Here is a 144,179-nt window from a genome sequence, read left to right on the forward strand (position 1 = left end):
TTTCAAGACAAAATACTAAAAGGGATGTCAAGGATCATTCAGCACGCATCGACCTATTATCGCTGTTAGCATGTGCTCAACACAGTTGTATTCAGAAAACAGACACGTGCATTACTATTCATAGATACTGATCCAGAAATGCATATCGTGAGCCAACCCAAATGACGGTTTTGAATAAGAGTGTGTCATAGAACGGGATATAGACTTACAAGTATTCCAACAGAAAGAATGAATGCCATATACTACGCTTCGTATGGAAGAAATGGCATAAGACTATAACAAAGACAAGTAGCTCTGCGAAATAGTACTAAGTGCAAAAGAGACAGACAGTAAAGTGCACAATGGGATTCATTTCATTTCTAGGAATTTCAGCCCCCATGAAACAAATGGATCCATTACCTGAGAGTGTGGGTGTTTCAGCAGAAAGCAACAGATGGATATGTAATCTGGGTGAATGGATATGACACAAACATGAGTTTCCTTGAGTGGGTCTCTGTGTACTGTGAACTGTTAGAAAGTTTAAAGAGGTGTGAATAAATAAACTGAAGATGGACACACTTCCCTCCCTTTGAACTGTGTATACCGATATGAACAAAAGGAAAGAGGGAAGAGAAAAGGACCATGGGACCCTTCTGGATAGAATCACATTTCCCTTAGGAAACTCTCATCTAATGCAGCATCACCCCCAAAACTGAATTGATGCATCAACCAATGGGGATGGCAGTTACCGGTTGGATTCCAGGTGGAATGTTGGTGTATACCACGAGGCTTGTTGCGGCTGGTGGATCCAAGGTAACTGGGCAGAATTCTGTGGGTGGATCAGTTTGATGGTGGGTCTGTTGCCCTATGTGGAGATTGGCTTAGGTCTTTTGTTCGGGAAGCTGAGTAAGTTCGAGATACTGCTGCTGCCCAAAGACCTGAGTTCACGGGTCATTTTCCAGAATCTGAAAGGGCAGACAGTGGAAGATCTGCCTGTCATCAGCTTACTGGTGAGGCTCCGAGGTATTTTCAGCATTGCCCAGTCCTGTTCACGTCGACTTTATGGGAGACACGAAGAGAAGCTGGCAGAAAAACTGGCTGCATTGATTGAGGAGATGTGTGAACACATTGATGAAAGTTGTTCTGCTACAGTGGAGAATATCGGCATGGAGACATCTCTAGAGAATACCAGGCTCGAAAGACATTCATGAGAGCTACTGAACCTTGGTGATACTGGCAGAAACATACGGAGAGTCAACGTGCCATTGAGAAATTTACTCGATTCTCAGCTCCAAGAACGGGTCCAAGATTCCTGACGTCTAAAAGAGAAGAGATGGCAGAGATGATAAAAGCACTCATGTTCTTGGAAGAGGTCGTGAGAATCCACACATCCCAAGGGGCATTTATGAATCATTCAGACCGAAATGCACCAAGCCCAGGTAAGCCTATTCCCAGGTTTGTGCCTAGCTATCAATCACATGCTCTTCCTTCCACTCCACTCAGGCATCCATTTCAAAGTATGACAACCTGAGCTGCAATGAATCCAGTAGGAGGAGAGCAAGCCCCTACTAGAATCAGAGTTCCTATTCCTTCACACTCGGTGAACAACAGTGAAATCCTTAAAGGTCAAATACTCTCAACTGAAATAAATAGGAATTGAACACTTAGCTCACACAAAGAAATGATGACCTTCCCCTAGATTCAGCAAATGCTGGGGTTATGTATACTTTGGGCTGAAAGGAGTGTGGGAAGTGTGGGGAATCTTTGACTGAATTTGAATATATATTAGGCCTCACTTTCTCAAGACAGTACAGGAAAATATTAGAAGTCAGATAGTGAACTGAACTGTAAATGTCGCCAAACACATTAAAGACACAGATTATGTGGACCGTCGTTCCCTTACGTCAAGCCCCGGGTTCACTATATCTAGGAGGTGCAGACTTGGTTGTGTTAAATTGCTTTAACCTAACATGATCGGAAGATTAAGACTTCTCAGCACTGATAGAAAAACAACTGGTTCTCAATACCCAAGCATAGCTGCAGCAGGTTTCTCATAGTTAAATGCCTCTAGGTGCTTTTGGAATCAAGCCTAAATTTGTATATTCTATTTAGATATTCTTTTATATTCCTACAGAGGAATGTTACCCCTTGAAATGCCAACATTGCCTTGTATGTGTCATTGGGAGCAAAGGGCACCACATGCACAAGGGAAACCCAGGTTGGGGGTTAATTCATGGTTCCAATAGGTATTTCACTGTTCCTTTTGTCGTTGGAGGCTTCAAGAGAAAAGAGTTGGCATGTCCCCTTCAAACATTTGGACTGCTATTTTACATTGAGTCTGTCTGTTTTTTCTTTAGAGATGACAAAATGTTAAAGAAATTGTCAAGTCTGTCTTCTAGGTTGATTTGGTAATTTTCAAATACTAACTTCAATGTCATATAAATACCAAAACACATAAATCGATACTATAAACTTTCTTAAAGCCTGCAACTGCCTTATCAACATAATGTCAAAGCTGGAGTCTTTGGACAAAATTTCCGACCATGTCTGTAAAGAAAACGGAGCGAAACAAATATCAAATTTCTGTGAATTATTTGTGGAAAGTGTTGATTTATCAATGACCAGTAGGCAGAGAACCACTGCAAACTGTTCTCACTAGCTACCATACACAAAATATTGTAAACATCCAATCAACCAGCCCTTGGCACAGGACACTTGCTTAAGAGTGGTCTGTTACTTCCAAAGAAAGGATGAGGCGTCAGAAATCCTGGTAGCAGGAAAAGGCAAAGTAGAGAATGGAAACCAGTGCAGGATCTGACCTCTGGTAATGGAGCATCAAAGGTGAAACTCTGTTTTCCTTGGAAGCACACACTCAAGCGGGCAGCAGGATTGAAGGTGATGCGCTGAGTGTTAGAAGAGTGCACAGCAGATGCTTGGCTGACAGAACTCAAAGAAATCAGCTCAAAATATCCCCACAATTGAATCTGAGACCAAGATCCAAGCTGCCAAATCTGAGCTAGCAGAGGCAGCAGAAAAAGTGGGATAGGGCTACGGATGATGGCTCTCGCAGAACTCAGGGATCTAGAGTGCGTTCTGGGTTTTGGTGGGTACTTTCAAGAGAGCAAAGAGAAATGTGAACTCAGGGAGACAGCCACAGCACTGGTGCGTGAGGTTGAGTTTATCGATATTTCCAATGGCCACATCCACTGCATCTGCAGGACCAGGGTCCAATTTGACATTTTGCCAATAGAGCAAGTGTGGGGCTCAATCAGAGGTATCATGCATCTGGACTGAGGGTTTCAGAGGACGTTGGGTTTGAAATCAGTACTAAAATATTTAGGATCTGCTACATTCAAAACCTGGATTGGGATTACACTCTGGTTTGAGGCAGAGGATGCGGAACAGCTCTGTGGTTGCCTTCGTGAACCCATAACTCAAGAATGAGAGAATTAGGAAGAGTGGTCAAAGTCCACAGCATGAGAAGTTGAAGCATTTCTTACAGCATTATCACCCAAATGCAGATGCAACATTTTGGACGGCACTGAAAGGTTGCTGCACCAAGGACACATAGGTCGGTCTGCGGGATCATCCCAGCAGGCCCTGAATTAAGACATCCATACATATGCTTCCACTGGTGTTTCTGTAGACAGAGAAGCTCTGGGAAGAACTGGTAACATTGGGACATTCCCATGGAAGTAGAAACAACAAACAAACTCTAAGCAGGCTGATTTGGAGACACATCAAAATGACATAAAGTGGAATGCAGAGCTGAAAACATATAGAAGCTTCATTTCCACTAGAGGAAGAGCCCTATGCCTTTTCAGAATTGTGAGATTATTGTAATAATTATGAGGTTCTACTAACTGAAACAGTATGGTGTTTTCATCACAAGAAAGGCAACACCAGGATTTAGAGTTATACCAGACAACACACACAGGAACAGGGCATGGCATCAAGGTCTAGGGAAAATTGTCCTCACAGAAATACCATGGAATTGCGTACACCAAAGTGTCTAAAGTTTGCAATTAATCAAGCCCTATGATACTATATTAGATAAAAGATAGTACCTGACCTGTAGAATAAAAGAAGTATAGTAAAAGAAACAGGAAGTACCATTTTCAGTTCCAAAGAGATTGAAGGCCCAAAAAATAACCTTTGAAACAACTAGACGGCAAAACGTTACCAGAGCAAGCTCTGAAAATGGAGGTGAGGAAAACACTGATGAACCACAGTGCCTCAGAATCACAAAAGGCAGAATACCAGAAAAGGGGAAGAGAAATTCTAAACATGAACCCAATAGTATAAGAAAACTCAACGGATGAGATAAAAAATTGGCTAAAGTCAATCCTAAGCAGACTATTTAATGCAGAGGGACTCGTGAATAGCTGTGAGGACAGGGGTACAGAAATCCCTCCATCAAATAAGACACAGATAAACAAGGGCCAACCAACGCTAACATCACTGTTGAATCCTTTGTTAAGACAAAGCATGTAAAAATAGGATATAGGATTCCCAAATGGAAAAGCAAGAGATAAAATAATAAATTCTGAAAACGAATTTGTAGAATAATCAGAATGAAACTTGCTGAAAGCCAAGAAAGTATCATCTATATGAATTCAGGATGTACACATCGTCCAAAAGTGGTGGAATACCAATAGACCAACAAGCAGCTGTAGAATTCAAATAAACAAATTTCATGATCATCCCAGTGATGTAAAATGCACCTCGAGGAAAGCAACTTAGTCACAACAGAACCTCCAGAGGGGTTTCAGCTGATATCTCGGCAGAAATTTTGCAGCACGGGGAGAAGTGCCAGGACATACACCATAAACTGAATGAGAAAAAGCTGCAATCTAGGGTAGCCTATGCCAAATGACCGCCGTTTATAACAACGGCCAATCTAGGGAATTTCACTGACAGGCAAACCTTAAAAGAATTCAGCAGTTTGAGACTGATCCTAAAACAAAAATTGAGAATCCTACCCAGAGTAGAAAAGTAGCAAGATGAAATGGAAATAACAAAACCATTATTGCAAATGCAAGAAGAGCCTGAGATGCAAAGAAATAAGAAGAAGAAGGCAAGGAGGACATCAAAATCCTAAAGATGGGAGAGGGTAGCAGGAAATCATAGGTGATTTTAAGAACTATCTTAAGTGAATCATCTTACATGACTGTCTGTCTGAAGCAAAAGGAGAGATGCATGGCCTAATGTGTTGGCAAAACAAACAATCAGACAAACAAACAAACACCAAAAGTTTACAGTTGGCTGACATATACAAAACAACCATGATTATTCAAGACAAAATACTCAAAGTGATATCAAGGTTCATTCAGCACGCATCGACTTATTATCGCTGTTAGCATGTGCTCAACACACTTGTATTCCAAAAACAGATGCGTGCATTACTATTCATAGATACTGATCCAGAAGTGCATATCTTGAGCCAACCCAAATGACGGTTTTGAATAAGGGTGGGTCATAGAACGGGATATAGACTTAAAAGTCTTCCAACAGGATGAACGAATGCCTAATTCTACCCTAAGTAGAGAAGAAATGGCATACGCATATAACAAAGACAATTAGCTCTGGAAAAGTGAACTAATTGCAAAAGAGACAGACAGGAACGTGCACGTTGGGATTGGTTTCATTTCTAGGAATTTCAGCCCCCATGAAACAAATGGATCCATGTTTTTAGATTGTGGGTGTTTCAGCAGAAAGCAACAGACGGATAAGTAATCTGGGTGAATAATATGACACAAACATGAGTTTCCTTGAGTGGGTCTCTGTGAACAGTGAACTGATAGATAGTTTAAATAGGTGTGAATCCATAAACTGATCATGGACACTCTTCCCTCCATTTGTACTGTGTATACAAATATGAACAAAAGGAAAGAGGGAATAGAAAATGACGATGGGACCATTCTGGATAGAATCACATTTCCCTTAGGAAACTCTCGTCTAATGAAGCAACACCCCCAACACTGACTTGATGCATCAACCACTGGGGATGGCAGTTACCGGTTGGATTCCAGGGGGAATGTTGCTGTATACCACGAGGCCTGTTGCGGCTGGTGGATCCAAGGTAACTGGGCAGAATTCTGTGGGTGGATCAGTTTGATGGTGGGTCTGCTGCCCTATGAGGAGTTTGGCTTAGGTCTTTTGTTCAGGAAGCTGAGTAAGTTAGAGTTACTGCTGCTGCCCAAAGACCTGAGTTCACGGGTCAGTTTCCAGAATCTGGAAGGGCAGACAGTGGAAGATCTGCCTGTCATCAGCTTACTAGTGAGGCTCTGACCTATTTTCAGACTTGCCCAGTCCTGTTGACGTCGACTGTATGGGAGACACGAAGAGAAGCTTGCAGAAAAATTGGCTACATGAATTGAGGGGATGTGTGAACACATTGAAGAAAGTTGTTCTGCTACAGTGGAGAATATCTGCATGGAGACATCTCTAGAGCATACCATGCTCGAAAGGCATTCATGAGACCTACTGAACCTCGGTGATACTGCAGAAACTTAGGGAGAGTCAACGTGACCTTGAGAAATTTACTCGATTCTCTGCTCTAAGAACGGGTCCAAGATTCCTGACGTCAAAAAGAGAAGAGATGGCAGAGATGATAAAAGCGCTCATGTTCTTGGAAGAGGTCGTGAGAATCCACACATCCCAAGGGGCATTTAAGTATCATTCAGACCGAAATGCACCAAGCCCAGGTAAGCCTATTCCCACGTTTGTGCCTAGCTACCAATCACATGCTCTTTCCTCCACTTCACTCAGGCATCCATTTCAAAGGATCAGAACCTGAGCTGCAATGAATCCAGTAGGAGGAGAGCAAGCCCCTACTAGATTCAGAGTTCATCCTCCTTCACACTCGGTGAACAACAGTGAAATCCTTAAAGGTCAAATACTCTCGTATAAAATAGATAGGAATTGAATACTTAGCTCACACAAAGAAATGTTGACCTTTCCCTAGATTCAGGAAATGCTGGGGTTATGTATTCTTTGGGCTGAAAGGAGTGTGGGAAGTGAGGGGAATCTTTGAATGAACTTGAATATGTATTAGGCCTCAGTTTTTCAAGACAGTACAGGAAAATATTAGAAGTCAGATAGTGAACTGAACTGTAAAAGTCGCCAAACAAATTAAAGACACAGGTTATGTGGACAGTCATTCACTTCCGTCAAGCCCCGGGTGCACTATATCTTGGAGGTGCAGACTTGGTTGTGTTAAATTCTTTTAACCAACATGATCGGATGATTAAGCCTTGTCAGCACTGATAGAAGAGCACCTGGTTCTCAATAGCCTAGCATAGCTGCAGCAGGTTTCTCATAGTTAAATGCCTCTAGGTGCTTTTCGAAACATGCCTAAATTTGTATATTCTGTTTAGATTTTCTTGTATATTCCTAGAGAGGAATGTTACCCCTTGAAATGCCAACATTGCCTAGTATGTGTCATTGGGAGTAAAGGGCACCAGTTGCACAAGGTAAACACAGATTGGGGGTTATATCATGGTTCCAATATGTATTTCATTGTTCCTTTTGTTGTTGGAGGCTTCAAGAGAAAAGAGTTGGCATGTCCCCTACAAAATTTTGGACTGCTATTTTACATTGAGACTGTCTGTTTTTTCCATAGAGCTGACAAAATCTTAAAGAAATTGTCAAGTCTGGCTTCTAGGTTGATTTGGTAATTTTCAAAAACTAACTTCACTTTCATATAAATCCCAAAACATTCAAATTGATACTGTAAACTTTCTTAAAGACTGCAACTGCCTTGTCAACATAATGTCAAATTTTGTGTCTACGGAAAAACCCTCCGACGATGGCTGTAAAAAAATGGAGCGAAACAAATATCCAATTTCTGTGAATTATTTGTGAAAAATGTTGATTTGTCAATGCGCAGTAGAAAGAGAACCAGTGCAAACTGCTCTCACTATCTACCATACAGAAAATATTGTAAACACCCACTCACCCAGCCCTTGGCAAGGACACTTTCTGAAGAGTGGTCTGTAACTTCCAAAGACAGGATGAGGCCTCAGAAAAACCGGAAGCAGGAAAAGGCAAAGTAGAGAATGGAAACCAGTGCAGGATCTGACCTCTGGTAATGTAGCATCAAAGGAGAAACTCTATTATTTTTGGAAGCAAACTCTCAAGTTGGCAGCAGGCATGGGATTGAAGGTGATGCGCTGAGTATTAGCAGATTGCACAGCAGATTATTGGCTGACAGAACTCAAAGAAATCAGCTCAAAATATCCCCACAATTGAATCTGAGACCAAGATCCGAGCTGCCAAATCTGAGCTAGCAGAGGCAGCGGAAAAAGCGGGGTAGGGCTACGGATGATGGCTCTTGCACAACTCAGGGATCTAGAGTGCATTGTGGGTTTTGGTGGGTACTTTCAAGAGAGCAAAGAGAACTGTGACCTCAGTGAGACAGCAACAGCACTGGCGTGTGAGGTTGAGTTTATCGATATGTCCTGTTGCCACATCAACTTCATCTTCAGGACCAAGATCCAATTTGACATTTTGCCAATAGAGCACGTGTGGGGCTCAATCAGAGGTATCATGCATGTGGACTGAGGGTTCCTGTGGGTGTTGTGTTTGAAATCAGTATTAAAAGATTTAAGATCTGCTACATTCATAACCTGGATTGGGATTACATTCTGGTTTGAGGCACAGGATGCGGAACAGCTCTGTGGATGCCTTGGTGAAAACATTACTCAAGAATGAGAGAACTAGGAACAGTGGTCAAAGTCCACAGCATGAGAAGATGAAGCATTTCTTACAGCATTATCACCCAAATGCAGATGCTACATTTAGGATGGCACTGACAGGGTACTGCACCGAGGAAAAATAGGTCGGTCTGTGTGATTATCCCAGCAGGCCCTGAATTATGACATCCATTCATATGCTTCCACTGGTGTTTCTGTAGACAGAGAAGCTCTGGGAACAACTGGTAACATTGGGACATTCCCATGGCAGTAGAAAGTACAACCGCACTCTATGTTGTCTGCTTTGTAGACACTACAAAATGACATAAAGAAGAATGCAGAGCTGAAAAACAATAGAAGCTTCATTTCCACTAGAGGAAGTGCCCTGTGACGTTTCAGAATTGTGAGATTAGTGTAATAAAACTGAGGTTCTACTAACTGAAACAGTATGGTGTGTTCATCACAAGAAAGGAAACACCAGGATTTAGAGATATACCAGACAACACACACAGGAACAGGGCATGGCATCAAGGTCTAGGGAAAATTGTCCTCACAGAAATACCATGGAATTGCATACACCAAAGAGTCTAAATTTTGCAATTAACCAAGCCCTATAATTCTATATTAGATACATGAGAGTACCTGATGTATAGAGTAAAAGTAGTATAGTAAAAGAAACAGTAAGTACCATTTTCAGTTCCAAAGAGATTGAAGGCCCAAAAAATAACCTTTGAAACAACTAGATGGCAAAACGATACCAGAGCAAGCTCTGAAAATGGAGTTGAGGGAAACACTGATGAACCACAGTGCCTCAGAATCACAAAAGGCAGAATACCAGAAAAGGGGAAGAGAAACTCTAAACATGAACCCAATAGTATCTGAAAACTCAATGGATGAGATAAAAACTGGGCTAAAGTCAATCCTAAGCAGACTAAAAAATGCAGAGGGACTCGTGAATGACTGTGAGGACAGGGGAACAGAAATCCCTCGATCAGAAGAAGACACAGAAAAGCAAGTGCAAACCAACGCTAACATCACTGTTGAATCCTGGGTGAAGACAGGGCAGGTAAGAATAGGACTCATAGGATTCCCAAATGGAAAAGCAAGAGATAAAATAATAAATTCTGAAAAGGAATTTGTAGAAAAATCAGAATGAAACTTGCTGAAAGCCAAGAAAGTATCATCTATACGAATTCAGGAAGTACACAGCGTCCAAAAGAGGTGGAATACCAATAGACCAACAAGCAGCTGTAGAATTCAAATAAACAAATTTCATGATCATCCCAGTTATGTAAAATGCACCTCGAGGAAAGCAACTTAGTCACAACAGAACCTCCAGAGGGGTTTCAGCTGATATCTCGGCAGAAATTTTGCAGCACGGGGAGGAGTGCCAGGACATACACCATAACCTGAATGAGAAAAAGCTGCAATCTAGGGTAGCCTATGCCAAATGACCGCCGTTTATAACAACGGCCGATCTAGGGAATTTCACTGACAGGCAAACCTTAAAAGAATTCAGCAGTTTGAGACTGATCCTAAAACAAAAATTGAGAATCCTACCCTGAGTAGGAAAGTAGAAAGATGAAATGGAAATAACAAAACCATTATTGCAAATGCAAGAAGAGCCTGAGATGCAAAGAAATAAGAAGAAGAAGGCAAGGAGGACATCAAAATCCTAAAGATGGGAGAGGGTAGCAGGAAATCATAGGTGATTTTAAGAACTATCTTAAGTGAATCATCTTACATGACTGTCTGTCTGAAGCAAAAGGAGAGATGCATGGCCTAATGTGTTGGCAAAACAAACAATCAGACAAACAAACAAACACCAAAAGTTTACAGTTGGCTGACATATACAAAACAACCATGATTATTCAAGACAAAATACTCAAAGTGATGTCAAGGTTCATTCAGCACGCATCGACTTATTATCGCTGTTAGCATGTGCTCAACAAACATGTATTCCAAAAACAGACGCGTGCATTAATATTCATAGATACTGATCTAGTAGTGCATATCGTGAGACAACCCAAATGACGGTTTTAAATAAAAGTGGGTCATAGAAAGTGATATAGTCTTACAAGTCCTCCACCAGAATGAATGAATGCCTAATTAAACCCTACGTAGAGAAGAAATAGCATAAGCATATAACAAAGACAAGTAGCTCTGCAAAAGTGAACAAAGTGCAAAAGAGACAGACAGGAAAGTGCACGTGGGGATTGGTTTAATTTCTAGGAATTTCAGCCCCCATAAAACAAATGGATCCATGTTATGAGAGTGTGGGATTTTTAGCAGAAAGCAACAGACGGATATGTAATCTGGGTGAATGGATATTACACAAACATGAGTTTCCTTGAGTGGGTCTCTGTGAACAGTGAACTGTTAGAAAGTTTAAATAGGTGTGAATCCATAAACTGATCATGGACACTCATCCCTCATTTTGTACTGTGTATACTGATCTGAACAAAAGGAAAGAGGGAAGAGAAAATGACCATGGGACCCTTGTGGATAGAATCACATTTTACCTCGGAAACTCTCGTCTAATGCAGCATCACCCCCAACACTGTCTTGATGCATCAACCACTGGGAATGGCAGTTACCGGTTGGATTCCAGGTGGAATGTTCATGTGTACCACGAGGCTTGTTGCGGCTGGTGGATCCAAGGTAACTGGGCAGAATTCTGTGGGTGGATCAGTTTGATGGTGGGTCTGTTGCCCTATGTGGAGATTGGCTTAGGTCTATTGTTTGGGAAGCTGAGTAAGTTCGAGATACTGCTGCTGCCAAAAGACCTGAGTTCACGGGTCAGTTTCCAGAATCTGAAAGGGCAGACAGTGGAAGATCTGCCTGTCATCAGCTTACTGGTGAGGCTCCGAGGTATTTTCAGACTTGCCCAGTCCTGTTCACGTCGACTTTATGGGAGACACGAAGAGAAGCTGGCAGAAAAACTGGCTGCATGGATTGAGGAGATTTGCCAACACATTGATGAAAGTTGTTCTGCTACAGTGGAGAATATCGGCATGGAGACATCTCTAGAGCATATCAGGCTTCAAAGACAGTCATGAGACCTACTGAACCTCGCTGATACTGGCAGAAATATAAGGAGATTCAACGTGTCCTTGAGAAAGTAACTCGAATCTCAGCTCCAAGAACGGGTCCAAGATTCCTGACGTCTAAAAGAGAAGAGATGGCAGAGATGATAAAAGCGCTCATGTTCTTGGAAGATGTCGTGAGAATCCACACATCCCAAGGGGCATTTATGAATCATTCAGACCGAAATGCACCAAGCCCAGGTAAGCCTATTCGCAAGTTTGTGCATAGCTATCAATCACATGCTCTTCCTTCCACTCCACTCAGGCATCCATTTCAAAGGATCAGAACCTGAGCTGCAATGAATCCAGTAGGAGGGGAGCAAGCCCCTTCTAGAATCAGAGTTCCTCCTCCTTCACACTCGGTGAACAACAGTGAACTCCTTAAAGGTCAAATACTCTCGACTGAAATAGATAGGAATTGAATACTTAGCTAACACAAAGTAATGATGACCTTCCCTTAGATTAAGGAAATGCTGGGGTTATGTATTCTTTGGGCTGAAAGGAGTGTGGGAAGTGAGGGGAATCTTTGAATGAACTTGAATATATATTAGGCCTCAGTTTTTCAAGACAGTACAGGAAAATATTAGAAGTCAGATAGTGAACTGAACTGTAAAAATCGCCAAACACATTAAAGACACAGGTTATGTGGACAGTCATTCACTTCCGTCAAGCCCCGGGTGCACTATATCTTGGAGGTGCAGACTTGGTTGTGTTAAATTCTTTTAACCAACATGATCAGATGATTAAGCCTTGTCAGCACTGATAGAAGAGCACCTGGTTCTCAATAGCCTAGCATAGCTGCAGCAGGTTTCTCATAGTTAAATGCCTCTAGGTACTTTTGGAATCAAGCCAAAATATATATATTCTGTTTAGATTTTCTTGTGTATTCCTAGAGAGAAATGTTACCCCTTGAAATGCCAACATTGCCTAGTATGTGTCATTGGGATTAAAGGGCACCAGGTGCACAAGGGAAACACAGGTTGGGGGTTATTTCATGGTTCCAATAGGTAATTGATTGTTCCTTTTGTTGTTGGAGGCTTCAAGAGAAAAGAGTTGGCATGACCCCTTCAAACAATTGGACTGCTATTTTACATTGAGTCTGTCTGTTTTTTCCTTAGAGATGACAAAATCTTACAGAAATTGTCAAGTGTGGCTTCTAGGTTGATTTGGTAATTTTCAAAAACTAACTTCACTTTCATATAAATCCCAAAACATGTAAATCGATACTGTTAACTTTCCTAAAGACTGCAAGTGCTTTGTCAACGTAAGGTCAAACCTGGTGTCTTCGGACAAACCCATGACGAAGTCTATAAAAAAACGGAGCGAAACAAATATCCAATTTCTGTGAATTATATGTGGAAATTGTTGATTTGTCGATGCCCAGTAGGAAGAGAAACAGTGCAAACTTCTCTCACTAGCTACCATACACAAAATAATTTAAACACCCTCTCACCCAGCCCTTGGCAAGGACACTTTCCTAAGAGTGGTGTGTTACATTCAAAGACAGCATGAGGCCTAAAAAAACCTGGTAGCAGGAAAAGGCAAAGTAGAAAATGGAAACCAGTGCAGGATCCGACCTCTGGTAATGGAGCATCAAAGGTGAAACTCTGTTTTCCTTGGAAGCACACTCTCAAGCGGGCAGCAGGCATGGGATTGAAGGTGATGCGCTGAGTGTTAGAAGAGTGCACAGCAGATGCTTGGCTGACAGAACTCAAAGAAATCAGCTCAAAATATCCCCACAATTGAATCTGAGACCAAGATCCGAGCTGCCAAATCTGAGCTAGCAGAGGCAGCGGATAAAGAGTGGTAGGGTTATGGATGATGGCTCTCGCACAACTCAGGGATCTAGAGTGCATTGTGGGTTTTGGTGGGTACTTTCAAGAGAGCAAATAGAACTGTGACCTCAGTGAGACAGCAACCGCACTGGCGCATGAGGTTGAGTTAATTGATATGTCCTATGGCCACATCCACTGCATGTGAAAGACCAGGGTCCAATTTGACATTTTGGCAATAGAGCACATGTGGGGCTCAATCAAAGGAATCATGCATCTGGACTGAGTGTTCCTGGGGGCGATGGGTTTGAAATCAGTATTAAAAGATTTAGGATCTGCTACATTCATAACCTGGATTGGGATTACACTCTGGTTTGAGGCAGAGGATGCGGCACAGCACTGTGGTTGCCTTCGTGAACCCATAAATCATGAATGAGAGAACTAGGAAGAGTGGTCAAAGTCCACAGCATGAGAAGATGAAGCATTTCTTACAGCATTATCATCCAAATGCAGATGCTACATTTTGGACGGCACTGACAGGGTACTGCACCGTGGAAATTTTGGTCGGTCTGCGGGTTCATCCCAGCAGGCCCTGAAGTATGACATCCATACATATGCTTCCACTGGTGTTTCTGTAGACAGAGAAACTCTGGGAAGAACTGGTAACATTGGGACATTCCCGTGGCAGTAGAAAGTACAAACGCACTCTATGTTGGCTGTTTTGGAGACAGTTCAAAATGACATACAGAAGAATGCAGAGCTGAAAACCTATAGAAGCTTCATTCCCACTAGAGGAAGTGGCCTGTGCCCTTTCAGAATTGTGAGATTAGTGTAATAAAAATGAGGTTCTAGTAACTGAAACAGTATGGTGTGTTCATCACAACAAATGCAACACCAGGATTTAGAGATATACCAGACAACACACACATGAATAGGGCATGGCATCAAGGTCTAGGGAAAATTGTCCTCACAGAAATACCATGGAATTGTGTACACCAAAGAGTCTAAAGTTTGCACTTAACCAAGCCCTATAAGTCTATATTAGATACATGATAGTACCTGACCTGTAGAATAAACAAGTATAGTAAAAGAAACAGGAAGTACCATTTTCAGTTCCAAAGGGTTTGAAGGCCCCAAAAATAAGTTTTCAATCAACTAGACGGCAAAACGATACCAGAGCATGCTCTGAAAATGGAGGTGAGGAAAACACTGATGAACCACTGTGCCTCAGAATCACAAAAGGCAGAATACTTGAAAAGGGGAAGAGAAACTCTAAACATGAACCCAATAGTATCAGAAAACTCAATGGATGAGATACAAACTGGGCTAAAGTCAATACTAAGCAGACTACATAATGCAGAGGGACTCGTGAATGACTGTGAGGACAGCTGAACAGAAATCCCTCCATCAGAAGAAGACACAGAAAAGCAAGTGCAAACCAACGCTAACATCACTGTTGAATCCTGGGTTAAGACAAAGCAGGTAAGAATAGGAATCATAGGATTCCCAAATGGAAAAGCAAGGGATAAAATAATAAATTCTGAAAAGGAATTTGTAGAAAAATCAGAATGAAACTTGCTGAAAGCCAAGAAAGTATCATCTATACGAATTCAGGAATTACACAGCGTCCAAAAGAGGTGGAATACAAATAGATCAACAAGCAGCTGTAGAATTCAAATAAACATAGTTCATGATCATCCCAGTGATGCAAAATGCACTTCGAGGAAAGCAACTTAGTCACAACAGAACCTCCAGAGGGGTTTCAGCTGATATCTCGGCAGAAATTTTGCAGCACGGGGAGGAGTGCCAGGACATAGACCATATCCTGAATGAGAAAAAGCTGCAATCTAGGGTAGCCTATGCCAAATGACCGCCGTTTATAACAACGGCAGAACTAGGGAATTTCACTGACCGGTAAACCTTAAAAGAATTCAGCAGTTTGAGACAGATCCTACAACAAAAATTGAGAATCCTACCCTGAGTGGAAAAGTAGCAAGATGAAATGGAAATAACAAAACAATTATTGCAAATGCAAGAAGAGCCTGAGTTGCAAAGAAGTAAGAAGTAGAAGGCAAGGAGGACATCAAAATCCTAAAGATGGGAGAGGGTAGCAGGAAATCATAGGTGATTTTAAGCACTATCTTAAGTGAATCAGCTTACGTAACTGTCTGTCTGAAGCAAAAGGAGAGATGCATGGCCTAATGTGTTTGCAAAACAAACAATCAGACAAACAAACAAACACGAAAAAGTTACAGTTGGCTGACATATACCAAACAACCATGATTTTTCAAGACAAAATACTCAAATTGATGTCAAGGTTCCTTCAGCACGCATCGACCTATTATCGCTGTTAGCATGTGCTCAACACACTTGTATTCCAAAAACAGATGCGTGCATTACTATTCATAGATACTGATCCAGAAGTGCATATCTTGAGCCAACCCAAATGACGGTTTTGAATAAGAGTGGGTCATAGGACGAGAGAAAGGCTTACAAGTATTCCAACAGGATGAACGAATGCCTTATTCTACGCTACTTAGAAAAGAAATGGCATAAGCATTTAACAAAGATAAGCAGCTCTGCAAAACTGTACTAAGTGCAAAAGAGACAGACTGGAAAGTGCACGTTGGGATTGGTTTCATTTCTAGGAATTTCAGCCCCCATGAAACAAATGGATCCATGATCTGAGAGTGTGGGTGTTTCAGCAGAAAGCAACAGACGGATATGTAATCTGGGTGAATGGATATTACACAAACATGAGTTTCCTTTTGTGGGTCTCTTTGTACTGTGAACTGTAATAAAGTTTAAAAAGGTATGAATCCATAAACTGATCAAGGACACACTTCCCTCCGTTTGTACTGTGTATACAGATCTGAACAAAAGGAAAGAGGGAAGAGAAAAGGACCATGGGACCCTTCTGGATAGAATCATATTTCCCTTAGGAAACTCTCGTCTAATGCAGCATCACCCCCAACAAGGACTTGATGCATCAACCACTGGGGATGGCAGTTACCGGTTGGATTCCAGGTGGAATCTTGGTGTGTACCATGAGGCGTGTTGCGGCTGGTGGATCCAAGGTAACTGGGCAGAATTCTGTGGGTGGATCAGTTTGATGGTGGGTCTGCTGCCCTGTGTGGAGATTGGCTTAGGTCTTTTGTTCGGGAAGCTGAGTAAGTTCGAGTTACTGCTGCTGCCCAGAGACCTGAGTTCACGGGTCAGTTTCCAGAATCTGAAAGGGCAGACAGTGGAAGATCTGCCTGTCATCAGCTTACTGGTGAGGCTCCGAGGTATTTTCAGACTTGCCCAGTCCTGTTCACGTCGACTTTATGGGAGACACGAAGAGAAGCTGGCAGAAAAACTGGCTGCATGGATTGAGGAGATGTGCGAACACATTGATGAAAGTTGTTCTGCTACAGTGGAGAATATCGGCATGGAGACATCTCTAGAGCATACCATGCTCGAAAGACATTCATGAGACCTACTGAACCTCGGTGATACTGGCAGAAACATACGGAGAGTCAACGTGCCCTTGAGAAAGTTACTCAATTCTCTGCTCCAAGAACGGGTCCAAGATTCCTGACGTCTAAAAGAGAAGAGATGGCAGAGATGATAAAAGCGCTCTTGTTCTTGGAAGAGGTCGTGAGAATCCACACATCCCAAGGGGCATTTACGAATCATTCAGACCGAAATGCACCAAGCCCAGGTAAGCCTATTCCCACGTTTGTGCCTAGCTATCAATCACATGCTCTTCCCTCCACTCCACTCAGGCATCCATTTCAAAGGATCAGGATCTGAGCTGCAATGAATCCAGTAGGAGGAGAGCAAGCCCCTACTAGAATCAGAGTTCCTCCTCCTTCACACTCGGTGAACAACTGTGAAATCCTTAAAGGTCAAATACTCTCGACTAAAATAGATACGAATTGAATACTTAGCTCACACAAAGAAATGATGACCTTCCCCTAGATTCAGGAAATGCAGGGGTTATGTATTCTTTGGGCTGAAAGGAGTGTGGGAAGTGAGGGGAATCTTTGAATGAACTTGAATATGTATTAGGCCTCAGTTTTTCAAGACAGTACAGGAAAATATTAGAAGTCAGATAGTGAACTGAACTGTAAAATCGCCAAACACATTAAAGACACAGGTTATGTGGACAGTCATTCACTTCCGTCAAGCCCCGGGTGCACTATATCTTGGAGGTGCAGACTTGGTTGTGTTAAATTGCTTTACCCAACATGATTGGATGATTAAGACTTCTCAGCACTGATAGAAGAGCACCTGGTTCTTAATAGCCTAGCATAGCTGCAGCAGGTTTCTCATAGTTAAATGCCTCTAAGTGCTTTTGGAATCAACCTTAAATATATATATTCTGTTTAGATTTTCTTGTATATTCCTAGAGAGGAATGTTACCCCTTGAAATGCCAACATTGCCTAGTATGTGTCATTGGGATTAAAGGGCACCAGGTGCACAAGGGAAACACAGGATGGGGGTTATTTCATGGTTCCAATATTTATTTCATTGTTTCTTTTGTTGTTGGAGGCTTCAAGAGAAAAGAGTTGGCATGTCTCCTTCAAAGTTTTGGACTGCTATTTTACATTGAGACTGACTGTTTATCCTTTAAAGCTGACAAATTCTTACAGAAACTGTCAAGTGTGGCTTCTAGGTTGATTTGGTAATTTTCAAAATCTAACTTCACATTCATATAAATCCCAAAACATGTAAATCGATACCGTTAACTTTATGAAAGACTGCAACTGCCTTATCAACATAAGGTCAAAGCTGGAGTCTTCAGAAAAACCCACCGACGATGGCTGTAAAGAAAACGGAGCGAAACAAATATCCTATTTCTGTGAATTATTTGTGAAAAGTGTTGATTTGGTGATTCCCAGTAGGAAGAGAACCAGTGCAAACTGCTCTCACTAGCTACCATACACAAAACATTGTAAACACACACTCACCCAGCCCTTGGCACAGGACACTTGCCTAAGAGTGGTCTGTTACTTCCAAAGACAGGATGAGGCCTCAGAAAAACCGGAAACAGGAAAAGGCAAAGTAGAGAATGGAAACCAGTGCAGGATCTGACCTCTGGTAATGGAGCATCAAAGTTGAAACTCTGTTTTCGTTGGAAGCACACTCTCAAGTGGGCAGCAGGCATGGGATTGAAGGTGATGCACTGAGTGTTAGAAGAGTGCACAGCAGATGCTTGGCTGACAGAACTCAAAGAAATCAGCTCAAAATATCCCCAAAATTGAATCTGAGACCAAGATCCGAGCTGCCAAATCTGAGCTAGCAGAGGCAGCGGAAAAAGAGGGATAGGGCTATGGATGATGGCTCTCGCAGAACTCAGGGATCTAGAGTGCACTGTGGGTTTTGGTGGGTACTTTCAAGAGAGCAAAGGGACTGTGACCTCAGTGAGACAGCAACCACACTGGCGCATGAGGTTGAGTTTTTCGATATGTCCTATGGCCACATCCACTGCATCTGCAGGACCAGGGTCCATTTTGACATTTTGCCAATAAAGCACGTGTGGGGCTCAATCAGAGGGATCATGCATCTGGATGAGGGTTCCAGGGGTCGTTGGGTTTGAAATCAGTATTAAAATATTTAGGATCTGCTACATTCATAACCTGGATTGGGATTACATTCTGGTTTGAGGCACAGGATGCGGAAGAGCTCTGTGGTTGCCTTGGTGAAAACATTACTCAAGAATGAGAGAACTAGGAAGAGTGGTCAAAGTCCACAGCATGAGAAGATGAAGCATTTCTTACAGCATTATCACCCAAATGCAGATACTACATTTTGGATGGCACTGACAGGGTACTGCACCGAGGACACATACGTCGGTCTGCGGGATCATCCCAGCAGGCCCTGAAGTATGACATCCATACATATGCTTCCACTGGTGTTTCTGTAGACAGAGAAGCTCTGGGAAGAACTGGTAACATTGGGACATTCCCATGGCAGTAGAAAGAAAAATCTCACTCTACGTTGGCTGTTTTGGAGACACTTCAAAATGACATACAGAAGAATGCAGAGCTGAAAACCTATAGAAGCTTCATTTCCACTAGAGTAAGTGCCCTGTGCCCTTTCAGAATTGTGAGATTAGTGTAATAAAAATGAGGTTCTACTAACTGAAACAGTATGGTGTGTTCATCACAACAAATGCAACACCATCAATTAGATATATACAAGAAAACACACACAGGAACAGGGCATGGCCTCAATGTCTAGGGAAAATTGTCCTCACAGAAATATTATGGAATTGCGTACACCAAAGAGTCTAAATTTTTCACTTAACCAAGCCTTGTAAGTCTATATTAAATACCTGATTGTACTTGACCAAGATAGAAAAAGAAATATAGTAAAAGAAACAGGAAGTACCATTTCAGTTCCAAAGAGATTGAAGGCCAAAACAATAAGCTTTCAAGCAACTACATGCAAAACTCTACCAGAGCAAGCATTGAAAACGGAGGTGAGAAAAACACTGTAGTACAACAGAGGCTCAGAATCACAAAAGGCAGAATACCAGAAATGGGGAAGGGAAATTCTAGAGAAGAACCAAATAATATAAGAAAACTCAATGGATGAGATAATAACTGGGCTAAAGTCAGTCCTAAGCAGACTAGATAATGCAGAGGGACTCGTGAATGACTGTGAATACAGCGGAACAGAAATCCCTCGATCAGATAAAGACATAGAAAAGCAAGTGTAAACCAACGCAAACATCACTGTTGAATCCTGGTGTAAGACAAAGCATGAAAGAATAGGATTCATAAGAGTCCCAAAAGGAAAAGCAAGAGATAAAATAAAAAATTCTGAAAAGGTGTTTGTAGAAGAATCACAATGAAACATGCTGAAAGCCAAGAAAGGATCATCTATACGAATTCAGGAAGTACACAGCATCCAAAGGAGGTGAAATCCCAATACACCAACAAGCAGCTGTAGAATTCAAATAAACAAAGTTCATGTTCATCCCAGTGATCTAAAATGCACCTCGAGGAAAGCAACTTATTCACAATAGAACCTCCAGTGGGGTTTCAGCTCATATCTCGGCAGAAATTTTGCTGGACAGGTAGGAGTGCCAGGACATAGGCCATATCTTCAATGAGAAAAAGCTGCAATCTACGGTAACCAATGCCAAATGACCGCCGTTTCTAAGAACGGCAGAGCTAGGGAATTTCACTGACCAGCAAATCTTAAAAGAATTCAGCAGTTTGAAACTGATCCTAAAACACAAGTTGTGAATCCTTCCCTGAGTAGAAATGTAGCAAGATGAAATGGAAATAAGAAAACCACTTTTGGAAATGCAAGAAGAGCATGAGTTGCAAAGAAGAAACAAGAAGAAGGCAAGGAGGACATCAAAGTCCTAAAGATGGGAGAGGGTAGCAGGAAATCATAGTTGATTTTAAGCACTATCTTAAGTGAATCAGCTTATATTATTGTCTGTCTGAAGCAAAAGTAGAGATGCATGGCCTAATGTGTTTGCAAAACAAACAAACAATCAAACAAACACCAAAAGGTTACAGTTGGCTGACATATACCAAAGAACCATGATTATTCGATACAAAATACTCAAAGTGATGTCAAGGATCATTCAGCACGCATCGACCCAGTATGGCGGCTAGCATGTACTCAACACACTTGTATTCAGAAAACAGATGCGTGCATTCATATTCATAAATATTGATTCATAAGTGCATATCGTGACACAAACCAAATGTCGGTTTTGAATATGATTGGTTCATAGAACGTGATATATACACTTACAAGTCTTCCAACAGGATGAACGAATGTCATATTCTACCCTACGTAGAGAAGAAACGGCATAAGCCTATAGCAAAGACAAGTAGCTCTGCCAAACTACTAAGAGCAAAAGAGACAGACTACAAAGGGCACATTGGGATTGGTTTCACTTCGAGGAATTTCAGCCCCCATGAAACAAATGGATCCATGTTCTGAGAGTGTGGATGTTTCAGCAGAAAGCAACAGACGGATATGTATTCTGGGTGAATGGATATTACACAAACATGACTTTACTTTAGTGGGTCTCCGTGTACTGTGAACTGTTAGAAAGTATCAAGACGTGTGAAAACATAAACTAAAAATGGACACACTTCCCTCCGTTTGTACTGTGTATACAGTCTGGACCAAAGGAAAGCGGGAAGAAAAAAGGACGATTGGACGCCAGTGGATTGAATCACGTTTCCCTTAGGAACCTCTAGTCTAATGCAGCCACTCCCCCAACACTGAAATAATGCAGCAACCATTGGGGATAGCAGTTACCTGATGGAATTCTAGAAGGAATGTTGCTGTGTACTGCGAGGCTTGTTGTGGCTGATGGAACCAAGGTACCTGGGCAGAATTCTGTGGGTGGATCAGTGTGATGGAGGGTCTGCTGCCCTATGTGGAGATTGGCTTAGGTCTTTTGTTCGGGAAGCTGTGCAAGTTCGAGTTACTGCTGCTGCCCAAAGACCTGAGTTCACGGGTCAGTTTCCAGAAACTGAAAGGGCAGACAGTGGAAAATCTGCCTGTCATCAGCATACTACTGAGGCTCAGAGTTACTTCCAGACTTGCCCAGTCCTGTTGAAGTCGACTTTATGGGAGACACGAAGAGAACCTGGCAGAAAAGTTGGCTGGATGGATTGAGCAGAGATGCGAACATATTGATGAGAGTTGTTCTGCTACAATGGAGAATACCGGCATGGAGGCTTCTCTAGAGAATTCCAGGCTCGAAATTCTTTCATGAGACCTACTGAACCTCGGTGATACTGGTAGAAATATACGGATTGTCAACGTGCACTTGAGAAAGTTACTCAATTCCCTGTTTCAAGAACGGGTCCAAGATTCCTGACGTCTAAAAGAGAAGAGATGGCGGAGATGATAAAAGCGCTCATGTTCTTGGAAGAGGTCACGAGAATCCACAGGTCCCAAGGGGCATTTACAAACCATTCAGACCAAAATGCACCAAGCCCAGGTTAGCCTTTTCCCAGGTTTGGGCATAGCTATCAGGCACTTGCACTTCCCACCCCTCCACTCAGTCATCCATTTTAAAGAATCAGATCCTGAGCTGCAATGAAGCCAGTAGGAGAAGAGCAAGCCCCTCCTAGAATCAGAGTTCCTCCAACTTCACACTCTGTGAAGAATGGTGAATTCCTTTAAGGTCAAATACTCTCGACTAAAATAGATAGGAATTTAATACTCAGCTCACACAAAGAAATGATGACCTTCCCGTAGATTCAGCAAATGCTGTGGTTAAGTCTTTTTCGGGTGAAGGGAGTGTGGTAGGTGAGGGGAATCTTTGACTGAACTTAAATATGTATTAGGCCTCAGTATTTCAAGACAGTATAGTCAAATATTATAAGTCAGATAGTGAACTGAACTGTAAAAGTCGTGAAAGACATTAAAGACACAGGTTATGTGGGGCGTCTTTCCCTTCAGACAAGCCCCGGGTGCACGATATCATGTGGGTGCACACTTGGTTGTGTGAAATTTATTTACCCAATATGATCGGATGATTAAGCGTTCTCATCAATGTTAGAAGAACAATTGGTTCTCAAATGCCTAGCATAGCTGCAGCAGGGTTCTCATAGCTAAAATGCCTCTAGGTGCTTTGGAATCAAGCCTAAATGTATAATTTTGTTTGGTTTTTCTTGTATTTTCCTAAAGAGGAATGTTACCCCTTGAAATGCCAACATTGGCCAGTATGTGTCATTGTGAGTAAAGGGAACCACATGCACAAGGGAAACCCAGGTTCTCGGTTATTTTTTGGTTCCAATAGGTACTTCATGGTTCCGGTTGGTGTTGGAGGCTTCAACAGTAAAGAGTTGACATATCCCCTTCAAATTATTGGACAGTGATTTTACTTTATAACTGTCTATATTTTTCTTATAGTTGACATAATGTTACAAAATTGACAGGTCTGGCATCTAGGTGGATTTAGTATGTTTCAAAATCTACCTTCATTTTCTTATAAATCCCAAAACATGTAAATCAATTCTATTAACTTTCTTAAAAACTGCAACTGAGTTATCAACACAATGTGAAAATTGGAGGCTACGGACAAACCCTCCCACCATGGCTGCATATTAAACAGAGCTAAACAAACATCACAATTCTGTGAATTATATCTGTAAAGTGTTGATTTACCGATGCCCAGTTGGCAGAGAACCAGTGCAACCTGCGCTCACTCCCACCCATGTACACAGCAATGTAAACATCCACTCACCCAGCCCTTGGCACAGGACACTTTCCGAAGTGTGGTCTGTTACTTCCAAAGACAGGATGAGGCCTCAGAAAACCTGGAAGCAGGAGAAGGCAAAGTAGAGAATGGAAATCTGTGCAGGATCTTACCTCTGCTGATGGAGCAGCAAAGGGGAAACTCTGTTTTACTTGGACGCACACTCTCAAGCGGACAGCACAGATGGGATTGTAGGTAATGCGCTGAGTGTTAGAAGAGTGCACAGCAGATGCTTGGCTGACATAACTCATAGAAATCAGCACAAAATATCCCCAAAATTGATTCTGAGACAAAGATCCGATCTGCCAAATTTGAGCCAGCAGAGGCAGCGGAAAATGAGGTATAGAGCTACAGATAATGGCACACACTGAGTCTCAGGGATCTGGAGTGCATTGTGGGTTGTGGTGGGTTCTATCAAGAGAGCAAACCGACCTGTTACCCCATTAAGAAAGCAACCACATTGGCGTGTGAGGTTGATTTTTTCGATATGTGCCATGGCCACATCCACTGCATTTTGCAGGCCCAGGATCAATTTGGCATTTTGCCAATAGAGCACGTGTGGGGCTCAATCAGAGATGTGGTGCATCTGGTCTGAGGGATTCAGTGGCCCTTGGGTTTGAAATCAGTATGAAAACCTTTAGGATCTGCTACAGTCATAACCTGGACAGGAATTATGGATTGGTTTGAGGAAGAGAATTCGGTACAGCTCTGTGGTTGCATTCGTGCACCCACGACCCAAGGATGAGGGATCAAGGAAGAGTAGTCAAAGTCCACAACGTGAGAAGTTGAAGCATTTCCTTCAGCATTATCTCCCAAATGCGGATGCTACATTTTGGATGGCACTGACATGGTACTGCACAGAGGACACAAAGATCGGTCTGCGGGATCATTCCAGCAGGCCCTGATTTATGGCATCCATACATATGTTTCCACTGGTGTTTCTGTACACAGAGGAGCTCTGGGAAGAACTGGTAACGTTGGGACATTCCCATGGCAATAGAAAGCACAAGCACACTCTCAGTTTGCTGTTTTGGAAAGACTCCAATATGACATACAGCAGAATGCCGTGCTGAAAACCTTTAAGCTTCATTTCCAGAACAGGAAGTGTACTCTGCACTTTCAGAATTGTGAGGTAAGTGCAATAAAACGAAGTTTTACTAATTGAAAAAATATGGTGTGTTCATCACAACAAAGGCAACACCAGCAATTAGAGATATACCAGACAACACACACAGGAACAGGACATGGCATCAATGCCTAGGGAAAATTGTCCTCACAGAAATATCATGGAACTTTGTACACCCAATGGTCTAAAATTTTCACTTAACAAAGCCCTATAAATCTATATTATATATCTGATATTACTTGACCAATAGAGATAAAAAAGTATAGTAAAAGAAACAGGAAGTACCATTTTCAGTTCCAAAGAGTTTGAAGGCCCAAAAAATAAGCTTTCAAACATCTAGACTGCAAAACGCTACCAGAGCATGTATTGAAAACTGAGGTGAGGAAAACATGAAGTACAACAGTGTCTCAGAATCACAAAAGGCAGTTATCCAGGAAAGGGGAAGAGAAACTCTAAAAACGAGCCAAATAATATCAGAAAACTCAAGGATGAGATAATATCAGGGCTAAAGTCAGTCCAAAGCAGACTTGATAATGCAGACGGACTCGTGAAAGACTGTGAAGACAGGGGAACAGAAATCCCTCGATCAGAAGAAGACATAGAAAAAGAAGTGCAACCCAATGCAAACATTGCTGTTGAAGCCTGGGGTAAGACAAAGCATGAAAGAGTAAGATTCGTAAGAGTCCCAGATGGAAAAGCAAGATTAACAAAAAAAGTCTGAAAAGATATTTTTAGAAAAATCAGACTGTAACTTGCTGAAAGACAAGAAAGAATGAGGTATACGAAATCAGAAAGTACACATACCAAAGGAGTTGGAAACCCAATACACCTACATTCAGCAGTATTATTCAAATCAACAAATTTCATGATCAACCGAGTGATTTTAAATGCATCTAGAGGAAAACAACTTAGTCACAACACTACCTCCAGAGGGGTTTCAGCTTATATTTTGAGAGGAATATTGCAGGATAGAAGGAGTGACAGGACATAGACCAAATCCTGAATAAGAAAAAGCTGCAATCTATGGTAGCCTATGCTACAAGACTGCCATTCCTATTAAAGGCAGAGCTAGATAATTTCACAGACCGGCAAAACTTAGAAGAATTCAGCAGTTAGGAATTTATCCTTAAAGGAAGATTGAGAATTCCACCCTGAATCGAAAAGTAGCAAGTAGAAATGTAAATAAGAAAACCATTATTGGAAATGCAAGAAGAGCAATGAGTTTCAAAGAATAAACAAAAAGGCAATGAGGAAATCAAAATCCTGAAGATGGAAGTGGGGAGCAGGAAATCATAGTTGATTTTCAGCACTATACTAAGTAAATCAGCTTACATAACTCTCTGAAGCAAACGGAGAGATTCATGGCGTAATGTGTTTGCAAAACAAACAACAAGCAAACAAACAATCAAACAAATAAACACAAAAAGTGTACGGTTGGCTGACATCCATCCAAAGGAAACATGATAATTCAAAATAAATTACTCAAAGTGATGTCACGGATGATTCAGCCTGCATTGACCCAGTATCGAGGCTTGCATATAATCAACACACATGTATTCAGAACACAGACGTGTGCATTAATATTCATAAATATTGATTCAAAAGAGCATATCGTGACCTAACCCAAATGCCGATTTTGAATAAGATGGAGTCATATTCCGTGATATAGGTTTACAAGTCTTCCAACAGGATCAATGAATGGCATATTCAACCCTACGTAGAGAATAAATGGCATACACCTATAACAAAGACAAGTAGCTCTGCAAAACTGTACTAAGAGCAAAAGAGACAGACAGGAAAGTGCACATTGGGATTGGTTTCACTTCTAGGAATTTCAGCCCCCATGAAACAAATGGATCCATGTTCTGAGAGAGTGTGTATTTCAGCAGAAAAGCAACAGACGGATATGCATTGTGGGTGAATGGATATTACACAAACAAAAGATTCTTATAGTGGGTCTTTGTGTAATGTTAACAGTTAGAAAGTTTAAAGACGTGTGAAACCATAAACTTAACATGGACAGAATTCCCTCCGTTTGTACTGTGTATACAGATCTGTACAAAAGGATAGAGGGAAGAAAAAACTGATCATGGGATGCTAATGGAGAGAATCACATTTACCTTTGGAACCTCTCGTCTGATGCAGCCCCTCCCCCAACACTGACAAGATGCAGCAACCATTGGGGATGGCAGTTACCGGTTGGATTCCAGGTGGAATCTTGGTGTGTTCTGCCAGGATTGTTGTGGCTGGTGGATCCAAGGTAACTGGGCAGAATTCTGTGGGTGGATCAGTGTCATGGAGGCGGTACCGCCCTCTATGGAGCTTGGCTTAAGTCTCTTTTTCTGGAATCTGTGTAAGTTCGAGATACTCGTGCTGCGCAATGGCCTGAGTTCACGGGTCAGTTTCCAGAATCTGAAAGGGCAGATAGTGGAAGATCTGCCTGTCATCAGCTTACAGGTGAGGCTCCGAGGTACTTTCAGACTTGCCCTGTCCTTTAGAATTTGACTTTATAGGAGACATGAAGGAAGTTGGCAGAAAAGCTGGCTGCACAAATTGAGGTGAGATGCGAACACATTGATGAGAGTTGTTCTGCTACAATGGAGAATACTGGCATGGAGACTTCTGTTGAGAATACCAGGCTCAAAAGACATTCATGAGACATATTGAACCTCGCTGATACTGGCAGAAACATATGGAGTGTCAACGTACACTTTAGGAAGGTACTCAATTCTCTGCTCCAAGAACGGGTCCAAGATTACTGACGTCTAAAAGAGAAGAGATGGCAGAGATGATAAAAGCGCTCATGTTCTTGGAAGAGGTCGTGAGAATCCACACGTCCCAAGGGGCATTTATAAACCACTCAGACGACCAAGCACGAAGCACAGGTAAGCCTTTTCCCAGGGATGGCCCTTGGTACCAAGCACTTGCTCTTCCCTCCCCTCCCCTCATGTATCGATATCAAAGAATCAGCACTTGAGTTGCAATGAAGCCAGTAGGAGCTGAGCAAGCCCCTCCTTGTATCAGAGTTCCTCCTCCTTCACATTCTGTGCACAACAGTGAACTCCTCCATTGTCAACTACTTTCGACTAAAACAGATTGGTATTGAATTCTTCGCTCACACCTTGAAATGATGATCTTCCCCTAGATTCAGCAAATGCTGGGCTTATGTCTACTTTGGTGTGAAGGGAGTTTTGTAAGTGAGTGCATTTTTTGCCTGAATTTGGATATTTATTTATCCTCATTTTTTCAAAACAGTATTTGTAACTATTATAATTCAGTTACTGAAATGAAGTGTAATTGTTGGGATAGATATGTAGTGACACTTCTTTTGTGGACCGTCTTTTCCCTTTTGTCAAGTCCCAGGAGCAGGATATAATGTGATTGCTGTATTTTTTGGGTTAAATTGCTTTTCTCAACATAATTAGTCGATTAAACATTCTCATCTTTGATAGAAGAGCACATGATTCTCAATAGCCTAGCAAAGCTGCGGCAGTGTTCTCATATCTATAATATCTCTAAGTGCTATTGAAACCAAGCCTATGTAAAAATACATTGTTTGGGTTTCTTTGTGGTTTCCTAAATAATAATTTTTTCCCTTGAATCACCAACATTGACCAGTATGTGTCATTATTAGGAAAGGGCACCACACGCACAATGGAAACCTAGGGTTGTGGTTGTTAATGGTTCTAAGAATTATTTCATTGTTTCTGTTAGTGCTGGAGGCACCAAGAGAAAACTGTTGACCTGCCTCCTTCATGACTTTTGGCTGCTAATTTATATTTTCTGTGCATTTTTCTTATTTGGATATTTCAAGCTGGTACCTAAATTTGGCAACTCTGTCTTATAGTTAGATATAGTATGTTTCTAAAACTGTATTTATTTTGATACATTTCCCATGTATGTAATTTAATACTGTTTATTATTTGAAAGTCTGCAATGAGGTATGAACACATTGTCAGACCTGGAGTTTTCGGACACATCCTCCCACAACTGATATACAGAAAAATAGCTAAACAAGAATCAAGTGTCTGTGAGTTATGACTAAATTGTGTTAATTTATCCATGCCAAACTGGCAGAGTACCAGTGCAAACTTCGCTCACTCACTCCCATGTATACAGCAAGATAAACATACACTCTCCCAGCCCTTGGCTCAGGAACCCTGCTGAAAAATGCCCAAACATCTCTTACTTCAAAAGTCAGAAAATTCTCACATAACCTGGAAAGAGTAGAAGGCAAATTAGAGAATGGAAATCAGTGCAGGACCTGACCTTTGGTGAGGGAACAGTAAAGGGGAAACTGTGTTTTACTGGAATGCACACTCTAAAGTGGACAGGTCATTTGAGATGGAAGACAATGTGCTGAGGGTTAAAAGAGTGCATAGTGGACGTTTGGTTGACATATCTGAAAGCAATAATCACAAAATTTCTCTGCAATTCATTCCCAGACCAATACTCCACCTGTTAATTTTGAGCTAGGAGTGCCTGTGGAATCTGTGTGTTAGGGCTGTGGCTGATGTCACAAATTTATTCCCAGGGGTTTGCAGATTGTTTTGGGCTGTGGTTGGTACTATCTAGAGAACAGATCTGCCTGGGTCCTCTCTTAATATTAAATCTGCTGGCATATGTGTTGTGGATTAGCTTAGTAACCCAGGGCCTTAGTCACAGTCTTTCCACATCCATGGTATAATTGCTCATTTTCTCCATAAAGGAGAAATGGGTCTCATTCAGAGCCATCTTCATCTAGTTTCTAGAATCCAGGGAAATTTATTGTTGAAATCAGATTCTATAGCCCAAGGATCTGCAACTTTCATAGGCAGGATTGAAATTTCTTATTGTTCAAAGCAGAGGTTTTTGAAATGCCCCATGCTTGCCTTTGAGTTCCAATGCCTTATTGCAAGAGTTCTTGGAGCAGAGATCTGCTGAACAATATGTGAATTTGAAGCCTTTCCATCAGACTTGACTACCACATGCTAATGCAACAATAGTTGTGGTGCTGACCCAGTACTACACTAAGGACCCAACTGTGGCACTGCACGCTTCAACAGGTTCTAATGTGTGACATCATTAGATTTGTTTCCACTTTTGTTTTTGTTTGCAGAGAACCTGAGGGAACCCATTATAAAATTTTGAATTTTCCGTGGCAATAGTAAGGACGAATGCACTTTCATGAGAGTGTATTGGAACCATTCCCTATCCACATATCCAGCCGGCAGCCAGAAACCATTTGGAAGCCTGTATTCCAGCAAAAATTACTAGTCCCAGCACTGTCAGAGCTATGATAAGCATTTAACCAAAATGAAACTCTGCTAACTTTACTAGAATAGGTTGTATTCACCACAACAAAAACCACACTAGCAATCATAGATATAACAGGCAACAGACACAGAAGGAATGCATGGCATCATTACATACCAAAAACAATCCTCACAGCATTAATACTAAATGTGCACAGAAATGATTTCACTTACAAAAGCTGTTCAAGTCTATAATAGATAACTGATAATCCTTAACCCATAGCGATAGAGAGATATAATAAAATTAAAAGAACCATTCCAAATTTTCAAAAGACAGGAGTCTCCTGAAAGAACATCCAATGTATTAGACCACCAAAATTTACTAGAACATGACTTGAAAAGGGAGGACATAAAAACACTGAAGGAAATCTTGAGTCTATGAATACAAATGCAGGCTAGTATAAATGGAAAGAGAAACACTTTAGATGAGCCAAATAGAATCAGAAAACTCAACGGTGAGAATAGCTAAGCTAAAGACTGTCCAAATCGGACTAGATAATGCAGAGGAACAAATAAGTGACTTCAAAAGCAGGATAACCGCAATCACTCAGTCAGAACACGACATAGAAAAGCAAGTGAAAACCAATGCAAGCAATGCAACTGAAACCTGGGATACGAGAAAACATACCAGTCTATGACTCATAGGGAACCCACATGGAAAAGAAGAAAGGCAAATGGTTTGAAAAGATATTTGAAGAAATCAGACTGAAATTTTCTTAAACCAAATATAGAACCAACTATCTCAACACAGGAAGCACAGAGGGTCCAAGCATAATGAACCCCAGTAGGCCTACAACAATATATATTCTAATTTAAATGGCCAAAGTTGATAATAAAGAAATGATTCTAAATGCACCAAAATAGAAACAAGTGCATTGCAAGAGAACTTTCTAATGTCTTCTGCTGATTTCTTAATAGATAGATTGGTAATTTTTTCTTCCCTCTTTCATTTTGTGTTGATCTCTATTCCAAGAACTGATGAAAGGCAGATTCCTTCAGTCTAAACAAGATGAGTTGGCAGAGATTCTATAAGTGTTCAAGTTCTTGGAAGAGGTCATCATAATCAACACATCTCAAGGGGCTTTTTCAGACAATACAAGAGACCATGCACCAAGCCCTGTTTATACTTTTACCAGGAGTGGGCCAATGTATTAAGACTTGCTGTTCCTTCACACTAAACCAGCCATGCAGGTATACCTTCAGTCTGCTACTGCAGTTGAATTGGAGCCAGGTCCAATTTTACCAACACTGTACGGAGAACCTGAGCCTGCTACTGCAGGAGACACAGCACTGTGTCCCATTTCACCAATCTTTCAAGGAGGCCCTGAGCCTACTCCTGCAGGAGACTCAGAGCCAAATCACATTCCACCAGCTGTGTAGGAAGAACCCCAAGCCTTCACTTGCAATGGATCCAGGAATGTGTCCAATTCCACTAGCCTTGTAGGGAGAACTTGAGCCTATTCCTGCAGGAGAACCAGATCTCTGTCATATTCCACCATCCCTCCAGGAAGATGCAGGGCCTCCTCCTGCAGGAGACTCAGGAATGGGTCCAATTTCACCAGTCCTGCAGGGAGACTCTGAGCCAATTCCTGCAGGAGACCCAGGACTGGGTCCCATTCCATCAACTCTGCACTAAGACCTTGAAGTGGGTCCAATTCCACTAGCCTTGCTGGGTGACCCACAAGCCTGATCCTGCAGGAAAATTAGAGATATGTCATATTCCAGAAGCCCTGCAGGAAGACTGAAAACCTGCTCCTGCAGGAGACCCAGGAATAGGTCCAAATCCACCAGCCTTGCTGGGAGAGCACAAACCTGATCCTGCAGGTGATACAGAGCGAGGTACAATTCCAACAGCCCTGCAGGGATATCCTGAGGCCACTTCAGCAGGAAACACATGACTGGGTCACATTCCAATATCCCAGGAGGGAGACTGTAAGCCTGCTACTCCAGGAAACCCAGGACTTCGTCCCATTCCACCAAACCTGCAGTCAAACACGGAGACTGCATCTGCAGAAAACAGAGTGGGTCACATAACACCAGCCCTGTAGTGAGACTACAAACCTGCTCCTGGGGGAGACCAAGCCCTTCAAAGAGAACATGAGCCAGCTCCTGCAGAAGAACAAGAGTTGTGTGACATTCTACCAGCTCTGCAGGTAATCCCTAGGCTTGCTCCTGCAGGAGACAGACATCCCAGTCCAATTCCATCAGCCTTTCCAGGGAGAATCCCAGCTTCCTCTTATAGGAGAGCCAGAACTATATCTCATTCCACCAACCCTGCACGGAAACACTGAGCTTGCTCCTGCAGGATACCCACAGCCAAGTCATATTCCACAAACCCTGCAGGGAGACACTGAGTCTGCAATTGCAAGAGACTGAGGACTGGGATGAATTCCACCAGCTCTGCAGGGAATCCCTCACCTGCTCCCATAGGAGACTAAGAGCCATCAGTTCTGGTGAGGTCCCTAAGCCTGCATCTGCAAAAAATACTACAGAGTGGAGTCACATTCCACCAGCCCTGCAAAGAGAACAGAACCTGCTGCTGCAGGAGACACAGGACTAGGTCCCATTCCACCAACCTTGCAGGGATACCCTGAGCCTTGGACCAAGGAATGGGACAAATTCTGCTAACCTTCTAGGGAGACCATGAGCCTCTCCTGCAAGAGAACCAGAGATGGGTCATATTACAGTATTCTTCCAGGAAGACCCAAGGCCTGTTCCTGCAGGAAATGCAAGAACAGGCCCAATTCCTCCAGCCTGAAGGTAGTGTCCAAATCTGTTCTGGCAGGTGACCCAGAGATGGGTCACATTCCACCAGCCCTGCAGGGAGACTCTGAGCCTACTTCTACAGGAGACCCAGGAATGGGTCCCATTAAACCAACCCTGAAGGGAGACACAGAACCTACACTTGCAGGAACCACAGAGCCAGGTCACATTCCATCAGCCCTGTAGTGACCCCTGAGCTGGGTCCAATTACACTATCCTTGCAAGGAGACCCTGTGCCTACTCCTGAAGCAGAACCAGTGATGGGGTCATGTTCCAACAGCCCTGCAGGAAGACCTGGAGCCTGCTTCTGCAGAAGACCCAGGACAGGGTCTGATTCCACCATCCCAGCAGGGAGAAAACTAGCCTGCTCCTGCAAGTGACCAAGGTCTGAGTCATATTCCACTAGCCCTGTAGGAAGAACATAAGACTGCTGTTACAGGAAACTCAGAGCCATGTGCCATTCCAGCAACACTGCAAGGAGACTCTGAACCTGCCCCTGCAGGAAACAGAAACCTAGTCACATTCCACAAGCCCTGCAGGGATACCTGAGCCTTCACATGCAGGAGACCCAGGCCTGGGACCAATTCTACCAGCCCTGTGGAAAGACCCTGAATCAGCTCTGGCAGGAGACTAAGAGCCATGTCACATTCCACCAGCCCTACAGGTAATTTATCAGCCTGCTCCTGCAGAAGAACCAGAGCCAGGTCACATTCCATGAGCAATGCAGGGAAATTTAGAATCTACACCTTCAAAAGATCCAAGATTTGGACCAATTCCAATGGCACTGCACGGAGACCATGAGCCGTGTCCAATTCCACTAGCCCTGCAGGAAGGCCCTGAGCCTACTCCTACAGGAGAACCTGAGATTGGTCATATTGCAACAGCTCTAGAATGACCCAGAGCCTGCTCCTCCAGGAGACCCAGGACTATGTCCCATCCACCAGCCCTGCAGGGAAACCCGGAGACTGTTCCTTCAGGAGAACCACAACTGGGTCACATTTCACCAGCAATGCAGGGAGACTTAGAGCCTGCACCTTCAAGACACCCAAGAATTGGACCAATTCCAACAGCACTGCAGGGATACCATTAGCCAGGTCCAATTCCACTAGCCCTGCATAGAGACCCCGAGCATGCTCCTGTAGGAGACCCAGCACTGGGTCTCATTCCACAAGGCTTGCAGGGAGAAACTCTGCCTGTTTCTGCAGGAGACCAACAGCTGAGTCACATTTCACCAGCCCTGAAAGAAGACCCCAATCCTGCACCTGCAAGGGACCTAGGACTGGAACAAAATTGACTAGCCCTGTAGAGGGACCCTGAGCCTGCTTCTGCAAGAGAATCAGAGATGGGTCATATTCCAACAACCCAGCAGGGACAGTCTGAGCCTGCTCCTGCAGGTGATACAGAGTAGGGTGAAATTGCAAAACCTTGCAGGGACACCATGAATCTGCTGCTGCAGGAGAAAAAGAATGGGGTCTCATTCCACAAGCCTTACAAGGAGACCCTGAGCCTGGTCTTGCATGAGATCCTGAGCTGGATCCTGCAGGAGACACAGGACTGGGTCCCATTCTACCAACCCTGCAGGGGAACCCGAACCTGCACCTGCAAAAAACACAGAACCGTGTCACATCCCACCAGCTCTGCAGGGAGACTGTAAGACTAGCCCTACAGGAGACCTAGAGCCAGGTTACATTACCAGTCCTGCAGGGAGACCCTGAGCCTGATCTTGTAGCTCCTCCTGCACCTACACACACACTTCTATGAGACCAAGAGCCAATTCAGGCATCACCACCACTACGGGCTGAGATGCCTCTGCAAACACCAACACTGTCATCTAATTCTCAGAATCAACCCACTCCCAGACCCGAACTTTACTTCCCTTCTCCTGGAATCATTTTTGTTTGTTTTTTTCTGTAATTTCCTTGTTTTCTTTCATGTCATTTAGAGTATCACCTATTTTTATGTTTTAAGTTTACAATAATAAAATTTAGATGTTTTTCCATTTTAAATTGTGCAATTCAGGAGTATTAAGTGCATTCACAATGCTGTGTAACCATCATCACTGTCTAGTTTCAGACTGTTTCTTTCCTCATAATAAAACCCTGTATCCAAACCACACATTCTCTTTTCTCCCTCCCCTAGCCCCTGACAAGCCCTAATCCTCTTTCTCTCTGTGTGTCTTTCCCTACCCTGGATGTTCCCTATCAATGAAATCATACAAAAGGTGGCTGTTTGTGTCTGCTCTCATATTTTAACAAGGGACTGGTGTTTTTTATTTTTTTAACTTGAAGTAGTATTTTGGTTATTTGAAAGGGAAACCCAGGTGGATTAAACATGAGATGTACAAAATGAAAATTTTTAGTAACTATGTGCATAATCTCGAGATAGGCACTGCTATTTTATGTGTGATACCAGAGCCAGAAGGGAGATGCTTAGCTCTTCCTGTGGCAAAACATAACCTACAAAATAAAAAATAATAATATTCAAAAGCCATGAAAGTCAAACCACAACCTGGAAAAATCATTTTTCATAACCTAAAGTCAGAGAAAGGTTTCACATCCCTGTGGTCCAAAAACTTCCTGAAACACTGTGTTCTAAACAGAAACAGAACAAACACATGCAATTCCAACAAGAGGAAATGCAGGTGGCCAGTGTATATTAGAGGTGCTTGACCTCTCAAGTGAGGATGCACACAGATGTACACACTTTGGATACAGCATTGGTCACCATCACACTGGCAGGACTTTAGCCTGGTTACAACCAGCTCTAGTGACAACATGAGGAGGCAGAGGCCACAGTAGATCCCCTGGAGGGAAGAGTGAGCAGACACTCCTCTCTGGGAGAACAGTATGCAGGATAAATTACAGTTCCACAAGTTCACCCCTTTCCGAGTAGTGCTGATGCTTATTGTTGATCATACTAAAATTCTTGCACAATTTTTCAAAGATGTCTTTTCAAGGATGTTCATCACAGTTCTGGTTTAACTAGTAGGAGATTGGAAGCAACACTAATGTTCATGGAGAGGGGGTGGGATTCATCAGTTCTGGTTCACATGGAGGAATGATTGTTGTGCAGCTGGAAAAATGAGTGCTAGGTCTTTACCTGATGTCAAGGAAGCCCTCAGTTTGGATGCTTGTTAATCCATCATCTACATCCCAGATGCCATCTATGACCACATATGTGTCAAATCATCATAGATGTAAATGAATCTTGTGGTGTGTGAGAGACAGAGGCAGAGAGAATAAGAGAGATAGAGACTGAGAGATGTTCACCAAGCCATTCATGACGGTCACTTCTGGGGGTGGGATTTGCAAATCTCTGCACTTTTCCTTTAGGCAACATTTCAAGTGTTCATAATGTATCTATATTGCTTTACTAATTCTAAGGTATTTAAAGCATATGTTACTTGAGATTCATTCATATTGAATCCACAGCATAAAGTTTATTATTTTTATTTTAAAGTATTTGTTACAAGTACAATCAGCATTTATGAGAGTAAAATGATAAATTCTAAAGAATTAAGAATCAGATAAAGAACAAAACCATTTGGTGACTCAGACACAGGCCAGCTAGTTGGCAGCAAATGGCAGGGTGGGACAGGTTTCTCTAGAAGGTTGTGTATGTTCTGAATCAGCATCCAATAGAGGCAAGGAAAAATTACAAGACATGTACGCTGGAAACTACAACAGCTTGTTGAGAGTAATTAAGAAAGACCTAGCCCTATTTTAAAATTTGAAGGAGTCAAAGTGACAGAGTAGACAGACTCACAGCTTGACCTCTCCCACAAATACACAAAGAATTACATCTACAAAAACATTGAATTGCACAGAAACCTCCTGAATTCTGGCACAGTGTCTCTCATTTTGAAATACAGGAAGATTCTCACAAAATATGGTAAGGAATAAAAAGAAAAAAGTCAAATTCAGTGCAGGACTGATCCTGCAGGGAAAATGTAGCATGGGAAGAAAGGCACCCTCACACTGGGACACGACCTCTCTAGCTGGGAGATCAGCTAGGAAAGAAGCAGAGCTTCCAAGGTTTGGAGGACACAGTGGCAACTGCATGGCAGGCAGAACTGGGGAATACTGACACAGAGGGTCCCTGTGATGACCAGCCCTAGACATGAACTAGCAGGGATGAGCCAGGACTGGCTACTGGATTCAGTGAAGAGCCCAGGCAGAGGGCTGGGTCACACTGCAGAGAGGCAGCATCAGGAAACTAGAGGGCAGTGTGAGCTCTGGCTTTGTGTGTGTGTGTGTGTGTGTGTGTGTGGAACAGAACAGACTGAAACTATCATAAAAAAGCACCAATGTTGGTATAATGGGGGAGGAATGATGCATGGCTGTGCCAAAGTCACTTTCTCCACTTGGCTCCATTGTTGGTGTGTTCTCATGAGAAGAGAAATGGGGCTTGGTCATAGCCAACACTGCTGCACAAAGGCAGAGCTGAATGTTGAATCCATATCCTGTGCCATTGCAACTTCACAGGCGGGACTGAGATTTGTTTACAGCCCCAGGCAGAGAGGGTGGATTTGCTCTCTCTGGTCACTTTGTGGATCCACACCTCTGGGACTTACAGGCAGTGAGTGCAGTTCTGACTCAAGAAGGGTGGCCAGTGAGGGTATTTACAACAGAGTGGTGTATGGTTCCATATGTGGATGCAGGATTGGGGTTTGAGCTGAACCTGTAGTGGACCACAAATTCATGTGTGTGACTACACACTTGCTAAGGCAGGTCCAAGTGACTGACACTGCTGGATCTGCACTGATGTTTCCTGGGGCTCAGAACCTGAGGGGCACCAGAGTAGGTGGCTGACATTCCCATAGCTAAAGCAGGGATAAAGCCAACATCAACAAATAGTACTTTGTAAGTCTGCATAACAAGTGACAGACAACACCACAGAGGGAACTCCCCAGTGGAAATCTCCTGCCTATTTTTCTTCACAACTGAAGTGCTCCCACCCTGCCTACTACACACCACAGCTCAGAAACGGGTCTAGAAGAAATACATAGAGCCAGAGAAATATAAGTAAATAAAGAAGCCGAGGAACCACTTTCAATTAAAAGAACAAGAGAAATCCCCTGAAAGAACAAACAGTAAAATAGATTGATAGTCTACTAGACTTCAAAAAGGGAATGATCAACACACTGAAAGAACTAAAAGAGACTATCAATAGAGACAGAAAACTTTGAAAAGAAAATTTAAACTATAAAGAAGAGCTAGTTAAAAATAGAAAATTCAACTACAGGCAATCAAAAACAGACTAGATAATGCAGAGGAATGAATAAATGACTTAGGAGACAAGATAAAAGAAATAACCCAATACAGCAGACATAAAAGCCAATAAAAACCAATTAAAGCAAGATAATATAAAGTGCGCCAGCCTATGCATAATAGTGGGTCCCAGAAGGAGAAGAAAGAGAAAAGGGTATTGAAAATATAGTTAAAGAAATCATGACTGAAAACTTTCCAAACCTTAAGAAGGAAAGAATTATCCAAGTACAGGAGGCACAGATGGTCCCAAACAAGAAGAAACCAAACAGACCTACACCAAGATATATTATAATTGAAATGGTTAAAGTTAAAGATAAAGAAAATATTCTAAAGGCAGTGAGAGAAAAACAAAATGTTAGTTACAAGGGAGCCTCATAAGCATTCAGCAGATTTCTCTACATAAAAACTTCTGGCCAGAAGGGAGTGGCAAGATATATTCAAAGTCCTGAATGAGAAAAGGCTGCAAACTAGGATATTCTATCTAGAAAGACTCTCCTTTAGAACAGAAAGAGAGAGAAAGAATTTCACAGACAAGCAAAACTAAAAGAATTCAGCAGTACTAAATCTATGCTAAAAAAAAATTGAAAGTTCTAATCTAAATAAAACATAAACAGGAAGCTATAGAAATTAGGAAACCATAATTGGAAATGCAATAAATACAGTGAATTGCAAGGGAAAACATGAAGATATAAATAAGTCAGTAAGTCAATAAAGAAAGCAAGAAAGAAAGAGAGAATAGCAAAATCATAAAAGGTGAAAGAGGAGAGCAAGAGAATATAGATTTTGTTCCCTTTTTTTTTTTTCTTCTTTCTTTTTGTCTTCTTTCTTTTCAGGATGCACTTGAGCCTACATGACTATCAACTAAAACCAAACAGATGAAGTAAGGGGTTACCATACTTGAAAGACAAGATAACCACAAATCAGAAGTATATAAAGAGTCATAAAACCCAAAAAGAAACCAAGCTTATAGAAAAGAAATTTATCATATGACAAAAATGAAAAAAAAATTAAAAGAAAGAAACAAATAAGAAATACCAAATCAACTGGAAAACAAATTTCAAAATGGCAATAAAACCACATCTATAAAATAACTACTATAAATGTCAATGGACTAAGTGTTCCAATCAAAAGAAAAAGTGAAGGAGGAGGAAAGATGGTGGAGTAAAAAAGATGCTCAGAGCTCACCCTCTCCCACAAATTCACCAAGAGTGACATCCACAGACACACCCACCACCCAGAACACCTGCTGAACTTTGACAGAATATTGCCTTCTTCAAAAGATAAAATTTTCCACAAATCTGGTAGGAGAAAAGAAGAAAAAGGAAAATAGTTCAGGACCATTCCAATGAGGAGGGAGCTGCAAAGGAGTAATAGCATTAATACACTGGGTCTACCCAACTCCAATGGCGAGTTCAGCAAAATGGAGAGGGAACATCTGTGGCTCGGATCTGTACAGAATAGCCTTTGACTGACAGAACTAAGTTAATTGGGCACAAAGAGTCCCAATGATCCCCAGCCCTAGATGTGATCCAGCAGAGGTGGGATGGGACAGGCTGTCTGAGTCGAGCAGAGGATTCGGGCTGACTGTACAGAGGAAACCTTGGGGGACTGCAATGTTCTGTGTGCCATGGCTGGGAGAGTATACAGATTAGAACAGCCTGGGTCCCCCATAAAATCCAAAAAAAAAAAAAAAAAGGCAAAGCAACACTGCTGGTGTGCCCTGGGGGGAAGGGGATCCGTAGCCTTTGTGTCCAAAGACCCACAGTGCCATTATTGGAGACTTCTTGGGAGAAGAGAGTCAAGGCTCAGCCATAGCCACCATATTTTCTGGTTCATGGTTCCCAGGTGAAGGAGGGGTCAAAAGCCGAATCCCTACCTAGGGGCTCCACAACCTCATAGGTGGGACTGAGATTTGTTTACAGTCCCAAGCAGAGGGGACCATTACACACCGATGCCTCTCTGAATTGGCTTTTCTAAGACAAATGGACAAGAAGCAGTGTTCTGGAACAGAGCAGGGATGAGGGCTAGTGCAGCTGTTTTCTCTGAGTCCACCTATGAAGCATGGACCTAATGCGGCAGGGGAGCTACCTGCCAACTACCTTGCACAAGTGTGGTGCTGGGACCAGGCATCTGGTGGGGGTGCAGACCACCCACAAACTGATGCTGGGACACAGACCAGGAGCACGACTGGAGGGCCTCTGGAACCAGCAAGTGGAGTTTTCACAGCAGGATATGGGCAGGAGTGTGACAACCACAGGAAAAAACGGAGCTCCTGCTCAATAGCCAGGGCAGACTCAGGCCACCAGAACACCAGCCACACCACCAACAAAGGGAATAACAGGCAAAAGGCATGGAAGGAAGACTTGGCAACCACCCATAATTAAAAACAACCTTATGACAAAATTATTAAGAGTGCATATTCTTGGAGAAAGGCCAAGATAGTGGAGTAGAAGGATACTTGTATCTTATCCTCTCCAATAAATACACCAAGACTGACATTCACAGACACAACCATCCACTCAGAACATCTGCTGAACTTTGATAAAACATTGCCATCTTCAAAAGACGAAATGTGCCACCAATCTGGTAGGAGAAACGGAAAAAAGAAGGAAGAAAATGCAAAATGGCTTGGGGTTGGTCCTTTGAAGAGGGAGCAGCAAAGGAGGGATAGTGCTGGTTGACTGGGTCTCCCCCTTTCCAACGGAGAGGTCAGCAGGATGGACAGGGAACCTCTGAGGCTCAGATGTGTACAGAACCGCCCTTGACTGACAGAATTAAGTTATATGGGCACAAAGTGTGTCAACAACCCACAAACCTAGAAGTGAATCAGGGATGGGAAGGGACAGGCTGCTGGATCCAAGCAGACTCTGGTTGACTGTACAGAGGTAACCCTGGGGGACTACAGTGTGCTGTGGACAACTGCTTGGATTGTATACAGATCAGAACAGCCTGGGCCCCCCATAAAATAAGAAAAAAAATAAAGCAAAGCAACATTGTTGGCTTGCCTGAGGGAAGGGGAGTTTTGTCCTTTGTCTCTGCTGACCCACAGCAACATAACTGGTGATTTCTCAGAAGAAGAGAGATGAGGCTCAGCCACAGCCATCATACCCACCCAGGCAGAGGCAGGGTTGAAACCTGAATATGTACCTGGCAGTTCTGCAGCCTCATAGGTGGGACTGAGACTTGTTTACATCCCCAGACATATAGGAAGGTTCTGTCCTGGTGCGTCTATGAACTCGCACCTCTAAGACAAATGAACAAGGAGCAGAGTTCTGGCAAAGAGCAGGGACTAGGGCTGGTGTGGCCATTTGCCTCAAGCCCACCTACAGAGTGTGGAACAGATGTGGAGTGGGGAGTAGCACTGAACAGGGGAGCAACCAACCCAACTACTGTGCAGGACTGCTGCACCTGGACACGGCATTGGGAAGGGGCACACCCTGCCCACCTACCATGCAGGAGAGCAGCACCAAGATGCAGCATTGGGAGGAGATGTGACATGTCTACCTACAGGCACTGGGAGCAGCACAGACCAAGGGTGTGACCAGAGGGTCTCTGGAACCAATGAGCTGAGTTCATGAAACAAGGCAGGGGCAGGAGCTGTGACAACCACAAAACAAATAGGAGTCCCCATTCAATAGTCAGGGTAGGCTCTGGTTAACAGGTTAACGGCCACATCCGTAACCAAAGGGATAACAGACAAAAGGCACAGAAGTAAGACTTGGCAACCACACTTATTTAAGACCTCTTGATAAAATTATTAAGGGCACACAATCTCCACGGGAACATCCTCTCTTCTTTTTCTGTTCCATTTTCTTTTACTTTTTAAATGTTACTTCTTAAATAATTTTTATATTTCTATTTTTAATCCCTTTTAAAATTTTCTTTTAAAATACTAATATTATTATCTTTCAATTTGTCCAATTTCATTTTTATCTTTGTTTTGTTCTTCTGTTATGATTATACTCTGTTCTCAAATATTTTTCTTCCTTTAATGTTTTAAAAATTCATCCCAACTCAATTGTTATCTTGTTTCAATATGTTCTTCTGTTATTGATTATACTGCTTTTAAAACTAATTTCTTTGTGCTTAGTTTTATTTCTGCATCCACTTTATATAAATAAATAAACTCCTAAAGGACGACAGTAGATAACTGATACTCCATAAGCCATAGTGCCAGAGAGATATAAGCAAGATGAAGAAGCAGAGCCACCTCTCTCAATTAAAAGAACAAGATAAATCCCCTGAAAGAACAATCAATGAAATAGACATTGATAGTCTACTAGATGATTTCAAGAAAGGAGTGATCAAAGTACTGAAGAAACTAAAAGAGATTGTCTATAGAGACAGAGAATATGTCAAAAAACGAAATTGAAACTCTAAAGAGGAGCCAGTGAAAATTGGAAAACTCATTTGCTGAGATGAGAGTTGAGCTAAAGGCTGTAAAATGTAGGCTAGATAATTGAGAGGAATGAATATTTGACTTAGAAGACAGGACAACAGAACAGCTGAGAGAAAACAAATAAAAACCAATGAAAGCAATATAAGGGACCTATGGAATAACATAAAGCATGCCAACCTACTCATAATGGGGGTCCCAGAAGGAGAAGAAAGAACAAAGGGGATTGAAAAGGTATTTGAAGAAATCATGACTGAAAACTTCCTAAACCTAAAGAAGGAATCAGATATCCAAGTACAGGAAGCACAGAGCGTCCCAAACAAGGAGGTCCCAAACAGACCCACACCAAGACATATTATAATTAGGATGACCAGGGTTGAGAATAGGAAATGATTCTAAAGGCAGCAAGAGAAAAACAAAGAATGAGATACAAGGGAACCCCCATAAGATTTTCAGCTGATTTCTCTACACAAACAGTACAGGCCAGAAGGGAGGGGCAAGGAATATTCAAAGTCCTGAATGAAAAAATGATGCAGCCTACGATACTTTATCCAGCAAGGCTATCCTTTAGAATAGAAGGAGAGATAAAGAACTTCACAGACAAGCAAAAACTAAAAGAATTTAGCAACACTAAACCTATGCTAAAGGAAATATTGAAAGACCTACTCTAAACAGAAAAGAAGCAGGATGCTACAAAAAGGAGAAAACCATGATTGGAAAGGTGATTGCTACAATGAATTACAACAGAATAAACATGAAATCATAAAAGAGGACATTTAAATCATTAAGGTTGGGGGAGGGGAACAAGAAAATGTACAGGTTTCTCTCTCTCTCTCTCTCTCTCTCTCTTTTGTTCTTGGTAGGATGAGTTAGAGCTTATATTACTATCTGTTTAAAACAAACAGATATTATAATGGGTTAATATATGTACAAAGTAGGGTAACCACAAGCCAAAAAGTTACAATAGAGTCACAAAACTAAGAAGACACCAAGATAATAAAAAGGAAAATTATCAAACCACAAAAAGAAAATGAAAGGAACAAAGAGGAAATACAAAATCAACTGCAAAACAAAATTCAAAATATAATAAACACATATCTATCAATAATTATTACAAATGTCAATGGACTAAATGCTTTAATCAAAGGATATAGAGTGCAGAGTGGATAATAAAGCAAGTATCTACAATACACTGTATACAAGAGACCCACGTTAGGGAGAAGGACACACATAGATTGAAAGTGAGAGGATTGAAAAAGATATTCCACAAAAATGGAAATGACAAGAAAGCAGGAATATCAACAGTGATTTCAAATAAAATAGACTTTAAAACAAAGATTATAAAGAAAGATTAAGAAGAACATTTTATAATGATTAAAGGAGTCATAGATGAAGATATTACACTCATTAACATATATGAACCCAACATAGGAGCACCTAAATACATAACAGATAAAAAGGGAAAATTTGATCGGAATACAGTCATGGTAGAAGACTTTAACTATCCACTAACATCACTGGACAGATCTTCCATACATAAAATTAATAAGACAACATAGAAATTAAATGATAAAATAGAACAATTTGTCTTGGTTAATATTTTCAGAACATTATATTTCCCTAAAATAGAATATACATTCTTCCCAAGCGCACGTACCACATTTTCTAGGATAGATCATATACTTTGGCACAAAAGAAGCATTAACAATTTGAAGAAGATAGAAAATACTTGAAGCAACTTTTTCTGAACACAATACCATAAAACTAGAAATTAACTACAGAAAAATAAAGGAGAAATAAATGACAGCATGGAGATTAAACAACATACTACTTTAAAAAAAAATGAGTGGATGATGAAATCAAAGAAGAAATAAAAAAACACAGTGAGACAAATGATGATGAAAACACAACCACACAGAACCTATGGGATCCAGAAAAGGCAGTGCTTAGAGGGAAGTTTATAGCGAGAGAATCAGGTCTACCTCAAAAAAGAGGAAAAACTGCAATAAACAATCAAAATTACCACCTAAAAGAATTAGAAAAAGAAGAGCAAAAAATAACAAAAGTAAGCAGAAGGAAGGAAATAATAAAGATAAGGGAGGAAATAAATAAAATAGAGATATTAGAAACATTTGAAAAAATCAAGCCAAGAGATGGTTTCTTGAAAGAGTAAACACAATTGACAAAATTATGCTCTATGCTGGAAATTGACACAACAATGCAAACTGACTATAACTCAATAAAATAAAAATTAAAAAATAAATATATTAACAAAAGAAAAAAGAAAAGGTAGTTTCTACTCACCAGACTGGAGGAGGGGACTGCACCCCATGCGGGGTCACACCCCATGGGAAAGCCTGGGGTCAGGATCGGAGGAGCAGGGTGCTGTGGACAGGATCTGTCACAGGGTTTCTGCAGGAGGGGAGGGTGAGGCATGTGAGCAGGCTGAGGACTGGCCATTTGAGTAAGTTCATGGGCTCTGGGGTGGAGGGGCTCCCCCAAGTGTCTGGACTTGACTCTGGGTGAGTTGGGCAGGTGGACAGTGGCTCAGTGTGAGTCCAAGTCCAGTGGAGGGGGTAGTGCGTTAGATCTAGAAGGACTCCTTCTGGGGTGGGAGGGCCCACAAGGGAGGCAGGAGGCCAAGTCCAGGTGACTGAGAACAGGGTGTGTCCTGCATAGGCCTGCAGGGCAGACGAAAGCATCCAGTCTACAGAAGGTGTAAACATGGTCCATACAAGGGCTCAGCTCAGATGTCACCCCCTCAGAGGAGCCTTCCTTGCCTGCACAGTCTACAGGGACAGCCTCCTCCACGCACATCTCCAAAGCAGACACCTGCTCCATCTCCTGCATAGCATTCAGGAACCGGGCCCCTGCTCCACGCCCAGCCATGGTTCCGCTGCCCTGAGGAAAAGCCCTCACAGGAGCCATCAAGCCCTGCACGACCTGGGCCCCACCTTTCTGTCTCTTCTGCCACCAATGTCTCCACCTGACCCTCTTCTCCTCCACTCCTGCACTCCCCCAGCCCTGTGTGCACTCCAGAGCACGTGTCCCTCCTAACATGCTGTGTGTGCTCACTGTGTCTCATCCACTGCATGCCTCCCACCCAGGTCAGTATCCAGTGCACAGTAGGGCTCAGTAAGTAGAGAATGAATGACTCTTACCATCACTGCTGGGAAGACCTTTGTCTGTGGCCTACAGTGATCACACACCCGTCACACATTCGCTGAGGTCCTACTGTGTGTTGGGCGGGTTCCATATACCGGGCACAGCAGGGAGTGAAGCAGGCAGGTCTCCATTCTCATGCAGCAGACAGCCTGGTGGAGGACACAGAGAAAATTAAGTATAATATACACAATGTCCGGAGGTGATATGTTCCATGGAGAAAAATAAGGTCAGGGAGGACATTTGAGCAGATTCCTGGAGGTGTTCAAGAAGCAGGCGGAGAGAGATCCTGGCTGAAAGAGCAGCCAGCGCAAAGGCCCTGAGGCCACAGTGGGATGCGCGTGGAGGGTCTTAGTTATCCGTGTGAGTTCTTAGTCCTGCCTTGAGTACGTATGTTGCTTTTATTTGTAAACCTTGATTTCACCTTTAAAGCAAATTAAACTGCATCATCAATCTGCATAATTTAGCCAATTCTGTTTCAGGTGTTGTGGGCACAATGGTGGGCTAGTTACTTGGGTTGGTAAAGAATTACCAGCGTCTGAGAAGGGTCTAGGAAAGTTTAATAGGGACACTGCTATAGGCAACATCAGGCCACACAGGCAAGAGGTGCCTACACGAGCGCCAAGGTTGAGTGTGTGGGGTCTGTTATTGGGGGGGTGCTGTTCACACAAGGAGGAGGGGGCTGCATGATCAATTCATGCACAGGTACCTGGTTGGTTGTGAGATCTGTCAGGGGCTTCTCTGAACAACAGGCTTTACCACTTTAATAAGGGCAGGATGTGAGGCCTCTCTTCCTGGGGCAATGAGTTTTCATAGGGTAAACACACAGCAAGAGAAGATGTTTTATAGCTTGTGGAAATGCAGGTGTGCAAAGGGTCCTGCAGTGGGGAGTGGGAGGTAAGGTGCCACTGGGCTCTAGGCACACAGAGAGCCCAGGGGTGAGGGTGTATGACACTAAAGAGTGCCACCTGGCTTCACACCAGGGACTTTATGTGAAAACAGGAGAATCTAGGTTGTCAGCACGTGTCTACTCAGTGACCTCCCTAAGCCTAGCTCTGTCAGGCACCAGGTGGCTGTGAAATGAACATGAAGGTCCCCACCCTGAGGACCCCAATGAATGAACATCTTGACATCCTCAAGCCCCTTCCCCTGCACCACCACCCCACCTCATCTGGGTCTCAGGCTCTGACCCTGATATCAGTGGCACCTTTGTTCCCTATATCCAGCTCCTCTGGACGTCTCTGTGATGAGCTGTTCCATGTCAGCGAGCCCCAAACTGAGCTCTGCCTTTACACCATGAATGCTTCCTCCCTGTGAAGCCCCTTGTGAAGGAGCCACCACTAGCAGGATCCTTCAGCCCTGAGTCTCTGCCTTCCCCACCCATCCGATTTCCCCCAGCCCATGATCCCCTCTGGAGGTCCCTATTATCCTCTCCCTCCCACTTCAGTCTTGGGCTGCACACCAAATCCCTCTTCACAATCTCCCACAAGACAGGTCCAGGTCCACTTGGGGACACTGAGGTGACACAGGTGGGTGTTGCTGGGAATGAAGAGCAGGATCCTGGAGCAGAGGAGAGGCAAGGGCTCCCAATCCACCAGAACACAGGCTAAAGTGGGGGCAAGACACCCATAAAGGGTGAGGCAGGCATCACACCGCAGCCCCGCCCTCTGCTCCCCCAGGGTGCCCTGTGTTTCCTGCTTTGGCCTGGGGGACTTCCCCCCTCACTCTCTGTTAGAGGGGTGCCCATTCATTCATTCACACCCTCATTCACCATGTACATGGGTCCTGCTCAGTGCCAGGACTCAGCTGGATGACAGCTCATCCTTGGGGACACAGCTCAGATCTCACCTCCTCCATGAAGCACTTCTGGATTCCCACCCCTCCTGAAGTTCCTCTGGCCTCAGTTGGGACCACTAGGGCTGAGACCACACTCTGATTACCTCCCAAGTCTGTGATCTCTGTGAAAGCCCTGGGCCCAATGTGGAAAGAGACTCAGAAAAACGGGGCCAAAAGGGGCTAAGAAAAATGTTATTAGTTCTCCATTACAGAGAAGGGCACTGAGCAGGGAGAGGGCAGTGTCCAACCAAAGCTACAGAGGAGGGTCTCAGTGAGCCCTCCCTTGGCCCTGTTACTAGTTCTCTGTTACAGATGAGGACACTGAGCCACAGAGAGGGAGCAGAGCCCTGCTATAGCCTTGGCCCCACGGCCTGTGTCCTTTATTACTAGCTCAATGCTGCCAGCAGGGGTGTGGGCCTGGAATGGAGGTTGAAAGCAGCCTGACCCCCAGGAACCCTTCATACACAAATTCAGTCTCAGGAAACACCCCTCAAGACCTACTCTACAACCCTGGGATTGGGACCTGATTGCTGTTCCTGGAAGCTGCCTGGGCTTCCCTGTGAATTGGCCCAGGAGATGCTTGGGACAGACACAGGGCCCCTGAGGCTCCCTGTCCCCAGATGAGCAGTTCTGGTCCCCTTAACTGTCCCTGGCAGAGGCCTGATGACATAAGGTGTTGGCCGGGTAGCCAGCTGTGGAGATGAGGAAATGGGAGCAACATGCAGGTACATGCAGAGGTTCAGGTATTCACTCAACAATCATTGATTCAGGCCTTGCAGTGTGGCTGGCCTGGGCCCAGGCCTGGGTGTCCAGTAGTGAATACAGTCAACCCCTTGAGCCTTCTGGGAAAGCAGTGCTCGGAGAAACGGGCCCTCAGAGCCCCCATCCTGCTCCCCATGAACAATCACACTGAGATGAGGCTGCAGCCATGGGTCCCAGTGGAGGGTGAAGGGAGGAAGGAAACCCAGAGTGGGCACTGACCATGAGCCTGGACACTGGAACCAGATGGCCTGGGCTCTGTAATCTGGAGTGGTCACCTCAACTGTTCTCTCTGTGCCTCAGTTACTTCTGCAGAAATGGGTGATAACGCCTGTCCCTGCCCCACAGATTTTCATGAGGAGTCAGTGATCTCTTATGCATGTAGGACAGTGCCTGGCTATGGGTCAGGATACTGCTCACCTCAAAATAGTCTGTCCCACTTTAAAGATGAGAAAGCCAAGGCTAAGGGGGTTATGAGACCAGCCTGGGCTAGCCCCCTTCTCATGCTCTGCTGTCCAGGTCTCCTGCTTTTACATCATCCCTCTGCCCCCATATCCACCCAGCAAAGTAGGTGCTGAGAATCTGAGCAAATCAGAGTATGAATGGAGGCACACCCTCTCCCCAACTTGGGCTCTTGGGGCGGTGGGCAGGATGGGGATATCGGGCTCCCCCAGACTGTCCAGGAGGCCAGAATGTCCGTCACCTCATTTCCACTCAACACGGAGTAGGTGTGTGTCCAAGGGCCAGAGGGCGATGGAGTAACCCAGCGTGGGTGGATGCTAGGTAGGTGTGGGAGGCACAGAGTGGCCCCTAGAAGACAGTGTCCAGGCAGCCAAGGTGTGGGGAATGAGGGTGCCCAGAAGGGGCAGAGGACAGAGTCCAGCCTGGACACCACCCCCTGCTGGACCCTGATCTGGGGTGAGAATTGGGACAAGCCAGGGCCCCGCTAGGGCTCCTCATCCAGCAAAGAGTTGAGGAAAAGTTAAGGAGACAATGGAGGCTGACCCCAACGTGCTCCCTGTGTGAGGGTGCTGCTTCCAGGATCCTGGAGGTTCCTTAGACCCTTGTGAAGTGGCTGCTGTTTCCAGCCCCATGTGGGCAGAAGAACTGAGGCAGGGAGGATAGAGTGACTCAGGACAGAGCTAGGATTCATCCAATAGTGTGTGCTGGGCCTCTCACTGAGAGCAGCCTCTGGGCATCATGGACTCAGGAAGTGTGTTGTCCTCCCTCTTAAGGCTCCTGGCATGTTAGGCAGGAAAGGTCCCAGTGCCCATACCTGGGCCTCTCTGGGTGATGCTGACATGTGGGATCATGATGGTCCTGGGAAAGGAGAGAGAATGTAGGCTGGGCGTCAGGTCTGCATCAGACCCTAATGATGCCCCTAATGTTGTGTGACCTGGAAACTCCCTGACCTCTCTGTGCCTGGCTTTCCAGCTCTGACTCAGAGGACTGCTGTGCTTGGCACACAGTAGGACCTCAATCAGAGGAAAAAGCCAGCCCTTCCCCAGGAACCTCTCCTCTTACATGCCCAAAGCTAAGCCCATGTGCCACACATCACCAGAGCTGATACTTGACAAACAGGGCAAGTGAAATCCAGCAACCCCTCCCTCCTGCCTGAGGCCCTACCCTCCTCAGTGACAGTGGCTCAGAGCAGGTCTCTGCATCCCAGAAGCCTGAACTGAGCCTTGTGACCTGGAGGAGTCCGTGTTCCACACAACTTTTTTTCCAGGTGCTTCCAACAAGACACAAGAACACCTGGTCAGTCTCTTAGCTGCAAGGTCCTCCCTTTGCAAATTCCCCCATCACATCCGGGCTAGAAGATGTGAGTTCCAGGGCACATGACCATCCAAATGATGACTTCAGGGAAACATCCCTGCCCACACTGCACTCTTCAGAGCCCACCTTCTAAAAGAAGGGGTAGTGACCCACGGTTGTGCACAGTTTTATCACAACACAGCTCTCACCCACCCACCATTGGAAACATGTGAGAAGCAGAGATTCCCAAGTGCCTGGACCCTTGTCATCCAGAAAGCAGAGGTTAGGGTAACAGACAGAAGGGGAGAAAGTACTTTAATACTATGTATCTGATAAGGGGTTAACACCCAAAACATATAAATAACTCTTACAATTCAACAGCAAAAAAACAAGCAATCTGATTTAAAAAGTGGGCAGAGGAACTGAATAGACATTTTTCCAAAGAAGGCACACAGATGTCTAACAGGTACATGAAAAGGTGCTCAACATCACTCACCATCAGGGAAATGCAAATCAAAACCACAATGAGATATCCCCTCACACCTGTCAGGGTGGGTGTCATCAAAATACAAGAGATAACAAGTGATGGTGGTGGTGTGAAGAAAAGGGAAACTTCTGCAATGTTGGTGGGAATGTAAATTGGTGCCATCACTCTGGAAAAGAGTAAGAAGACTCCCCCAAAATTTAAAATTAGAACTTCCATATGATCCAGCAAGTCCACTGCTGGGAATATATCCAAAGGAAATGAAATCACTATGTCAATGAGACAACTGCACCCTCACGTTCACTGTATCATTATTTACAATAACCAAGATATGTAAACAACCTAAGTGTCTATCAACAGATGAATGGATACAGAAAACGTGACGCATATATATGTATATATAATGGAATCTTATTCAGACATTAAAAAAATGAAATCCTGCCATTTGTGACAACTTGGATGGACCTTCAGGGTATTATGCTAAGTGAAATAAATAAGACAGAGAAAGACAAATACCTATGATCTCATTTATATGTGGAATCTATAAAATAAACCGAAACCCATAGAAACAGAGATCAGGTTGGTGGTTGCCAGAGGTGAGTCAGGGGGTGATTGAAATACGGGAAGATAATCAAAATGTACAAACTTCCAGTTAGAAGATAAACAAGTCCTGGGGACATAATGTACTGCAAGGTGACTGTAGTTAACAACACTGCACTGTACATTTGATAGTTGTTAAGAGAGTACCTCTTAAAATTTCTGATCACAAGGAAAATAGTGTGTGACTATGGGTGATGACAGACGTCAAGTAAACTTAATGCAGTGATCATTTCACTATATGCACATGTAACAAGCCATTATGCTGCATACCTAAAGCCAACAAAGTTATGTGACAATTGTATCTCAGGAATACTTATCCCAGGAAGCGGGGGTGCGAGCCTCGACTACCTACTGCAGGAGCTGCCTTTGCCCTCCAACAGCAGAGGGTGGTAGTTGTGACAGGGACTGTAGGCCCCTCAAAGCCTAGAATGTTTACTGTCTGGACCTTCACAGGGAGAGTGTGCAGACCCTGCCCTGGAAGACGGTGGTCATGGCAGCAACAATGGCCTGCCTGTGTGCAGGCTCAGCCCAGACAGCTCCTGTGCTCTGCTGTCACCGCATTTACTTCCCTCCACACACTCAGAGGGAGAGGCTTCAATGTTCCGATTTTACACATGAGAAAACTGAGGCTCATTTGCTTTGAATTATTGACCAAGTGGTGGGGGAAGCTTTGAACTCCAGTGTTCTGATTTCAAAGCCACATCTCAGTCCTGATTTTTACAAGGTGGAGGTCCAGGCACTGGGGACCCTCCACCTTCCTCACTTGTAGTCTTACTCCAGGGCTGCCATCCCCGAGGCGTCTGGGTGAACACATTTAATCCGCTTACTCTGCACCAGCTGAGCCCTTGGCTGCCAGTCTGTTGTCGCTGCCTGACACCAGCTGAGTTTTACAAGTGAACCATCACCCCCTGCCAGCCCACCTGCCCTGCCATGTGGGGCAGACCACTCCTAGCCTGGTCATTCTAAACCCTTAGCTCACACATTTGCACAACTGCATCGAAAGGGCCCTACTCCCTGTGTGGAGGTATCGACAAGGGGAAGGGAGGGGAGTTTCGGGTGGCCCCTTACTCTGAAGGTGACACATGACAGGGACATGTTCATGTCCATAATGGCACTCAATTTGAAGCTAAGAACATGGTCACAGCGAGAGGTAAAAGCTGAGAGGCTACAAGGCTGCTGAGAAAGGGGCTTGACTATTGAATTGTAAATGTCTAATTTAATTTAAAAATTAGCCTCCTGGGTGATAAGAATTTGCCCCTAAGGCCAGAATTGGCCACCTGACCCCTGGGAACCCCTCAATTCCAGAATGTAATCATCTGAGCATGGAGGGGGCTTAAATTGGGGTGCTGTCCTCTCAGTCATGGTGCACCTGCCCACATGTGCACCCATGAACTGCAGTTCTCACACATCAAGGCACCTCTCATGCCCTGCCAAGGAGGTCCAGGTCATAAGGAAGGGATGACAGACTGTGAGGTCTCACGTGTGCCCCTGCAGGGGTGAATGTTGTATAGGGCAGAGCCCCCCAACTCTCACCTCCAGGAGGGGTGCTGGAGGGAGCAGGACTCCTGAGCCCCTAGGCTTAGCAAGCATCCTGGCTGAGGGTGGGGAGGCTGTCCACTCTGAAGTCATAGGTCAGATGGTAGATTGGGGTCCCACCCCCACAGCTCACCAGTGAGACCGTCTAGTCTGTTTTCTCTGTAAACTGGAACCCAGTCACCCTCACCCTCAGAAGTAGGGGCAGCCTGTGTAAATTACAACACAAAGCCCTGGGCTGTTTCAGGTGCCTGGGGGTGTCCAGGCCCCTAGGCCAGGCAGGTGGGAGAGGAGATGTATGGGTTAGCAGGTGTGAGAGCAGGGCTGAGACTTGGCTGAGTGCATGCACTCTAATATCCAGGAACTGCGAGCTACCACTAGCAAGTCTGTTCACTGAGGCCATGTGTACTCTCCCTTGTCATTTACAATCCCCTGTTTGAACAGAGGCCTCTGGAGTCTATTAGCCACATTGTTGCCTGTCACCACACTGTTGCAGTTCCAGGGTCTCCATTTAGCCAGCTTGAAGGAATAGTCAAACTTTTTCTTAAAACCAGTGACAGAAAACCAAAGTGGCTTAAAGAAGCAAACAGGGCAGGAGAGAATGACTTACCTAACTGAGACATCCACAGGGAGATAGCTTCAGGCAGGGCTGTACCTGGTGCTCAGTGACATCAGCAGAAGTCATCTTTCCCCACCTCTGGGCTCTGCCACTGGTGTCATCTTCACATGGCTCTGCCTTTACGAGAGCAAGATAGTCACCAACTGCCACAGGCTGACATCACCACCCCTCAACTCCCAACTGAAATAGAACTTCTCTGCTCCCAGGATTCCAGCAACTAGGCCTGACCTCCGTGGAGCCTGATTGGGCTGGTGCCCAGCCCTGAGCCAATCACAGTGGCCAGGGAGGATGGAAAATCCTGATTGGCCAGATCAAGGCCATGTGACCATCCTCTCCAGGAAACCTGTGAGCTGTTCACCTGTTTTCAGTTTGGGAGAGTGTGATGTCTCCCAGAGGATCCTGCTACTAGCACAAACTGCAGGTGGCACAATGAGCTGAAATGAGCCTGTCTGCTTGGTGACAAGTGACAGGTCACTTAGTGGTTCCCTGCTCCAGGGAGGGAGACATGTCCAAACAATATTGGGGCTTCAGAGCCAGAATGTAGTAGAAAAGCCTCCCAGTCTCCCAAAAGGTGGGAAAGTGAGCAGTGACACTGGAAAGGCACTCCTCTCTGTGGCCCTTGGCTTTCTCCTTGTTACAGTGGAGAGTGCAGTGTTGCCCCTGACAGCCCCCTTCCCTGCTGGGAGGCCTTTGCAACAGGTGGAGAGTGCTTGGAAAAGCCCACTTATTCTGAGGAACTGTTATTGCTCCTGGTGGCATTATTATTTTCATGTCACTTGTGAGGTGGGCCCTGAGGGGTCCCTGATCTGGGGGCACAGACACCCACAGAAACTTGACCCAGTACTGCTGTTCATTCAACAATGACTTACCGAGCACCTACTGTGTGTCAGATTCCCAGGGTAGAGCAGTGGTGTTGACAGCACAAGCCCCTGCCTCACCTCATCTGTGCATCCCAGGTGGGGTCACCAGAATGGGAGTTCAGGAAGCAGAGGAAGTGGCCGAAGCCTTGTGGGAACCCCTGGGTTTTTCTCTGTGCTGAGGGCACTAGCAGCACACCGATTGTGGGACTCAGTACCCGCAGGGCCCAGCATTGATGGGTAAAGGAGAGGGGCATTTCTACAAGCCCATCCTCACTAACCCCAGGCTCCAGAGGGCAGCTCCACTCTGCTCAACCCAAGGGGGCATCTTCCACCATCCTGATCACCCTCTGGTATTACTCCCCGCTCAGATGCACTTTTTCCTGTGGCAGCTACACTCAGAATATGTGTTTGTTTCTCTCCCATGTGGTTAAGTGGACTTCAGACACATGATAGTGATGGAGTGGCTAAGCCTCTGGGCAGATTGCTGGGTGACCCGCGGAAATTGCTGCACATGGTGAGCTCCCTTCTGCCAACCAATGGGCCAGGCCCCACCACTGTTCTGTCTGTTCTACCTCACTTAATCTGCACAGACACTCTGTGCAGGACATCCTGTTATCCCCCATCTCTGATGACCTTGGGTGGACAAAGCTTGGGTTTGAGAAAGTTGCCCAGGTCACATTGTTTACAAGTGGGGAGCTGGGGATTTGCACCCTGGTCCCAGGAGTCTGGATCATGGAAAGGCCTGGGTGGGGCAGCTTATTGCCAAGGGAAGTCCTGCCCAAGCCTCTCCCATGAGAGCCCACCCAACAGCACATCTAGCAGAGTCAGCATTTCCTGGACCAGATGGACAGAACCTCAAAACTTCTTTGCAAACAGATTGTTTCCATGTTCTTTTGCAAACACAGAAAGGCCACAGGCCAGGGAAGGATAAGGCCAAGAGTGTTTTCATTGGGGAGAATGAAGGACGTGTGAAGACACACAGCACTCCCAGTAGCCCTCTCGGCAGAGCCTGCCACTGGGTGAGCAGCTACCATGACTACCTACCATAATCCTGTGAGGTTCATGCCTGTACAAGCCTGCCTGTGAGAAGAGCAAAGTGAAGCTCAGAGAGGTGTGGGAACACTCCAAAGACAAACAGATAAGGTGGGATCATCACCACCATGCTGTGCTGGGACAGGCAGTCACCTGTCACATTGCTCATGCATGGCCTGCTGGGAGTAGTGAAGGCCTGATAGGAGCACAGGAACACTGTGGTGAAGGTGATGTTTCTACCTGGGACAGCTGGTACCGGGAACTCTAGCTGATTCTTCATTGTGCCTGCTTTGAGTGTCAGCATGTTGCAGCCTCATGTAGGGGAAGGGCTGCCTCCTTTCCACACCGGTGCACAAGGAAGAGCATGTACACACTGGCATCACCATAGACCACCGGCAGGATCAGGATCTGGAGCTCAGAGCAGAAACTGCCAACACCAGGAACTGGTGCAAGAGGAGGACCTGAGTGCCCCCTGAAACATTTCTAGTTTTAAAAACATACTTAATTAGGGGGAAGTGATAAACAGTTGATCCCTTCAAAATATTCGGTTATCCAAGGAACAACAGCACCTCAGCATTGTAAGAGGATTAACTCAGTCATCAATAACCATCACTATAGGTATGAGAAAACAGTGTTAGGAGTTACAAAATGGTCTCAAGATCATGCAGGTCAGAACTGAGAACCGTCCAAAGCATGTGCTGCATGATAGTCTCTCTAAGCTACCTGAGGCTTGGTCTGCTCGTGACACAGGGCAGATGGTCTGAGAAAACCACACTCCTCAGGGGACCCCAGGGAGTTGACAGAGTTGAGTTTGGGTTCCTGATCATCTTCTAAGTTTGGAATTTTGAGATTCTTCTGCACCTGTCCTTCCTCCAGAACAGAATCTGATTCAGGCGGGATTCCAAGGACTGAGGCATGTGCCAGGCAAGAGAGCAGGCATGGCTGGATGAGCGCATCGCCAGTGCCATCAACAAAGAGGCCAGGGCACTGAGATTTCCAGTGATTTAGCATCCTGGCTGGGAGGGGTCATGTGTTCTACAGTGAGTTCTGAGTATACTGCACCGCCCTCGAGGACCTGCAGGGGGCGCGCGAAGCCAGCGTTTCTTAGGTGGCGGTGCGCATACGCAGTCCGCGTCAGCAGCCAGCATCTTCCCTGGGGGCGGAGCTTGTTTTCCTCAGGACTGAGCGGGCGGCGCCATGGAGGCTCCAGGACAGGGCTGCCTGCGTGTCCGCGGGAGGAGGACGCTCCCCGTCCGCTGTCTGAAGTTACGCCGGTTTCCCACTGCCTGCGCCCGCTTCCTGCCGGGGTGTGTGTGGACCTGACCGAGCTGGGGCCCCGGCCGGCTGGGCAGGAGGGGACTGGTGCGCTGGCGGGCCCGCTTCGACTATTCTCCTCGCCCGCAGGGAGCGGGTGAGTGTCCGAGCCCCTGGTCCTCACCGCCCGGGTCCCCCTCCCCCGTGTGATCGGGGGTGTGTACACTAAGGGTCAGGAGCGGGGACGCAGGTGTAATGGGAAAGGGGCTGAAAAAGTACTGAAAGATTTAAAGAGAAGTGTGTAAATCACATTATGTTAATTTTTATATTTTAAGTGTGTCAAAGTCAGAGTTTATCATGCTTTTACTTTCTTGTCTTTAAAGGCATGCAATCATTTATTTTATACTTAAAATATGCTTCTCAGCTTATCTCGTTTTCAAGTCAAAATACTGCCATGGTTGACATTTTCTCGTAATATAGTGACAATCTTCAACATGTGTGAATATAAACTCATCGAAAAAATCTTGCACCATTCCATGGTGAGTAGTCTTGTTAAAAATAATATCCGGGTCATTACTAAATTATTACAAAAATATAAATTTTTTGAATCACTTTTAGAAGTTCCACACACAGTGGTATTTTTAAAACACCAACCACTGCATAGTGCGTAAGACCATTTAAGATGAAATATATTCAAACCTAAAACTTTAGAATACTCAAAAGGCAGGATAATGGCTGTTTTTTCATTGCAAATACATTTTTTCTTCGTAAGTGCAAAATACGAAGGTATTCAGCTAAATTTTGTATATCTTTATTCAAAAGGTGAAATTAGAATATAATCTCATTTTTTATTTTAAGGCTATATTTCCCATAAAAATTGGTATTTTTATCTGTAGGATCTTAATTGTCCATTCATTTGTTTTTTCTTTTGGTTTATTTTCTTTAACAGAGAGTGCATTTTTGTGTCTTGTTAAGAGTTTTTAATTCTCCTAACTTATTCCAAGAGACTTTCTCACACTGATAGTAAATAAGGGGAGAGGCCTTATAGTAACTGTGCATCTTTTCATGTAGTCAGGATTTTTTTTTTTTTGGATGACTTTTTTTTTACAACTACCACTTGGTTCACAATATTCCCATTATGACAACTCAATAAAAAATTGTAATCTATTTACACCAAGATACTTATGTCAGCACAGTGCTTTTGCTGATATGATTTTACATTAGATTATAATATTTTATTTGATTTACATATATATAATACATATTTTACATATGTACATACATATATGAATATCTCCTAAATGCCATTAATTTGCATGGGGTGGTAGCTGGTAACATGTGATCTTTCTGACCATTGGTTATTCTTATGTGTGTCTAACGTACTTCTTAGAACAGATACTAGAGCATCACACCTCTCATTATACAGTATTTTAAAGGTTATATTTTATTTTACTTATTTTTAAACATTTTTTATTGAGTAATAGTCATTTTACAATGTTATGACAAATTCCAGTGTAGAGCACAATTTTTCAGTTATACATGAACGTACATACATTCATTGTCACTTTTTTTTTTTTGCTGTGAGTTACCACAAGACATTGCATATATTTAACATTCCACACATGAGTGATCTCATATGGTATTCCTCTTTCTCTTTCTGTTCTGCTCCACCTAGAATAACATTCTCCAGGAGCATCCATGTCTCTGCAAATGGCGTTATGTTGTCAGTTTTTGTGGCTGAATAGTATCCCATCATATAAATATCCCACATCTTTATCCAGTCATCTGTTGATGGACATTTTAGGCTGTTTCCATGTCTTAGCTGTTGTAAACAGTGTAGAGAAATCAGCTGAAAACCTTATGGGGGTTCCCTTGTAACTCACTCTGTTTTTCTCTTGCTTCCTTTAGGATCATTTCTTTATCCTTGACTCTGGCTATCTTGATTAGGATATGCCTTGGTGTGGGTATGTTTGGGTTCTTCCTGTTTGGGACCCTCTGAGCCTCCTGTGCTTGGATATGATTCCTTCTTTAGGTTTGGGAAGTTTTCAGTCATGAGTCCTTCCCATACATTTTCAATCCCCTTTGTTCTTTTTTCCCTTCTGGAACTGCTATTATGCATAGATTGGCACACTTTATATTACCCCGTAGGTCCCGTATATTGTTTCCATTTTTTTTTTATTTGTTTTTCTCTCAGCTGTTCTGATTGGGTGCTTCCTGTTGTCCTGTCTTCTAGATCACATACTTGTTCTTCTGTATTTTCTAGTGTGCTTTGCACAGCCTTTAGGTCAGCTCTCATCTCAGACAATGAGTTTACTACTTCTACTTGGTTCTTCTCTATAGTTTCTATTTCATTTTTGACATATTTTATATCCCTAAACACTATTTTTTTTTAGTTCCTTCAGTACTTTGATCACTCTTTTTTTGAAACCTTGATCTAGTAGGCCATCAATGTCTTTTTCCTTGATCATGCTTTCAGGGGATTTCTCTTGATCTTTTAATTGGGAGTGGTTTCTCTGCTTCTTCACATTGCTCATATCTCTCTGGCACCGTGGCTTAAGGAGTATCAGTTACCTACTTAACCTGGAGATGGTGTGCCCTTAATGATTTGATTGACAGGTCTTTGTATCTTCCCTCTGCTTCGTGAACTCAGCTTGCTGTTTCATAGGTCTTCTGTTGGCGCCCTCATCTGTGCTGCTCTCAGTGGCTGTTGGGTAGCAGATTGTGTCCCCTCCTAACACTAGGTCAGGAGCTGAGCTCTTACCCGGTGGGCGGGCAGGTCACTCCCCCTCCTGATGCCACAGTCAGATGCTGTGATCAGGGGGAGGCAGGTGGGCAGATCACACCAAGTCCCAGCACCGTGGTCAGGAGCTGTGTTCCTGCCAGGAAGGTGGGTGGCTGCCCACCTGCCCTCTCCTCGTGCTGGTCACTCTGCTGCTCTGTGCAGCTGCCTGCTCTGCCTCGGGTAGGCGGTCTGTAGGTGGGCTCGGGGAAGACTGCGGAACAGCCCCACCTATTCTCTGTGCCAAATCTTAGCTCCTTGTTTCTCTTGGCAGCACAAGTTCTCTGAGGTGTCAGGGTAGAAAGATCCTCTCTGCCTCAGGCTATAAACAAGTCTCAGTCCTGCCTAGGAGGTTGTGGAGCCCCCACGTGCAGATTCAGGCCTCAGCCCCGCCCCTGCCCAGGCACTATGCACAGGAGGAGATGGTAGCTGTGGCTGAGCCCTGCCTCTCTTCTTGCGAGATGTGCCAGTAATGGCACAGGTCTGAGGAGACAAAGGCTACAGCACCTCTCCCCCCAGGGCACATGCCTGTTTAGTTTTGTTTACCTTCTGAGTTAAAATTTACCTGACAATGAAATGTATAAATTAGGCTTTTGAGGTTCATCCTTGTATCAGTTGTTGATTCTTTTTTATTGTTGAGTAGTATTCCATTGTTTGAATATACTATCATTTGTTTTATCCATTCTCCTACTGATAAATACTTGGGCTTTGGATATCTTTTTTTGCAAGCAAACTTTTTTTTTAAAGAATGCAAATATAATATACATGCTTAAACGTGAACACATCTTAAGTATACAGCTCAGTGATTTTTCACAAAGTAAACACATCTATGTAACCTTCATCCAGTCAAGAAACAGGACATTGCTGTTCCACTTTGGGTTTCTTCCCAGTTACTACGGCACCCCTTTGATGGATTCACCATCCTAAATTCAGCCAGCATGGATTGGTTTTTTTGCTTTTGAAATTTTTGGTCCCGTACTTTCCACTCAACATTATGTAAGATTCATCCACTAGTGTTTTCTGTAAACTAGTATATTTTTTATTGCTTTAAAGTATACAATTTGTATGCATGTGCCACCACTTATGGTTATGTATTTATTGTTGACAAGTATTTGGGTCATTTTCTATTTGGGGGTATAACAAATAGTGATTATGAGAATTTTCTGGATGTCCTTTGGTGCTCAGATGTAGAAGTTTCTGAAGGGTACACACATGGGTTACCCTTGGTAATAGGGTGTGGGTGTGTGTGTATGTGTATGTGTGTACATATACACACACACACACACACACATATATAACTTTCATTCAAAAAGCCTATTTCCAAAGTATTTGTAAGAATTTATATTCCCGCTGGCCATGTGTAAGAGTCCCCATTGCCTGCTGCCCTCACCAATGCTTCATATCACTTAACAACTAACTATTCTAGTGGATGTCTAATGGTGTTCCAAGTGTGGTTTTAGTACATATTTCCATTATTACTAAAGAGGTCAGCCCCTTTTCATAGCTTATGTGGATTTTTTTGTGTGTGTGTGAAGCACCTGTTCAATTATTTTTCATAATTTAATATTGAGGTTCTGCCTTTTTCTCCACTGGTTTTTGTTCTTCATATGCCCTAGATACAAGTCTTTTGTTGGATATAGGTATGGCAAATATATTTTCCCACCGTGTGGCTTAGCTTTTCACTTTCTTAATGGTATCTCTTGATAAAAATAATTCTTAATTTTACTGAAGTCCAACTTAAAACTCTTATGTTTAGTGCTGTGTCCTGTTTAAGAACTCTTTGCCACTTCAAAGTCATTAAAATATCTCCTACACTATTTTCTAGATGCTTTATTTTGGTGGGGGATTAGGTTATTTATTTTAATGGAGGTACTGGGAGTTGAACCCAAGACCTTATGCATGCTAAGCACACATTCCACCGGAGCTTTACCCTCCCCCAGATGCTTTGCTTTATGTTTCAAATATATTAGATTTATAATCTATCTAAAGTTACTGTTCATGTATGGTACAGGGTTTAATTCAATGCTGTTCCATTGGTCTATATGTCTAACTTTAGGTAGTTATCACATAGACTTAATATTGTTTTATAAGTCCTTTAACATTGTTCTTTAATATCATCTTGGCTATTGTTGGCCCTTCACGCTTCTCTATGTATTTAGAATCAGCTTGTCAAGTTCTACAAAAAAACAGTAACAACAATTAACTGTTGGGGATTTTGATGTGCACATATAAATCTTTGAATCAGTTGAAGGGGAACTGACATCTTTAAAATGCTGAGCCCTCCAATCCATAAAGTTGGATTACCTCCCCTATATTTATTTTTATCACTGCTGTAACAAATTATCACAAATTTTGCAGCTTAAAGCAACACAAACTTATTATTTTATGGTTCTGTAGTTCAAGTCAGGAACAGGTATCATTTGGCTAAAAATCAAGATGTCAGCAGGGCTGTATGCCCTGTAGGTCAAAGGAAGAATATATTTCCTTGTCTTTTCCAGCTTCTAGAGTTCACCCACATTTCTTTACCCATGGCCCTTCCTCTATCTTCAAAGCTAACAGCTTTACAGCTTTCTAATCCTTCTTCCAAAGTCTTATCTTTCTGACCACAGCTGGGAAAGATTTTCAATTTTTAAGGACTCCTGTTGTTAGACTAGGCCCATGTAGATAATCCAGGCTAATCTCCCTATCTCAGAGTCCTTAACCTGATACATCTGCAAAATCCCCTTTGCCATGTAAAATAACATATTCACAGATTTCAGGATTAGAGCATGGATATAGGTAGGGGTCAGTGTGGTGCACTATTCTGTTTATCAAACTGTTTAACATTTGACGCTTTCTGACAAACGTACAAGATAGAAGATCCTGATCATGTTTAGAATGCTTCCTCTGCAAAATATTGAGCACTGAGTTTATTTGAAAGGACTGAAAATAATATTACCACAGGAATGGTTTCCTAATTCTACTGACATTTACTTACTTTATACTTAAATACCCAAAATGGTCAGCCAGGAGTGGGATCTTGGCAAATAAAATAAAAGTATAATTCAAGCTTTTATCACTGAATTTACTAGCTAATTCTATTTTAGAAACAGACAGAAAATAAAACAATTTAGAGTAAGTCTGATTACTTATATATTAAGTGAAAATTAAGTTTTAAAAGCATGTCTGAATATGGGATAAAGTAAGCATCATAAAATGTAATGTTAATATTTAGTACCTGCAAATCTCAAACTCCCAATTTATAAACAAGTTCATACTGTATAGCACAGGGAACTATATCCAATACTGTTTTGTAGTAACTTATGGTGAAAAAGTATGAAAATTAATATATGTATGTTCATGTATGACTGAAGCATTGTGCTGTACACCAGAAATTGACACATTGTAAACTGACTACATATATATATACTTGAAAGGGCTGAAAGGACTATATATACCAAGAAAAAAAATTAGATTGATAACCAACAAAAAAATCTGTCAGTAATATGCTAGAAACACAGACACAAAAGAAAATCTCAGGCATACATCTGTTTATAGAGTCCTAGAAAAAATAGTGCCTATGCAAGTCCCTGATAAACATGAGAAAATAGGAAAGGCAATATAAAAGTTCAAAATGCTTTGCTATGTAAGAGCTGCAAGGTGACTCAGACACAAACTTAAGTGGTCAAAATGTTTATATAATTAATGATAACTTAAAGTAATTGAGGACATCATTTTAAATGAGATAAAAATAGCTGCTCAATTTTCATATTACTAAGCAAGTCATTTCTGTTTATAGTAGGTTTATATTATTTTTATATGTATTTATATTTTATAAAAACATCAACTTAGATCCTGGCTGATAACTGACAGTGGAGCAACTGATTGATTTAAATGGGTATCATAGACTTATCAGATTTCATATGCTTTAAATATACATTAATTATTAGCTGTCAGGAAGAGTTCAATTTTCATTTATTCTAACATAGCTGTGTCACAGGCAGGTTACTCTGTATTTACAATGGAGGATCATGATAGATATAAAGATATCAAGCCTTATTGATCTTCATAGGGGTGCTTTTATAAGAAAAGGAGAATAAAATAAGAAAAATCTAAAATACTACCTTTTTTATAGTGTTCTAACAGTTTTATCTTGTTTTTATTTTTTTACTGAGTTATAGTCCGTTTACAATGTTGTGTCAATTTCTGGTGTACAGCACAATTTTTCAGTACTTTACGAATATACGTATATTTGTTTTCATATATTTTCCCCATGAGCTACTACAAAATTTTGAATATATTTCCCTGAGCTATACAGTATAAACTTGTTTATCTATTCTATAGATACGTGTCAGTATTTACAAATCTTGAACTTCCAGTCTGTCCCTACTCACACCCTGTAAAATACTATTAAATCAACATATATTTATGAAGAACTATGAAAAATGGGAAACTATAAGTTGTTTCTTTAAATTGGAGCAAAGAGAACTACTTTAACTGGAAAATAGTTAAAATCTGGCAAGTTTTATGATTTCATGTTCACCCCTGACAGCTTTTTTTCCTCCTTTCTCCTTCAATCTTTTTTGGACCTTCTAAAGAACTAAATTAAAAAAAGAAAAAAAAAAAAAGAAAGAAAGAAAGAATAAAAGAAAATTAAGAAACAGATTTGCATCTAAAATAACCTCCTAACTGGAAAGATTGTATACTTTGTGAAAAATTTACAGCTGCCGACTTATGATCTTTGTCTCTGTCCACACTGCCTTACTTGTTAGGAAGGGTCTTAAAAAAAAAAAAAAGTAAAGAAAAATAGCAAATTATAATGGCTTTTACATTTTAAATTCTTTTCTATGTGTCTACAATCTGCTCTATCATGAGTTATTAAGATAAACATTATCAGCTATACTCTATTTTCCTATCATGCACATTGTGACTCTGAGAAGCATGCACGCTCTAACTTACCATCTGCAGGTGGTGTACAGGTTAATGCAGTTCTTTTGACAATATATGGTTTTGTAGTCTAGTTGTCTAGCTACTACATAATGGAAAAGATGTAGAACTACTGGTACCACTGCCCTCGGTCTCTGTCTTTTACCTTAAACATACCTGGAAAAGTAGATTCAAAAACTCATTGGCAAGAACATTTTTCACACTCCAGAGATGATATTCCTCTAGAGTTAAGATGGCCATTCTGAAAGAGAAACAATATTTAAAAATATCTTAAATCTTCATCTTCTTATATTTGAATAAAATCTGTTTTATTAAACTTGCAATGGTCATTTGAAAGAAAACTAATGATTTAACGTAGATGCTATGTGTTCATCTGAAAGTAGGCCAGCAAGAATAAGTTCAAAAGTAACCAAACTCTGAAGTAGTCAGTCACAACGTGGGCAATTTATCACCAAAAATCTTCTTCCTCCAGTAAGACCTGGGAAATAACTCACAGTATCTTCTGGTTCAAGGTGAAGTTTACTAACAGAACCCACAAAAGGTTCTGGTTAGAGAAAAAGGACTATTTACTAACTTTGAAAGCATCTTTCCAAACTCTCTGGATTATGCCCTTTGACCCTAACAATTTTCTAAGATCTTCTTTAAAACATCTGGCAATATTATTAGACTTCTTAAGAGATTTAAAAAAACTAAATATATATAATAAATGAGTATCTATATTAACATTTCCTCAAAATAAAATTTAACATTACTTTCACAAGTTGAATAAAGCAGTATTTTTTTTTTTTTGGTGTCAAAGTGTACCAAAAATTACATTTATATACAGTAGACAATATTTCTTGGCAGGCAAAAATATAACCAAATGCTTCTTACTTCATGTTTTGAACAATCACCTTAACAATCCTAGATGAATAATAATGTTCTTAGCTTTTATTATTTAATTATATTTTTATTATCTAATGATTTATTATTTAATGATATTTAATATTTATTATTGATATTCATGTATTCATTCAATATATAATACCATGTATTATAAGAAAAGATTTTAAAGCACTATGATGGTAATTATTGGCTTTCATGATGCAACTTCCATAAAAGTATATTAACACCAATGTAATGGTACAAAATAATGGGTAATATTGTCACAGTCTAGTCACCAGTGAATATGGGTAATAGGTTTGGTTGAAAGGTCCAAATTCTATTCTAAATTTTTACCATTTCATTATTATGGTTACACAGAGATGGAGCAGCTAAATGATCTTTTTTTTTAATGTTCAAAAGTACAGCCATAAGAAGAAACACGGTCTTACATAAAAATAGACAGCGATGATAACCTTCATACTTATCAAACACCCAGAAAAAAGGCAATGGAAATTGTATCTCTACATAAGGTATTTCCTAACAGAAACTTTCCTATGTTTCTGTTTTCATATATACCAAATAGAAATGGCTATCTTAGTTTTGGGCAGAAAAGTAAATGAAGACGGTTATCTGAGTTGCCAAACAAAGATCAAGCCCTGAAAAATTCATTTCTATTATTTATTTCTGTTGAGTGTCAGTTAATAAGACTATGATGATTTCTTCTGGATTTGTGATTGAAAAAAAAAAAGTTACTTATTTTTCTAAGCCTGTAGAAGACCACTATGGTCTACATCCTACCATCTGCTACTTGGTACATGTCAACATTTGAATAGAAAGGGTCAAATTAACTCATATGTGTCTCACATATATGGATTATCTTCAGTTTCACAGGGATACATAGACATTAAGGCAAACCTATTATAATATCTTTAATAAATGTTGTGAAACTAAAAAAAATTCAAGGCTTTATTCTTTGTAAAGTACATGCTTGTTTCTGCTATTATACACTTATTCTGGCTGCTATTAAAAAACTTAGAACAGACCCTCCCCAATATTATTGAAAAAAAAAATTTAAAACTATATACACCACCCAGACTGAGATAAAAAATAATTTCCATCATCCCAGATATCCTATGGTCCTTCCCAGTTAAATGACCCATCTCCAAAATCACTATTGTAACAATTATTAACATGAGTTGTCTCTGTTCTAGAACTTCGTATAAATTGAATTGTACAATGTGTTCTTTTATTCTGTGGCTTCTTTTGCTCAATATAAGCTTTGTCTTACCATAATGTATTAAAATGGGAGAAGTAAAGATTATAAACTACAGATGTCAAGGGCTGTCTCTACTTAATTTTTATAAAATGCCTAGCTTATAAAATATAATGTTTTTATGTAAATAACACTTAATGGAGTTGTTTAAAGGTGGAATGCGCTTTCCTTAGGGACAACTTGGAGGTATTGTAACCACAGGTCCAAATAAGCATTTAGCAGGGATGATGTAGAAGAGATTCAAGTATGTATATGTAAGGTATGTATACCAATTCAGAATATAATGTATTTTTAGAAAAGAATAAATTAGTCTCTGCTAGACTCACCTTTGTGGTGTCATGTGCATTCTATGTGTCTTCTACAATGTTGGATACATCCACATGTAATTCCTTTAAAACCAGAAACCCAAATCAGTAGTTAGGATAGAGAAGGTATCATTTTTATTAGCCAGTAGCTGAAGTATAAAGTATTTTCGGTCAACTTTTTTTTTCTTTTTTTAATTACAGAAATAGATTGCTTGTTTGCCTTAAAAATTTATGACAATTTTCCAGTGGTTTCATTTTTTTAATATAATACATTCAGCTTATTAAATTTTCTAAGGCAAATTCTCTTCCCAATTTTGCATCTTTGGCTCTGAATATTTTGAGTAGCATAATATAGAACCTAGAAGTAGTAAGAAATCTTTTTCTCAACCTGTTTTAAAAAGTTCTTCACTCTATGTTCCTGTTGGAAGTTTACATTCAAGAAGATGTATACAATCAGACTTTACCAGGGTATCATCGGTGCAGTTGTCCTTCCAGACCTCTAAATGTGCAACCACGTGTCTCTCAGTTCAACCCTAGAGAGAACTCCATCACCGTCAACATCAAATACCTTGAAGCAAACTAAAGAAAAGAAATTCTTATGGAGGGAAATTACTTTCATATTCTGAAGTATAATACATTTTATTACAAGCTGCCCTAGTAAAATTACTTAGTTCCTCAATTACATTCTGGATTAAGTTCTTATTTGGAGGAGATTGTGTCATTAAAGTCCTTTGAACTTGTAGGAATTCCTGTACACTTCACAAGTCTCTCTCCTTATATCATTAGCCAGCTTAGAGAACTCTATCCTTCACCTAAATCTAAAGTTAAATTTCTTGCAAACTGAAAAAGAAGGGCCAAGTTACTATACAATATCTCACAGATTTTGAGAAGGTAATTCAAGCTTTTAAATTAATTTCTAATATTTAAAACTGATCACTTCAGAGTTGATTCTTACAATGTTGAAAATATTCCATCTACATTAAGAATCAACAAAAAGCTGGTACAGTCAGCCCCCTGTATCCATTGGTTCTGCATTCACAGGTATAGACAATAGATCAAAAATTATATATATATATATATATATATATATATATATATAAATTTTCCCAGAAAGTTCTCAAAAGCAAAACTTGAATTTGCTATTCACTGACAACTATTTACATATCATTTACATTGTATTTACAAATAATTACATTGTATTAGGTATTACAAGTAACCTAGAGATGATTGAAAGTATACAGGAGGATGTGCATAGGTTATATGCAAATACTATGCCATTTTACATAAGGACTTGAGCATCCATGGATTTGGTATCTGAGGGGGTCTCAGAACCAATCCTCAGCAGATAATGAGAGATGACTGTATAAAGATTTTGCCTCTCCAGTATAATTAATGTGCACCCAATATTTTTGCCTAAGAACAATCTCAAATCTTCAATGAAGTTTATATACAACAAGCTAAAAATCCGAAATATCAGCACTTTGCTAATTAACATCAATATCAGCAAAATTGCTCGTTAGTCTAGTTAGTTAACTTCCACTAGTCCACTGGCAAAAAATAAATTAAAAAAAAATTTAAGACAATAATTAACCTCAATTGAGAAACAAAGACTTCAGCCTCTTTAATACCAGAAATTTAATGTGAACAAATAATCTATCACAAAGCCAGGTTAGAGTAATGGTATACTATCAGGGAAGATAAAAGAAATCTAAATTTTTAAGATTAAATAATTATCTAATTCACACACCTGTGTGTGTAATAATTATGTATTAATTATGCTATTAAATTAACTGAGTACATTACAGTACAACATTACTAAAGAATATTGAATAAGTATCATACCCAAAATACGCAGTATTTGTGAAGCTGTATTTTAGAAATATGCAGAGATAATGACCCTAGTGAATATATAAGAATTAGGTTCCAATTAAATGTAAACTGCTGCATTTTTCTAACCAAATATGGTTAAGATTTATTAATGTAATATGCTTATAAATTACGCTATAATATTTTAGCTAGGTTTAAAAGTTAAATTTAGTATTTAATAAAATTGTTTTATCATAAATTTAATTTTGCTAATATCAATATAAACAGTGCTAGAAAATAAGTTGGAATTCAAGTTAAGCAAGACAAATTTTCTATATAGACTACCAGAAAATATTTTCTATATGCTTAACATTTTCAAACACATCATGAATGATGTAGTTCATTTATCATGAATTGTACATTCATCTGGAAAATCAACCATTATTAATAACAAAGATCTTAAATTACTCCACAGTAAAAAAGAATAGATGATTGAACCTTTACACTGACCTCAGTAAAACCTCAGCAAGAGATTGCTATTTGCCAAAGGGATGAAAATTCAAGCCTTAATCAGATGACTTTTTACATGAATGGATGCTAATTTTTTTCTCTGTATAGCTTCCAAATTTTGTGATGTTTAACACACTTTCATTTCTGTCTTTCAGCCAGAGGTCCTCTGCAACAAGTTGATAACCCACAGGATATCTCCTTAAAATCTATGTGGCTGTCATGATTTTCACCAAAAGCATTAAATAAACCTGTAAAATAGGAACACAGAATAAATCACAGCCAACAAACTTCCTGTTAATAATGACATGCTTATGAAAGGAGGCATGAATCGCATAAACTGACTTAGTTTTTAAAAGTTATCAGTAGTTTCCACTGTCTTAGGAAGTTTTTTTTTTCCCCCCTGGAATAATTATAACCAAAATTTAACTTCCTAGAAGAAAATACTATCATTTAGTGTTTGGTTTTGTCTGCCTACCTGTCTCTATCTTATATTAATTCCAAAAGTCAAAAGTGATTGTAGAATGTAAAAAATAAAAATATATTTTAAAAATTTAACTGGAAAAAAGTCAGAGACCACAATTATCCTAATTTGGAAAGACTAAGAAGAAAAAAGAAAAAAGAAGAAGAAAAGTTGAACTCTATCAAAGATATACTGTGTTGTTATTAACAAGCTTCATACAACTCCTTCATGAAGCAAAGAAAACTAACACACTATATTATAAGAGAAAGAAATTCTGTACTGCAGTCTTCATTGTACTACTTAATCTGTATACATAAATATATTAAATTTCAGAAATAAAGGGCAATTTATAATCTAATCCTGTGGATTTTAAACTTTTCATAAAAAATAAATGGAATCATTTTGTTTTCAAATGAAATGATTTCTTAATCTCTAATTCTAAAAAGGTAAAAACATAACTGCACTGCTGAAGTGGAAGCCCTGTCTGTTCTAGCTCCCCTAACAAATATTTCTAAAACACACTAGAAACCTGAAGAATACAGACTATTTCAAGAATCTAATTCTGTGCCCTCAAAGAGCAGAAAATTGAAGCTAAGAAGTAGTTAAATGACTTGCTAAAAGTAAGAAATTTTTTTAAAAAGGTCTGAATCAGAAGCAGAACCCAAGCTTTCAGATTTCAAATACAGTTTTTATGATTATCAGCCACAACTACTCCTTGTAAACCTCATTTAATATATATATATATATATATAGAGAGAGTAGTGAAAAGTTTAGAGCTAAGTGAGGACCTTAGAGATGGTCTAGTCCAGTGGTTTCTTAATTTTTTAAGGGTGGGGGAAGGATACAGCAGTGGAACCTTCTTCTATATAAAAGAAATACAATAGACACTACTCAGCTGAGGAAGAGGTGAGGTCACGTGTGGAAGCTAGAGCTTTGCCTATTTAGTGTCCACCACCCTGACCTTGCACCAGATGCTGAGGCACCGCACTGGAGCACAGTTTCATAATGATTGTCTTGGTCAAACTGATTTTATATATGAGAATATTCAGGTGCAGAAAGGTAAACCGACTTACACAAGGCTCCAAAGGTGGAACAAGGCTCACGTGTTTACCAAAGAACATTTGTAGAAAATAGAAGGATTCCCACCTTCACTCAGAGATGGACGAATTGGTGGTGAAGCCAATGGGCCAAATGTCTCTAAATCAAATCATCCAGTTCGGGATTGAGCCCTCAGTAACCAACAGCATTTCTCCAGATGAATGATGTCTGATTCCTCCACTGACAATCAAATCAAAAAAGATTATAAAATCTCACTCTTCTCTTCTGGACAATTAATTAGTTCATCCTGATAATGTAACTTCTAAAGATACATTTTAATTTCCCAGTTAAACTGTTAAAAAACTACCTAAAACAAAAACTCTGAAAGACAAATATATTGTACCTAATACAAGTGGCATGCAAATTAAATTCAAATTAACATAAAAGAGGCTTTAAAATTGGAAAAAAATTTGCAATTTCCCATTAAGCAGGCTGTTTAATTCCAACATGTAAAATAATAAACTAAGATATTTATTTTTTGCTTCCCACACTTTTATCTATATTCACTTTGGTGATTTTAATCTCTATCTTGGATTTGAAAATTCTTGATCATAGTCTCTCCTGGCTACACAGGTAACACACTAATAGCAGAATCTCTGTTTGATTTATCCTGTCATTATGGTAACCACTTACACATTTAATACTTATTAAATAAATGTACAAAGGGGATAGACCTAAGCTTCTCCTTCTTGGTCCTAAAATTCTTACTACCCCTCCTATAAAGGCAGGAGCCTCCTCTGTAGGACAGAGTGTAAATGTATCTCCTGAGAAGGATTCCCCAACAAGGGCTGTCTTTACAGCATGCTTTTAGATAAGATGTTTTTATGGGACATTTCAATAAAAGGATCAAGGACCTAAGCTTCCCAGTATGGTGGGAGTTGTGATGGGCATGGGAGGATGCTAACTTGGGAGGATGAGATGTTAAAGACACTAACAGTGAAAAGGACAGGGCAAGATGAAGGGCGATTGGGGAACAGGACCACAGAGATGTGACATCTACTTCCCACTGTCATCTAAGTGATACCTACTTGAAAGAAACATTTCTAGAGTTAAATTCTATAATAGGGGGTTATTTAAATGAAGCACACATATTCTCAATGAGTAGATCACCTAATTTTTAGAGATTCAGAGTGCATTAGCATTTTCAGAGTACTTTTTACATCAATAACTAGTATTTATAAATTCCTGTGTGCTAAATAAGTATGTGGAATTATTTCCATTTTGCTTTTAGACTTACTACAGCTTAACCTATTCACTGCACTGATACAGAGTAATTTTTCTAATGAATAAAAATGATAATGTACAAACTTGTTAAAGATTCTTTAATTTCTCCATCACCAGATTTATGAACATTTAGGCCTATGTGTCAGGCCCCGTTTCTTACCAGCTTTTTCACCAACACCTTACAATTAGGTTATATTGCATTACCCAGAGGTCAGGAAATGTTCTTTCACACATCCATGTCTTTATTAGGTCTTGTGTCCTCTGAGGAGAAACCTTCTCCCCAATTTCACATCTTTCCATTTTACAGCCTAACCACTAATCCTTCTGTGAACACCTTCTAATGCTTTCCAACCTCACCAGCTACCCCAGGGTCTTAGCTTCTCTCTTCCGCAACTGTCCTCCACTGTACATAGTATCCAATATTCAAGTGAAGTATGAGTCCTCATTTACAGGTCTGTGGCCTCTCTAGATTACAAAGTATTTGGATTCAGTAACCTTGTCCTTTTATCACTGTTGCTGCTAGAATTCATTTCATAGGACCTGATACATAGTAACCACACAGTAAATACTTGCTGAATGAATGAATGAATAGCCAAGGCAATCTTCACAGCCAAGGCTTCCCCATCCCAGCTCAGTATTCTTTCTGTTACATCAAAGAGACTCTGCCCCATGAAACAACAGACCCTGCACATTTTAACAAATGTATACAATTATTAGGAACTATTATTAGAACAGAGACTAGCACTACTGTTCTCATAGTTATGTCACATAAAAAGTGTATTAAAGCTCGTTCTGATTTGTTATTTATACAAATCAGCTATGTCTGTCACCAGTTTAAATATTAGTAATTTAGAAAACAAAAGTTATTGACTTATCTACTCATCAGAAAACATTATGACAAATCTATTTACATACCTCTTTTGTCAGTTTATATACCAACTGGAAAAGAAGAGGTGTACAGTCAACTCTGAGGGTATAATTGCCTGCAAAATAAATAAGAGAGTATTTTAATACCTCCAAATGGACTTCAAACCTGTATTTAATTCTAACTTTATTTTCTAATTATAAACAAGATATAACAGATTTCAAATTGAAGGCATCATTCCTGGAGAATTAAAAATAGGGTGGACCCTACAGATTATCATATTCAGTGAAGTATGTCAGACAGAGAAAGGCAAATATCAAATTATATCACTTATATGTGGAATGTAAACAAACAAAAGAATGATACAAATGAACTTATTTACAAACCAGAAATAGATTCACGACATAGAAAAGAAACTATGGTTACCCAAGGAGAAAGGGGGAAGGGAAGAGAGATGTTAGGAGTTCAGGATTAACAGATATACACTATTATATATGAAAAAGATAAACAACAAGGACTTACTGTATAGCACAGGGAATTATATTCAGTATCTTATTATAACCTATAATGGAAAAGAATCTAAAAATGTATATGTATATGTATATGTATATGTATATGTATATGTATATGTATATGTATATGTATATAACTGTGTAACTTTGCTGTACACCTGAAACTAATATTATAAATCAAATGTACTTCAGTAAAAACAAATAAATAAGATTTTAGAATAGATAGATAGGTAGGTAGATAAATAGACAGACAGACAAACAGTCTGGCTAAAACTAAAACACAAGGTGGAAATAACTCTTCAGGAGCCAGAGAGGCTGCAGCACACACTCAGGATAGGAGGCTGCAGAGGCGGACTCTGCTGCTAAGGCCGCAGCTCCTGCAGTAACACTAAGGGCCATTGCTCATTACGGCAGCAGTACCTAGGGGTCTTTGGCAAAGGAAGTGGTAAGGCCATAATGTTCATGTTTTTATTCATTCATTCAATTCAATATCAAGACTTTAGACTAGAGCATGTCAGTAACTAACATGTGTCCTGTGACACTTACCTAGAAATAACCATAATATGATGAAAGCCTACAGATGCACATGCCACATGTCAGGGTCAAAAGGAAGTCTGTAGTGGGTGCTTATTTCAGAGTTGGTCCAATACATACAGGAACTATTTCTGTATGAAATATTTTACCCCAACTTTTAAAAATAGCTCCACAGGAAGAATGTCAAAAGTACTAAAGTTTTAAGTAGTAATCCAAGATAGGCAAATGGTAAATATTCTAAAGAAATTAGGATCAATAGCTTAGTTATGAATCATATTGATTCATTTGAATCATAATAATGTTCTCTCTGGTAAAATGGAGAAACGGAGGTATTATTGAGGCATCTCATAGAAAGAGGATAATCCTAGTTTATGAGTTGGAGTTGATAGACTTAAATACTGGTATACTATTTAATGACAATCTGAAATAAAATTTACCTTCTGTGTATGAGTCTGCATTGATATATGCAACCTCTCTCTCCTGGAGTGTTTTCACATTCTCCTGTAGTTGAAGCAAAGCAGTCACTTAACTCACAGCGTTTACAATTGTGGAAATACAAGCAAAACAAACAAATTAATTCAGTAAAAGAGTGGTTTGCAGGTACCATTATAAATCAAACGCCTATGCCTTTGACCATAATTTTAAGAAAATGCTATTAACTGCTTGATAATATTAATGCAATTAAAACAAGAAAGAAAAATATTAGTGATGCTGTAGCCACTTTTCATAGCAACAGCACGGAGACCCAGAGGAAAACTGCCCCTGATCCCCTGCACCATAATATGAAGGGGGAAGGCTCGGAGATGCTCAGCCTCACCCTGGATCTACTGGAAGAGAACTGCTCAAAGTAAGGCCTGGAAATCTGTACTTTTAAAAGGTGTCCCTGGCAATCCTTACAGATATTAAAGTATGAGATCCCTTGACGTTGGGGATCCAAGTAACTTTACCATATTAAAAGTGAGGAAGTTGGAAATTTGATTTATCAAGAATTTTTTGAAAGAGAAGATATTGATGAAAAAGAAAAAGAAAGGAGGGGAGGATAGAGAAAAAACTAGAGGGAGAGAAGAGTGGCTATTAGGACAAAGACAAGACATTTCTCTCTCACACATACATGCACACACGCACACACATTCTAGAAAAATACAGCAGAAGAAGACTAATGCCATCACACACATGGGAATATGCAGAGAGAACTCTTTTCTTCTCTCTGTTTCTCTCTCTCTCTCTCTCTAACTTGCTACCTTATAAGAGCAGTTACAGTAAAAACATTTAAAGCTGTGAGTGGTCATCCCACAAATGAGAATTCTCACCTCTGCACTTGGCCACACGGGATAGATGACAGCTGATTCTGCTGCAGAGTTTCCATTATGACAGAGCTACAGTAGAAATAAAAAAGATTCCTTAAATATATGTAAAGGTAAATGTGCTGCTGAATATGATCAAGAAGCTAGTAGAAAATGGGAAACAATATTCAAATTGTCTTTTAACTCACATGAATTTAAATTAATGTAAGGCATATTATCTTGTATCTTGGATTTATTTTATCTGTATTCTAAGCTGCTTAAATTATAGAAAGACACATGTATTTCTATATACATGTATTCACAAGAAATTACATATTTCTAAAAGTAAATGACCTTAATGAATAAGATCTGATTCATCTAAATAAGTGTATTATGAAATGCATGTTCATAACACCAACATAATAATAAGACTTTGCAATATACATGGAATCAAATGTGATACAAGTAACTGTGATTTTATTCCCATACTTATTTGATTCATATTATTATTTTAAAGTATGCAGAAATGAGTCAGAAGGAAAGCATTTTAAAAACCAGACACAATGATAAGAAAGATATGACATTCTTCAAATCAATTCTATAAAATTTGGACTCATAAATGATGAACAAAACAGAGGATAGTCACAGGAAAGTGCTTTTTGGTGCACCTGCCTTTAAAAAAAACACACAAGCCTACCATGACCATGTAAGAACTTAGAGTTACTGGACAGAGAGCCTAAGGGAAGAAGACGAAAGAAGGGGGCCTATGAAAGACACTTTAAAATAAAGCATTAAGAGCCAGTGACAAATGAAAATTAATCATAATTGAATTAAAAATAAATCTTTGAAATTTTAGAGTAATTCAATTTACAAAATCATTGTATTATACTTCCCAATCAGGCACTTTTGTAAATGGTAAAATATACCTATGGTTACAATTTAGTACGGAATCCATAAAGGAGAGACTATAATCAGAGTATAGTCATCTTAAAAGAGCATGTTGTTTTCCTAGATAGAAGAAATCCAAGGAAACTGTAAAAACTTGAAAATTAATGCCAAGGATCTATATCAGATTTTCAATAAGCTAATTCACTTGTCAGAAGCAGCTTCCTAGGTTTGACTATTTTCTGAGCTTACAGATTTTACTTAATTATCACAAAACAAATACAAATAGAAACTAAAATATTTTAAAAATAATGAAAAACTTGGTTTGTACTTAGTAATTAAGAGGTTGTTCTGTTTTACCAAACTGATGTAAAAGCAAAAGCAAACTCTATTTCTTAAATTTTCTTGAGTATTTATCCAAATTAAAACAATATCAGGTAATGGAACACATCTGTGATTACCCTGAGATACATGTTGACCAAGAAGATACGTTTTCTGTCTTAGTTACCTCAGCCCATTTATGGAACCCAGAAGTCCAAATTTTTCTGCATCCCAGCTGGCAAAAATGGTAGTTCTTCTCGGTCTCCAGCCTGTAATCATTGTTAACATACATGGTTAGGTACATCTGCCTAAAAACAAAGGAAAATTCACTCAAGTCACTTTCTGTCATCACTTGCCAAGGAAACATTATTTACCTCTACTAATCAGTTTTCCAAAATTCTGGACAACTTCTTATAAATCAGCAGTTCCACTGGTTAGGTCAGTACCTCCAAATACCCAGAAGTCCTGATGATCTCCCAGAATAACACACCTGTTTGGAAAGGAAGGCATTCAAAAGAATGACAACTTAGAATGTATTATAAAGAGCAGTAATTTATGTTTTTAAATTAAACTTCCTCCTGCTTGAGTTTCCTTCATAGAAAACCATCAAGGTAGTGTCTCCTTTTAGAATTTACCTTTTTTCCCCACATTTAATTATATCACATCAACCAGGAAAAAAATATTAAGAGTTGATTAAAATTTATCTTCTCTTACTCCTGTAATCTTTGTAAAAACAAAATGTTTTAAGACATTTTAAAAAATTCACCAACTCACCAAGTTTCACAGATCCTCAGGTAGTTCTGATTACATCGTAAATGCTTGTGATTTTCTTGATGTTATGAACATGCATTTTAACCTTCCTAGAATTTCACAAAGGGAACAAATTACTTCACATAAAGCATTATGTCTAACAGGTTCCTTCCAATATTTTATTCTAAGTCTCAGAAGTACAGAAAACTGTTTAATAGGATGATAAATTCCCATATGCCCACCATCTAAATTCAATCATTGTTAATACTGTTGAACTATTTGCAAGCGAGTTGCGCAAATCATGACAGTTCTCTCCTATGTATTTAAGAATGCACCTTACAGTGAGATTAAAAAAAAAAATCAGTATTTTATATTTTTCCTCCCTCATAGCTCTATTGTTGGTATTTATTTAAACTTCAAAATCATTATTCAACGTGAAAAAGAATCTTGTTCTTAGCAATTTAAAAAAAAAAAATTGTGTATTTGTCCATTTAGAGCTCAAATCAATTAAAGGATATAAGCCCCAGATGCTTTTCTTGATATTTTGACCAGGGAAAATTTCTGTTTCTGACTTTTCTCTTAAACTGTTACTGAAGCTACATACTCTGTTTTCCTTGTGTCTGTATGTGTCTGTTTATAAATCACATTTTTCATTGTGTACCTCTAGAGGGTATTAATACATGAGATAATAAAGTCTATGTTAAAGGAACTCAGTTCTAATTGAGTTAAATAAACACTTTTTAAAAAATTCTTATAAAATAAAACTGAACTTCTAATATCTTAAGAGTTTTGAAATTTTAAAACAAGCTTCTTACAGAACTTATAAAATACTTGCAGAATCCAAATTCACATTGCTAAGGCAAATCATTAACCAACAAGGCTCATTTAACCATTTTAGTTTAATAAAAACAGCTATCTCCTCTCTGATTCATCAGTGTGAAGTTTCCCTTTCCCTCTACATTTCAAGCCAGTCAAACTAAAGTTCTGATCATGCCATGCTGTTCCCCAACCCTGCACAAGCTGTCCTCCGCAGCTGGCGTTTACTGCCTGTCTTGATTCTGTGGAAATCTTAGTTTGTGTAAAATTAAGCTCAATGAGCACACGGTCCGTGGTCATGCCTCCTTAACACCAGTGCTGTCCGGGGTTAGTAACAGTAACGACTATGCTGGTAAGCGCACGGGGCCATGTAGCAGTTAAGCGTTCACCACTGTGACCATCTAACCCACCCCCACAGAAGTGACCAGTGAACTTCGCTCCTTCCCCTCTTCTCTCCTACTCCTTCCCTTAAGTTAACCTAGGGTTTTGCATGCATAGCGTTTTGACAGTTATCTGAAACACCGTTTTAAACCCTCAGTTGAAAAGGGAAGACAAAATGTTACACCTGGCCCGGAGAAGGAGAGGGGTGGGTAGTGGCCCAGAGGAAGCCGAACGGGACGGGGGGCCTCGGATCACAACACAGCCCCGTTCCTTCCCGAGTTTCGCAGCCGGGAAAGCAGAGGCCTGGGGCCCGGACCGCCTCGGGCCCTTCGGGGGAGGCCGAGGGAGGGACGGAGACCCGCGCAGAGCTGTGGAGGGGCCCGCAGGGACTTACCGTCTGTGCAGCGGCTCCTGACCCACGGTGGACGGGCGGCGGTGGCGGTTGAGGCTGCGGTGCCGGCTGAGGGGGCTGAGGCGGCGGCAGCTGCGGTGCCGGCTGAGGGGGCTGAGGCGGCGGCGGCGGTGGTACCGGCTGAAGCGGCGGCGGTACCGGCTGAGGCGGCGGCGGTACCGGCTGAGGCGGCGGCGGCTGCGGTACCGGCTGAAGCGGCGGCGGCTGCGGTGCCGGCTGAGGGGGCTGAGGCGGCGGCGGCGGTTGAGGCTGCGGTGCCTGCTGAGGCGGCGGCGGCTGCGGTGCCGGCTGAGGCGGCGGCGGCGGCGGTACCGGCTGAGGGGGCTGAGGCGGCGGCGGCTGCGGTGCCTGCTTAGGGGGCTGAGGCGGCGGCGGCACCGGGTGAGGCGGCGGCGGCTGCGGTGCCGGCTGAGGGGGCGGCTGCGGTGCCGGATGAGGAGGCTGAGGCCGCGGCGGTACCGGCTGAGGCGGCGGTGGCTGCGGTACCGGCTGAGGCGACGGCGGCTGCGGTGCCGGCTGAGGGGGCTGAGGCCGCGGCGGTACCGGCTGAGGCGGCGGTGGCTGCGGTACCGGCTGAGGCGACGGCGGCTGCGGTGCCGGCTGAGGGGGCTGAGGCCGCGGCGGTACCGGCTGAGGCGGCGACGGCTGCGGTGCTGGCTGAGGGGGCTGAGGCGGTGCCGGCTGAGGCGGCGGCGGCGGCGGTGCTGGCTGACGGGGCTGAGGCGGCGGCGGTACCGGCTGAGGGGGCTGAGGCGGCGGCGGTACCTTGTGAGGCGGCGTCGGCTGCGGTGCCGGCTGAGGGGGCTGAGGCGGCGGCCGCTGGAAGGACTTGAGGGACTCGAAGGCCTTCGCCAGCTTTTCCAGGGTCGCCATGGCGGCCTCCCGCCCCGCGGGGACAGCCCACGGAGTCGCCAGGCCGACTGGCGGCTCCGGTCAGCAGCGGTGGCAGTTAACGGTGCTCGGGGCCGCCAGCAGGTGCGGACCCCAAGCGCGCGGCCATCTTGGAGCCGTCGCAACAGCCCCCGCGGCCCTGCGTCCTGCCACGCTCCGCCGGTGGGGCGGGGCCGGGCCGCGGGATTGACAGCCGGAGGCAGATGCCTCCGCCAATGGCTGCCGCGCCCGCCCCTTGGGCCCAAAGAGCCGCCACGGCTGCTGGAGTCACTTCTTCCCGGCGAGGGGCGAGGGGTACTGCAGGGAGATCGGGAGGGCGGTTCGGGGGAGGGGTTGCGTGGCACGGCGAGGAGGGTGGGGAGGGCGGGGTGACTTGTGATTGAGGGTCTCTCTCGGCGAGGGGCGTCCCCGGACGACGCCTAGCGGGTGGCGGGGAGGCGGGGCAGTGGGCTGGGAGCCCGAGAACCCCGCGGGGCGCTAGCCCACCCCGCGGCGCGGGCGGAGGGCCGGCTCGCCGGACAGCCTGCTGTAATATGCTGACTGTTATATATTTGGCCTTACCCTTGTTAGTTGCCTCAAATCACTCCTTGTTCACCTTCATGATCATTACCATAGATATACGTCTTACAATCCTCGTACTTACTATGTTCCCTCATGCTACAGGGCCATACACATGCTATTCTCACTCTCAGAAATAATCTTTTACACATCAATGCCCTACTCCCCTCAAGAGATTTGCCTATCTAATTCCAATCACTCTCAGTGCTCAGCTAATTTGTGAATTCATAAAGCCCATTACATTAACATAATTTCTTAACACCATGTCATTCTCCTTTATCACATTATTAAAGTATACGTTATAATAACATAAAAACTCTTCCATGCATGAAGGTAGATATTAAACAATTAAGTTCACAGTATAAAGTTGTAAGTACATATACTGTATATTATGAAAAATGTTAAGGAATAACATACTATAGTTAAGTGCATTCATAATTTTTCATAGAAATATGGGAATATTTATTCCAAGTTGGATCATCACTATATGTGTGTGTGTATATATGTATATATCTCTCATCCTTCATTCACATTAAAAGTTCTGATAAAATATTGCCAACAATTAACTTTTATACCCCAAATTACCAATAAAGGAATAGGAAAGAAGGGAGAAAAGAAGAAAGGAAAGAAGGAAAGAGGAAGGAAGGAAAGAAGGAAATTGAGGGGTTTTAGAACTCTTGAGATTGAGACATATTAGATAAAGACTCAGATGTGTACATTTATATATGATAATTATTTTCCTGAAATTATATAAAAACACATAAAGAAAACTGAAAGCTAAATATAAAATTATTTACAACCCAAATTTGAGGTTAATTTATATCTTCAATTGATATGCATTTTTTAAAATTTAATATTACACTGTTCCATTGCTATAATATAATCAAATTCATAAACAGAAAACTATATATGATATATACATCCTCTCACCATTTATAACATCTCTGAAAGCATTTTTGAAGTAGAATATTTTATGTTTAAAGTTTTTATCATTAGAAAGGCTTAGAATGTTTTCACACTACTAGATTTAATTTACTTCATCGTATAATTTTTTTCCAATACATGAGAAATAATATCTTACATGGTTTTGATTCATTCTTTAAGCAGTTTGTTAATATTGTGTAATAAGTGAATTCATGGAATATTGTTATAGAGTTAGACATTTTTTGTTTGAAGATGTCATCTTTTGTAGTATAATAATAAGGCCATTATTTTAGGAATGTGAAGGAGTCAGACATTGCTTTTAGTAAAAACATCACTCTAAAGGGCATATTGGCAATAGCAGCATGTGGTTAAGATCATGTCAATTTTTTGTAAATCTTTAACAAATTCTGAAATCACTCTGGTTGCTTACAAATTTATAAAACACAATTACTTACAGGAAGAACAAGGCTATAGTCACTGCATGACAAAGGAATGCTGCTTAATAAATAAGTGAGGAGAAGAATTAAGTTTAATTCAAGGAAAGCAGCATTCTTAAAATATTTTGAATTGATTTGAGAAACAGGGATTTTATGATTATTTATTTAGTAGAGTTTATATAGACATTTATGTGTGTGTGTGTATCCTTCATCTCTGTATCAATTCAAATAAGATTTTGCCAAAAAAATAAACTTTAGAGCAAAAAATACCAATCAAAAAGAAAGAAAAGAAGAGGGAAGGAAAGCAGGAAGGCAACTTAACATCAAAAAATTTCATCATTATTTAGAGTAAAGATCTATATCAACTAAACATGTGTATTGTGACCTCCACATTCCACTAAAACTTATGCCATTTACCTATAAATATAAGCTTCTATTTGCTTCTACAATAAATAATACATAAATTTAATGAAACTGCAGCTCAAAAGAAGGAAATAACATTAGAAATTCAGTCATCCAGTGCAGTTGCTAAAGTATGGGTATGACCTGACTCTTAGCAGAGAACAACCAAGAAAATGTGCCAAACTGTTGGATACCCAGATCTGTTCCCAGGGCAGGGAAATAGGCATATCAACATAAGTAAAAGAATATACCATGTTTAAAGCTTAATTATAATGCAAAATAGATATTTATCTATATCTATTTCAAAATGTTAAATTTAAAAGTGGACCAGAAAAAAATATAAACAAAATTACTTCTCTAGAGAAAACAAAGAATAGCCTTGTCTTCTTCTATTAAAGACTGACTAGCCACAATATATTATGGAAATAGCTATAAAGCTTTGAGGAAAATATTATAATTCTATAATTGTGTTACCACTAAGGTTGTTATGTTTGTAGTTCAGCCAAAGTAATACTAAGACATTCAAAGAATCAGAAGGAATGGTAACTATATATTTATCCTAAAAAAATAATAGTAATTACTAAGAAAAGGATACATTTTTTAAAATGTAAGAAGTAAGACAAGATTATATAAATGCTATATTAAAGGGTATTGAATCTACAGGTAGACAAAGTGAGGATCACGTCTATTTTGAAAATATTTCAAAATAAATGCCAATAAATAAAAATAATTCTTAAAATGATATTTCAGTCTAACTTGTTTGATTTTGTAAATGCATGTTACTTTATATCAATTTGCATTATTGATTATTATATGGTTAATAACACAGATACAATAAAAAGAAAATGTATAAAAAAGTTGAGATAGCAAAAATAACTTTCTTTTCTAATATTTACAAATAAAAGATTTAACAGTGAATTTTTATCAGTCATAAGTCTTTATATTTTCAAGTAAATTATAAAATTATAATGGAGAAAAAAGTAATCAAAAATAATTCAAATAAAAATGTTAAGTAGAATAATCATTTATACCATTTGCCATCTACCTCTGCTTGGTACTGTAACCAATCACGAGCCACTGTAGCCGCTGACCTCCAACACTCCCTGAAAGTTCACTGTGGAGATTAGGAATGGGGCACTTTGTGCTGTGGGAAAACTGACAAAATAGAGATTCAGATAGATGTTTTCAGGAGAAAATTTTATGAGCCCCAATTCTTGCATCTCCTTATATCTAGAAGAGCACTAAATTCATTAACAGTGATGTCTGCTCCTCATAACTGGCAAAAGAACTCAATGTGTGTTTGACTGCACATACTCCCCTTCACTAAAATTACATATATAATACTGAGTTTCCCCCTGCCTCTTCAGAAAAGTTCCTCAGAGCCACCTGAGATGCTGTCTCCTAGATTATAGTCCTCATTTAGCCCCAAATAAAACTTAACCCACAACTCTTACGTTATACAATTTTATTTCAGTAAACAACATGTATATTAAAATTGTCCAAAACATTGATGTCACAATTGATGAAAAGATACCTCTGCCTATATAATTTCGAATTGAAATAAAAAAAAAAAAAACTGGGCCACCGTGATAATGAATCTGTGTAAGGAGAGTCATTTTCATCATGATGAATGGAAGATAAATCACTCTAAGCTTAAAACTATGCATCTGGACAAATTAGCAATTGTGAGAGTGATAACCAAATATACTTCTAGAAATAAAAAGGATGCCAAAAAATTTACACCCAGACATCTTCACAGAGAGAATTGCTGGAGGATGTACTTCAGCCCAGTCTGCTTGATGATCCACGAACTGGTCCAACACAGAGGGGAAGGAGAGACCATAGGAAGAAGCAGAGCACTGCAGTTTAGTGGGTGGCAGGTCTTATCAGCAAGATAACTTACTTATGAGACTTGTCTTGAGCAGCCACAAGAGTCTCCTCGCAACCCCACCAGAATCTTAAAAGTTTATATAGAAGCCTTAAAATACTGTCCAGGTAGTCTTGGCAACAAGCACATTACTGTCACAAGGCTGAGTACTTGGTGGGGCTTCTTCAGAGAAGGCAAGTGAAACACATTCCAGCAGTCATGTCCTCTTGATGATCCCTTCAAGACTAATCCATATCAGGTATAAGTAGTGGGGAAAAAGAAGAAAAGTAAAACAGAGTTAATGACTTCTTGGATATGTAAAATATTTTAAAATTTCTGTGCAAAACTTATGATTACAATATTGAGTATATTTTTAATGATTCCGTTCTGGAAGTCTCTATATCAAAGATTAAATTTAGTTAATTATGGGCTTGTGAGTAATATTTTTTCTGTCTCTAAATTTCATAACCTATATTATTCACTAAAGATTTTTGAGAACTTAATTACAAAGTTAAAGTCGTTTCAAATGCATAAATAAAGAGATATTAGAATGGTTATTTTAATAGAAAAATGCCAGTGTGAAGCATTAAAAACAATGTAACAGCATCAGTAAAGCTGAGTAATTATATTTCTTATGGTTTTCACAAATAAAAATTTACTTTGTTATTAATTATATTTAAAGTCTTTTAAAACCATAAGGGATTCTCAATATAGAATGTCTAATGTTCATAGAGCAAAATTGTGTGCATAATTTGATTCTAGGACAAAAGCATTCATATATATAACATACACACACATAACTAATACCCAGGAATTACATGCAAAAAAATGTTTAATTATTTGTTACATTACAGTAAGATTTGATTATATTTTTTTATTTGCATTTCTAAATTATGAAACATTTGATACATACAGGTTATGATTATAAAATATATATCCATTACTCTACCACCCAAACTGAGAAATAAAACATGACATTTCCAATATATTTACCCTTGCTCTTTTATGTTGCTTAAATCTAAAACTGATATAACTACTTTTTATAGTAATAGGTATTACTTTCTGGTGTTTCTTTTTCCATATTTTATTTTCAATAATTTTTGTAGCATGTTTAAGTGTTCCTCTTGCAAATATCATAGAGATTCCCCCCAAATATCTGAGAATCTATGCATTTTAATGTCTTTTAATAGGAAAATTGACTCAATTTAGGCTTATCCATATGTATTATTGACTAATTTATTTATGACTGTCTATTTTGTTTTCCACATAAAACTTTGTTCATTTATTCTCATTTTTTTGTGTGACTTTCTTTTGTTTTTCCTTCAGATGTGTTTTTCAGTCATTAAACCCCTCATTCTTTATATCACTGAAGATAACTTCATTTATTTCATACTTGTATAATATTTTGGCTATTTCTAGAATATAAAATTCAGGATGACTTTTCTACAAAACATAAATTTCAAGAAGCTGTCTTCTTTAATCCAGTTTTGCCAATATTATATAAAAAAACAACCTGTTTGTTGTTTTTTCCTGATAGTTATTATTCTGTAGTTAAATTTTTTCTAATTATATATTTTTATGTATTTTCTACTTTATATCAAGAAACTAGTCATTTTAACTGGTTTTTATATTATAGGTACATTATGGTATTTTGCTCCATCTTTGGAAATTTGGTTCTGTTATTTAAAGGATTATCTAGTCCATATTTTGACTTTGTTCACTTTTCTTTTTGATAAAGCACCAAAGGCATGATCAACGAAAGGAATAATTTCAAAGCTGAACTTTTAAAAAATTACAATTTGTTTTCTTTGCATAATACATTGTCAAAAGGATGATAAGACATGCCACAGATTGGGAGGATGTATTTGCAAAAAATATATCTGATAAAAGACTATTAGCCAAAATATACAAAGAATTCTAAAAAGCTCAACAATAGAACATTAAACAACCTGATTTAAAAAATGAGCAATTTACCTGAGCAGACACCTCACCAAAGAAGATAACAGATAGCAAGCAAACATATGAAAATATGTTCAGCATTATATGTCATTAGGAAACTACAAATTAAAACAAGAAGTTACTACTACATACCTATTAGACTAACCAAATCTAGAACACTGACAACAACAAACATCCTGCCAAGATGTAGAACAACAGGAACTCTTATTTATTGCTGATTGAAATACAAAATGATTAAAACAGTTTGGAAGATAGTTTGGCAGTTTCTTACAAAACTAAATGTGCTCTTACCATAAAATCCTTCAAGTCAACTCTTTGCACTTTACATAAAGGAGCTGAAAACTATGTCCACATGAAAACCTACACAAGGATATTTACATCAGGTTTGTTTGTAATTATCAAAACATGGAAGCAACAAAAATATCCTTCAGTAGGAGAATGGATAAACCATAGTACAATCAGACAATGGATTATTATTCAGTGCTGAAAAGAAATGAGCTATTAAGCCATAGAAAAATAATATAGATCCTTAAATGTATAATGATAAGTGAAAGAAGCCAATCTACAAAGGCTATGTATTATATGGTTCCAACCTCATGATATTCTGGAAAAAAACAATACTATGGAGATAATAAAAAGATGAAAAATTGCTAAGTGTTATGAGAAAGGGAAGATTGATTAGGTAAAGCACAGAGGATTTTTAGGGCAGTGAAACAATTGTGTGTGGCACTGTAATAATGGATAAATACCATTGTATACTTGTCCAGACATATAGAGTATTCAACACCAAAAGTGAGTCCAAAGGTAATTATGAGTGATTATAATGTGCCAGTGTAGATAAATATATATTTATATATGCTGCTGGTTCCTATAGATCCCAGGACATGGGCTTCCTCTGGGAAGAATGATTGTGGCATCAGGGTCTTTGTCCTCTCATATATGTAGATATAGGGTAGACTGGTAAAAAAGAATGTCGGGATATTGAGAAACTCAAAATTAAAGTGAGAGGACTTACAGTAATAAAAACAAACAAACCCCTTGAAATTTTCTAGATTAATTAGACAAAAAAAGTATAGAGAGGATTTTCTTATAGAATTTCCAACTTTTGTCTAACAATTTGTACACCTCACAGAATATATATTTTTAAAGGTACATATAAAAATGACAAAAAGTAACTATGTAGTAAGTCAGAAAGGAAGTGTCCACAAATTTCATAAGGCTAAAGTTGTACTATTTTCACAAAAATTAGTAAGATAAAATTTAAACAACAAAAGTGGATAATTGTCTGGCTAACTGAAATTTATGAACCTTCTTTTTGAAATTAACTAAAGCATGTACTTTATTATTAAAGCCCCTAATGTGCTTTTATTTTTATCCTATTTACCCCTCTTTCTTCACTATGGAGGTATCCTGAGATTTTAAAATGCATTCTCCTGCTTTTCTTTATAATTTCTTGAACACATATATATATCAATAAAATGATATCATTTAGTTTAAGTTGCCATTTATATTTATTAAATGTTATATTTTTGTTCAATTTCCCCTGAAACATTCACTTTACTACAATTTTTATATTTAGAATTATTAGTTTTTATAAAACTGAAATTTTTAGAATGCAACTTAGAAATTACTCCATTAATCCATTTTCCAAAAACTGGATATTTGAGTTATTTACAATGTTTGATTACTATAAGCAATGATGTTATGAACATACTTGTATATTTATCTTGGTGAACACAGAACACATGCAGAAGGTTGAAGGTAACTTAGGAAAAAAATTGCTGGAGTTCGTGTGTGTACACCTTTAATTTATAAGGATATTATAATTTTCTGAAGTTAATGTAATAGAGGAGAACAAATCTGACTCTTTATTAGATCTGTTCCTTTAGTTTTGACCACTGTGCCCTGTTTCCTAGGCTTAGTCTTGCTAGCTCTGCACTCACATAAAGATAAGAAGCTGCAGAATAGAGAATAACACTTGTTTGTTGGAGGTTTACAGGGACACCATGAACTGACCCACATGGACCGCTGTAAGAACAAAGAATTTCTACAGCAAGAAGTTTGCAACAACCAACCATACACCCTCCCTTGTTTTTGTTGTTTTATGTTTTTGTTTTTGTTTTGTATAAAAGAAGCCTGTATTGTGACTGGATCTGGATGGTTCTCCAAGACATTAGTAGGCCATCCTCTCGGTCTGCCAGCTTTCCAAATAAAGTCGCTATTCCTTGCCCCAACACCACATCTCTTGTACTTGAACTTTAAAGTTTAAACTTAAAATTTCATATTTGTGTGTTTTTCTATCTTTTCTGCTAAGTGTTACTGGCTAATATTTATGGCTGGAATTTACACTTACCTAATTTTCTTCAAGAATAACTTGACTATTATTGGCTGTGTCTTTTTCCATATAAATTTTAGAGTAAGTTTGTTGAGTAGCATTCAAACCTCTGCCAGAATTTAATCATAGAGATTAAATCTGAATCACTTTGGTAAGATTTTATATGGTTAAGATATTGGCTTTCCATATTCATGAAGAAGCTATATTTATCCAGTTACTTTTGTATCTTTAATGCATTTCCACACAGTCATATTTTTTTTTTCGGATGGCATGCAAGACTTTTATTTGGTGAATTTCTTTTCTTCATATTTTTCTGTGGTTAAAATTGTATCTGTTTATTGCATTTCTAACATTTTGTTTCTAGGCATAGAAATACACCTGATACTTAGTCTCTGAATACTACTCTTTTTATACCTATCTTTTTGGTTTTTTTAACATAAACAGTTTAGATTACTTCATTCAGATTCTAGTAAATAATACACTTGATTCTGTTTCTTACTAAGGTCTTAAGTACCTCCCTTACAATGATGAATGGAAGAGTTCATAGAGGTAATTGTTAACTTGTTTCTAAATTTGAAGTTAATGTTTTTACCTTTTTTGTATTCATCACAATAGTTTATTTTGTTGGTTTTTTTTTTTTCAGGTATTCTTTGTCAGAATAAAGAAGTTCTTTCATTTCTTGTTTTCTAAGAGCTTTTTATTATGACCAGTATTGGACTTTAATCACGTATTTTCTCTGCATCTTCTGAAATGATCAATTGCTTTTCCCCTTGTAGTTTTGTAATCTATTAATGTGCCATACTACATTAATTTATTGTATACAGGCAAACTAATTTGCATTGTTGGAATAATCCCATTTATTTTTACAGGTCAATTTTGCCTACAGATTTATATTTTTCTACTGTATTTACCTATTTTTGTTCTGTTATTTTGTGTGATAGTAAATATGAGACAGTTTACACTTTAAGAGTTAAATATGCAATGCTGAATCTCGCTTTTTTCATAAGGCGTACATGAGCTCAAACTATTTAAATTTTGAGTTGTGAACAAGTCACATTTAGTCAACCTGAGGTGAAAGAGTCACGGTGAAAAAACGCCCACTATAAAAGTATGTAGAGTGAACGCTAGGGCCTTGCTTCACCTAATCCACACAACTGGATATTTACATTTGCTTTTCTCACAGGAGGGTACGTCCTTCTTTCAATTTTATATTTATATATAATGTGCTGGAAGAAGCATTTTCTTGTCAGAGATTTTACAGTTACTAATAATTTAATCTAGTTTTTAAAAGGTCCATGTCAAAGTGTACCAAATAACTGCTTCCAGAGATTTGAGGTGTGACTATAATCACTGAAAATACAGTTAATTTATGCCAGATGACTTTCTATTATTAATGTACATATGTACATGAAAAGGTTGTTTTAGTAAATTTAGTAACATATACAAGGACTAACAATACAAAGGTCCCTAAACATTTAACTTTTCATTAGTAATATATTTATGTGTGATCATTGTTTGAGTCACATAATACTATTTATTGCTCATACATGATATACCAACATCATGAAAGACATAGCTCTAAGGACTAGAGGTGTATAATATAAAATAAGAGTGTGCTTTATTTTAAGGAGTTAACAATTGCATATTAATGGCTTTAAGTTTAGCACATATTTCTTTCTCTTAGTGTCCTTGAATTTTTATATTTATGTTGCCTATTTGTCATTTTTTGAGCCAACTCAGATGAAACACAAACACAACTCTAAAAAATTACATAAACACGCTGACACAACTTTTTTTTTAAATCAAGAAGCAACTCCATCACTGTCTTCCATGTTTATGTAAGCTGGTTAACTACACAGGGAGCTTACAGGGCCTTCCGAGGAGAATAATTTGCCTATACTTTGATGATCACTTAAGAAATTGTCATGGATACATTTGGCAGAATAGAATCATTCATATTATTGCATTTATACCATTGATGTTTTCACTGTTTCTGCCTTTGTTGCTTGGTTCTTAAATTATAGTTAAATAATGATGAAGCCTCTGTTTCCTTAAAACAGAGAACACATATTTATACTCTTGTAAATATTTTTAAATACAAGATCTAAAAAGAAAAACATCTGTTATTGCAATCACTATAAACCACAGATTCATTTGTGTCTGTCAGCTATGGATCTGCAACAAAACATCCCAAAGCTTAGAGGCTTATAAAGCTAAGTATTCTTATGCACTGACTAATTGTTCATCTGGGGTTCTACCTCAAACTGCTGACCCACTGGGCCAGCTCTGCTGAGAACTCTGATGCCCTCACTTAGGTTTAGTTCCAGGACATGGGTTCAGTTCAGGTCTAATCTTAAGTGCCTTTGAATTGTTTGAGGCCAATCAGTCTACTCAGCATGTCCTCATGATAGAGGTAGAGTACAAGACAGAAAGCCCAGTGCATAAGCACATTTCAAGCCTTGGCTTGCATCACATCATATCTGCTGATAGCCAACGGGCCAAAGCAAGTTACAAGTTCAAGCCCAAAAGTAGGAGAAGATAAATACTCCTCATGTGGAAATAGAATGCCAAAGGATATTCTAATACACACCATAACCTTCTCTGAATTCCACTCAAAAGTTCCCCACTGAAAATTAGAAACTTAAGTTAATTATAATGGTTAGTAATTTAAGAAAAGATCCTTTTGAGAAAAAGGTCTCTATATTAACACTTTCTATATCACTAACATTTAACACAGTGCTGGTCACGTATTAGGCACTCTCTAAATGTTTACTGGCTAGCTGACTGGGTGATCTGGTGTAAGACATCAATATAATAATGTCCAACTAAAAGAAAGTTACATTATTGTACCAAGAACTGGATTGTCTTGCCCACACAGTTTTTAAAAAATATGCATATAAAATATAATATACACTATAATTCACTCAATTCACAATATGAAACACAACAATGAAGGTAATATTCCCACTGGATATTCCCCATTGACATTCTCTAATGTATTAACTCTCCTGGAAGGAGTTGCATTAATTATTAGATATTTAATTAGATTTTCACTAATGGTGTAAACACAATATGAAAATTCACTTTGATTTGCATTGTCATTTAGAATTACTAATCAACTGAGAGGTATGAACAATCATGGCAGGAGACTGAAACTTCAGCATTGAGGGGTTTTTAAAATATGCTTGGCATCATTAGATGAACATATAGTCTCAATTACAGAATGTGAAATTCCATTAAATTATCCCATATGAGCCAATGCCCAGAGGACCATTTTTGATCAGGGTAGAATAACTCATTTTTGAGGACCTTAGGATGGAAAATTTCATATTTTAATGAAAAGTCACATCATGAATACTCTTTATTCCTTCACTGTAAAAGGCAGGAACTGTTATTCCCCTTCACTAAGAATAACAGTAGCTTGAAAAAATAAACAGATTTTGGATTTAAAAACTAGAAAAACTGTAATTTTTACTTATTTTGCCAGTGTTTTTCTTTAGAATTATTAATAGTAAAAATCACAAAGTCACTTGGGATCTATGTCCCACCCCTTGTTTTTAGTATTGGCTAAACGAGCTAACCCTGCCAATAACACATACCTTTGCCCACAACAGGCATGTGTGTGTGTGCCCCCACATGCACAACACAATGTATCCACACATCCTCCTTACTACTATTTATTGTAGTATAAAATCTCCTAAGTTTAGGACCAAAGTCATTGTTTTGAACTCTATATCACTGATGAAAACACAGAAATGAATTCTTCACTGCCTCTCCTATGAAACAGTCATTGTCAAATACTTGCACTGCTCTGTAACTACTGACTACATGTCTTTCACTATCTTAATAAGACCACATACTCCCAACATCAGGCACTGTGGTTTGAACCTCAGTCTATATACCATGTACATAACAAGGCCTAGCCCAGATTTGTTAAAATCTGTTTTCTGCAATAGGGCCATAGGTTTGATTGGGATAGTATCTTGCAAGGTCTCCTCTGATTTTTGTTTAAAATGAATTTCTAATTCCTCAGTTGTTTTAGTTATGATTAGGTTTGCAAATCCTAATGAATTTGGAACAAACCATAATCAACATTTGTATGACTGAATCATAGAAATATGTGCACAATTGGTAACATATATACCAATTGGTGGTTGGTGTAAGTAGTCAGTTGTATTACAAAAAGCAATAATAAAATAAAGCAGGCACATGAAAAGTTCAGTAACTTATACAAAAAGTTTATTTATGATCTATATAATTTTTCTTACTTTATCTGGGTAATTTTCTTTTTTTATCTATCAAATGATAGGATTAAGAAAGATAATTTTGAAAGTTCTCTTCATTTCCAAGAAAAATATAGTAGAACTTTAAAAATCTATACATTAATGGCATTTGCATTTATTTATACACAGTTCCTATGTGTTTCTGGCCAGAAGTATAAATTACCAGCTTAAATGTGTGTTGGTCTCCACTGTTCATTAGCTAAAATTGAAGTAAATAAGTATTAAAAATCATAACTATTAAAAACTCAAAGCACTGAATTTCCTTCCAACTAATTTTATCAGAGCAGCAGTTACATAAAATTCAAATCTATATTTATAATTTTCTTGGTAGTACAAGAACTTCAGAATTCCATGTAATAGATTTTGTAAGCTATCCACCACTTTGTCTGTATGTGTCATGAACATTAAATTATTAGTGTATTATCTTATAAGTCACAAGTAAGGATTTAGTTAACAGATGATTATTGAATTTTTTATGTAAATTGTGCATACTGCACTGTAAAAATTTGAAATCTACAATCATAGACTATAGAACAAGCAGTTATACACAAGACAAGTTAAGCCCACACTGTTTCAAGAGGCTTCTATTTTTAAAATGTATGAAATATTTATTTTCACAGATTGATGTGTTTAGGCAAATCATTTTAAAATATGTTGTCACAATTACTTTGAAACAACAATAATTTTAATCATTATTGTAATTTTCAGTGTATATTCACATGTGATTCCAACAACTATGACACTGAGTTGCTGAAGCAAAATCAAACATTTTAGAAATAAAGAAATTAAAGGACAGGAAAATTAATTGACTTGCAGCAATTTTTTTATACTGTCATCTTGGCTAAGCTAGAATAGTTTACAAGAATCCCCTATCCTGTATGATAGTTTGTTAATTGGCCCAAATAAGAAATTATTTTTACAAATTTTGGAAGGGGAAAATAAAGCAGCTCATCTGAAATCTGTTAATTTAGAGGTACGAGTAACAAAGAGATACATGTGGATTCTAGCTAGTTCTTGCTGTCTTTGGCTCCACACCCACATCATCTTCCCAAATGAAAATCTTGCTGACCAAGAGCCACTGAGACCCAACAGATATGTGGAGACAGCAGCTTTCCATAATCTTTTGCACCAGGTCTCCTTTGCAGACCCACTTGGGCAGCCCAAACTGCTTTACTTCAAAGGGTTGGTTATTGTCTTTTCCATGAGCCTCCAATTCTCCCTTTTAGAAATTTATGACCCCAGCAATACACACAATTTGGGGAAGTGCTATCACATATCTAACCCCTTTTCACATAATACTCATACTTGTTTTCATTTTCAGATTGAATCTGACTGAGACATAACTTCGATGAGATCACACTGCTATTAAACATCAGTATTGAAAATCAAATATTTCATACTATTTCTCAATCTTGAAAGAAAGAGTATTTCCAAAAAAAAAAAAAAAAAAAGAGGAGTTGTTAAGGTATGTATTTACTAAAAAAAGAAGTTGGGAGCAAGGAATAAGGGGTTTCAAGAGAGATAGAAGTGAGAAAAAAGGAGATAATCTAGCAGGAGAGAATGATTCATGCTTAAGAATGTTTTCATGGTAGCCAATACTAACTACCAGGTGGCTGGTTATATCAGGAAATACTGGTATAATTGATAACATGGAAAACTTTCAAAGCTTCATGCCCTTAACTTTCATTGAAGATGAAAATGTACTGATTTTATATATAGGCTAAATGTCCTCATATATGTGTGTGTGTGGATTTAATCCAAATTTCAGTGGATTAAACAACAAAGATTTAGAATTTACTCTAGCAAAGTCTGTATCCAGAAAAGAAGCAAGATGAACTGTCCCACAACCAGCAACTCAGTGATTCAGAATACAAGGAAAGTACCACCATCTTGAAGCAACATCATATGGAGCTTACTGCCTCCTGATGGGCATCTCAGAAAAAGAGGCACCTGCAGAGCCATTGCTGGATTTTCCATGCTTTGTGCCAAAACTTATATATGTAAATTTGACTCATGGCCATTGGACAAAGCTAATCACATGACCATAATGATCTTCAAGTGGATAAATAATGTAGTCTTGCTGGTGCACAGAAAGGATACTGATGAACACTGATAATATTCTTTCCATAAAGCTTAATATTTGAAATAATTGACTTTGGCATAGGGCTTTATGATATTGGTCATATTAGTTAAATTATATTTTTTCAATTTTCTCATTAATAAAATGGAAGGCAGTAATATTCCCCTATTAGAACAATTAGGGAATCAAATGCAGGCATATAACACTCAATAATATTAGACATTATCAAAATCATAATTATCATCATCATCATTCTCTATATCTCTAGTCTTTGACAACATGTATCACTGAGGCTGATAGATTTTGACAAAAAAAATAAAATATTAGAGCTGGAAAGAATTTTAGAAATTACCTACTCTGATCCTGTCCTTTCATTTATGAGAAAAGAGATGTCCATCAGTTAAGTGACCTACCTGGGCCCAAATCTCCTTAACAGCAAAATTGGAAACAGATGTCTAAGTCCAGTGTCCTTTGTTCTCAAGATAGGGAAATTAGAACTTTCTATCAAGCATAGACTGAAGATATCCAACTCTTTCGTATACTGCTAAATCTGTTCCATGTTACCTTTGTTCATTTTACTCCATCAATTAATTGACATTTTGTAATTAATTAAAATCTTCCCAAAGGTGTCAGCTTAATGATTTTATAAACATGGCAGAAATATGTTGATATAATAAAGCCCTTATTGCCTGAGAAAATGCATTTTCCAATTTCTAAGATCTAGTCACCCAAGGAAATTTTGCTTACTGTGCTAAAAATTAGGGATTTTCATGGTGGGAAATGAACAAGAAAAAATTAAAAAGTTAAACTGTTAATAGGTCAGTTTACTTAAAATATTTAATTATTGAAAGAAAGTAGTATTTGACTTATAATGATACAAATGATTTTTTATTCTCCCATTTCCACCAAAAAAGAAAAAAGATGCTATTAGAATTGTATGGTTCAATAAAACCTTACAGAACACAATATCAAGAATATAACTAAGATTCTTGCCATTATGAACTTTCTTTGGGGAAGAAATTTTTACCATCTGGAAATATATGAATAAGACAGAAAAGGCCAGGTGACAAAAACACATTAAATTGCTTAATAAATGGATAAAACTTAAAATGTTAAATGCCAAAATGTCAAAATTCCACTTCAAGTTTAGAAATGCTATTTTGAAAGACTTTCCAAAGCATTTTACCACTTTTTCTATGAAATCAAAAATTTCTTTTTAATCAATCACTTACAGATGCATAAGAACCTCATTCAGACTCACAAAAAGACCAACCAAGAAATATGTTTGCTATATCCATGGCATGTTGCTGACACAATTGAGAAAAAAAGAGAGAGTGATGACTCTGTGTGTGTGTGTGTGTGTGTGTGTATGTGTATGCATGTTTTTGGGGAGGGGCAGGAGGTTTGAAGGTGAAGTAGACAGGGAAAAAAGAGGCTTTGTTTATGGTGTTTTAAACTTAACAGATAATAAAAACACTGATGTAAGTTTATTTAAATCTGCAATGTTTCATCATTACAAAGAATGGAAATCAAAATGCATTAAGGTTAAAGAAACCTAGATGCTAAAAATAGAAAGATGTGTTGCATAAATGAACTGCATCTAAAAACTGTTTTTCTCATTAATGTGTATTAAGAATCACAATTTCTGAATGACGGCCATTCTGACTGGTGTGAGGTGATACCTCATTGTAGTTTTGATTTGCATTTCTCTGATAATTAGTGATATTGAGCATTTTTTCATGTGCATATTGATCATTTGTATGTCTTCCTTCGAGAATTGCTTGTCTAGGTATTCTGCCCATTTTTGGATTGGGTTGTTTATTTTTTTCTTATTGAGTCATATGAGCTGCTTATATATCCTGAAGATCAAGCCTTTGTCGGTTTCACTTGCAAAAATTTTCTCCCATTCCATAGGTTTTCTTCTTGTTTTATTTTTGGTTTCCTTTGCTGTGCAGAAGCTTGTAAGTTTCATTAGGTCCCATTTGTTTATTCTTGCTTTTATTTCTTCTAGGAGAAAATTTTTTAAATGTATGTCAGATAATGTTTTGCCTATGTTTTCCTCTAGGAGGTTTATTGTATCTTGTCTTATGTTTAAGTCTTTAATCCATTTTGAGTTGATTTTTGTATATGGTGTAAGGGAGTGTTCTAGCTTCATTGTTTTACATGCTGCTGTCCAGTTTTCCCAACACCATTTGCTGAAGAGACTGTCTTTATTCAAATGTATATTCTTGCCTCCTTTGTCAAAGATGAGTTGACCAAAAGTTTGTGGGTTCATTTCTGGGCTCTCTATTCTGTTCCATTGGTCTATATGTCTGTTTTGGTACCAATACCATGTGTCTTGATGACTGTAGCTCTATAGTATTGTCTGAAGTCTGGGAGAATTATTCCTCCAGCCTCTTTCTTTCTCTTCAGTAATGCTTTAAACAAAAACAAACAAACAAAAACAAAGCATAAGTAAAGGACAGAAATAGACTCACAGACAGAGAATACAGACTTGTGGTTACCAGGGGGGTGGAGGGTGGGAAGGGATAGACTAGGATTTCAAAATTGTAGAATAGACAACACTGTATAGCACAGGGAAATATACACAAAATGTTATGATAACTCACAGAGAAAAAAATGTGACAATGGGTGTGTATATGTCCATGAATAACTGAAAAATTGTGCTGAACACTGGTAAAAATAAAAAATAAATAAATAAAAAAAGAATCACAATTTCAATTTATTTGTCAATTATTCCTGAGTTAAATGAAAAATAAAATTAAAAAGTCACAATACACTGTATTATATCTTACAGAACAGAATGGGTCTTTAACAGAACAGCAATGAGTTGGGGGAAGTACACAGGGCAGAAGTCAGAAAGGCTAGTTAGGAAAGTACTGAAGTTGACCAGGAGAGAATGTAAAGGGGTTATAAAAAGGTGGATTTATTCAAGAATTATTAAGGAGATAGAATTGATGGGCTTATGTACTATTTAAAATTAGGACATGAAGTTGGCAAATATAGATTGACCTTCATTCAAGATTCTTGCTGGAGTAACTGAGTCAAAGGAGTGACTTACAGCAATAGAGAGTGGGGAAGAGATAAGAAGATAGGGAAATGCACCAAGTGTACTGAATTCAGTTTTAGATATGTTGGGTAGTCTGTGCCTGATTTTAGAAGACATATGCAATTTTGGTATATAAATGAGTACTAGTTTAAACCACAGCTTTTGATATTATTCCAAAACTGTATATAAAGGACGATCCTTAAGAAGACCAGCATTTTAGCATTATAGGGGATGGTAAATCCAAATTTTTTAGAGACATAATAAAGATGAAAGAGCCTGACAAGAATACTGGATTTGATAAAGAAAGGAAAAGGCTATGTATTAAACGATGAGGCCTGTATAATACCACAAACTAGATGGCTTAAGCAGCGATTTATTGATTAGGATGCTAAAAGTCTGAGATCTAGGTGTTAGTGGGGCTGATTCCTTCTAGGGTTTCTCCCCTAGTTTCTGGTGCTTTTCTGGCAGTCCTTAGCGTTCCTTGGTGTGAAGAAGCATTGCCCTGATCTCTACCTTCATTTCCACGTGGCATTCTCCCTGTGTCCATGTGTATCCATGCTCTAATATTCCTTTTCACAGGGACTCCGTTCGTATTAGGTTACAGACCCACACTAGCCACCATGATTTCATCTTCACTAATCACACCTTCAACAGCTCTATTCCATATAAGGTCACATTCTGAGGCAGCCAAGTTTTAGACTTCAGCATACAAATTATACAGGGACACAGTTCATTCTATAACAAATTCTAGATCAATGTAGAGTGCATGCTTAGTATACAGAGGATCCTGGGTTCAATCCCCAGTATCTTCATTTAAATAAACAAACAAACAAACAAATAATAAATAGATAGATAGATAGATAGATAGATAGATAGATAGATAGATAGATGATAACGCAGCGCTCGACTGTGATAGTTAGATAGATACCTCCCCATCAAAACAAAATTTAAAAAATATGACCACAAGGAAAGTCACTTTTACTAACCAGTTTCAATTGGTAGTAGAGGCTGATGTTGAAAATTATTTACTTAGTTTAAAAGATAAACTAGAGACAATAAATTTAAACTCATTTAAAAAGGCACTTGGATTTGAAGTGAAGGTCAAATATAAAGACACATTTAGAAGAGGGAGTTTGATCTTGAATTAAATATGAGAAAAAAATAGATGTTCAATTTTTTATTTAATTTGGCCTACCTGAAATTTCTTTTGAGAAAGTATCCTGTGGAGATAGATCTGGGCTGCCTGGATCTATTTCTGGAAGTAACATGGTCTAGCAGAACGAGTAAGAGATTTGGAGTCACAAGATTCACTGTGTGGTTCTGAATCTGAAATCTAAAATGTGCAACTTTGAACATGTTTACTGACCTCTCGGACTCACTTCTCTTCAATTGTAGATAATAGCATTCCTGCACCAGAATGTTATGAAAATTAAATATTATTATGTTGTCTAAATGCACTTTTTATCAAAATATTATATGTGTATACTATTTTTTATATTGTCAGCATCATTTTATTCTGTCTTATGTTCCCTCATATTAAAATTATTTGTGGTAGCAATAAAGCTTTTATAAACATTTAGAAAATGCAGAATTTGACTTCCTCTGATTGCCAGAGCATAGGAAGGATTGTTAGAAACATAACCATATTTCCAAAATACTACATCTTTTTGTCTTAAAATACGAAAGGAATGTATTACTATAAAAATGTGTTGTATTGTGGCAATGGCAGAAACAAATCTTAAGAAAACTTTATGAACATCACTCAAGACACAGAATGTGCAAACCAAATGGCAGCAAAAACAGAAACATTTTTGAATTTAATAAAATAGTACAATTGCATTCTGGTGCATGGACATCAACCCACAGGAAATATTAATAGCTATTTTACTCACACTTATAATCAATAAAATGTAATTTTATATCATTTTTAATATCAGAAAACACTAATAAGATGGATTGATTAAATTAGATTTGAGTAATGACAATATGTCATAGAGAAAATGGGAAACCACGTTGTTTCAATCACAAAAGCCCTCATTGTTTGCTTCCCCAAGCTAAAAGCAGATAGTGGCCTTTAAAGATTGATATGAAAATTTTGAAATTGTGAATTTTCTCATGTTAAAGTGTTCTATTTTTTCTACACAGGGAATTAAAATGTGTTAAATTTGTATTCTATTTACCTGTAACATCAGGTTTTCTGACAGAATATAACACTGCATAATTTGTCCAAAAGTTTAATTGAATTAAACTAAATATCTAAGGAGATATATTATATATATCTATAATACTATTATATATATAATACTAAAAAGTAGCTTATTTTGGGGGGGGTACACATTGTAAGAGGAGTAGTAATCTATCGTGTCATATTCCAGAGCATTCTGTGCCCACCATCCCCTACAGCCATCCACAGGTAGTGTGATTGCCCTGATCACCTACTCCAATTACCCCACAAGCATGCTGCATGTAAGAAGCATGACCTCAGTGTTTCACATACAAAAGGGAAACTTAAATCGTCTTAGTGCTGTGCTTAGACATTTACACTGAATCTGTCATTCTAGCCAGTGGCAGAATTCTCCAGTTGAGTATGCTACGGAGTTTCCTATTGAAACACTTATCTTCACCCAGCATCTTCATGATATGTATATGTTAGTGATCAAAATGCTCAAGTACACTTCTGCAAGAAAGTACATGTATTGAGGAACACATAAAAAAAGGAAGTACCCTCAAATAATTTGTCCTATTGATTGAGTATCTTTACACCTTGTCTCTTTCCCAAAACAAGTGGAAACATTTCTTCTTCTACTTTCCCTTTGAATGCAAATTACTAAGGATTTATCTCCTGGAAAATGGGAAGAATGTATTACTCACCTCTACAGTAAAGTGTATAGTATAATACACTATAGTATAATATAATATGTAGCATACATGTTGTAGCATGTATAACATAACATATTCTATATGTGGCGTGTTTATGTGTGGTAAAGTTGTTCATGCTGGTTGTTGAAATACTTGTCATCTTCCCATTGTACTATGAGTGTCTGGGGGTCTGTAACACATCACAATTTGATCTATATTTTGTTCTCTTCTAAAGGAATTATCAGGACTAACACAGATCTTGATATGCATTAAGTCCGACCAACATTTACTCAATGAATAGCATCATCCAAATATATTTAAAATGAAATACAGCTACCTGTCCCATGCTCTAGCACAAACTTAAAGGAACCAAAAATAATTATAACAATCACATAACATCCTGAAGGCCTTCAGTGTCGAGGACTGAGCAGTGTCTAAAGTTTCTTTAGAACACACTTCAACTCTTTCACAATAGATCAATTTTGCTTTTGGCATCTGAGAAATATTTTCTCCTCTGAATGAGCAGCTGACTTACTGAGAGCAAGTGACGTTAGAGCAGAGGAAGGCAGGACACAAATGCCTACTCTTGATTCTGAAACTCACTTTTCTTTTCTGTGAGACAAGGGTTGAGAGTCATAAAACTACAGGTTTATAAGAGGATTTACACTGAATCTTTATTAAAGGAGATGTGGGCCAGACTGCCAGTTATCTATCATTCAATGTCCACTGCTCCTTTCCTGGGTAGAAATGATACTTGTACTTATCTGGGAACATTTCCCAGCATGACTTGTAGCTAGATTTAGTGACTAAATTGTAGTCAGTCACATATAAAAGTAAGTGTCACTTGTTCTTTGAGTACAATTTTAAAGGGTTTCAATGCCCTTCTTCATCCTTCTTCTTTTCAGCTGCCCCAGATACATATGCACTGGCTTGAGGACCAGCATATTGAAGGAACTTGAAAATGGAAGACCACCTCCACCCTACTGCCCTCTTCAACAGAAAAGCAATCGGGACTGGTTCCTGACATTGTGCCCTGTGGAGCTGTCATTACAGCTTAATCACTCCACTCACCAGAGAACTCGACATATCACATCACACGTCTTAAGACTATTTAGGATGATGGCACACATTCCAAGCCAACTTTATGATTTCCTTTTTGGTGATCTCCTCCTGTTGAAAAGTAAAATGTCCTCCCAAAGGTTGTTTTCTGACGTTGGTTATTTTAAGTGTCCCCTATCAGATTGCCATTCTCCCCTCTCTTTTCTCATGTTCTCCTCTGAATGGATATCCATCCCTTTGTCATCATTTTGTCTAGTTTTCTGATATCCTAACCATTCTCTTAATTTCCAGTTCCACCTCCTGTATACAAGGAATATTATTCTGGAAGACACTTCCCTGAAACCTGAGTTTCAACAGAAACTTGGGGGCAAGGGTTCTGCCCATACAGTGAGAACAAGCAATTATAACCTTAAGAGAGTATGGGAATTCTGATGTCACTACTCCGTGATTCTTTATTTTCAGTCAATAAATAACATGTACCTCTGATGATGGCTGTATGGTCAGGCAACTCAAGATGGCTTCTCTCTATACATCTTCTGCTTGACTGGTGCCTGCTTCACCTACACACAACTCATAAGACTGATCTTCCTTCATATTCACCCCAGGCCCCAGCTAATGACTGTTCTAGATTTAGATCAGAACTCACCACTATGCTTATCCAAGGGGTGGTGAGAGCATGACCCTGTGCTGATTACCCTCATAACCAATGAGCCAACCTGACATCAACCCCCCTATGACTGGTAACCTCTTCTTACCCACCAGGAGCAAAGACTGCCATCATGTCCTGCCCTCCAGCTCCCACACATGGCAGGATGTTGCTCCAGGACTTTGCTTCAGATGTGTAAGATCACCCTAATCATTAAACTATTGATTATCTCTGTTGCTGACTCTGGGATCTTTCTCAGGTCTTGAAGCTGGGCAAGTACAGGGCTTGTAGACCTGCAGGGTGCAGTCCAGTGCTGACATAGCTAATTAATACCCTCACATAAAACACTTCGTTTATATAAACATAATGTAACTAGTAGCCAAATTGGGTTCAAAAGAATGGAAATACATGGAGATCAGAAGCAACCTTAGCTCTAGGGTCCTCAGAAAGCCCAGATTCAGTGGGATATCATGGTACAGCACAAGGCTTGTGGGGAGAAATGAATAGCAGGCACAGCTTTGCCCATCTCTTATCTAATTCTCAATAGTTCCTTCTGTATTGGACCAACCTGGGATGTGTCTATGTCCATTCAAATACTATCCCTTTCTGAAACTCTTATGAAAATTTCAGTGCACATCATGTTAATTATGATGTTTCACTCATGATGCCACTTAAACTTATCATCATCTTGCATTGTTTCAAAATATTGAATGTATGTAATTACTCTAATTATTTATGTTGCCTTATTTTAGTTGTGATGGTTATATATTTTTTCAGGTTTATTTTCTTCTCTTGTAAAACTGTCTGCTCAAGCAAAGTAGATCTACCCAATGTTTCACAATGATACCCTGTACATTTTGCCTTCCCAAAATGTTACTTTAAATATTCTATTTGAAGAGTTTTCTCTCTCTTCTCACTCTGTGTGAATAGTGTTCATCCTTCAAAAACCAGTCAATGCCAGTGACTTCAAAAGGGTCATTCCTCTCACAAAAGTGTATCTGACCTTGTGAGTATGCTTTTTCTCAGAAAAAAAAATCATGAATTTGCATAATTTGTTTGGCAGTTTCTATATGCAGGTATATCTTATTTTATTGTGCTTCACTTAACTGTACTTTGCAGATACTGAGTTTTCTCTTTACAAATTGAAAGTTTGTGGCAACCTGGTCTCTGGCAAGTCTATCACTGCCATTTTTCCACATTGTATCTCTCTGTCACACTTTGGTAATTTTCCCAGTATTTCAAACTTTTTCATTATTATTATATTTGTTATGGTGACCTGTGATCTTTGATGTTACTATTGTAATTGTTTCAGAGTGCCATGAACCCCACTCACATGAGATGAAAACCAGATTCACAGATGCTGTGTGTGTTCTGACTGCTCCATTGACTTGACTGTTCCCCCATCTCTCTTTCTTTCCTTGGGCCTCAATATTCCCTGAGACACAATAATATTTAAATTAGATGAGTTGATAACCCTACAATGGCCTCTAAGTGTTCAAGTGAAAGAGGAATCAATCAATATTTTGCTATCAATTATTATTTATTGTTATTTTAAGAAATTGCCAGACATCTCAAATTTCAGCAACTGCTAGCCTGATCTGTCAGCATCTAGGCAAGACCCTTCACAAGTAAAAAAATTATGACTCACTGAAGGCTCAGATGATGGCTAACAGTTTTTAAAGTATTTTTAATTGAGGTATGTGTATTGCTTTTTTAGATATAATAGTATTGCAAGCTAAATAGACTACAATGTAGTATAACATAAATTTTATATGCACTTGGAAACCAAAAACATTATGTGGCTCATTTTACTGTGATATGTGCTTTATCGTAGTTGTCTGGAATTGAACATGCAATATGTTTGAGATATGCCTGTATACCTCCTTCTATCATGTATCTAATTATGTCCCTATGAATCTACTTTCATATCTACACATATATCACTTTGTTTGTAAATGCTAAGAAAGTTAATACAATTTAAGGTACCACTTCACACCTACCAGGATGGCTATCATTAAAAAAAAAAAAAAAAGACAGGCAATAACAGAAAAGAATGTGAAGAAATTGGAAAATTCATACCTTGCTTGGAGTCAGGGGAGATGTAAAATGGTGAAGCCAATTTGTAAGGCAGCTAGTTCTTCAAAAAGTTAAAGAAAGAATTATCATATGATCCAGCAACTCCACTGTCATGCCCAAGAAAATTTTAAAAATACATTCAAAAATTTGTACACAAATATTCACAGCATCACTATTCATGATAGCCCCAAAATGGAAACAAGCCAAAGACTATCAACAAGTAATTTTGTAAATAAAATATGGTACATCCATAGAATACAATATTATTTGGCCATAAAAAGAATGTAGTTCTGATTATGCTAAGTGAAAGGAGTCATACACAAAAAGCCACATATTAGATACAATTTATATGAAATGTTTAGAATAAGTAGGACGATAGAGACAGAAAGTAGGTCAGTGATGGTCAGGGGCAATAACCAACTGATATATGGTTGAATAGAGGACTGACTAAATTATAAATAATAAGATAAAGGGGTACTTTGAAACAATCCAATCCAATTTTCCTCTTTTTGTTTATTAATTTTGTTGGCCTTCTTTTTTCTTTTAAATTTTTTAGTTTCTTTCTTTCTTTCTTTTTTCTTTCTTTCTTTCTTTCTTTCTTTCTTTCTTTCTTTCTTTCTTTCTTTCTTTCTTTCTTTCTTTCTTTCTTTCTTTCTTTCTATATTTCAATTGAAGTAAAGTCAGTTTACAAAGTTGTGTCAATTTCTGGTGCACAGCATAATGTTTCTGTCATATATGTATTCATACATATATTTGTTTTCATATTATTCTTCATTATAGGTTACTACAAAATACTGAACATACTTCCCTGTGCTATACAGAAGAAACTTGTTGCTTATATATTAAATATATAATTGTACATATATCTACAAACTCCTAATTTATTCATTCCCACCTCCTTTCACCCTAGTAACCATAAGTTTTTTTCTATGTCTGTGAGTCTATTTCTGCTTTGTAAAGAAGTTCATTTGTGTCTTTATTTTTAATTTGTTTTAGATTCCACATATGAGTGATATCATATATAATTTTCTTTTTCTTTCTGGCTTACTTCACTTAGAATGATAACCTCCAGGTCCATCCATATTGCTGCAAATGACATTCTTTTATTCTTTTTATGGCTGAGTAGCATTCCATTGTATAAATATTCCACAGTTTCTTTATCCAGCCATCTGTCAATGGACACTTAGGCTGCTTCCATATCTTGGCTATTGTATATAGTGCTGCTATGAATATTGGGGTGCATGTATCTTTTTGAATTAGAGTTATCTCCAGATATATGCCCAGGAGTGGGATTGCTGAATCATATTGTAAGTTTATTTTTAGTTTCTGTTAAGGAATCTCCATATTGTTTTCCATAATAGCTGTACCAAACTATATTCTCACCAGCAGTGTGTGAAGGCTCCCTTTTCTCCACACTCTCTCTTCCGTTTATCATTCATGGACTTTTTAATGATTGCTTTTGGTAGTGTGGCCATTTTAACAATATTAATTTCTCCAATCCAAGACCATGGGATATCTTTCTATTTCTCTGAGTTATCTTTAATTACCTTAATTAATGTTTTGTAGTCCTCCTGATACAAATCTTTCTCCTCCTTGGTCAGATTTATTCCTAAGAATTTTTTTTTAATTGGATGAGATTTTAAAAGAGATTGTTTCTTTACTTTCCTTTTCTGATATTTCATTGTTAGTGTGAAGAAATGCAACTGAATTGTCAATGTTAATCTTGTATCCTGCTATCCTGCCAAATTTTTTTTTATCAGATTTATTAGTTTTGTGTGGAGCTTTTAAGGTTTTCTATATATAGTATCATGTAATCCACATTTAGTGACAATTTTACTTCTTCTCTTTGAATTTAGATTCCTTTTATTTCTTTTTCTTGTCTGATTGCTGTGGCCAGGACTTCCACTACTCTGTTGAATAGAAGTGATGAGAATGGGCATCTTTGTCTTGTTCCAGATTTTAGAGGGAAGGTTTTCACCTTTTCACTGTTGAGTATTATGCTGGCTGTGGGTTTGTTATAAATAGCTTTCATTATGTTGAGATATGTTCCTTCTATGCCCATTTAGGTAAGAATTTTTATCATAAATGAGTTTTGAATTTTATCAAATGCTTTGTCTGCATCTATTGAGATGATCATGTGATTTTTGTCCTTTCTTTTGTTGATGTGGTGTATCACATTGTTTGATTTGTGTATATTGAACCATCCCTGGGATGAATCCAAATTGATCTTTGTGTATGATCTTTTTTATGTGTTGTTGGAGTCTGTTTGCTAATATTTTGTGAGGGATTTTTGCATCTATGTTTATCAATGATATTGGCCTATAGTTTTCTTTTTTGGTAGTATATTTACCTGGTTTTGATATTGGGGTGATGGTGACTTTGTAGAATGAGTTTGGTAGTATTTCCTCCTCTTCAATCTTTTGGAAGAGTTTGAGAAGGATCAATATGTGTTCTTCTCTGTATGTTTGGTAGAATTCCCCAGTGAAACCAAATGTAAATTTTCTTTGCATTCGTCATAGGATGTGTTAAAGCCTATATGACTACCATTCTAAAGCAAATAGATATACTAATGGGCTAACATAATTAAAAAACAGGGTAACCACAAATCAAAAGCAGGGTACACAGACCCACGGTTGATGCCAAACCCATCCCCAATGTGCACCAAATCTCCACTCATTTGTCTTAGAGGCACAGGTGCACAAATGCACCAGGAGAGCAAATCAACCACCTCTGCCTGGGACTAGAATGACAGTCTTGCCTGTGATGTTGCAGGGCCCCTGGGTAACAGTTCATGTTTCAGCCCCTCCTCTGCCCAGAAGACAAGCACCAGCAGTTTTACCCCTCCAGAGCAAGCTGAGAAGATGGCTGTGACTGAACCCCACCTCTCTTCTCACAAGAATGCTCATCAACATTGGTGCAGAGCAATACCCTGTGCACTAGTGGAGATGGCAGCTATGAAGGTTGCAATGCACCCCTCATCCCACATGCAATGGTGCTTTCTATGGAGGGACCCAGATTGATTTGCACTCTCTTCTAGCCACAGCCCGCACCACACTCCAGGCTCCTGAGGCTGCCTGTGTGCAGTCAACCCCAGTCCCCTCCCCAGGCTCATCCATGGAAGCCTGAGTTCCAGCAGCTCAGCCCAGCCTGTCCCCACTGGCATGCATCTTAGGCTAGGGTTCACAGTGACTCTCACTGCTGGTTTCTCTTAGTTCTTTCTGCTAAGCTGCTGTTGCTGCCTCCTCTAAACCTCTGAAGCTCCTGTTCTGTCCCTGTGGATCTCTTTGCTGGAGAGGGAGCTTCCCAGGGTGAGGGCACTTTTCTTTCTATGCTGCTCTCTCTCTGTGAAGCATATCAATCACCAATTTCCTTTTTCTTTCTTTTTTTCCTCTACCTGGTTTTGTGGGGCTTTCCTTGTATTTCCAAAGTAAGAGAAGTTATGTCAAATTTCAGGAGTTATTCTGTGTGAATTGTTCTGTATTTGTATATAATTTTTGGTGTGTTCATGGGACAGGGTGAGCTATGTGTCCTTCTACTCTGTCATCTTGGCAATCCCTTTTCTGGTCTTCAAACTGCCATACATTTTCTTAACAAATAACACCAACTGTAAGTGCATAGCAGTTATATGACTGTCCACTGCTGTGCTTCCCTAAAGAGTCATAAAGAATGTGAATGGATCTACACTTAAAAGTGCAAGTATTCAATCTTTGATCTCAATTTTTCAAAGGCATTCCTTCCAGTTGCAGTCAGTGCTTGGCTGTGTGGCTGAATTGCATGAATTCAGTCAGTGAGTTTATTGATGTTGAACAGCAGGAACTTGTAAATACAGACAGTTGAAATTGCCAGTTTACTGATGAACCCTTGCATGGGTAAGCAGTTGAAAGTCTCCTGCAGTCAGCCTTGCTGAGCAATCCCTGGTAAATTGGTAGAATTTCTTAACTTTTTTCTCCCAGTTTTCTGCCTTAAAGAAGTCAAATACAATTCCTTGGTTTGACCCATTTTAATTATTCACAAGAAGTACGATGCACAAAATTTTGCAATTGATGACTCAAGATTAATATCAAATAAAGAGAAACAAAATATGAGGTCAAGCTATGGCCAAAGGTGCTATTTTAAATACCAACATCTAAAATTTAATACGGAAATATCCTATCTTTTGTTTCTAAAGTTATTAAATGGAAATAATTCACCTTATCCCACAGGAAAACCACATAGCATTCAGATATGAAGACACGAATATATCTGAGTCCTTTTTAAGACTCAAATAAGCTGAATCATCTATAGAAGCAAGTACTGATATTGCCAAGTACTGCACTTCTTTTCATTAAAGGCTTTTTAAAATTTGCTCATGACAGGTAGCTGAAGTATATTTTAAGTTAGTGTGTTATTTTTTCTTTATACTTTGTTAGTAGAGATTTCATATCCTTTCACTCATATCAATTTTTATTTAACATGCAAAAGAATTGAAGGGAAATGAGCAAACTGCATAAATGATGGTCATTTACTGAGATGGCCAAACTCCCTTAGCCAAGCACTTCCCTTTAGCATAGTTTAATTTAGTATAGTTTAATTTTGTACTGAGAAACAAAGCTGACCTTATGCTTGTGTTTTGGAATTTGCATTTACACAAGTTTAGTAAAACAGTATTATTCTATTTGTATTATATTATCACAAGCTTTCAAAAGTGTATCTCAAAAAAGTAACTATTTTTATTATTAAGAGATGTCCCAACAAGATGTCATAAAAAATGACATCTAGAACAGACTGTGAAATAAATGTTTTAAGGAACAATTAGGCCCTTTGTCCCATTCAGTTTCTTGCTGATTAATTTTAACTACCATTAATTGAATTTATCTTCAGCATGCTGAGTAAAAAAATCTTAAAATCAAATGTTTTGTATAGAAAATATGTTTTCTATTTCTCCTGTTACAATGGTGAAATAAAGAGACATTACATCCTGAGTTTTTGCTGGTGATTATCAGTTATAGGAAAGTACATAAATGATAAAAACAAATAGTAGTAAATATTTGTTTAATCAGTCTATGTTTAAGTAAATTGTGTTGTCCAGATGTAATAAAAAGTCAATAGTTTAAAATCCTGTTTCTTCTTTCATTATTTATGTGTTCACAGAAAGTTTATTTAATCTTCCTAAACCTTGATGTTTTCACCTTGGGAAAAAAAAAAAAAAAGCTAAACTAAATTCTGGGGATAACAGAACCAGTGTTGGAGAATTAAGGAAATAATTTATTTTAGGTCCTGACATGTAACAGTTTGACTACAAATCCTTCCTTCCTTCCCTCCTTTTTCTCTTTCACTCCCTCTCATCTTCCTCTCTCCCTCTCTTCCCTACTTTCTTCTTATTCTGTCCTGATTTTAATAATCAGATTTGCTAGCTAGCAGGACCATTTTACTACCTCTGTGTATCTAGTCATCCACAATTATAGCCATCTTATTCTACATTATATTAGTGTGATAAGCACACATATAGATTACTTTTATCAAATATGTAACTTATTATAGTTTTGATTTTAAGTTAATTAGCTATTTAATTCAGATTGTCCATCATTTCTTAGAAGTCACTGAGTATTCGTTCCAACACTTAAATGAGATATGTAACCAATGGAATTTTTTCAACAGAATTGTGAAATTGAATTTTAGCAGTGACATGCAATAGTTTTGTGGATATTTAGTGATAGAATTTTGTAAGATCTCTTCTGTAATGTATACAGTGTGTACATTTTTTCCAATGTCAAAGAACTCCAGGCTTTGAAATGTGAGGTTCAAATGGATCATGTGTTAAACTGCATTGGTTGCTTGATCCTTATAAAAGCATGTTTAGTCATTGCTATTTTTGGTAGTGGTTTTACCAAAAGAATCTGACAAATTTAATTGTGATAGTTAACAAATAATTGATAGATTACGTGTTATCACGTAACATAGAATGAATAATTGAATGCAAAAAATTCAGCATGACTACTTCTACTCTATTTAAGTGTTCATATTGACAACTACCTTCTCCTTACACTATAGTTACATTTAGTTAAATGTCTTGAAAAACATTATTTGGAAAACTCAAGGTTCTTGGGTGCCAGAACCTTTAATGTGCAATTCATTTTCACAATTTATGATTCTAAGAGAGTTGCTCCAAGTCAAGATGAGGGAATCTGTTAATCAAAATTCGCAGAAAGCTACAGAAAGGACTGCTTCCAGGTAGTTTTCTTTTTTCAAAGACACACAGGCATTGTGTGAACAAGACACTTCTGTTGTTTTTGTTTTTGAGTTAAGATTTTATTGCTGAATTCTGATCAAAATAATTTATACATTCTAAACTTGCACTGAATGAAGGGAAAATCTGCACAAGATGGATTGGTTAGATGGAACTTTGTATTCTCTTTTGAGAAGTGTGTGTCCCTATACTTTTGCATATAGATCAAGAACAATACTTCAAGGCATTCTCACCAACAGCAAGCAGATCTCCAATTTAGAGTGTCTTGTCTTGCTTTTAATTTGTATTTAGAGTGTACCTTATTCTAATTGGGAAGTTGTAGTCTCACTTCTGTAAGTGGAACAGTGAAGCTGTTTATGTCTGAACTTGTTACATGTTGGTATTATTGTGTCTTTTGGGGACTGGGAAATAAGTAAGCTTAATAAATTGATTCAATTTTGAGTGTGTTTGAGTTTAATGAAACTTAAATTGTACTGATTGATTCTCAACACTTTAATTACAGGTTAATTTCAGATCACTGAATTGTTTTACTTACATCAGGGCATCACAGATAGGATAGAATATGTTGTAATATTTTGGGGGGGTACTGTTATTTTGGTTTTCACACTATTTAAAAGTTTTACCTCCATCTCCACCAATGACAAAGGGACAAGAATACAGTTGTTTAGAAAATGATACATTTGTAGACCATCTGCTCTTTGCATAGAACTGCATGAGCATTTGCTTATAAAAAGGAATTATGCTCCTCTTTTTAGTGTGCAGATTAAAGACAAGTCAGGAGAGAAAATGTTAATGCAGGCAATGAGAGGGCAAAAGAAATATGATTTGTTAATTACTACAGGAATGTAAAATGCAGGTGGAAAGGTACATCAGTGAAGGTTAACCTAAATCTTGAATTGTGAAACAAGCTATAACCGTGTAATGAAGCTGAACTATTTACAATTGTTCAAATGCTTTGAATTTTTTAATCTCAAATCCTTTGCTCAGAATGTTCTTCCCTGTGTCCTATTAGCTTGTTATTTATTTTGAAGATTTTTCAGAATTGCTCCATATTATCCTTCTGTAACTCTCCTCTGAACTACCCTCAGTAGAATTAAATGTTTCCTCCATTGTGCTCCATTAGTAGCTAGTACATATCTTTATCATATAACTATTCAGATACATGTATATCTCTTCAGCTTGACCTTAATCCCCTAGAAGTCAAAGCTTTGTTCTATTTTTTCTGTATCTCCATTTCCTAGTGCATGCTCCAAGATTTTATTCCTCTACTCAAACCTTACTATTGAATCTATACTGGAAGTATCTTCTCTAGACACTCTTTGGGGAACCTGTTTTTATGACTTGTAATTGCAGCCCAAGACACCTCTCATTGTACCTCTAAGTTCAATCTGATCACCTCCTCTGAAGTTTAACCTATACTCAGCTTTCCACCTGACATCTCTGCTTTAGTGCCAGAAAAGGTGTCTCTAACACATTTTTCAAACTCATCTCACTCCTTCCAAAAACTATGTCCCCTATTTTGCTGATTAAGCTCAGATTTTATGGGCCATCCTTGATACTTCTGTATTCCTTAGTCCTCACATACAAAAAATCACCAATTCCTGATAATTATATTTCCAAAAAACACCTTCTTGATCTTCAGCATCATGGCCACCACCCAGCATCTTCTAATATCTTTCTCTCCTTTTATTCACTGAATTTCAGTTGCACTGGACTCTGGTGTACTGAAGACTGTGACTTTTACCCATCTCAGTACTTAAATGTGATGATATTCTATCAGAAAAACATGAATTTGAATTCTTGGGCATGGCTATTTCCTTCTCTTCACTCAGCTCTCATATTGACTTACTTCTTTAAGGACAATACTGGGCTGCATATTCTATACAAGAATCTGCTACCCAGATTGTTTTCTTACAGAGCATTTGTCTCTTTCTTAGTACTTAAAATCTCATTATTTTGTATTCATGTCTGCCTTTATTATATAATATTCATTTCCCCATTCTAATTTAAAAACCACGAAGATAGTAATCATCTCACCATTATGTACCAAACATGTAGAACAAAGCCAAGCACATAAGAACACCATAAATATTTGTTAAAAAGATGAATGTATAGATTGAGAAAGAATCAAGAGAAACACCATAATCAGAAGGATAGAGGATGCTATAATGCAAGCTTCGTGGAGGCAAGCATATTTTGTTTTAATCATTATATCCCTTTGTCTAAGGATATTCTGATGTGTTATATGTATTCAATATTTGTTGAATAAATGTAAGAATTTAGAAAGTAATGCTTAAAGCAGTTTTGAATGACAACATCAATGTCAGGATATAGATTCAAGAAAAATAAAATTAAATTCTTCCACATACATGAGACACTTCAGTTTTTACAAAATTTCTGCTAACTATATTCACTGACTTATCAATCAGTAAATAAAAGGGTTAACAGCAGTTTTTTGGGTCACTGTATAAGATAATGTAATCAAGATAATGAAGAAGCAGAAATAACTTAAAATCAAGGAACACAGTAATAAACGGACTAATTATCAAAATGACTTTCATGGAGAAGAAAAAATAACAAAAAGCACTCATTTTAAATTTTGATCTGTAAGTAACAAAGGCAAAAACAAGAATTTCAAAAAAATTAAGTATACATTTAATGGTATAAAACTTCTATAAATATTGGTTTTCTGTCACTTCATACAATAGTTATCCAACTGCAAAACTGTACAATAACAGATTTCACATTTATTTCTTCTTAAAGTCAATGCGTTAGGCTAATTTCTCCTATCCCATTTCTGTTTCTTTTCACTCTCTCCAGGAGACAATGGAAAAGACTTCTAAATAACTACAGCATTTGGCCAGTTCACAATGGAGGAAATAATGAACGGCGTAAGGAGCTAAAAATCATCTATAGTTTGAGTTTTAACTTTCAGATGATAAACAACCCTCAACCTATTTTAGATTCTATTTTAGAAAGAATGAGAGGAGTAAATATGATATAACTAAATGTCCATCCAAATAAATTTCAGAAATACATGTAAATAGATTTTTTAAAAAGTTAACATAAAAGCATAATTTAAATTACAACTTAAAAAAGGCTTAAATTTAATCCTAATTAAGCTGCACATATCTTTGTATACTGTTCAGTGTGAGGATCTCATTAAATAAGTGTTTTCTTTTAAGTCTTCTCAAAAAATAAGGGCATTATATTGCTTTTCATATGCTTAATGATATCTGTTTTGTAGTGTACTCTGATAGACACTAAAAAAATTCCTTTTATGGGCCCCAAGATCCCTGACATCACAAGGAAATGATTCATTTACAACTTGGGTAACTGGTGAGTTATTTAAGCAGTGATTTGGGGCTATTGTTAATAACAAGGTACATGAAAGCTTCTTTATAAAACTAAAATTATATAATAATAATAAATAATACCATTTAGTAAATGGTAAATGTATTATGTAAATTGTTTCATGGAATCCCACACTCGGGACCTGGGCCTATTGTTTCCCTTTGAATAACAGATTCTCCCCTAAATCATTTGAAATCTTTTCCCTGTAAATTTTAAATAGGATAACATTATTTTGCTATAATAGAGTAGTTTAAATTTAAGCACAACCATTCTGTTTCAATTATAGAAGTGTCATTGGGATTTAATTACACAATTTGAAAGACTGAGAGCAAAAACTACCTGGGTGCTCCTGATCTGAGAAGGAAGGCCTATCTCCTCCAGACCAGGGTTTCTGGACTTTGGCTTTATTGCCATTTTGGACAGGATTGTGCTTATGTGTGTGTCTGTGGTGGGGGGGGGAGTGAGGAGGGATGCTGACTTGTACATTTTATGACATTTAGCAGCATCTTAGACAAGATTGCAATAGCAATGCACTCCTAGAATGACAATCAAAAATCTTTGCAGATCTTACCAAATGTCCCAGGGAAGAATTACTCCACGTGGAGACCTACTGCTTAAAAAAATAAATAAATACATAAAAAACTCTGAGCAACCCACCTAGCCACTTAAAAGCATAATCCTTCAGCCTCTTTTCCTTGGAAACCTGGTGGAATCAGTGCTGCAGCTGTCACCCATTCTCTACGAAAATCACTGCCTTTGTCTGAAGTAGTAAAGCTGAGATACTGCACTCAAGAACTCACTACCAAGCAGTGAGCAATCTCCTCTCTACAAACATCATGGACTCAAGTCAGGAGCCCTTTATCCTTTACCCTCTTCCTCCACCCTCTAAGGTAGATGGAGGTAGTAACCAGATGTGCTTTATTCAATCTATGGTTTCTTCCAATAGCCACATTAGAGAAATGAAGCTGCTCTTGTTGGTTCAAAAACGGACCCCATACATAGAGTGCAAAGAGAGACTGAAGAAAGAGGCAAACCACTCCAGACTGGTATGTGGCAGGTTTAATAAGCATGGGAAGTTACATATGAGGTTTGTCTTGGGTGGCTGTGAGACAAATAGACTTCTGAACCTGCCCACCAGAATCTTAAAAGTTTATTTGGAGGCCTTTACTGGATTCAGTCACATGTACTTTCCAGATGGTCTCCATCATACATTGCTCTCTCAAGGCTGTGTCCTTGAAAACAGCTCCAGCTGTGGGAAAGGTGGTCAGAAGGTACATGGAAAGGGCAGGGGAGGGGTTGAGGAGATCTGATGGTGGGTCCAGCTCATGAGTCAGCTGAAGTCATATCCTCTCATTGATGACATCCAATAGCTCTTTGTTTCATTTTTGAAGCTCAAAGATCAATCTTTACCTAAGCCTTTATTAAGGACCTGTATGTGTTAATAAGCCAGGCCTGTTGACATTTTATATCTATTTAAAAGACCATGGTGATGTGCCCTTCCATGGACTGTGATCACATGTAACCATAGGTCCACAGTTTCTGCTCTGGAGAAAATAATATATAGGAACAGTGCAGAATCCCACCTTTAGATGAGCAGCTACCTTCAGATGTGGCTGACAGAGGACAAGGTCAATAAGCAGGCTAGTCCACTCTCATCCATCCTCTCTAAGAAAGAAGCAACCGCAGCTCAGGGTCTCTAGAATTTCTAGACAGGTGAAGAAAGCCACATTCCGGCAGGGGGCATGAATAGTGAACTTAATATCTAGATATCACTTGATATTTAATTTGTCAGGGAAAATTTATTGAAATAATTTTGTCCAATTCATGTTGGTCAGTGTTGTATCAGTTATTTTGTGTTGAATGAAAGAAACACCTGGAAACTTAACAACTTAAAAAGATAACCATTACTTCTGTCACGTTCTCTGGGTCAAAGCAAGTCATAGACAAGCCCAGATTCACAGAACTGAGATACAGATTCCATCTCTTGAATAGGAGGTGCTATAAAATATGTTAGTCATTTGTTTTGTAATTTTTCTTAGATGTTCTGAATTTCATTAATTTTGCAGTTAAAACAATTAAATGAGGTGTTTTTCAAAGTAAGAAAATATCCTTAATTTTGGCAGGAGCTATGAAATTTATAATATAGATTTGCACAATGTTTATAAATGATCCTATTTGAAGAGCAGGCATAGACAATTGTATTTTATAAAGTGCCAAGCCCAGGAAAAAGGTACTGCTTCTAGGAAAATTGACTGCAAGCCTTTTTTCTACTTATTTCTTTTTCTTCCTTTGTTCTTTCCACTCAAATTCTTGATACTTGGATGTCCTCACGTGGTAGAACAGAAGTAGTATTTTTTTTTAAATAACATTGAATAAATATTTTACTATATCCTCTTACACAGTTTCCTGTAATATTAATCTATAGGTTTATTTACTTTTAGGGGAAATCATGATTCCATTAATGTGCCCAGGATCTTTTAAAGAGTGTTTTTGGTTCATATTCAGATAACAGATGCTCTGAGGCTATGTAAACTACATAACTTTCTCTCTGCCATGACAACAATTATAAGCACTTTGCTTCTGGCTTATTTCCATAGCTTTTAATATATAAAAATTCTAAATTATATCATTTTATATTTGGTGTCTGTGTATTTGCAAACATACTGTTCACATGGAGATTTTGCTTATAAGCTTAAAAATGACAAAAATATTTGTATAAAATTATACATTTAGGAGCCCTATAAAGTTTGCTATTCTATGATCATATATATATTACATATTTTTCTCTTAAAAAGATAAGATATATTCACAAATGTACTATAAGACTGTAGATCTAAGAATAAAGGCTTATGCCACAAAGAAACAAAGCACAGTATGAAAAAGGACATGAAGAAGGGACATAAGAAAGTTTGAAGCCATTAAGTAAGAAAGGACAATAGAAAAGAGGATGAGGAGAAGAATGATATAGAGTAGTTTAAAAAATTACAAAAAAGCAATGTATATATTTTCTTTCCTCTTTTTCACAATTTTATGTGCTTTTACTGTTTTCAGAGTAAGCCACACAGTAAAAGAAACCCACATTCTACTGCTGAATACTCAAGCATGCTTTGAAAGAAGCCATGGTTTAAACTGTGTGGGACAGCAGAATAATTCGGTGGACCTGAGCTCAGATCTAGTCCTACCCCGACATTTGCCATCTGAAATGAGCTGGGGAAGCCTCCCTGAGACTCATTTTCTTCAACAGGAAATTGAACATGATAATAGTTCCCTGTTAGTGTCAATGTAAATTTTGATTTTTTTTTAACACAATCCTTTTTTGAGGTGAGTGGGGACCAAGGTAATTTGGTCTGTTTGTTTGTATAATGGAGGTCCGGGATTGAATGTAGGACCTCGTGCATGCTAGGCATGCACTCTACCACTGAACTCTACCCTCCTCCTCAAATCTGAATTCTTGAAAAATTAAAATATGTGCAGAACAGTGTAATAGTCCAATAAATGGTAGACATTTTACAAATATACACCAACATATTTTTGAGGAACCACTTTCTATTCTGTTTCTGTTATACAAGATATTTTCATATTTGTAGTAAATAAAATATATGCAGATACTTGAGAAGTCAACCTCTCAACCTTTGCTCAACCTTTAAGCAAACACGTCTAGACTGTTTAAAACTTCAGGGATGTCAAAAAATTTCAATTGCATCTTGCTGATATTTATGTTTTTTGACAAAATCAAGGGTTTAAAAAATGTTAGTGTAAAGTTGATTCACCAATACTTAAATACTTAAAAAGTGCTTTTTTCCTCTTGTTCATCTGGACTGGAACTCAAAGCTTTCACAATTCAGTTCTCACATTATTCCTTTGGACATCTTTCAGTACATGGTGTCCTATCTCTGTGTCTAGACAACTTTTTCATAAGACAAAAGATGTTGGAGTAGTGTGTGTGTGTGTGTGTGTGTGTGTGTGTGTGTGTAATTTTTTAAGAAATTATCTAATAGAGAATATCACTGCCTTAGAGAAAATGCTCCACTGAAGATCATTTGAAATTAGAAGAATACCTAAGACTTTTTCATGGCCAAATTGAACCCATATTATTCCTTCACATCCACCCCATAAAACTTGCCATGGTTTTCTTCAATCCCACTAACATTTTCTCATCTTTTTCTCTCTTTCTCTCTCTCTCTCCCTCTTCCTTCCTTCCCTTTTTTCTTCAATTCTTTGGAAACCTCAAGCCACTATCCTGTTTGGAAATTAAGCCTGACATTCTCTTCTCCCAATATCCTGTTGTGGCTGAGTGTCCATTTGTCACACCCCAGCTTGAAATGTAACTCCCTAAGAGAAGACATTCAGAACACTAGCTCTAAAATAGCCATGAAAACATCCTCACTCTATACCTCTGCCCCTTATTTCTTCTTTACTTTTTTATTTTTTGCATTCTGAAATTACTTTACTTATTTTTTTTCATTTACAGTGTCTCTCTCCCAGTTAGAATGTAAGTTCTTGGAATGCAAAAATTCCACAGCCCTTTAGTATAGAGAAAATGTGTGATGAATACATAGTATATATATTTGAATGACTAACCTTTTGAATCAATAGATGTATGAATATATTATTAAGGGCTGGAGAGGGGACAGGGAGACACACTTTGACTTACTCCATTCATAATTATTTCCTAAAGAATGGGTGAGTGGTTTATCTCCTGGAACACATGTAAGTCACTGTTACACTCCTATGTGTGCGTGGGGAGGAAGTTTATTATGACATCACTGAGTGGCTCACTTGAATCTCCTTTTATCCTGAAAACGTTTAGATATATCTGCTGTGCTACACACAGAAAAAGTGATATAGAAAGCTGCCCACCACTTGGTTTATTCCCTTCCAAGTTCATTATATTTTTCAATTTAAATATGAGAGATAATCAATACACTGGGTGCATTCCAGATGTGTTTTTAAGACAGTAAACTGTAAATATGATATGACCTGAGGTTGAAAAAAGAAAACTGTGTGCAGAGGCATCAGTGAATTTCAGTGCCATCACTGAGCAGAAGTAGCAAGAAGGATTTTGAAAGCAGGGAATGCAGCTTGTTCCTAGGGGCATTCTAAGTTTTAGGCAGTTTCTGCTTTTTTTCTCTTCCAAAAATATTAAATGACCTTACCAATGTTATTCATCTTTCTTACAGTAATTTTATTTTACATATTTACCATGGCTGATTCTACTAGAAACTGAGTTAACCTATCACAAGGAAATCATTCTGAACAGAGACACAGTAAATTATCACAATTTATGGGTTAAAGCAGTTTATGAAAAAAACTATCTTACTCAGGAAACAACTTAAAGGAAAATTGGATTAATTCTCTTCTGGAAGCAGAAAGTGTTTGTTTATTTAGTTATCTGCTTAGACATCAGGCATATAATGAAATTATAGATAGATATGCACGTATATGTATATAAAGTCCTGCTCTTATTTTCTTCAAAATTCCTAGACTTTCTATGAAGTCTTTTCTATTAGCTTCATTACATTCACCCTTTTATTCATTTATCTATAAGTAAAGTTGTATTATAAAATTACCAAATGCCAGGCACTAATCTATAGTAGTGAATTCACAGGTCCCTAGCCTCACAGAGTTTACACTGTATTGGAAATTATTAGCTGGCATTTAAGAGCACTCCTGATACTCCAGCAGTCTTAGTTCTTTGGTGGACATTATGTTAATATCATTTCTTATTCAAAGGACAAGGAGATGAAGTCTCAGAGCATGCAAATCACTTCTTCAAGATCATCAAGCTAGTAAGCATTAAATATGAGATTTAACTCAATCCAGTTTGCCCATGCCCACGAGTCCAGCTGCCATGCTATTTCACATTTTTAACACATGTTCTTCTAATACGTATTATCTATGCTACTCACATGTTTCCTTGCATTTTTAAGTAAATTTAATATTTTAATGGTGAAAATAGAAAACAACACAGAAATTTGGAAAATGGAGAAAATATTCATATTGACAACATGTTATAACTATTTTTCTCTAAATATTCTCATGTTTCAATCTGTTAACTCTTGGAATCATAGTTCATGAGCAATTTCACCTCCTCTCTTTTCCATTTTATTATAATGTTTCTATTATGTTACATGCAATTCACATACAGTTTATTATAATATTTCCACAATGCTACACAGAGTTCATAATCATTATTTTTAGAGGCCACTTAAATGTATATTGAGTTGATATAGCATACTATAATTAATACTCTCATTGGTAGCTATTTTACTTCACTGGAGAGAAGAACCCCATGATTTTATCACATAAAAAAGTCTTTAGAATTTCAGTTCAAGTTAAATTGAACATGTGCAATTGTTTGACAACTTTATGATAGCTAGCCTTCCAGGTACTGATATGTCTCCAAAAATGCACTTCAACAAATATTTCTTGTAGCCTAACATTCACCACTCACTGTGATAGGTCTTAAGGATGTTTAATTGGTGGGAAACGGTCTCTAAACTGAAGAAGCTTCTAAATCAGTCACAGGTGACAGAAATCCAAAACAGTATTAGCTAGAGCATATAAAAATTCAGCAAGTCTAGTAATGTGGTGTTGATGAAAATGGATGTGATAGAAAGGGCTTTGGAAAAGGTGATATTTACACAGAAATCTGAAAGGGTGTTAGAAATTGGTTGCTTAGGTTGAGACTGCTCAGGCTGCTATAACAAGATACCACAGACTGGGTGGATTAAACAACAGGCACACTTATTTCCATACCATTCTGGAGGCTGGCTGTCTGATATCTAGTTGCCAACAGGTTGGTCTCTGGGAGACCTCTCTTTCTGCCTTGTAGATGATGATCTGCTCTCTGTGTCTTCATATGTCCCCTTTTCTGTATGTACATGGAGAGAGAACCGGTATCTTTTCCTCTTTTGATAAAGACAGATCTCCTGTGGGATTAGGGCACTACCCTAATGACTTAATTTAACTAATTACCTCATAAGTGTCCTATGTATGGCCACAATCACATTGGGGGTTAGGACATCATATGACATCATATGAATTTTAGAAAGACACAATTCAGTCCACAACAGATAAGCAGAAGGGTGGAAATGAGAAATGAGTTAAATCCTGAGGAAGGGAAGGGATAGATGGATAGATAGGTAGGTAAAGTTCATCAATAATACATTTAGAAAATTGTTTTAAAAACTTATGATGGGGAGAGAAGAAACTAGTAAAATAACTGCATACTATCTTAGAGGAGATTAAATTGAAATTTCCAGCAAAATTAACAATCACAGTTTGAACAGGTCTCTTAAAACAAGACAGGAAATCAATTATTTAATAGCATTTTTAGTTTATAGATTTGCTTCTAGTTAGGGTCAAGTATGAATAATTAACTTGCTTGATTACAAAATCATTCTGAATAATCTGCTCATATTTTTAAAGATAATATGAAAACTATAATCATAAAATGTGAGAGAAGAAAATATATAGAGAGATGAAAGAAGGTTGTTAACAAGAAATATGTACCTCCAACAGAGGTCTCTAAAGAAACTAAACTAAAACTTTGTCAGGGCAGGAGACAGGAATAAGATTATAGACTCAGATTCTTCTTTTGACCAATATTTGGACAAACTTGATCAGATTGATAAAGATGAAGAGATGACACCTGCCTTAAACTTATTATCTAATAATGATGTACAAATGTTTTCAAAGGCTGTCTGTATTTCAATATATGAAATCTCTTTCTGTATTATGGGAGTTAGAGTTCAAAAAATCTTCCTTTGTGGACTCACAATATATGTTAATATGACAGCTAAATTTTTTACATAATTTTAGAAAATGAAAATGATTTATTAAATACAATTTTAATAATTTGATTTATAAAAGAGCTGGAGGTGGCAACCCACAATAAATTAATCTGTTGTGAATTATGAAAATATTAATCAGCTTGATGTAAACATCTGTGGTTCACAGAAATGGCCTGGAATTATTTATCAGTGTCATTTCTCCTTTCTGCCTCACCTAACTCCACTTAATGACTGGGACTCGAATGTCTTTGTCATTACATAGGGAATAGAATATGTGCCAAAACATACAGCTCAGGATTTAAAAGTTAAATTGCATGAATATTTATGAATACACTGTCTAGAATACAAAAATTCTAAAATACCTCAATGATTGAGATTTAGCATTCAACTTGACAGAGTGAGAAAATGTTCGCTTTAAATTTAAAACAAAATAACTACCATTTCTTAATCTGTTAGACTGTACTAACAGCTTTACCTCCCCTATTTAATTTAACTGTTCAAAACAATTTTATTTAAAAAATACTGAAGAATGCATGGGAATGCAAATTGATGTTAAGTTATAAAGCCAGAATTTGAAATCAAGTATATCTGATTCAAGATGCCATGCTCATTTTTCTCATCTGCAAAATTGAAAAAATATATACCATGTCCTCCTTAACTCACATTATACTGAGGTTCAAATGTAAGAGTGAGAATATTGTAAATTGTGACATCAAAATAGTTGTACAATTATTTATTCAGCTATGGGTGATGGTTGCTAGTACAAGCTAATAACAACATAAAACTCATATATATGTGGATAGTTGAGTTAGAATGAAGTTCTTCATTGGATTAACAGGAATTACTGAAAACTTGTCTTGTGGTGGTTAAGTTCATCAAATCATTGAAGAAGAAATGTTTGAAAAGTCCTTTAAATCACATAAAGAAGTTAGATGTTTGATCCAATTCCAAATCAATATCCCTTCCTTCTTTAAAAATATATGTCAAATTTCCAGCTCACTTTACAAATTTTTCCAAATCTTTCAAACCTCTATGGCATTCTTCTCTGGTGTTTCTATATGAAAAGCTTCCTGGATGTCTGTTTTATATTGTTCTAGTACTTATCCAAATATTCATTTTTAATTAACATTTCCTATCTCTATTTCCTAAGGCTGTTATGTAACTGTGTCTATGATACCAGAGAGATCACGGACTTTGCTTCTGTAAGTCACAAAACCATTCAACTAATTATCCTGCAATTAGCAATGCACAATGAAGAAGTAAGTTCTTAATATTTGCTTGTGGTTGACAAGTATTATGACAATGCAATTTTCTGAAAAGGTTACCAGCTCACTGGGAGTGTTTAACAACCTGGGGCCTGACATAATAGACCATATTGCATTCATATCTAACATCATGAGGCCCACTATAATATAAATGATGAAACTAAGCAAATAGCTAAACTGGTAGAGACTTTATGCATGGATTAATGTCTTTGAAAAATGTTTATTAGTGTATTTGTGCCTCCAGTATGTCTGAAAAATGTAGGTAATAATCTACCTTCTGGAACAGCACTGAATATATATATGTTTATGTGTGTATATAAATATATATGTATATGTGTATATATATGTATGTGTATATATATATATATATGTGTATATGAATACATTTACTTAGTTTCACATCCACACCCCCACAAGCAAACATACAAAATATCCATTATATATATTTGTAAACCTAATAGAGGACTTATTTTTTTACGTGTGAACTATGCACGTGGTATCTTATTTTTAAAACACATTATGCGTATATGAAAGACTGCATTACACATATCCATATGTAGGAACCTAAGCGATTGTTGATCTTTTTTTTTAAAAAGGACTATTACTCCATGATCTCTTATTTCTAAATCCAGAACTCTCTTCCCTACTGTCCTATGAAGGGGAAAGTGGCATGTGTGTTGAAGAGCAGAAGTAGATGAGAGGCCTTTGTAAATCAAAGAATGAAAACTCATCATTTTGTCCTTAGATATGTGACATACAATTTAACCACATTCATCAAAGGAAAAACATTCAGGAAAAACTTTAAGTCCCCTAGTTCCATTTGTTAAAGGTGATATAAGTTGATCTTTTTTATTGCTTTATGCTTTTTTTTTTTTGAAAAATGAATTTTACTCATGGAAGAAGTTTGCCCTGCCTTGGAAAACAGATTGCCATCAAACATGTTCACAAGATATTTGCAAGCTTGATGCATTAAAGGGAAGAATTTTTGTATACAAGTCTTTGCAAATTTTCTTGGATGAAATGCAAGAAGGGTTTGATTTGTATGAGATTCTACCTGATGGCAAACAGGGCAGAGATATCTCATGGTTCCCAGGAGGCTTACACCCAACAGCATGAAAACTTGGAAGTCTGCCTGTATTACCTTATGTGATGACTGCAGAGCTCAATCGCATTTGAGATTTAATATCATTGGCAAGATGCCTCCAGCAGCCACTGAATAATATGGAGTAAAAATGTCTTAATCTCCAAAAGATTGCTGCCTTGTGAAATAAATTACTCTAGTTACATTAACAAGTTAACTAGGTACAAGGTGAGAATATAAAATCTTAGAACTAAACTCTGGTTCATATATATTCAAAAGGTAGCAGGATAAAAGCAATGTATAGCCTAAGAAGAAGCAGGGAGAAATTTGTGATTTTTGGACACCAAAGATGTCTGAAATTTATGAGAAAGAAGTATCAACCTAGTGTAAAAAGCTGGGTCTCCTTTGGCTCTAATACTAAGTTTGTCATTTCTAAGTAGTGTGATCTTGGACAAGTAACTTAAATTCTTAATATCTGTTTTCTTGATTTTAAAATTGGATTAATAATGAAACCTAGCTCATGGAATTATCAGGGAGGCTTTAAAGGATAAAATACATTAAATTATTAGAACATCTAGACTTTTATACTATAGTTTTATGTTATTATCATTATCAAAGTCATTAAAATTAGGAATTAAAAGTGATCATTTTCTTTACTTTTCTATATGTAACTTCTATTGTTACCACAATTTTTTATTTCTTAATGCCTACATTCAGTTCAAGCTCTAAAGAGAAAAGACTGAAATTTTTCTATTATTTTAAAGGGTTAGTAACACATTCTTTAGAATGGAACAAAGTCTCTTATTCTTTATCCTAAAATGACCCACTAAAATAGTAACCTGTAAGTTACAGAGAATTTGGTAAATCTAAAAACTCACCTTGCTATTTATTTTAACAACATTAAATTAAGATGAATACAAAGATTTTTTAATCTGGAAATAAAGATGAGAGATGCATCAGTACATATTTGGTGATTGAAGCCAAAAAATTAGTAATTTTGGACATTAGGAAATTTAAATCCTAGGACATTATTTAAGAATGTACAACTGCTAGACTGGCACTAAATCACAAACACTGGAGTGGAGGCTACCAATTGTAAAGCTAGTATTCATAAACACTAAGGACTTCTCTCACAATACTTTGATATTTTTTCCCCAAAGTGTGACCAAGGATAGAGCATTTATCGAGACTTAATTGTGATAAGTATCAGGATTATGTGTTTGTCTGAAATCCATCAATGAAACATAATGAAATAGTCTATAACCACGGATTTAATATTTCCCCTGATATTTGATTGTGAATATGGGGGGTGGAGAATAAAGTTTAATAAAATTTCAATCACATAGATGCAATAGCATTCAATCTCAATATCCCAAACATGTGGTTCAAAACAGAATGTCATATATCAAATCACTAATATGCTCATCCAGGACAATGACATTAGCATTTGTCATCTTGTCACTCGTAAAAACCCTGAAGACCTCAAGAGGCAGAAATATCCATTTTCCTACCCCCAAAGGCCAGTCTCAGATAGGTTGATGTAAATTCTCATGTATTTAGAATCAATTGGAGACTTTTCAATAAAACTAAAATTATATAGCAGTTTTAAAAAGAATTTTACTCTCAGAGGAAACACAGCAGTAATGAGAGAGAAAAAAAATTAAAAAAAAAAACCCTTGCATTTACTTGGCATTAGTTTTGGCTATGTAGATTCTGCTTTCAAAGGATGTCCATGATAATTATTTTTCTTTATTTTCCTTCGGATTGGCCCTTCATTTGACAATGACTGTGTAAGCTCTATGTTTTGAATATGCGCCTGATTGACAACAGCAAAAGAGGAAGAAATGGTCACTTAACTTGAAACTCCACAGGAAAACAGGACACTTATATAAAGATGATTTTAAGAGCTGAATATATGTTATTCTGTTTGAAAATCATTGTACTGAGAGAATTTTAATAATAATATTTTAATTAATGTGTGATGAGAAGGAACTCTGCATTTATGGTACTTGTACAATATTCACTTTGATTTCATGTCTTTTAAAAATATATTTTCTACAGTAACATATCTGGTTCATTGAGAGTCATTTATACTACTCATTAGATGATAATACATGAATGAAATTGTAGTTAAATGCATAAAATATCACTACATGAGGCAAAAATTCTAAAACAAACGCATTAAAGCTGCCTGCCATTCTGTCTGATGCTCCAGTTGATCGCTGATATTTAGGTTACCATGACAACATGAAATTTGTGTACTACTTAGCATTTAAGAATTTATTTTAATTTTTATCCTTATTTGATTTTTTAATATATTAATTTCTCACATATTTCTGTTATATATCAAAATAATAAAACATTTGAGCACCTTAAAATGTTCTAATAAGTTATGATAAATATTATTGTAATAAATTATATAGTTACTCTTTATGAAATTACAATAAATTATATAATTAATAAAAATATATAGGTATATAGTTTTCTGACAAATTATTAAAATACTATAATAAAGGACACAAAAAATTATGGCAAATGCTTTGCCCTTATGGAATACTTCTTTATTCCTAATAATACAAATAATTCTAAGAATTAACAGCAGCCCTGATATTTAATAATTTACTCCATACAAACACATGCAGACACACATACACTCACACACTAACACAAAAATTCTTATATTGGCCAATGTTAAGGGCTCCTTCTTAAGAAGACAGTGTCATATCTAACACTTGTTTTGTTGTTTTGGTGGTTGAAACTCTCCCAGTAGGGACTTTGCTTTATTGGTAACCCTCTTTTCCCAAAATGCCATCACAAGGAAATGACTGATTCAACTGTGGCTAAAGAGTTTATGAGTGATTTGTTCACAACTTATTTCTATTTTTCATTTTGTGAAGATCAATGGAAGTCAGCAGTTATGATACTTAAAAATCTAAAAAGCATTAAGTGCACCACCACATAGTAGGTCCAGAAATGTTCCCATGTGTGTTTATCAGCTTTACTTATACAAAAACCTACAGCAAAACTCCAAAGAAGGACTCCATCTTTTCACCCCCTGCTCCTGGGAAGGCGGTGGGGATATTCAGCCTGAAGGGAAAATCATATTAAAATAAAAGGTAAAGAAATGGAGCACAATCTATACAAGGTCAAAAATAATATAGACCTTGTTTAGAACTATTACCTATTAAAGGACGTGTGAAAAGCAAGAACAACTACAAATACACAAACACACTTTGATCCCAACAGCCTGTCTTTCCTTCCCACTTCTTTGTTAAAAACCACAAATAAACTTAATAAGGTTATCAGTGTTTTCAGATGACACCTTAAACTCAGGAAATGACCAATATTCAGCCCAATTGGCTTAGTTTGCCAGGGATTTTCTTCAAAGAGAACATAAGAGAAAATACTTGGTGTTTCAGGGAACATTATTTCTTCCTGATGAAAAGGGAGAGTAGTAAGAAAGATCTCCTCTACACACTCCTTCCTTGCTGCTTTCAGATGTTGTTAACTGAGGATGTGATACTGAAACCCCAGCACCATCTGATGAATGGAGGAGTAGCCTGAATATTCAGCAGAATGCTTGAAAAGGATTCCATCATTCCATCACTGGAGCACCCTTTGTGAGATTCTCTTTTTCTAGAATCTCTATTAAAGGTAAGCATACATGTGCCTACAGTAGAAGCCAAAATTATTCAGATTTTCTGCAACTTGAAGACAACACATCCTCACTGAATCAAATGCCCATTTGGAAATCAGATTCAGGACTACACATATTTGTTGATTTTCTCCATTCTCTTATTCCACTAGGAAGCAGTTTTGGTTAATTTGTGAAACCAGAAAGAATTTGAAGCCATAGGAAATATATAAATTATGATGGCTATAGTATCTGCTTGCCCTCATTTTGTCCACTTGTAATTTTATCTGGTACCCTTCTTTTCTCTATTTCACTTACTTTTACTGCTTCATTTTCATGTGCTTTATCCTATCAATTAACATCAATTCATATTACCATATTTGGTTGGGCAAGATAAGAAATATTACCCATGCTATTCCAAATAGCATAACATTCAACTATCAGTGAGTACACATGTATAGCATATAATTTTGTGCCTTATGTTTATCTTTGCAATTATGCTCTGTTTACCATGATATTAAAATTACTTTGATGCCTTCTACTGGTGCCAATTGAGGACAGAAAGAGGACAAAGATAGAAAACATTCAGGAAAAAGTCAGAGCATACCACAAAAATGCAACAAATTAGAAAGCTAGAAGGTTAATAGTAACTACTTAATCCAGTTCCATTCATAAGAAAACTAAGATGAGAGACACAAAGCACTATCAATCCCTTGTGGTGGTATAGTCAAGAAATGAATCCAGGTTCCTATTTACTGACATGGTCCTCTCTTAATTTCATTACATGGCATGCTTTCAAATGGAGCATCTTTGATGTCACATGATTTGCCCTGTTGATAAGCCAAGGCAAGTTAGCCTTACCTATGTAAAATATTAAATGAAGGATGGATGCAGAAATGAGCTAACAAAAGAATGAAGCTAAAAGAACAATTTAATTTAATTCAAAACAGTACAGATAGATTTTCTTTTTAATCCTCTCTTCTCCCAATTCCCTGTTTGAATATTTCTTCTGGGCATTATCTTATTTAATTATAATTACTTGTTGATGTCTTCTTGCATCTGTATGTATATTTTTTAACTCTGGTCTTTCTATTCATATAGGCCAGGCATTTTTTCTAGGATCTAGGAAGATTGTGAAAGTAAACTGACAAATTGCCTCTTGCCATGTATCTTTCACTCTAATGTGAGAAATAAATAATAACAAATAAATATATAACCTAACATTGGGTATTTTCCATGTGCCAGGCACTGTTTTAAGTCCCTTAGATAAAGTAACATTATCACTATCAAGGCACTAATATTAGCCTCATTTTTAGGGTTATGGAAACCAGAGCACAGAGTGGTAAGGTAAAATTGCTCAAGGTCACATAACTACTAAGAAGTAAAACCTAGAAAATATGGCTCCAAAAAGTCTGTACTCCTAACCACTATGCTATGACAGTTCTCCATGGAAGAAGAGTTCTGAAAACAAATTAGAGTGTAACTTGTTAAGAGAAAATAGAATTAATGTGTGAAAGGTGATAGAGTTTTTATTTAAGGAAGTAGATGCATACACCCCAATGTTCATAGCAGCAATATATACAACAGCCAAGACATGGAAGCAACCTAAATGTCCATTGACAGATGACTGGATAAAGAAGTTGTGGTATATTTATACAATTGAATGCTACTCAGTCATTAAAAAAAAAAAAAATAAAATAATACCATTTGCAGCAACATGGATGGATATGGAGATTGTCATTCTAAGTAAAGTAAGCCAGAAAGAGAAAGAAAAATACCATATGATATTACTCATATGAGGAATCTAAAAAAAAAAAAAAAAAAGAAAAGAAAAGAAAAGAGAAGAAAAGAAAAAATAAAGAAAAAGGAAAAAGAGGGCACTAATGGACTCATCTACAAAATAGAAACAGATTCTCAGACATAGTAAACAATCTTATGATTACTGGGGGAAATGGGTTAGGAAGGGATAAATTTGGAAGTTTGAGATTTGCAAGTGTTAACAATTATATATAAAAATAGATTAAAAACATATTTCTTTTATATAGCACAAGGAACTATATTCAATATTTTGCAATAACATTTAATGGAAAAGAATATGAAAATGAATATAGGTATATATATATATGCATGACTGGGACATGATGCTTTACACCAGAAACTGATACATTGTAACTGACTATACTTCAATTAAAAAAATTAAATAAAATAAGAAAAATGGGAGAGCCTCAATGAGAAGATAAGGGAGTTAGCCAAGTAACTACATGAGAAAGAACTTCAAAGGGGTCTGCAAAGGTAAAGCCTTACTGTGGGATGTGCTTCCTGTGTTCAGGGCATAATCAAGAAAACACCTTGGATGATCTGCAGATGGCGGATGAGTCAACAGAGCGAGAAAAGACCAGATCATGTCAGACTTTTGATTGCAGTATGTTTTTTTATGAGTAATGAAAATATTTTGAGGAACTCTGAGCAACTAAGTAGCACATTCAGATGAAAAGGATTAGTTAGCCTGGGAAATACCATATAGGCACTAAAAGTGAAAGAAGAAGAATCAATAAATATTTGAGCTTTAACAGCAGAGGTGGTGAATGGTAGTCAGTATTTTTTTTTTTTTACATGTGTATCACAATTTCCTGGACACTGGATATGAGGGGTGGAAATAGCCTAGAGTTAAGTCTGACTTCAAGTTTTTTGACCATAGCCCACAGGCAAATGACAGTGCCAGGTACTGTAGTCGGGAAGCCTAGGAGAGAAGCAGAATTGAGGGTAGGGTAAACATGCAATTTGTGAATATGTAACTTTGAGACACCTGTTTTTCCTACATTGTTTTGTGTGGTAGCCTCTGGTACTTAGCAGAGACCAAATTTTACATTTTATTTAATCTACTGAAGTTAAACTTAAATTTAAAGCTGCTACTCAACTCACTGAAAAATTTTCCTTGTATTTGGATCAACTTACGTTGTGACTGTACTTTCTGAACTGCAAATTTTATAAAATTCAAATACAGATCAAGTAATTGATGAAAATCTAGTATCAGAATTGGGATCTTTTAAGTGTAAAATACATGCTAGTTTTCAAAAATTTGAGGTGAGTACCCCATAAAATATATTGTCTTCCATTCGTTGGAGACATTGAGATTGGAGATACATATTTTGAAAGCATCAGTAAAAACACAGTGTTGAAGCTTTGGAACTTAATCATTTGATTAAAGAGTGTGGTTAGCAAGGAGTAACATCTTCCCATGGGTTGACAATGTGATCATGGTGAGCACCTGGCTTCTTCAGAGGAGGTCTTGTTTGCTTATTTGTGTTCAGGAGTTGGAGGATGGGTGGGGAAGGAAGAGAGAGGAAGGAGAGCTTTTATCCTCTTTGTTTTCATACAATCTTAGAAAAATAGCTAGATGCTTAGATTTCAGTCCTTTTCACCCACCATTTTCAGTACATCTAGACCAATTTTGGCAAGATAAAACTAACCCTCAAATCATTTAGCTAATTTTAAAAAATTTTCCCAGAAAATTAGTGATTAATTAAGATTAGGATTTAAATACATTTCAATGTATAATTCAGCAATGATGCCATTATCCTCAGGGTGACCAGATGCCCAGGTTTTCACAAGCCTGCTCTAGTTAGAAGCTTCTTGTTTGATTTAATTATCAACAGTGTTCCTTTTCACCCTAAACTGTTTCCTGATTCAGATGATATATTATATATTCACCCAAATTATTCTACTGTTTTTCTTTAGTCTGATGAATCAAGGGTTTTTTGTTAGTTTAGTTCACCTGGTTTTCTGTTTTTGCCTTTATTTTGTTTTTTGGTTTTGTGCTTTACTTTGTTTAATTTCATATTTTTATTTTATATTTCCTAATACCTGTCTTATTGTTTTCTGTTCATCTCCACCACATTACTTTATATCAGGTCAGCATCAATTCTTACTTGGATCATGCAATCAGACTCTTAACTAGTGTTTCTGCCTCCTCATCTCATTACTCTAATCCTATCAACACTGCAGGACTGATCTTTCTAAACTACTATAAAGGAAGTAAATGTGAAGGATTCAGAATGGCAGAAAAGGAAGAGATTGAAAAAGAAAGACAGAATTGGAGGTGAGACCAGCCTCACAATGTGCTGACATTTAAATTTGACCTTGATAAAGAGACAGACATTTCCCCATGGGGGTAAAAAATGAAAAGAAAAGGCAGAGACTCTGATAAGAAGAAAAGAAGGTAAAACCAGGAGAAGGTTGTAGACCTCCCAGACATAGGACCGTTCAGTTTATGCTTTCCTGCTACAAAGCTCTTAAACATTTTTTTAATCTCTTCTCAGAAAATATTTTTTGCAGAATAATGTTTATTTTTTACATAAATGCATACTGAATGCACTATAAAATGTGATAATTCAACAATATGATTCCAAACAAAGACACACTCAAAAATGGAGAGGTTTCTAGTGACAAATTGTCTAGCTTGTACAATGTCACATTGGGCATCTTTGAGTCACCTGCCATGTTTTGATGGACGCCAAGCAATTTACATTCCCCTACCTATGCCAATCAAGACAAGTAAAAATGTAGCATTTTCTGCAACTCCTCTATCTGTTTTGCATATTCAATATTTCCAAGTATTTTAAAATCCTCTCTAATATAGACTTTATCTTTTCCTAAGCAAGTTTTCTGTGTTGTAACAGTATTTAAGGCCTGCTTGTTTGTTTGCCAGAATAAGTGGCACACTAAAAGACTGGAAACATAAACAAAGAATAATGTAACTTTCTAAGAATGATCCCTTTGCTGCTTTTATCTACCAACCACAAGTCATTTATTCTTTTTTTAGTGAGGCCAGCACACATTCAGTAGAATACATGTTATGGAAATAATTTTCTAATTAATAATTTGGTGTTTTAAATAATTACTTTTAGGACCAGAGATTCTTAGCATGTTAAAATGCTAAATGTAGCCACTTCTTCCAAAAATACACACCAGGCTCATGGCATCATTGAGGTCACTTTCACTAGGGCATGAGTGTAATGAGGTAGGCAGAGTAATTGGGAATTGGGAAATCAGAACAAGAATTTTAATTCTGCTAAGAAGATCACCAGAATAGGGACTTTCTTTTATTTACTGCTGTGTTCTAGCATCTAGACCAAAGCCTGACTTTCATTAGCACTAAATAAACACTGATGAATGAACACAAGGATACAAGCACAGCAGTTCTTCAGTTTTCTCATCTGATGTTAAAGGGTCATATCAAAGAATTCTGATGTTTCTGTTGCATCCTATATTCTATAGTTTAGCTAACAAAACAATGTTAAGTGTTATTTTGTTGCCTATTATTTTCCCTATATCATTTTTCCTTCCTTCCTTTCCTTTCCTTTCTTTTATTCTCTTTGCTTATTTCTCTTTTGTCCTCTCCATCTTTGTCTTTTTTCTTTTTTTTTCTTTCTTATTAACACCTTAAAGATAGTGGCACTGAATCTTTTCAAGTTTAAATAGCATGAGTGATCTTTGCTTAGAAGCAGAAAATATGTAGTGGTCCAGAAAAAATGAAACAAGGAGCCCTTCTCTGCCTTTCAGAGAATGCACAGAACATAGGAAACACTTCTTTTCACATAGAAAAGGAAAAGCTGTCAGCCCTGAGACACAGGGAGTTGCTGAGATACAGGTAGAAATGACTGATAATTAACTCAATTTTGGCCTATCTCTCCTCCCTGGAGAACAGGGGATGAGGCTGAAAGTTCCAAACTTCTGATAATGGCTTGTTCTTTCTCATGACCAGCTCTGATGCTGAAGCTATCCAAAAGCCCACCAAGAATTTACCCATTAGAACAAAAGATATTCTCATCATCCAGGAAGTTACAAGAGACTTAGAATCTCTGTGTCAGAAATTGGCAGCAAAGACCAAATATATATCCTATGTTTCACATATTTTCATATATTCAAGATAAGGAAATATATTTAATAATTAAAATAATATGCCTTAAATGAGCATTTTACCTATATTGTAATATCAATTGCCATTATCACTCACTTGGAAAGTACTATTTTAATCCTTAGTTTTACAGATAAGGAAACTAAAGCATAAAGGCTTTAAGTTACTTGATTATATCTAGAACATACCTGAGCCAGAATTCCAATCCACGCAGTTTACTCTAGAGTTTACTAGTTTAAACATTTGTACATTTATGTAGTGATAGCTGCAATTGTTTGGGTAAAATAATTATGAAACATTTTAAATAAGACTCTTTAGATAAGTGGCTTTTCATGGTTCTACTGCACATCATCATAAAGTGATGTCTGAGTTTACCATATTGAATGGAAACTAATAATATTGTTTTTTTAAAATCATAAGTAGAAAGCTTGCCGGAAGTGTTAATAATTTCTTGAAAGTGCTATAACACTTGAGTAAAGAAATTGTTTTGATCTATGTGCTATATTTATTACTTTATAAGAAAGAACATTTCTGAGAATATCAGAGAGTGACTATTTAACTTGGATATACCACAAAAACATAAGTGAGTTTGTAGATTGAAACAAATTTATGTCTGGGAGGCTCATTAAAATAATTTGTTATCGATTCCTCTGAATGAATTATATGAATAGCAGTAATTACATATCCTATAGTACTACCATCAATGACAGTTCTTTTTTTCTATAAAGTAATTTAAGATAAAACAGCTGAATCAAAATGTTCATATTGATGCAAAGTATTTTTAATGTATTAATGTCCATATGCATAAAATAGAAACGCTCACATGGTATAATGTAAAGAGTAAAACAAATTGAAATTGGATGTTTTTTCCCCCCACAAGATTAGTCTCCTACATTTCTAATGAAATCATCAAGACATATAAAATAATTAAAATTTTCTATCAGCAAAATAGATTAAAATTTACTCACAGATTTGACATTTGAAAAATTATTCCCAGACAAAAACAAATAAAGCCAGCTTCAAAAATTTGCCAAGCAAAAAATCTGTAAAGCAGAATTGAACACATAGGGATCAAAGAATGACCACATTCATGGCCTCCAGTATCACACTGGATGAGAAAGCTTATTATTCTTATTCAGATTTATTAAGAAAATTCTCACTTCTGTAGGAATCCCTGCTGGGTGCAGAAAAAAAAATTCATCCATTCAGGACACAAATCTCATTGAAATTGTTAGTCTAGCCCAGTCTTTCATATGCTTATTTGGCTGTGCAAGGCACTATGGGATCATTTTCATGAGTTTTTGATAATGCAGGCCACTGAGCTATTAATCCCAGCTTGTGGACTTTGTTCTAGATAAATTCATTGACTTTGTCTTCAGAAAAAGAAATTTTTACAGCAGGATGAATTTACCCACCTTGGCTACATCAGTATGCAGCAACTTCCTTCCTGTTCATCAGCCATTAGCCTCATCTGAGGGCTGGACAAATCAAACACCCTCAGGATGGCAGAGAAGAAAGATGAGAAGAACTGGGTCTTTGTTGATGTCACTGCATGTCAACAAATACAGTTTCATGATGTCCTGCCTCTAAATGTCTTGTATTCAAACAATATACATACAGTTAAATGCAAATTGTTTTGGAGTCTTCTGTTATTTGAAATCTAACAATATGTGTTGGCCTGTTGTGCTTCATTCTCTAGAAAATTTCCTGATGGACTTTATTGCCTTACAACATTGTTTCTGGGATGTAGAAGGTTTATATCTAACACTTGAATTTTATAAACTATGGCCTAAGGCTTAAAATCTGTACCTTAATATATTCTAACTTTTATTTTCAAACAGCAAAATTTGCAGTACTGAGATATGCTCCTCTAATTTTTGTACCTTCTTTATTTATTAAATACTTAGTGAAAGGAGCAAAACAAGCTGAATTAGTGATTTTCATGCTACATGTTGCAACATCAAGTAAAATATTCACTTGCAGCTTAGACTAATCATGAAAAAAAATCCAAGTTTCTTGGATAAAATATAATCCTTGCCATTCAGTGGTCAGAGATAAATTTATTATGGTTATTTATGTTGTTATGTTTTATTTTATCTAAACAATCTTTCAATCCCCCAAATGTGAGGTCTTTTGCTTGTGTTTTTTCTGCAATCTGACACCTATAGGTGAGAGAGAAAAGCCCTACACCCATTTCTTTCTTTATACACATTCTCTGAAAGCATTCTCAAATATATATCATGCCTCTAAATAAAAGCATAATACATCCTCTGAAATTATCCTGGTTCCCTCACCAGACACATCTTCAGCATCATGTTGATGGGCCTTTTCAGAGTGTCAGCATCTGTGATTTTATGCTTGCACTGTAGAGAAAACTGAATATGTAGTTAGATGATGCAACCAACCTATATTCTTTAGCTTGACCATGATAATTTCAGTTAGACTTCATCAAACTATATGCACTTGGTTTTGTTCGTCTAAGGCTAAAGAATAACAAAGAAATACAACATTGAATATCTTTGTAGGACAATTTTTTTTTCAGGAAAATATATGTGCTGCTTCTTCTTTTTTTGCCTTTTACAGCAGAGCCTCTAAATACTCCACAAACAATATGAACAAATGAAACCAATGGATTTGTCAATATCTGAAATGTTGTCATAAGGAGAAGCCAAGAACTTAGACATATTGGGAAAGTCTTTAAAAACATGAGGAAAACAGATTAAATGGAGACACACATCTTGAATAATCCTTTATAATAAGAAAAAAAAAAAACTCTAGAGGGAATGCATGGAACTATTGTGTATTCATTTTAAAGGTTCTATTTGTTGGTTCTTTACTTAAGGCTCACTCCCTAGAATTCTAACTAGAGCACTCAGTTTTTCTTTTGTGAAATGGCATTCCCATTCCACTCTCTCCTTGAGTTCGATGGGAATGATTAATCTTAAGCTCCGTGAAGGACTCCTATTCTCCTAGCCACAGAATTCAGTTCTGAGATGACCACAAGACCTAATCCAGGTCATGTGACATTGAGAACACTTAGCTAAGGCAGTAAGGAAAGAAGCTTTGTCTAACTCCTTGAGAACAACAGAATATTGGACTGGTTGGAGTAGCATAGGGATTTTAGGAACTCCTATATATATTTTACTCATCAGACGAGCTGTCCTAATGGTGAAAGTGGCTCACAAAGGAGAAAAATGCCCAAAACATCACAGAATACACAGAAATAAAGCAAAATTTCTGAGGATGTGTGAATGTGGAAATTAACATTCAAAAGAATCCAGGGCTCTTTTAAACTTTTCTGCTCTGTGATCTAAACAGTTACCTTTTTATTTAAATGAGTATATATACATTTACAAATATTTCATATATTAAATATATTATGTATATAGTTATATTTAACTATAAAACTCAAATTTTTCAAAGACCAAGTTCAAAATTGAGACTACCAATAAGCCTTAGAAGTAAGTGAAACAATACTGAATTCAGATTTCTAATCACTTAATAATGAAGAAATAACATTGCAATATCATTTATTCTAAAAATTGTACATATTATAGCATACATATATTTTTATTTATTTTAAAATTTTGTTTATATATATAAACAATCAAATATTTCAAGAAGGCAATTTTGCTGAGCGTTTAATATGTCTCAAACATTGTTCTAAATATTTTCACATATTAAATCATGTAATCTTTAAAACAACACCATGAATTAGGTTTCTGTATTATCTTGATATTATAGGAAAACACATCCAAGATATTGGGCATCAGCATCCAGAAAATTAACGTTTATTTATTATATAAATAATAGGTTGATTGTGAAAAGAGATTGTAGGAGGTAAAGTATAAAACCAGTGTATCACAGGTTAAGATTTAAGTTTTACCCAATAGGTTAGAATAGCTCTATTTTTGTTTTTCCTCTCACTATTGCAGACTTGTAGTACAAGAATTAAGTACATATTTCCCCATTCTACTTTATACATGCTTTCAATATCCCCAGTTCCCCCAACAGAGATATTCTAATGCTTTGGGCATGAATAATTGAATATATGTGTCTACACATATATGTTGAATATATATGTATGCTTTTAAGTATAATGTATTTTTCTTGCATATCTTCATTGTTTACATGCATAAATGTGATTGAGAAATGATAATACAATGACATTTTATTTTTATTCTTGTTTGTGCTCAACTTCATGTTTTAAGATCCATCAAAATGCTCTGAGGGCCTCTAGTTTATACATATTTGTTTTGCTACCTATTATGGCATCGTATGTATTACACATATCCTACATTTACATTGTTATTTTTAGTAATCAGTAACAAGGATGGTTCCAATTGTTTGCTTCCACATAGAATGCTGTAATAAACATCTTGAAAATATACACTAAAGGACATATCATGTACAGAGGCCCCTCTTTCCTTTGCTTATTAGTGAGCTTTGTCCTCTTCGCATTTGGTCTCTACTGTTTTTTATTATGTTGATATAAACTTGTATAGTGTAGATGTGAAATATTTTTCAGATACTAATTTTGCAAATACTTTCATATGTCTATTATCTCAGCTTATTTTTCAGTTTTGCCTTTGATTGAACAACAATATTAAATTTGCCAATACTGAACTAGAATTTTTAATTTTTGGCCTTGTATATGTGCTTTCAAATGCTTTAATAAAATCCCTTACTGAACACAATGGTGAATATAGTTTCCTTGGTTTTATTCTATTACCTTTACAATTTTACTATTCCCATATAGTTCTTTGTGTATATTGATATGTAGAGATCCAAAGTTATAATCTTCTCCATGATTCAGTTTTTCCAATACCTTCCTTTAAACAAGCTGCACTTTGTCCAATTTTTGTGATAATTTTATCACAGAATAGATTCACTCATATGTGTTTTATTTCTATTTTAAAAATTTCCATTTTATTCCAAGAAGCTGATTTGTTTACTGTGATGTTTATACTACATTGTTTGTTTCTTTAAAATATGACATCTTCTTGGGTAGGAAAAGTCTTCCAGGTTCTTTTTTTTTTTAATGATTGAACTATTATTAAATAGATGCTCTTGTGTATGTATGCTGAGTATTTACTAAAAATAATTTGTCAGGAATTATAATTTAAACTTCACTGAAGTTATGATGGTTTGGGTAGTGATAGTGGGTGATCTGGTCTTATTGTCAATCTTAAGAAAATATGGAATGAGCAAATGCAAATTACAATATATAAAATAGATAAGCAATAAGGATTTACTGTATAACATGGGGAATTATACCTAATATCTTGTAATAACATATACTGGAATAAAATCTGCAAAAATACTGAATCACTATGCTGCATACCTGAAACTAATACCAAAAAAACCCATATAAAATATTCTAGTACATTTAACTTTTACAGAAAGCTATATACGATTTACAATCTTAAAATAGCTACCCTCTGTTCTTTGCATTAATAGGATAATATTCTTTAAGTACTTTTATGTATCTATTTGAATATAAACAAATATAAAGCACTTCCTGAAGTTGGTGTCCCAATAAGGTAGAATAGATTTGGACTACCCCATAGAGCCTTATTCCTACAGATAACTTTTATTATTATTTGGCATGGCAGCCCCCTGTAAACCCAAATTCAACAGCTGCTTTTTATTTGATATGAGTCAGCATGTAAAGTGGAAATGTTTACCCCAGGACACATGTTAAAGACCATCAGCCATAATTGTTTAGTACCACAACTGCTTGAGCCAATAACAACACCTGGAGCAAATGGGAAGATGACCAAAAGACTTTAAAGGAAAAATTGGAAAATAGGACATCCATAGGGGGTTTTAAATAGCTCTGATATATTCCTGAGAATGTGGAAGGTCATGTATAGTGCAGTTTTTAAGCCCAGGAGGAACTAAGAAGATCTTAATATGTCACTTCTGGCTGATATTGAAACTTCAAAGTGAGAGATGAAGCATAGTGTAAACTGAAGGAGCATTAAAGATGTGTCTAATATGCACATAAAACCCCTCAGCAATATCCAGGAGACTTATTGGAACATTGCATTTAAGTAAAATGTGTGCACTTATTAGGTGACCGCTAAGCTAATAAAAGAGGTAGTTCTGGTGACAAGTGATATTGAACACAGACTTTACAGATTTGTTCAGGAAATGTACCAAAAAAAAAAAAAAGCAGTAAGAAAAAAATCTTATTTCCACAATTGCCACATTATATTACTTTACATGTTCAGTTTTCAAAAACAAACAAACAAACAAACAAATTTATGAGACATGCAAAGAATCACGAAACTATGCTACACAATAGGGAAAAAAGAGTAAAGAAACTGTCCCTGAGAAAACTTAGATGTGGGATACACTTTACAAAGACTTTATATCAACTTCTACAAATATCTCCCAAGAATCAAATTAAATCATGTTTAATGAACTAAAGGAAAACATAAGAGTTATGCCTTGCCAAATATAAAAATGTTTCCATATACTTACAGATGACATGTGAGTGGATACAGATATTACAAAGTATTTCACACACACTCAAACACAATTACAAGTAACAAATGAGTTTAGCAAGATTGTTGGATATCAAATCAGTATAAAATATTAGTTGTAATTCTATACAATAGCAGTGGACAAATTTCATACATTTATGATCTTGCATATAAAAGAATAAAATGTTTAAAATCTATTTATCGAAAGAACTATAAGACTTGTACACTGAAAACTGTAAAACCTCTTTTAAAGAAATTAAGATAAACTTACATAAGTGGAAAGGAATCTTGTATTCATACATTGGCAAACAATATTTTGGGGGAATCAGTAGTTCCCAGACTGATTTAGATTCAGTGAATTCCCTATTGAAATTCTACGTAACTTTTTCACAGAAATTGATAAGCTGACTGTAAAATTTATATGGAAATTCAAGGGTCCAGGATACCACAAAAATGGAAAAGAAAAACAAAGGTAGAAGACTCACATTTCCCAATTTCAAAACTTTCTATAAATTACATTATTCAAGATGGTGTGGCACTGTCAGAAGGATAGAGATCAAGTTAACATAACCCACCTCTTGATAAACAATGTTGGAGGGATTACAATTCAAATGATATTAAAAGAAAAACATAGTTACTAACAACTTGTGAGCCATGAAAGTATAGTGCAGAATCAAATATATTGAACAAAATACAAAACACTTAAAGGAGGGTATTAATTCTGAAAATGATCTGTTCCATAATTTGGAAAATGTTTGGGAAATTGTTTTGAATTCTCAGAAGAATGTTATTGATTAAGTGACATGGGGAACAATTTGAAAAGGTTTCCCTGAATTCACAGGACAAGAAAAAATATGCAAGTATCTATAGAAGCTGTAAACTGGTGATTCTAAAATGCAGATTACTGGTGATTACTGATAGAACAGAACAAAAAGGGAAGAAGTGGTAGCCAAAATTGTAGTGTGGATATGTTTTCTAGACAAATAAAAATGTTTAAAAATCATTGCATGTGTAATGAAATGCTCACTATGGTACATGTAATATAATTCTTAAGACACCTACATGTAAACACAGAGGAGAGAGGAAGGAAATTCATCCCATAAAATATATAACAGAAAAGTCAAAGATAAAGGTTAGCTTCATACTAAAAATAGCAAATAAACAAAGTCATATTCCTCACATTTTCTTTTGAAACACAAAATGATAGAAGAAAAAATGAACTCACAGCATCATCCATAGATTAATATTGAAAATAAAAGCTCATGATCAGATATTCCTTTTCAAGATAAAATCCACTTAAAGTAAACAGGACTCAAGAAGAATTTAAACCTGTTTACTTTGCCTAAAAAAAAAAAAATCTATTTTAACCAATTGATAGAAAAAGGAAAATTAATACTCTTAAATAGAAAGATTGAATAAATGTCTAACAATGAACAATGCTTAGTGATAATTCAGAGATGATATAAATAATTGTTAACTTTATTACAACTGTAATAGCAAATTATAATTAATAAGATAATATCTATAGCATATTGGACCATTAAAACTAAAACTGATTGTGATTATTATGTATTTATTTCTTACATGGTTGTAACAAACACATACACCCCCTTTTTTTGGATATCTATTCTTCTACTTTGTGGAAATTTCTACCAAAATGTGTCATTTACCATTCCCAAAATTAGGCACATTGAGGTTGTTTCAAACATGTTCTCAAATTCTCACAAGACATATGAGTCTTTGGAATATGGACTGGTTTATTGACTCATTTCTAATGAATATAATGTGTCAGAAGTTACATTGTATAACTTCTGACTCTAAGAAAAAGGAAATGCAACTTCCTTCCACCTGAATCTCTTGTTCTGGAACTTTTGAGCTGACACATTAAAATCCTGATTACCCTAAGCTTCATACTGAGGTCAGGTTATGAGACCACATGGAGTAAGGAAGAGATGCCATAGGATTCCTGTCTATTCTGCCCCTAAGCTGTCCAACTCCCTCTAACTTCAACCTGCAGACATATGAGTGAGAGAGACTTCAGATTACTTCAGAACCCTGCCTCTGAGATGCCCTGGCAGATGTCAAGTGAAGCAGAAAAGGCTTCCCCACCATTCCCTGTCTGAAGCACTGACCCACAGAACCAACAAGCAAAATGAATTTTCACAACAAAAGTTTTGATAATTTGTCAAGAAGCAGTCACTGCAAAACACAGAGTCCAACATTTCAGTTAGAATGTATCTTCCACAGATTGCAATTGGTTTAAGGATGATTATGTGGTTTAAGCTATGCAAGACAGAATTGGGATTGCTTGTTTGCCTGATTGCTTGATTAATTTGATTTATCTTGATTGATTCTTTTTTCTGGGTGGTAGAAGTAGATATATGTGGAGTTTTCAACGTGGAATTTGGAAAGGAGGATATCTCTGCATGTGAGGTCCTGAAAAATAAGTTCTTTGTTAAACTGGAACTCTGAGCAGCATTCATAATGATGAAGAGAGGGTGTCTCAGAAAGAAGTCAGAAATGAGGTGCAGAAAATGATACAGGTTGCTAGTTACATATTTGAGGCCTGGAATCCATTCTTACCTGAAATGAGCTTTTTTCCCCTCGGTTGTCCTGCTCCCGATTCTCAGGAGTGTACTCTCTTTTAGTACCTTTTTACTTTACTAATAAAAACCTTGCTTATATCACACTTTCTGTCTCTCATTAATTTTTTTTTCAGTTCACTAAGAACCATAATAATTCTTATTTCCCTTATCACAGTATCTATCCTTCTCAATGTATGGACTGATAAGTAATTTTTTATGGCTTAAACTAGTTTGAATCAATGTCACTTTAAACCAAACGGTTACTGAATAATGCAATAGTAAAACATGTTTTATTGTCCTCTTACAAATCTGATCCTCACAGATTTCTTCCAAAGAGTATTCAATTTCTATCAGTGTTGTTCCTCAGTAATTCTCCAAAGGGACATAATACACTCTGAGAGCTACCCTACATCAAAGAAAATAAAAAAGTCAGTTTAATTTATTTGGTTATAATACAAATTTGGGAACACTTTTTTCTAAGGAAGTTGCTTTTTAAAAAATTTGGATCTGTTACAATTGTGATTTATTACAAGTCAAAAAAAACCCAGGAAAATGTGAAAATTTTGAGCAATTGACAATGGATATTTGAAAATAGATAATTGAAAAGAGATATTTGACAGTATCTCATTTCCATACTCATAAAGGGAGACAAGAAGGGTTGCAGATGATCTTTCTCATCTATTGATATTATGCTGTCTATCAGATCCTAATAACACATCTGATATATATAGTTTCAGATGCATTTAAAAGCTATTTTAGGACATTCAAAAATTAATTGTTGTAAGATTATTAAAGGAATAAACTCAAAATATTTTCTTCTTTAAAATATTAAAATACTGTTTGAGAATTAATATTTTAAGAGACTAGTTATATTCTCCATTTCAAACTTGGCGATTGTAAATAAATAGAAACAAGTATGAAACTCAGTTTTAGAAAAAAAATATGGATAACCATACATTTTGTTCTACTATTTTCTTTTCTTTCTTGTTTTAAACCTGAAGCTGCCAATCATGTTTTTCCATAGGACATATATTCTTCTGAATTTATTCCTTTCAAAATCTAGTTTTTCCCTTAGGGAAAAATGTTTATATTTTAAAACAGGATCTGGAATTTCTCAACAGAGTCAAGGAACCATGCTGTATGAGTCAAGGGTACAAATGGTGTCTTTTTCCCTGCACCGCTCCCACCCAATCAATCTACATGAAATACTGATGCATGGCAAATTCCAGAATAAAAAAATATAGTGTCAAAAGGAATAAAGCATGACAACAAGAGTGATACAAGATTCACTTTTCTGATTGTGTGCACATTCTCCATTTCCCCATTGTATTGTCATTAAGTTCTCACACTATGTAACAGTGCAGAATGGCCAGAAGTTGGTGAACTATCCTTTCCATCAGAAAGCATACATGCATAAACAAACAAACAAACAAGTACAATTGTAAAACACAAACCCCAAAAAATAAGGAAAGAGAAGAGGAGTAGAGGGGAGGGGAAGATCATAAGAGAGAATGCTGTCAAAAACCCATTAGCATAAATATTAAACACACAGGAAACAGAAGCAATGTAGCAGGTGTGACACAGAAAGAGAGCAATTGACTTAAGATACAGGAGAAATTAAGCCTTGGAAGGATAACACAGAAAGAAGATTTTCCTGTCACAGATTTGACACGATTGTTTAATACATGTTAATTTCTGTTTTATTCTTACAACTGTATCCTACACAGCAAAGCGTGAGAGACCATGGTAACCCTCCTCCTCAAAGTCAGAGAAGCATTGTGTCCTGGGAATTGTGGCTATTCTGGACTTAAATGGACAATGGTGAGAAACTAATTTGAATATTCAAATTTTAGAATTAGAGTATTCCAAAATGTGTAAACGCAAAAAGAG

At 38.0% G+C, this 144,179-nt stretch overlaps 1 protein-coding gene and 2 long non-coding RNA genes across 3 annotated transcripts; 1 reads left to right on the top strand and 2 right to left on the bottom strand.

Moving 5' to 3' along the window:
* Positions 1–23,749: 23,749 nt before the first annotated feature.
* On the bottom strand, positions 23,750–53,648 carry LOC135320711 (uncharacterized). Its single transcript, XR_010379975.1, has 5 exons — positions 53,357–53,648; positions 45,779–45,931; positions 44,922–45,029; positions 27,015–27,659; positions 23,750–23,829 (listed from the first exon to the last, which is right to left on the bottom strand). It is a non-coding gene; the product is annotated as an uncharacterized LOC135320711 (long non-coding RNA).
* A 2,768-nt stretch (positions 53,649–56,416) lies between these two features.
* On the top strand, positions 56,417–101,877 carry LOC135320726 (uncharacterized). Its single transcript, XR_010379996.1, has 3 exons — positions 56,417–56,668; positions 93,493–93,636; positions 101,065–101,877. It is a non-coding gene; the product is annotated as an uncharacterized LOC135320726 (long non-coding RNA).
* Positions 57,930–80,007, bottom strand: LOC135320733 (serine/arginine repetitive matrix protein 2-like). The gene is made up of 13 exons (XM_064483814.1): positions 80,002–80,007; positions 78,498–79,825; positions 76,931–77,016; positions 76,531–76,646; positions 76,344–76,425; positions 74,978–75,043; positions 74,105–74,168; positions 72,672–72,739; positions 70,581–70,712; positions 68,975–69,222; positions 67,123–67,237; positions 66,680–66,742; positions 57,930–64,457 (listed from the first exon to the last, which is right to left on the bottom strand). The coding sequence occupies exons 1-3, from the start codon at positions 80,005–80,007 to the stop codon at positions 76,947–76,949; spliced, it is 1,404 nt and encodes a 467-aa protein (XP_064339884.1). The 3' UTR covers positions 57,930–64,457; positions 66,680–66,742; positions 67,123–67,237; positions 68,975–69,222; positions 70,581–70,712; positions 72,672–72,739; positions 74,105–74,168; positions 74,978–75,043; positions 76,344–76,425; positions 76,531–76,646; positions 76,931–76,946.
* Positions 101,878–144,179: the final 42,302 nt, after the last annotated feature.

This window comes from Camelus dromedarius, unplaced genomic scaffold (assembly GCF_036321535.1).
Source record: "Camelus dromedarius isolate mCamDro1 unplaced genomic scaffold, mCamDro1.pat HAP1_SCAFFOLD_114, whole genome shotgun sequence".
Classification (NCBI taxonomy): Eukaryota; Metazoa; Chordata; class Mammalia; order Artiodactyla; family Camelidae; genus Camelus; species Camelus dromedarius.

Bases quoted from the DNA above. Each gene is read 5' to 3' on its own strand.
- LOC135320733 (XM_064483814.1), bottom strand. The intron at 77,017-78,497 runs GTAAGTCCCTGC...GTGAAATTCTAG, and splicing joins CAGGAGCCGCTGCACAGACG to GAAGGTTAAAATGCATGTTC.